At 42.6% G+C, this 144,179-nt stretch overlaps 2 protein-coding genes and 1 long non-coding RNA gene across 16 annotated transcripts; 2 read left to right on the top strand and 1 right to left on the bottom strand.

Moving 5' to 3' along the window:
* The first annotated feature begins 86,785 nt into the window (after positions 1–86,785).
* FRG1 (FSHD region gene 1) lies at positions 86,786–96,123 on the top strand. Of its 2 annotated transcripts, XM_083756030.1 has the most exons (9): positions 86,786–86,920; positions 87,868–87,935; positions 90,290–90,412; positions 91,044–91,098; positions 92,099–92,213; positions 92,661–92,765; positions 93,498–93,589; positions 94,718–94,828; positions 95,981–96,123. In XM_083756030.1, the coding sequence occupies exons 1-9, from the start codon at positions 86,859–86,861 to the stop codon at positions 96,015–96,017; spliced, it is 768 nt and encodes a 255-aa protein (XP_083612156.1). In that variant the 5' UTR covers positions 86,786–86,858; the 3' UTR covers positions 96,018–96,123. The 2 variants fall into 2 exon arrangements, with proteins under 2 accessions (XP_083612156.1, XP_083612155.1); XM_083756029.1 differs by lacking the exon at positions 95,981–96,123 and having other exon boundaries at positions 94,718–94,901.
* LOC310852613 lies at positions 95,635–100,304 on the bottom strand. The gene is made up of 2 exons (XR_014568320.1): positions 100,149–100,304; positions 95,635–95,843 (listed from the first exon to the last, which is right to left on the bottom strand). It is a non-coding gene; the product is annotated as an uncharacterized lncRNA (long non-coding RNA).
* Positions 99,197–124,488, top strand: SPATA18 (spermatogenesis associated 18). Of its 13 annotated transcripts, XM_083755788.1 has the most exons (14): positions 99,197–99,307; positions 99,850–99,942; positions 102,641–102,746; positions 102,873–102,973; positions 103,898–104,016; positions 106,179–106,274; positions 108,733–108,867; positions 109,721–109,958; positions 111,262–111,420; positions 112,212–112,387; positions 113,800–113,923; positions 115,874–115,972; positions 119,036–119,081; positions 120,407–124,488. In XM_083755788.1, exons 2-14 carry the CDS (start codon positions 99,856–99,858, stop codon positions 120,412–120,414), a joined length of 1,494 nt encoding a protein of 497 aa, XP_083611914.1. In that variant the 5' UTR covers positions 99,197–99,307; positions 99,850–99,855; the 3' UTR covers positions 120,415–124,488. The 13 variants fall into 13 exon arrangements, 8 of the variants coding, with proteins under 8 accessions (XP_083611914.1, XP_083611919.1, XP_083611918.1 ...); XM_083755793.1 differs by lacking the exon at positions 115,874–115,972; XM_083755792.1 differs by lacking the exon at positions 106,179–106,274 and having other exon boundaries at positions 120,407–120,650.
* Positions 124,489–144,179: the final 19,691 nt, after the last annotated feature.

Here is a 144,179-nt window from a genome sequence, read left to right as displayed (position 1 = left end):
CAACCCCTCACTCCAATTAACTAATTGCTCATTTTCTTTTTCTTTTCTTTTTTAGCTTCTTCTCATACTTAGTCAATTACAGCTGTAATTCTATATTTTCTCCTTTCCCTTGACATTTTAGCACTCATTAATTTTACAACAGTTCTTGAGATATACTTTAAATTTCTTCCAGTCTTCTTCCACCGTCTCTTTTTCTTGGTCACGGATTCTGCCCGTCATCTCCGCCAATCCCATGTAGTCAATCACCTTCGACTGCCATTCTTCCAGTGTGGGTAGTTCTTGTGTCTTCCAATACTTTGCTAAAAGAATCCTTGCTGCTGTGGTAGCATACATAAAAAACGTCCTATCCTTCCTTGACACCAATTGGCCGACCATGCCCAGGAGAAATGCCTCTGGTTTCTTATGAAAAGTACATTTAAGTACCTTCTTAATTTCATTATAAATCATTTCCCAGAAGGCTTTAATCCTCGGGCAAGTCCACCAAAGGTGATAAAAGGTACCTTCAGTCGCATTGCATTTCCAACATTTATTATTGGGCAAACGATAAATTTTTGCAAGCTTGACTGGGGTCATGTACCACCTATAAATCATTTTCATAATATTTTCTCTTAAGGCATTGCATGCCGTGAATTTTATGCCGGTGGTCCATAACTGTTCCCAGTCTGCAAACATGATGTCATAACCAATGTCTTGTGCCCATTTAATCATAGCTGATTTAACTGTCTCATCTAGTGTACTCCACTTCAACAGCAGGTTATACATTCTTGACAAATTCTTAGTATTGGGTTCTAACAGTTCTGTTTCTAGTTTTGATCTCTCCATCTGGAAGCCAATTTTCCTGTCTTGTTTAAACACCTCCAATATTTGATAGTAATGAAGCCAATCTCGTACTTTAGACTTCATTTTTTCATAACTCTGTAATTTAATTGTTCCACTCTCTTGCTCTAAAATTTCACAGTATTTTGGCCATTTCGATTCCATGTTAAGTTTTTTCACCTCCTTTGCTTCCATTGGTGACAACCACCTAGGGGTTTTATTTTCCAACAAATCCTTATATCGAATCCAAACATTGTATAGTGCTTTCCTGACAATATGGTTTTTAAATCCTTTATGAGTTTTTACCTTGTCATACCATATATATGCATGCCAACCAAATCTGTTATCAAATCCTTCCAAGTCCAAAATGTCTGTATTTTCAAGAAGTAGCCAGTCTTTCAACCAGCAGAAAGCTGCCGATTCATAGTACAGTCTTAAGTCCGGCAGGGCAAATCCCCCTCTATCTTTTGCATCAGTTAATATCTTAAATTTTATTCTGGGCTTTTTGCCCTGCCAGACAAATTTAGATATATCTTTCATGCCACTTCCTGAAACAGTGGTGTAGCCGGGTATTAATAACATTTGACAGCAGGAGGGAGGGAAAGCCAAGGTAAAAGATGTATGCCCTATGACATTTTAGAACGACATATCTAATATCATTCTAATAGAGGGAAATAACGTTAAACAGGTCAGTGTAGATCCAGCCTAGGAAGATGTCTTATTCTGAGTCAGCACATTGCTCTACAGTTGTACCTTGGATCCTGAATGCATTGCGAATCGAACGTTTTGGCTTCCAAACGCCGCAAACCCGGAAGTGAGTGTTCCAGTTTGCGAACATTCTTTGGAACCCAAATGTCTGACAAGGCTTCCAAGGCTTCCAGTTGGCTGCAGAAGCCAATCTGAAGCCACGCCTTGGTTTCTGAATGTTTTGGAAGTCAAACGGACTTCCAGAACAGATTCCGTTTCAACTTCCAAGGTACCACTGTATCTTGCTTGGTACTATCTACACCAACTGGCATATATATGCATGTGTGTGTGTGTGTGTGTGCGCGCGCGCGTTCCACTTACCTGATCCCCCTCTGCATAAGTCAGTCCTGCACACTGCTGAAGTGGTATTCCTGACCCTGCCAGGTTCTCCCTTTTCAACCTGGTCTGCAGTGGCAACTCAGCACAATCCCATTGTGCCATCAGCTCCAGTTTAAAAAAAAAAATAACTCATGCCAAGCACACATGAAAATGCAAAATGTACTTACTTACTTACTTACTTACTTACTTACTTATTTATATTGGGCACCACAGGTAAGGATGGGGGAGGTGAAAGGGATTTTACCCCGTTTTCAATCTGGGAGGTTCAGCACACTGTGCATCTGACTGCCACTGGCCACATTAGAGCATATGCAGGAGCTGAGATGTGGCTTTTTATTTCATAGCATGATGCTTCATTAGGGTGCTCATGTTGCGCAGATTTTTGCCGACACCATTCTGTCCTCCGACAGACACTTCCTCCGAAAATAATAAGCTTACTACTAATGGGTATGACCACAACAGCAGCAGCAACATCTGGTCCAAAATGAGACTACTCTGTCATCTTGTTCTTAAATTAAGCCTGGTGTTATTTTTGTCTGAGAATCCTCTTAATGAGGCATGCTTGCCCAGTAACATTAGTGAATCACTTCTTGGATCCTTTCGTCAATTGTTGAATAATTTATTCATCAATACCTTTAACCATTATTTTTGCTGTTATTTATTAAAGTAGTCAGATGTCAACATTTATCAGCTCATTTGGGGGTTTCCCCCCCCTTCTGTCAGGTATTGATTAATTCTGTCTGTGTGTGTGCATATTTCTATTATATATATATATTCCACATCACATGACTATCTCCAGAGATGTAAAGAAATGAAATGGCTGAAACCTGCTAATATTTCAGGTACTGCAAGCATAGCAACAGTACCTTAGGCGGCATGCTTTAGCATCTGACAGGTCAAGATGCAACTGTGTGCCATTTCATTACCAGCTGTTACAGCACATTGATATGAAATGTGCTGTCATTCAGAGTGTGCCTGATGACTGAGCTTTTAACACAGCAGAAACAGATGCAGCCTTGCACAATGGTTTCACTGAGGCAGGAAGTATTTTTTTAATATAAAAATAACCAGTTCACATACATATTATGCCCAGGTGTTTTTCATATGGATCAAGTTAGGAATCGGGTATTAGAAAATGGCTTTGCATCATGATCCGGCTCTGAGAGCCCCTGTGTGGCACAGCAGATAGTAGAGCGAAGTGACCTGCTCCAGGCAGTACCATGATAGATGCATACCCTCCAAAGCAGGACACCAGCCCCAGCAACTTCCTGCCACACCCGCCGCTTGTTCACCTGCCACTGCCACCTGCTCACTCATTTGCTGCCGTTCACCTACTTTCCAGATTTTTTTTGGGGGGGGGGGATCCTACAAGCAGGATGGAAGGCAAGTCCTCCCCCAGTGTCTCCACCCAGCCAGTAGTTTTGAATGACACACCATCTCTCAAAAAGGAGGTCCTGTGTATTCTTCATGACTAATAGCCATTGATCATCTGATTAATCAAGAGCTTTAGGCCTTAATCTAGCTCTGCCAGTGGACAACTGTTTATGTACCATGAATGATTGGTGGTATAACAGGTGAGGATGTACATTTACGAAGACTCATCCAGTAGTTCAGTGCAGCTCAGAAGAGCATCGTAATGTGCATCAAGATACGCATCCAGGTGGACATCTGAACTCAGGAGGCTAGTTCCACATTTAGATCCCAGTAACTAAATTGGGGTGTTAATTTATTCATTTGTGGGGGCTATAAGTTAAGGACATTGGGTTTATTATTTTCCAAAAAGGGTTAGGATTTGCTAATATGCCAATGTGTACACACCAAATCAATCAGTTAATTTTTTTACCAGCTAACAATCCCATTCTTAACTGGGCAAATTTAGGGTGGGTGTTCTTAGCTGACAACTCTTTTTTCTTTCATCTTCAAATCCTTTTTAAAAAAAATAATAATGGCACGTTCAAATGTGTCTGTAGGGAAGTGAAGCTTTAACAAAAAGGGCCTTCTACCCACTGCTCATGAAGCAGAGAGATTTGTGGTAATTCTTGTCCCCTGTGATAATGAGTTATAAAACCTCAGCTATGTTGCTAAGGAAGTCCTATCTATTGCTCTCTCGAGCTTTACCCTTGAGGCTGACAGCTTCATAATTCCTGAGGAACACAGCTGTCAAGGGAGGTTGTAGGCACAAAGCGAGACACTCTCTGGGGTAACTTGTACCAATTCCATAAAGGGCTTTGAAGATTAACATTGAGACCTTGGAGTTGACCTGGCAGTCTCTGAGGGGACTGTGCAAGAAAGCAGAGTGGCCAGGCAATGTATTTTCAGCAGCCAGGGTCGCTAAGGAAGCAACTAAATGACATTTGTTCCTACTGCAATTTTGTAAGGCTGGAATACTCTCCCCCTAGGTATACAGATTATTTAAAACACAGAGCAATCCTCTTGTGCTCATAAGCATTTAGGCATACTCTTAACATGCAGCATATCTACCTTATAAATGTGCACTAGTTTTACCTCAGTTAAACTATCATGGCTTCTTCCAAAGATTCCTGTGAATGGAGTTTGTTTAGGTGCTATGGATTTTCTGTTATAGATCCCTACTCACACATACGCCTCAGGATTCTCTGATAAGGAACAAAGTCTATTAAACAAAATTACAATATAATACAGTTCAATAACTTACCAGTATGAAAATTAAGTACTCTCATTTGGGTTAGAAGCAACTTTCTTCAAGAATGTATAACTTGCTGTTAAAATGGAACACACAAGATGAAATTGTTAAATCGGCTATGATAAAGTGGGCACAGGATATTTGAGGATTGGGAAAGGTTGTGGACCACTGGGTTGAACTTCACTGCATGTAATGCTTTGAAGGAAAATGTAATGAAAATGATATATAGATGGTACATGACCCCAGTTAAACTTGCCAAAATATACCATTTGTCTGATAACAAATGCTGGAAATGTAAAGGAAATGAAGGAACTTTCTTTCACCTCTGGTGGACGTGCCCTAGAGTGAAGGCCTTCTGGGAAATGATATATAATGAGTTGAAAAGGGTATTTAAGTATACCTTCCCTAAGAAACCAGAGGCCTTCCTCCTGGGTATTGTCGGCCAGAGGGTGATAAAGAAGGACAGAACTTTTTTCCTGTATGCAACAACGGCAGCAAGGATACTCATCGCTAAGCACTGGAAAACTCAAGATCTACCCACACTGGAAGAATGGCAGACGCAACTGATTTACTACATGGAACTGGCTGAGATGACCGGCAGAATCCGAGAGCTGGGAGAGGAGAAGGTTGAAGAAGACTGGAAGAAATTTAAGATTTATTTACAAAAATATTGTAATTTGGTTGAATGTTAAGAAGGATGCTAGATCACAAATAATTGAGCACCACTAAATTAGATGGAATTAGGATGATAAGTGAGATTGAGGAAAATATAAATTTTTTGGAGAATTATTATACTATATTTAAAAGAGTGGGACATAAGAACGCAAACAAGATGATAAATTGCTGGTAAAAATTTACAATGATGTAAGTGGGAGCGGGAGACGCGAGGGAGTCCAAAGAAGCTAGGAAACTATGTTATGATACATGTTATATTGTTTATTACTTTTGCATTTGTATTTAAAAATTTTAATAAACATTTTTTTTAAAAAAAAGAAGCAACTTTCTTCAAGGCTTACACAAGTGTTCACAAGTATTAAATTTCAGCTCATGTATATAGAACCAATCACTCAGAATTCCAGCATTCCTACTAAAGTCTGCCATGCTTTGGTCTAACTTATGATGCAGATATTTAATAGTAAACATTTCCATGCAATGTTTAATCCTACTGCTCATTTTGCATGTATTCTAAGTCTTCTTATGCCAAACCATCTTGTCAAACTGACCTAATTTTGTCTATCTTTTCCTGCCCCCCTGCTATATCACATCACCTATTTGGCAAAGACCAATTTAATCTTTGAAATCTGCTTAATAATTTCCAACAAAACCATAAAATTGGCCATCCTTCAGTGTCTACATAATTTAAAGACTACAGATCCTATGTTCCTGTGTAAATATGTCCATGCAACATTTTCCATAACTGAAGTCCTAGAGCCACATAAAACAAATCCTATTGGAAAATGCATACAGCATATAATATTTCACATCGGGTGACGGTCTTCTAGCAGTAATGCATTTCTTGGGTCCAGTAAGGTAGAATTAGCAACAAGAGCCAGCTCAGGATTTTGAACCAGTCTCGGCTTTTTCTGCATTTGCTATTTTTTCTGCAGTGAAGAACCTCCGCTATTTATTGGCTTCTACCACAGGACAATATTAAAAATAAACCACATTGGGTGATTTTGTGTGATAAATTGCACAGTGAAGTGATAAATGGTATTCATCATGAACCTGCCTCTGTCTACCAATCAATCTCTCTCATAATATAGCTTCGTATTCCATGAGCTGCTTCAGGCCGATGCCATCGAAAGGGGAGAGGGCATGCTTGAACAATGCTGCATTGCTTCTTCCAAAAAGCAGCATTCATCCCAATTTGCAGGGTCTTCCCAACATAATATTGAACCCCACAACAGCGTGGGGTTGGAGGCTGCGACATAACTGCAAAATAGCGACTCTGCAGTCTTTCAGAACATCTATCCTCTTCTCCTCGTACGGTTCCTTTCAGACTTTACCAGAGCCTGCTACAAAATGGAAATCAAACAGGATGCTCGCGTCTCTCTGGGAAGCATCAAAGAGAAAAGGTAGAAGGGAGGACTCACAGTAAGAAAGGAAGGCTTAAGGGCTGGTTTTGAACATCTCATTAGACATGAGGAGCAACCCCATCACAGGACTACACTTCCCGTCCTTTAGGAAGCTGCACACATTACTTTGTCCTCAGACTGTCATGCAGTGAAGAAGCCAGACTACAGTCAACACTCTATGCTGTTGTTTTCTGCAAGCAAGGTCGAGGGAGGGTGACATTACATCAAGACAACTGTACTTCTGACATTGCAGCCGGGTGCTCCCAGTACTGCACCCATCCATAAAACTGGTGTACTCTCTGAAAGGGTGAAAACTGTGAAGATATGCTGGATCAGAGATATGCAGGAAAATACCCCCTAGAAAATGTGGTGGTTGTTCACCATGCATGTAAAAAAAGGTAAAAGGTAAATGACCCCTGGACCGTTAAGTCTGGTCAAAGGCGACTGTTGGGTGCGGCGCTCATCTTGCTTTCAGGCTGAGGCAGCCAGCATTTGTCCACAGACAGCTTTCTATCACTTCTGGCACAACGCAACACCATGACGGAAGCCAGAGTGCACAGAAAAACTGTTTACCTTCCCGCCGCATTGGTACCTATTTATCTACTTGCACTGGTGTGCTTTCGAACTGCTAGGTTGGCAGAAACTAGGACAGAGCTACGGGAGCTCAGCATGTCATGCGGATTCGAACAGGTTCAGTGGTATAGACCACAGCACCACCATGCATGTAGAATAAGGTTGCCATATTTCAAAAAATACAATTCCCAACTGCGACCCACTTGTTGAGCTTTTTGGGGGGAACGAACCCAAATTGTTGACCTCCCCAAAAATGAATTTTCCTAGTGTATGGCAAGCTATAGCATAGAAATATTGGTTTTAAATTCCATTTAATTTATCTAGCATGGGACATTCCCTCGTTGCTGTAGAAAATTTCTAAAAAGCAATACCATCCCCACCTGTAGGCTTGCTAACAGATACACAGAAATACAAAGGAAAAAGAGATGAGGAAGGAAGAACACTAGCCAATTCAATCACTGCTTCTTCATAATATGTGACACAAGAAATATAAGATTTGGTGGCTGATAGATGCTTGTGGGGGGGGGAGAATGATGTAAGTGCCCACTCCCCGGGCCTTTACAGTATATTGCTTTAGGTTAGTTCGGAAGAAAAGAGTTATTACACCACCTGTAATCAATTGTGCTACCATGTTTGCTATAATGACAAACTGGCTTACCCTACCTTTTGTTCACTGTAGTAATCTGTAAGACATATGTTCTGTTATTATCATTTTATGCATTGTATCTTGTACTTCAGTTATGGCCCATGGCTGCTATGCACTCAACTGTCCACACGCAATCTTTAGAAAGCGCATATATGTGAATGAAGTTTTGGATTTTCTTCAGCAGTGCTCTTCACACCTAGGATTCGGATTCTTCATGTCCTAGGATTCGGACTCAGAGGCTGAACCTGAGGAATCCCAGCCTGCACAGAATTCCCCGCCTCCATAACCAGCTGAGCCGGGGCTGGGGCTTGAGCCCTTAGGGTCCTCACCTGTGCTGGATCCTCAGGTGCAGGCACCAGCTGAGTCTGCTCTGGCTCCTGAGGTGATGGAGGGGAGGCTGAGGTTGCCTCTGGGTCCAGTAACCCTCCAGCCTCTCCTGAGCTGCAGAGGCTCAGGGCAGAGAGGTGGAGGGAACTAAGTTCCCGCAGGAGGAGGGCTCACCTCCAGGCCAGGAGGTGTCACCTGTGGACTGGGGCTGCCCTATGCCTCAGGGCAGATAAAAGCCAGCCAGCCCCAGTCCCAAGTTGCGGAAGCAACGTTGTTGGTAGCCAGTTCCTGCCTGCACCCTGTCCTGCCGGATCTCCTGACCTTGCTCGACTCCCTGCTTTGGACCCAGCTTCAACTTTGACGGACGGCCTCAATACTGCACCCTTGACCTCGGACTGGACTCGGACCATGCCTCATGGAAACCCACGGGACCAGCACAACTCGTTTAGAATGTCTGAAATTAGTCCTTCGTCACCTCCATATGGTGATATTCCAGATGTGAGGAAGCAGAGAAATTCACGGACTCAGCTTTGGGTTTTTGCACAAGGAATGAGAGAAGGAAGAACATCTGAGGATTTTTTTACAAGCCTCTCATGGAGGGGTCTAGTGAGATAACTAGAGATGAGAGGTATAAATTATTCTCGAAGCTGAAAGGATATCAATGTCAATATTCATTTTAGTTAGTGATTATAATGATTTGGTTCACAGAATAATTATTATAATGATTCAATTATGTGATTTGTGGTAATTTTGTGTTAAGTAAAGCTTGCATTTTGCTATAAACAACCATTCATAATTTTTCAGCCAGAAAATAAGAGAAATGACTAAACAACAAAATAAATGATACATGGCTAGGATTTTAAAACAGGCACAAAGAGTCCAACTTCCATATTTCCTGGAGATTAAACCAAGCTAGCCATTTCCTTTGTTCCTAGTTGCTTCCCTACAGACCCCCTCAAGTGCTAAGATTGGCAGAGGGACTCTATTGCTTGTTCCATCATTCTCAGAAGCATGGAGGTGGTGGCCAGGAAGATAGCATTCTTTGTGGCCACCCCTAAATTGTGAAATTCCCTCCCCGCAGAGGTACATCTGGCATCTTCATTATATAGCTTTTGGCAAATGCTGAAGACACAACTCTTTGCCCTGGCTTTTGACATTTGAAATGCATATTTTAATGTATCTAATAAGAGGCATAAGACCCTAGGACATGAGGGTGAAGGGTGGGGAATTAATAATGATAATTACTCCAGTTACAGTGAGAGTTGTTGGGTGGGCTGTCATTCAGCCGTACCCTCCAACATTTATCCAATGAAAATAGAGATGTCCTATTCCATGGTGGTGGTGGTGGTGATTTTCACATTTATACCCTACCCATCACTCTGGGTGACTTCCAACACATATAAAAATGTAATAAAACATTAAACATTTTTTACAGGGCTGCCTTCAGATGGGTTGGATAACCCCATACCCTCCAACATTTCTCCAATGAAAATAGGGACGTCCTAAGGAAAAGAGGGACATTCCGGGGTCAAATCTGTAAAAGGCAGAACTAATTTCTGGGTAGAACAAAAACTTCACTTAAAAGTAATTGAGCAGGTCTGTCTCATGCAAGAAGTGTCAAGGGTCAAGCACCCTCAGGCCTCAAGATGCCAAAACAGGGTGTGTGCTACATCAGTCCCTGCAATTGGCTGGCAATATTAGGCCTCTGGATTGGCCAGGCTCAGTATAAATACCAGAAGCCTAACCTTCCGTCTTTGGTCAACAGAGTAGTGTGTTTGGTTTGGTACATCACATCATACTTCAGTTTTGCCTACTCAAGCTACTGACCAAACAAACTGAGCTAGGCAGTGTAGTTGTCTGGATTTAAGTGTTGCAGTTGTGTGCACAAGTAAGCCTTAATAAATAACAGCTGTGTCAGTTTTAAATTCCCACTGACAAAGAAGCATCAGTATGCCACTTGGTTTTCCAACTTACCCCACTGACAAACTGAATGATTTTGAAGTAAATGTAATCCAAGAAAATGTTAGAAAATCCATGCAGAGGCTGCAACATCCTCCAGGAACAAATTAGTGTAAATAGTTAGGTAGCTGAAAAATACTGAAAGAACTTTCACTTACGTTTTTCTGTCAAGAAGTATAAATATATCTAGAGGCCACAGGGAGTTTTGCCATTACGCTTTCTTAGAACTGTGAAGAATGCAGCAATTCCAGAACTGCAAACAAAAAATATGTGGGGGAAAATCTGTAAACTCATGAAAACTCTTGACAAATTCAGCCTTCCCTGCGTTTTCCAATCTGTTGTTTAACACACACACACACACACACCACCCAGTGACTTTTGATTTCTAATCTCATAAAATGTGGATTTGAAATGGGAAGCAAATTCAGAACAGACAGTCATATTTCTTACTACACCCACTAAAAGGGACGTTGTTGCCTTGTTAATCTCAAAGGATCGGCATAGCATTTTTATCCATTTTTATTTTTATTTGCCCAAATCCATACAGATTTAAGGTTGGGTTTGGGATTTAATTGAAGTAACCTTTTGTACAATCTAGCTTTAATGAAGTGCAATGGAGTCAAACTCCATGGGGGCTATTAATCTGAAACACTCCATTAAAGCAACTACAAGGGGAGTTTTTAATAAACAGTGTGAACTAATGCCCATGTGGAAAGGTAATTGAGAGGGAACTGGTGTCTGGGCCAGATTGTTATTAAATCCTTATCACAGGTAAAGCTCAAACCTCAAATGGCATGCTGCTATGTGATTTATGAAGCCCTTCTTCTCCCAGCTTTACAAAAAATCCAAAGTTTAATAATAATCATAAAAGATCCTGCAACTAAGCTATAAAATAGCCCAGCAATTACTTAGAATAATTTATACAGTGTAATGCACTGACCTTGCTCTGAGCATAAAATCTACAAAATAACTTCTGTAATAAAACTCAACTACTAAAAGGACTAAAGGTTTGAACTAGTTTTATTGCACGGAGCCCAAGGGAACTATAAATACACATTACACTGTAATAGAAGGGATTAAGAAAATTCATAATTTTTTAATCCTTAAAAAAACACCCTTTCTTTGAGGAGTCCGACAGAGCCCGCAAAGCCACAAGGCAAAAATGCACACTGTCATATCTGAAAAGTACCTCGGAGAAAATGCTGACTCTTCACACTTAGCACTTGAATATGATCAAACATCAGGGTGTTAATCTTTCACAATATCATGGAGAGGATGATCAGAACATTGTGACTACAAACTGTAGTTGGGGACTTGCATTTTCTTCAGACCACAAATTCTAAAAAACGTGAATTTTGTATCCTTGCAGAGAAAAAACTATGGATTTATTACAATGCAGAATTTTTTCCAAGGCCATTAAACAAAGCCTAGATGTTTAAAAACAACAAGTGTTGCAATTTTTCATCAATAATATTCACTGGTGGATGTATAAGCAGAGAAAGTATTTCTGGGGGTCACGGATTAGCAACTGGTGGCCCAGAGGCCAAGTCCAGACCCATAGGGGCCTGCCCTACTGATCTCCTCTCTTTTTGAGTGTACTGCGGCCACCAGAAGTGAGAAGCAAGGGGGCAGGGTGTACAAAATTGAACTGCGCCTCAAAATCCTTTGTACTGTTACATAGAACTGAGTGGGGTGCCACTTCGGACAGAAACATCAGTGTCCAACTCTTTTGCATGCTGTTTTTGGCCTAACTAGTGCCGGTGTCAGGAACTGTCACCGATCTCCCGACTTGTCAGAAGGGAGAGGATGGGTAAAAGTGGTGCTGATAATACCAAGATTGGGGGTTCAATTCCCATATGGGACAAAACTATTATAGCATGGGTGCCGGAAAGGATGGTGGGACCTCCGATCACCCATGAAAACTAGTGATGTACAAGCATGGCTGGGACTTAATTATCTAAAAGGTTCCTATATAATGTTTGTAAAAGAAAAACCTGCCCAACACCTGACAACCCTATCTAAACCTCCCAACCTCTCCCTACCCTGCTGACCCTCTTCCTAGCCAGCTAAGCCTCTCCTCAACCCTCTATCTGTTAAGTTGTGGGTGAACATATCAGATGACACAGCGATTCTTTAGAGAGCTCTTGTTTATTCACAGGCCAGAACAGAACTGAACTGAAGGGTTCAGCCAGCCTGCTTATATAGAGCTCAACTACAAAGCAACAGTAACAACTTTCTGTAACTATCCAATCACTGAACGTCACTTTCAATTCCTTATTTGCATATGCTGTAGATACTGTAGATAGTGAAAACTATCTACAGTATCCCCCTGCTGGCCCAGGGTGAGAACTTCAGTATATAACACTATCCTCCTCCCTAATGCTCTCCCTAATCTAACCCTCCAGCTCCAAATTTGTTCCTTCCAATCCAACCTATGTGGCTCATTTGTAATCTTGCAAAGTGTCCTTGCGTTAGTGTTTATCTTCGAGCCACATTCAGAAGGAACTAAAAGGTAAGACCACCCACACATTACCACGCTGATGGAGGCTGATGCTGCTACAGTCAGAGACCACTTGCATAATCTAAAGGTGCCTGCAGAGCAAATTGAATCAGGCAAGCAAGCTATGCCTTACAGAAGTCAGGAAGACAAATACAAAAAGGGGAAGGGGTTTCATACTAGCCAATCTGATCCAGAAAAAATATTCTAGGTAACGGTTACAGTGTTGAACTAAGACCTAGGAGACCAGAGAGCCAGTGTGGTGTAGTGGTTAAGAGCGGTAGACTCGTAATCTGGTGAACCGGGTTCACTTCCCCGCTCCTCCACATGCAGCTGCTGGGTGACCTTGGGCTAGTCACACTTCTCTGAAGTCTCTCAGCCTCACTCACATCACAGAGTGTTTGTTGTAGGGGAGGAAGGGAAAGGAGATTGTTAGCTGCTTTGAGACTCCTTATGGTAGTGATAAAACAGGATATCAAATCCGAACTCTTCTTCTACTCTTCAGGGATTGAATCCCCACTGAGCCATCAAGCTCACTGTGTCACCTTGGACACATCATTGTCATCTATCAGCCTAACCAACCTCACAGGGTTGCAGTGGAGAGGAAATGGGAAAGAGGGGAACCATGTTTACCACCTTGAGCCCCATGGAAGAAAAAAATGGTATATAAATGTAACAAATGAATAAAATGATGATCAAGCCCAGGTTGCATATTTAGGTGACGTTCTGGCAGGATAATGCATAATAAACACAATTGGCTTCAATCCATAGTACTTAAAATATATATCCATACAGCTGTCCAACATATTTTTAAAAAACTCATTTGCTTCCATTTTAAGATACCATGTAAAGCACAAAGTACATTATAATAATCTTATCAGGGTTCTCCTTGGTGTCTCCAGTTATGCAGATATTGGCTTCTTCCCCTCTCGTGTTTTAGAATTACAGGCTCACGCTCTGCAAATTTGTCCTTGCAGAAAACTGGTCAAATTTCAGTTTATTCGTCTCTTGTAGTGCATTCTACTAATAATGAGGAGTTTTGTCTTGGATCCTGCTTCAAAAGTCTGCTCTACAACAAAGCAGAGAGAGAGAGAGAGAGAGAGAGAGAGAGAGAGAGAGAGAGAGAGAGAGACCACCCAAGATATAAGATGCAATCCAGGCATTCCAGTTTTTATGGTCAAGGGTATGCAAGAATTGTGATGATAAACAGTGGTGCTCATCTGCATGTGTTCGATGTACCATAACATAAGCAATCAAAGTACCTGTTTATAGCAGTGCAAACTGGAAGCAGGCAATTGGTGCAAGACAACATGCAAAACCGAATTCCACAACCTCTGGGGATTGTTGAATGCTATAAACACAGCTTTCCTGCATGGCTTAGAATGCCAAAAGTAACACATTAGCAAATGCCTCAAAACCCAAGGAGCAGCAACGGCCAACTGGAGTCCTCTGCTAGGGCCAAATGAGATGGGATACTCAAGGCGTCACTGGAAGTCAAAGGTGTCATTGGAAGTCACTGCCACAGTAGTTCAGCACACTCAAAGTGGGGCTTACCTTAGGTTTGACCCAGTGCAGAATGCTACAGCATGGTTGCTGACAAGAGTGAGACTGGGTCATCATATAACACCTCTGCTCAGGGTTTTACCCTGGCTGCCTATGTGTTACTGGGCCAAGTTCCAGGCCTTACAATTAGTATATTAAGTCCTTAACAGCTTGGAACCAGTTGCCTTAGAGGATCACATAACGCCATATATGCATACTCAATCTGTGAAACTGGCACTGCTACAGGTACTGCATAATACTTGTTCTGCACTTCTAAGAAATCAATCTGCTAGCGTAGCAGCATGTGCTCTTCGGAACTCCCTGCCTATTGAGCAGCTGCCTTCATTGTACTCCTTTCAGCTTCCCTTTGCTTAGGGCAGTGATGGCCAAACTTGGCCTTCCAACTGTTTTGGGACTATAACTCCCATCATCCCTAGCTAACAGGACCAGTGGTCAGGGATGATGGGAGTTGTAGTCCCAAAACTGCTGGAGGGCCAAGTTTGGCCATCACTGGCTTGGGGAATCCTATCCAGATATGTAGAATGCTGACATGTGTTTTCACTTTTTTACTCGCTGTTGTTTTCTAGTTATTTTTGGATGTTTTAAAAAACCTATTTTTTTACTAATAGTTTTAGTGTTTAGGCTTTGTTTGTTTTTTATAAACCACTTAAGAGGTTTTATTACATTCAAGTGGCATATAAATGTTAAGAAACAAATGAACAAACAAAAGGGGATGTCCCTCTCTTTTTTCCTACTCTTAATAGCTGCTGTGTGGGGAGGGTGATCGGGACTGGGACTGTGGCACACAGGGCACAGGTTAACTCTTCTCACTGTCACAGTCCCAATGGAAATCCCCCTCCCCTCCAGCTGCTATTTGCCACTGTTGGGAAGCTTTCACTGTAGCCAATAGGAGCTTCTCTCTCAAAGCAAATGGCAGCTTAGTGGGGGCAATTTTCATTTGGACCACAGCATGGAAGAAAGGGGCTGATCTCTCTTACCCATGAATCACAGTACAATCTTGATGGGGGCTCACAGCAGCTGTTTAGGTTTAAAAAGAGAACGGCACATTTATATTAGTTTGGCCCTCCATACCTTCTGGAATAATCTGGGTTTGTAAAGTGTTAAAAGAGACATTTGGGACTAGAAATTCCTATTTTAGATTTCTGAATATGCTAGAAGTCTTTGGGCAAGCCATTTGTTCTCAGCTTCAGCCCCTTCAACCCACCCTCTCCACTCCCACCCCCCAAGAAAAACCATACAGGTAAGCAACCACAGCAACAAAATTTTCTATTTATTCACTGCTAGGCTCTGAAGTTACTCACTCAATCTGCTACAAAACATACACATCTGAAAAGCCATGCCGTAGATGAAGAGGTTTAATTTGCCAACATTGCCCACAATGTCACATTGTAATGTTTCCTATAAGATCTCATAGTTGCCAATCCTATCTGTGACACAAGAACCACTTTGTCAATGGCATCGGGGTGGAAGTTGTTTGTTGTGATGCTCCACAGTAATATCAGAACAGGTCAACTAATGGGATCAGTGCAGGAAGGACAGAGAGAATAAGAACATTGCAAACGTGAGGGCCGTCGAGTCGAAAAGAAGCCCGGAAGAAAGTTCAATAACACTGCAAGTCATAATGAGCACCTCTTTGCTCCTCTGCAATATAGAGGTGGCAATAATGCCAGCTCATTATTACTGTGCCTGGTGCGGCTGCGATCAAGCGGAGGGCATTAGCTGTAAAAAAGTAAAAGACTTGACCCCTGGACAAGCCCCCTCATTTTTTAAGTCTATACATACATTGTAGTGCGTGTGTGCGTGTGTGTGTGTGTGTGTGTGTGTGCATATGTGTATTGCTTTTATGTATAATTTTACAATTTTTAATTGACACCATTACTCTCCTTGTAAATTATCGTTGTTGTTTTTTCTGGTCTACGACCGTAATAAATTAATTCATTCATTCCTTATTGTAAACCACCTTGAGATCTGTGGATTTCATTTCATTTTACTTTTAATTTGCATCCCACCTTCCTATATTACTATACACAAGACGATTTACAAGCTAAAGAAACAACAACATATACAACAAAGATCACACACTTTGTAACAATCTGATCCAGTACAAAACGTCATAATAAAAACATAACTTTAAAAATAAACAGCTTATATCAAATAAAGTAATCCATTAGAATAGTACACAATAAAATTAACTCTCAAAGGATAAGCAAATAATTAAACAGAAAGCTGTTAATTTATAGGCTGCTTACTATAATTAAACTAAATAAATAAATATTTGGGCAACTGACGCTGAGGTCCTATATACACAGCTACCTGGGAGTGGCCTGTTTTCAGTGAGATTTACTTCTGAGAAACCATGCATAGGATTATACAGTAAGATTGTGTATATGGATAAAAATGCAGTATAAGGATTCTTCTTTGGCGATCACTCGTAGCCGAGTAAGATTGTCTTCCATAAACGCGGTTTTAACAATGAGTTCATAAGTGACTGTGGAGGTGAATTCTGGATCCACATGTCCTTCCACAGTGGGGACATTGGTTTCCGGGTGGGAGTTGATCACGGTGTGGATTTGCCAAGTGTGCCTTCCTCTTCACATGTTTCTTCCTTGCATCCTGAGTTTGGGTGTCTTCAAAGCCCATGACACCTTTGGTAAAGGCTGTTCTCCAATTGGAGCACTCACAGGCAAGTGTTTTCCAATTGTTGGTGTTGATACAACATTTTTTAAAAATTTGCCTTGAGACAGTCTTTAAACCTCTTTTGTTGTCCACCATCATTAACGCTTTCCATTTTTAAGTTTGGAACAGAGTAGTTGCTTTGTATAAGGATTAGGATAATGGTGGTGGAAATTTTTTTAAGTAGCAGAGTCATGAGTTTTCCATCAGGATTGTGCTGTTCTCAACTTCTCATGCTGAAGGTCAACAGATACTTCCTAGCCATTGCTATTTAGCAAAACTTCTTATAAAGTATTCTAGCTGATCCGATCATTCGAATGAACTATTGTAATACAGTTCTTGCATACCGTGGCCAATACATAAAGGGAAATTATGGACACTCACACTCAGCCATTGACATTTGCCTTTATGGAAGTGTGTGAAGACCCATCCTAGCATTGTATTTAGAAATGAATTTTATGAGCCCTATACTGAAAACACAAACACTGATGTGTCTTATGTTTTTAGCTGCTCTCCTAAAAATAGAAGTGAGTGAACCAAAAGCTTTGCTTGCTCTCCAAAGACAACATGAGCTCCACGTGAAGCCACCAAGACGAGTCTTGAAATCACATCAGCAACACTGCTAGCATACTTGCTGCATTCATGAACTACTAACAGGATAATAATGAAGATGAAAAATTACTTGAACAGGGCAAAGGCTTCTTCCGGAAGCATCCGAGAGACAATTTTTTTTCAGGCTGGGGTCATGAGCCCAGTGCTTTCAGGCACCAGTGTGTCTGCCAATAGTTCCTATGGCTCCCACAAAAGTTCTCAGTAAATATTCCATCAAAAATCCAAACACAGGACAGACTTTACCCTTCCTGCTGATTTCCATTTTGCACAGACTTTGTCTCTCTTACACTGAACACGTGCTCTTTAAGCATGACCACATTTCATTGGATGCCAGGACTGAGCACCCACCTTTCCTTCCATTCTTCAAAGGGGAGAGGTACAAAGACATTTTTTTTGTGAGCAAGGATGGAGACAGCCAGTATAGGTATCTTCTTCCATTGACAGGGAAGATGTCCCCACCTTTTGTTGTTGTTGTTCCTGTCTCTTTCTGCTCTTTTTAGATGTGACAACCATTTTGTGTTTTGCCACACACCACGCAGCAGCCATTCTGTGACTGACGCATACCAACACTTCCTCAAAATTCCAGATATGCCCGCTGGCCAAAATGGTTGTCAATCCTTGGAATAGAGAGTGCGAGAAGTGAGCGATAGGATGGCAAAAGCAAAGGCATCACTTTGTAACGACACAAGTTGTCAAGTTGTGTGAAGTTGTATGAAGAAAATGAATCCTGCCCCTTCGTGGAATGTAGTCAGTACTTGATACTGCTCCTTATAGCCCAGAACTTAATGCAAATCTGACGAGGGCTTGTGTTGCAATTATCTGTCACCCTGACATATATTTTATTTGGCTTCACAGTGTTTTGGCACTGCCTGGAAACTGCAATTTCTCATTTCCAGAAAATGGTCTCAAAGTACATGATGTAACTGTAGCAAATCTGGTCCTGAGTACTGCTTGGATGAGGAAGACCACCTAGGAACCACATGCAAGACAGGTTAACAAATATACATCTGCCTTAATTTGCATCATCCCACCTGAGCTGAGCTTGGGTTCATATGCCTGGTTTTATGATCCCTCCTTTTCCTTTCCTTTCCTTTCCTTTCCTTTCCTTTCCTTTCCTTTCCTTTCCCTTATATTTTCTTTTGCTAGCCCCCTAACTGCTGCATCTCCCTGACTATATAAATGACTGTATGAGTCCTTAAAAAAATATTGCCAAGCATCTAAATATATATGTGGTTTAAACTGATCCGATTTTAATCTCTCTCCAGATTTCATATTTTTAATTGTGATGGGAAACGTAGCATTTCAGAGTTAAAACTATGTTAATTTTTGGAAAAATAAAGTGCTTTTTCCTCTAAGGGAAAGGTTTGCAGCAGACTCCGTCCAACAAATTTATAAGGTATTTTGACTCAGGCTGTTCTATAAGTACGTTTGTCCCTTTCCCCCTCCTTTCCTATAAGATTCACATATAAGATTACCTACGTTTTCCATTTAAACCTAGCTGCCAAGCCGCTCTCAAGACAAATGATTGGAAAAATTAAGCCTCCATCCTACAAGAGAAATCCCATTGGTCTTTTTCTGATGGGAACTTGGCCTCTCTGAAATTGTTAAGACAAAGTATGAAAATAGCATATTTCATTTCTTGGCAACCTGTAAAATTATTACTTTCATCCGTTTGCAGAACTAAATGATGATCTTATCTCAGGCAGATGACCTGGCTGAACTCTGGCTGGCTTAGGAGATTCATTATCCACCCGCTACTTGCAGAAAATGAGTGATGGACAAGGCTTCCAATTCTGCATTGTCATGTGAAAGAGTGAGATCTGTGTGGATAAATCTTGACAAAAGATTTCATTGACCCAACAATATATTTTCTACGGCATAGCTGCAGAAATGTTTAACGCCTCAGAAGGTGTGTCGGCCAGAGGTGCAGTTTCCCGACACAATGTACAATCAAGACAGTGAATGCAATGAAAAGAATGACATATCTTTACTGCCCTCTTCAGGTCCTGTTGTCTACTGTGCCTCTGCAGAAAATCAATGATTTCCACGGAGAATGGTGAAGCAAATATTATACTTAGGAGGAAACTTTGCCGGCTTGTAGTTTATGCATGCAACAGAATCAAGTAGTACATGTTTTGTTTTGTTTTTCCTAGAGCAAGGGTAGCTAAGCTGCTGCTCTCCAGATATTTTTCGACTTCAACTCCCATCAGTGTCAGTCAGCATGCCCAATGGTCAGGGTAAATGGAAGTGATTAGCTAGAAACCCCGAACAAGGCGGGCCCAAGACATATTGTTGCCTGAGGCAGAAAACAAACTTCTCCCTCCTCCACACACACAAAGTCACATTGAAGGCAACCAGGCCAGCAGTTAAACCTTACTTCAACACTGGCAACAAGTTCACTGGGGGGGGGGGGGTAGGACAGGCAGATTTGTCCCTGCCTGCCCCCCCCCCCCAGCAACTGCAGTGAACTGATCTGAACAGCACCAGGTTAGCCACCCCTGTCCTAGGTTATAGCACTTTGGGAAGCAGGTTAGGGAACTCGTGCTTGAATGTTCACATATTATTATTATTTTAAATCCCTGCATATAAGGAGATAGGCCCTCTCCCTAATGTTTTGGCTGCAAGGTGGGAAGATACTATGGAGTGCAAAGAAGATCCTGAAGATAAGAAGCGTATCCTGAAGATAAGCTTTCCCAATCTATCCAGACATCTCAATATTTCACATTCACGCTTCAGTCCTACATACATCTGCTTATATATGAAGATTTTGTGCTGGTGAAATGCTTGCCATCTATAGCTGCATTTCCTAAATTTGACTGGAGAAGCTTTTCCCAGCTGAAAGATGCAGTGATGAGAAGCTTTCTGCAGTTGCCAAAGATGCAGCAACCATGGCAGAAATGATGTCGACCACAGGCACTGATCAGTAACACAGGTGCCTTAAGAGGTAGTGTATATATACAGTGGTATATATATACAGGGTTACATATGCTTCAGATTACAGACGCTTCAGGTTACAGACTCCACTAACCCAGAAATAGTACCTCGGGTTAAGAACTTTGCTTCAGGATGAGAACAGAAATTGGGCTCCGGCAGCACGGCAGCAGCGGGAGGCCCCATTAGCTAAAGTGGTACCTCAGGTTAAGAACAGTTTCAGGTTAAGAATGGACCTCCGGAACGAATTAAGTACTTAACCCAAGGTACCACCGTGTGTGTGTGTGTGTGTGTGTGTGTGTGTGTGTGTGTGTCTCAGCAGCAACTTCAAATATGTGAGACAATCAGAGGGGAAACAGAAGGTACCTGGGAGCAAGAAATTCAATCCAGGGTAACAGAAAAGAATGACATGCTGAGAAAAGGGTAGGAATAGAGAGAAAGGCTTAAACAATCACTGGAAAGATGGAGAAAACCCCACCTATACACAGGATCATAGTATTTCCCCTCATATTCAAACCTTCTTATAGATGCAGATTTATCTTTTGTTCATTCACCATTCAAATTTTGAAGAATCTCTGGGCAATTGGGGGCTCTAGAACTCCCAACTTAACTACCTGTTGAAGGCAGGCTACCTGGGTAGGAAACTGCAGTGAGAGGAGGGAACAGTGAACTGCGGACACAGTTCCCAGCATCTCCATTTGAGATAATATGTATTACCTTGGCAACAGCAAAGACTTCCCCTTCCCCTTCTTTTCCCTGTTGCCTCAAACTCATCCATCCATCTTTCCCTCCCTCCCTCCGCTGGCAGAATATACCAAGTGGTTTAGGATCAAGCAGCTTCACCCCTTTGCTGATAAACTACTTGGTGCCTTCTGCCTGAATCTCAATAGCATATTTCTTGACTGGTTGGAACAGAGATGACAGTAGCATTGAAACCGTATTATCATCCCCATGTTAGATAGAAGGCTGACAAATATTGGCTTAACAGGGACTTGCAATAGGGACTTCCAAGCTCAAAGCTCACTTTGTTAACCACTAAAACTGCAAACACTAAAATCTTTTAAAATGAAGCGGTCCAAGATGGGGGCACCATTCCCATCTGCCACTTGTGTGTGTTGTGTTGTGTTTTTTGTCAGGGAGAAACCTGATACATGGGCAGCCCAGAAATCTAGGGGAAAGAGGAAGGGCACACAAACCAACTACCAGATACCAACCATCTCAGACCCTACAACCAGTGGGTGAGGCCTTCTTGGTGGTGCCATCACTGAGGAACTGAGCCTTGACAGGGCCTTCTCAGTGGTGGTTCCTCAGCTGTGGAATGCCCTCCCTAGTGAGACACACCTGTCTCCGCCATTCTTAAATATCAGGAGGATTTTGAAAACAGTCCTGCTTCCCCAGGCATCTGGCAACCAAAGAATACAGTTCCTGGTAACCCTGAGATCAAGGGTTAGAAGAATGTTTTTAACTGTAGCTGCTTTTAGGGGCTTTTTAATTGTAATTGGATTCCGACTGCTTTAACTGTTTGATAATGTTTTCACTTTGTTTCTGTTTTCATCTCTTTGCCACCTTGGGCTCCTTTGGGGGGATAGGCAGGATCTAAATCTGACAAATAAATAAAAAATAAACAAGCTTGCTGGATTCAGGGCATTTCCACGGGGGAGTGTATTGGGGACTTGGCGATGTTCATGCCTGCATGTTCTGTGCAGCATCCACATAACATTGTCCTCCTCAAAATGCCATACCATATTATTTACCTATTATTTTCCATTTCTGTGGGAAGTCCAATAAATCAAACAAACGTGGAAATTCAGGATTAAATGGGAAAGGGGTGTGGGAGGTGTTTCAAAGGGGGAAAGCTTGCATGCAGGAGTGTCACCAAGTTCACAATGAAGCTCCCATGAGGAAGCACCCTCAGGGAGAAAGAAGAAAAGTCATAAAGCGTACACAAGTCATAAACGCTAAGGAGCTTTCAGCAGAAGAGGTCCATCAGCTTGCTAACATCCTCTTCCTGCTTAAAAAGGGTGCTAGGAGGCTGGAGCCAAAGATGGGGAAACTCAAAGGGCACAAGGTGAGCCTGTGGTCCAACGCAGGGTGAAGAAAACAATCTTAAAGGTGAAACATGCCAAGAAACGTGCGCAAACATGGCAGCATGTGTGCACTGAACTCGGGCAGACTGAGTACGTAGGAAAAGTATCATGAGAAGCTGCCTTCTATCTGTAGCTGTCAGACTGGATGGGTTCCAGTTTCGAAAACCTGCTGGGCAATTCAGGTTTACAGCAAAATCCCATTTCCCCTTGTTTCATATTCTAATCCTTTAGCAGGTTTTAAGTCTGCTCTCCAGCTCCTACCCATGGAAATATAAATTAACATTTCAGAAGCATGTTAATATCAGTCAGTTCACAAAAATCCGGTAATCTATTGTGTCCCCATCTTCCCCTAATATTCTATTTCTATTCAAAAAGCCCAGCTGAGTATATTTTGCAAGATTTATTCCTCCGTATAAAAGTTTGACTCCAGCCTCATAGAACTAAACTACGTCCCTTGACATCAAACTTAAATGTTAATGTATATTTTATTATAATATATTGGAATGAGATTTTAATTTCGCTGCAGCATTGCCATCTAGCCACTCCTTGCTATTTTTTCCCTTTCTTCCTGTCTCCATCGTTCTCCTTTAATACAGAAATAGACATAATAAACACAATACTCTGCATTTTATAGCCCGCTTTTTGAGTGTTCCCAAACCACTTCACTTATACTCACACAGCAGCAATCAAAAGGAGGCCTTTTTCAGGGAGAAAGATTTGGAGTGCACCTAACCCTTTCTCTATCACTGCTTTTCTATTGCAACTACATTGCCACCACCTGCTTTCCAGTAGTCCACACATTTGTGTCTGGAACACAGAGCCAGTGTGCTATAGCGGTTAGAGTGCCAGACTATGACCTGGGAGACCAGGGTTCAAATCCCCACTCGGCACACTGAGTGACCTTGGGCCAATCACCAGCTCTCTTTTTACCTCTCCACCAAACCCACCTCACCAGGTTGTTGCGAGGATAATATGAAGAGCGACAAATCCATGCACTCAAATGATGGGTTTTAATTGTAATAATAAAATAAAAAAATAAATAATCAATGAAAAACACGTCTGGAATCTCACTGCGGGAAATGTGACTGGGATTGAAACAGAGAACACCATGTATGATCAGGGCACCCCCAATCTCAATTACCACCATTATATGTATGCAATTGTGCATTTTGTATGTTATTTTCACTAATTTATGCATTTTAATGTAAAGTTTACCTCAGTATGTGAATTTTTGCACACACTGGCTGGAGAACTGCATTGCAAAATTCAGAGAAGTGCAAATTTCGAAAAGGATAGCTACATTTTGGTTCACGTATTGTTTTGGAAAGTACATCAATCGGTAGAGCATGAGACTCTTATTCTCAAGGTTGTGGGTTTGAGCCCCACGTTGGGCAAAAAGATTCCTGCATTGCAGGGGGTTGGACTAGGTGACTTTCATGGTTCCTTCGAACTCGAAAATTCTATGAATAAGAGAGGTTCACCTTTAAATGTGAACTGAATCAAATTTCTCCCCATCCTTAGTTCTTCACTGTGTGTTTGGTGCTAGCCTGCCTCCAGATTGTCACTACTTTGCAGGCGGGAGTCAAGCTCGTACCAGAAATTTAGATGAACACAATTAAAGTGAATTACAGCACTCTGTCACCCTAGCAATACAATCTACATTTTAAAAAAAGAAACTGACCTATTGCTGTAAGGAAAGTGATATGGTGAGCACTGAAAACTGTGGGATGAGTGAATGATTAATGGGGAATCATCCCACAAGCACATCAGGTTGATGTGTATTTTGTGTTTTGCATATTGTAATTTTATGTTGTGAACCGCCCTGAGACCTATGGGTATGGGGCGCTATACAAATTTAATTAATAATAATAATTTTTTATTATATATCAATTCCACAAATAAATCAGAACAAATCCTCAGGAAAGACCATGCATAGTCTAACCTCCACATAAGCCTTGTAGAAGCAAATGAGGATAAAAGCTCAAAAGAACATTTGAAAAATGAATTTGCTGCCAAGGAGCGTGGTGGAGTCTCCTTCTTTGGAGGTCTTTAAGCAGAAGCTTGACAACCATATGTCAGGAGTGCTCTGATGGTGTTTCCTGCTTGGCAGGGGGTTGGACTCGATGGCCCTTGTGGTCTCTTCCAACTCTATGATTCTATGAACATAATCTAGTCCAGCAAAGGTAATGTCAGGTGTGGACCCAAGAGCTAGACGCCACTCCAGGGGGGAATTTATGCATAGAAGCTTGCTTCTGGAGAGGGGTTTCCTTTGATGGATTATAGCACTAAAATACAATCCTGCACTCAGTCCAATCAAATCCAGTCCAATCAATAGCCTTAAGCACATGTACCCAACAGACACAAATTACATTCGAGGTCAATGTGCGGGGCCAATTCACAGAAGTTTTGCTCCCCAGAGCCCCGTAAGTGACAGAACAGCCTGCTTTTATCACTCCCCTATAGCCCCATATGTGATAAAACATTATAGCCCCAAAAGCGACAGAACGGCCTACTTTTATGAATATTTTATAGCTACAGATAGAACACATCTTTCGCGCTTTTCTGAGTCCTTAAAAAAAAAAAAACACCATCAAGCAGAAACAAATGCCAACAGTGCTTTGTTTCATTCAGACAGGCAATAACAAGAGTGTTTGATTTCTTTCCAAATTCCCCCTAATGAATTGACTAAAATGTGTAAAAGCAGGCTCTGTTCTTCCTGTTCCTCTCGAGCTGTCCCAGTTTCCTGATTTCAATGGGTCCCCTAATTACCCAGCTTTGAACGTTGTTTATTGTTTTTACCCTTTCTTCTTGCCCCCCAATTTGAATGATTAGTTAAACAGACTCCCAAACGGGCATGGCTTTTTGACCCAAGGAGGCTTGCCTTGGTTTGGCTGATTTATATACAAGCTCATAGAAAAAGAGGAGGAAAGACTCGTGCAAGCCATACTGAAAGAAAAGGATGGTGGACTGAGCCTAACAGTACTTACAGAATCAATTCCTGTAACAACTTCTCTAGCGATACAAGATGGGGCTAAAAAGTCAATGTTTAGAAAGTTCCTTCTCCTCTGGAGAAGGAGGAAATAGGAATAGATTATACCCACTGAAAGGGATCAATCTGCGCTAAAGAAAAACTACTTCTCAGAAAGGGGACCTGTAGTCCTAAAGGCTATTCGACTACGTATCCCATTATCCCCAATTAGGAACTTTTCAAGAAGGTCTGAAGTCAACAGCCTCTGTTGTTCATGCTCAGCATCCAATCGTCAGAAGGGTATTTCTTCTACCCATTTAGCTGTTTTGGTTAAATCCACCTGCCTTCCCTAGTACATGCTAAGCCAAGTCTCAATATCTTCCAAAGAAGCCATGCTGCTCATTCAATGACCAGGGGACTGTCGCTTGGTTCAAGAGAGAAGAAGGCATTCTCAGTTGCAGAACCTGCTCTTTGGAATGTGCTTCCCTGGGTAGTTCAAGAGGCAGAGGCAATATCCAGTTTTTAACACCTCTTAAAGACCTGGAGACTTTTCTGGACTCTTGATTCCTCATTCTTCTTGTTGTTGTTTGGGTCCCTGCTCTGTTTTATCTACACAGCATATATTTTATGTTATTTAGTTGTTCTTTCCGGAAAATCACATTGGGTTTGTTTTCCTTAGGCTTAGTTGTGTTGCCTTGTTCTCATTGGAGCGCCTTTACACAATATCCAAGGGTGCCTTTCAGAAAAGGACTTTATAAATAATACAGATGATCAGCTAATGGAAGGATTTGATAGCTGTCTTATGACATGACCTTTATCTCCACTCTTGATCTATCACTCAGGAAGCAAAAGGTCATTGCAGGATACAGCCGTAATAAATTCTCATTCTCTCTCTCTCTCCACCACCAGCAATCCCATGATAGTTAAACTCGTAGGCAGATAGAGATTGACATAAATGGGGTCATTTGCTGGGCTTTACCATTTTTATTCATTTCTTTTCTCATCACAAGTAAAAAGTGCCAAATGTCAACGCATACATCCTCTTCATCCATCCAACATCCTTCCCTTTCCATTTGTGTAATCGAACTGACACATATAAAAGGCCGTCCAAAAGAATGTACCCATAAGGTTTGCCATTTCTCATTTGTTTTCCTTACTTACAAGTCCTATGCGGTGGACAAGAGGAGAAATTGAAAAGGTGAGTAGACAGTGTGAGTGACAACAGCCATAAAGGAGAGGTATGCTGGCTGTGGGCACTGCTATCAATTGAATGGTCACCTTTCCTATAGAATAGGCACCTGGTGCTTTCAAAGCCAAAAGGCTGGTCAGTATATAAGACAATAGTCATTGTTTTTATGGAACAGGTCAAGAGCCCATCTAGTCCAACTTTCCATTTCCAAGAGCAACCAGCCGGGTGCCTCTAGAGTAGCCAACATGGTGCCCTCCAGAGATTTTGGACTACAATTCCCATAATTCCTGACCATTGGACATGCTGTCTGGGGCTGACAGCAGTTGCAGTCCACAACATTTGCAGTCCATCACATTTGCAATCCCTGCCCCATAGCCAGGAAATGAAGGTACTGTTCACCCCCAGTTTAGTGTTCAACACTGAACCAAACACGAATGGGCCCAAGGTAAGCCACTTTTCTAAGCTAGTCCCTGTATTTGCAAGACGAGGGTGATTATAAGCATAGCCTGCCTTACAATGCAATTGTAAGCATCACTGGTATGATCTTTACTTCTTTTTTGTGTGGTACCTGGTTATAAGAAAGTGCATTTTTATTTTGTAGGAATTACCCAGTTCCATGGAAGCAGAATACTCAAACCAGCTGCTTGTTCGCAGTGCAATCCTACACATGTGTACCTCCAAAGTAAAAACCTCTATATTTCTTTGTTGGTTTCACCCTCTAATGGTGAACTCAGCTGATGAGTGCTAACAGGGTGGTAGCCAAAACAGGCCACTGAGAAACAAGGAGGAGATATCAGCACAATGGGGAAATCTTGTTTTGCAGAAGTAGCAAAAACCTTTAGACTCCTCCCACAAAAAAGAAGAAACAGCCCAATGAGGAATGAGCTTTCTCAGCAGCCACAAAATGCTTAGTTGGGCATGGTGTGGAATGGAGTGTTCTCAAAAAGAGCACAGCTGGCTGCTACATTGAACAAGAACACACCACACTGCAATAGTCCTTATTTGTTGCTGCTGTTGATAATGATATTATTATTATTGTTAAGCACCCAGAGAATATGGGTGTTTTATGAATGATAATGGGAAAAATAACCCAGAGTTGCAAAACTGCATTATAAGGAATAAACATAGGAAAGGAAATTTTGGATATTAGAAAGTGTCACATATAGAGCTTCAGGCAGGCCTCAGTGCGGAAAGTGAATCGATTCAAGCCTAGACTTGTCTTAACTTAGGTGTGCACATTGGAAACTACATACAAATGTTGGAGACGGCTGATTTGGACACTTGTCCTTTTTGCAATCCTACGGTCTAAACCAGAGGCTGTTCAACAGACCAGAAAAAATGCAAGCTTCAGGACTAAGAAGCCATATCAACTGTGATGCTTTTGACAACTGCGACAAGTGAGAAACCTATGCTAATGAAATATTCAACAGGAACAGGGATGTCCCATTAGCTAAGCCATCACAGAATGACAGCAAACGTGTATTCAAGTGAAGGGACCTCTATTCTTGAATGGGCAGACATCATTGAACAAGTATACTTCAGGGGGTATTCACATTTTTATATCTTGACAATATTCCAACAGAGTTTTATTAGCCCTGTTCACTTAATTATGTCTTGTCTAAATTATTGCTTAAATTTTTTATCGCACCAGACTGTTCAAAGAACTCGTTCATGCGGGACTAAGGGCATAATGCTTTACAACTTCTTGGAGACGTGAGAAGAGGAGAGAGATAGGGTTCCTTATGGACCTTAGTGGGGATTCCAGTGGGTATAAGTGCAAGCAAGTGTTGTCAATTCTGCATTCACCTTTTCAGTGCAGGGCAGATGCAGTATTGCCTGGCATTCCTACAGGTGCCAAGAGCAGATAAATTATAATGACAAGCAAGGGCTTCTCTTTAGGAGAGTTGCATTAACGGGCACACCTGCTCACCTGCTTTTGTGATGCACACCTGCTTTTGTGATGGAGTTGTGCTTTTATTGCACCTTTATCAATCTGATGAGGATGTAGACTACCTATTCTGAATCAAGAAGCAGTATCAGATAGATAGATAGAAGATAGATAGATAGATAGATAGATAGATAGATAGATAGATAGATGATAGATAGATATAGATAGATGATAGATAGATAGATAGATGATAGATAGATATAGATAGATGATATATAGATAGATGATAGATAGATGATAGATAGATAGATGATAGATAGATAGATAGATAGATGATAGATAGATAGATGATAGATAGATAGATGATAGATAGATAGATAGATAGATAGATAGATAGATAGATGATAGATAGATAGATGATAGATGATAGATAGATGATAGATAGATAGATGATAGATAGATAGATAGATGATAGATAGATATAGATAGATAGATAGATAGATAGATAGATAGATAGATATAGATGATAGATGATAGATAGATAGATAGATAGATAGATAGATAGATAGATATGCTTAAAATTGTATGGAAATGGTATGGGAGTTAATTCTGTGTACAGTCATACCTTGGAAGTTGAACGAAATCCGTTCCGGAAGTCTGTTCAACTTCCAAAACATTTGGAAACCAAAGTACGGCTTCTGATTGGCTACCGGAACCTCCTGCAGCCAATTGGAAGCTGCAGAAGCCCAGTTCGACTTCCAAAAATAGTCTGCAAACCAGAAGAGTCACTTCCGGGTTTGCAGCATTTAGGAGCCAAAACTTTTGGGAACTAAGCCATTCCAAAACCAAGGTACGACTGTATTTCTTAAGAATTTCATTCAGTGGGTAGAACTTCAGAGGATGTCAACACTGTCTCAGTGCTTGCAAGCCTTGCATTGGATATCAGGTTGCTGCTCCCACCATGTCTTACCCTTTTGATCTGTTGCCAGAGCTACAGGACAGAAAGCCGGGGGGGGGGAGGGATGCCAACAAAGCCTGTTATTTCACCTCCTGTTAGTACACAATCTGTCTTAATGCACATGTGCAACTGAGGCATCGCTTTAGAGCGGCAGCTGCACTATGGATGTGGTGTGCATGCATGTGCTGCCAATGCTGTGCTTTATGAATGCTTATGCACAGCACTGCCACACGAGGGTATTCCCATTCAGGTGTGCAATCCAACTGGAGCCATTTGGCAAGGTTCATTCAGCCAAACTGGACGTGTGTGCTGTCTACTGCTGTGCCGATACATCAAACAGCCAACAGAGGAGCCCTAGTCTCTACATTTCTATGAAGTAGTCACCTCCCTTGCCAACCGCTTCATGCATTCACTAATGTCACCATATGTTGCCTATTTAATGAGCATTCATTCCAACTTGCTTGGGGGAGGTTAGCTAATGGTGCATCAAAACAAATGCTGTCCCAAACTTTCAAGGGCACTTTCCGCATTTCAAGAAGTCCAATCTTTTGGGGAAGTGGATTTGTTGCACAAGACCACCAAATCAACTTTAATGGCTCAACCTCAACCTGATGGTATGTGATTGAAACCCATGCAAAAAAGCGACAGACTGGAAGTGCCAGCACTCTTCCACTCTGCAGTGAGATACAGTGGTACCTTGGGTTACATACGCTTCAGGTTACAGACTCCTCTAATCCAGAAATAATACCTCTGGTTAAGAACTTTGCTTCAGGATGAGAACCGAAATCATGCAACGTTGGCACAGCAGCAGCAGGAGGAGGCCCCATTAGCTAAAGTGGTGCTTCAGGTTAAGAACAGTTTCCAGTTAAGAATGGACCTCCAGAACGAATTAAGTACTTAACCTGAGGTACTACTGCATATTTCTTTTTCATTGCAGTAATTACTTCTGAACTTGCATCCATAGATAAAAATTAGCATGTACATTTTATGTAAATCCGTCCGCTTTTTTGGAGACACATTTCTTGCTTTTTGGCAATGTGTTAATAGCTTTATTAGAACAATTTGGTTTGCGGAATGAGCTCTCGCCTCATGATACAGCCCGCAAGATAATATCCAGATGAAAGTTTGAGGCAGTATGATGCACACAACTCTCGGAAAGTGTGCATTAATTCTGCTAATAACACCACTCACTGCTAGCTTGCTCTTCTTTAATTAAGATCTGGACAGGAACGCTGGCGTAGTTCCCCATGTGATTTCCAGGTAGCTTACCTAGAGTTTAATTACTGGAAGTGCTTCAGCCTTAAGATAGTGTCTTTGCTCTTGATAGTTTGTGCAAATGCTCAAAACAAGGTCAAGATTTTTGAGGGCCTGCCAAGCATCAGACCATGAATGTGTCTCCTCTGGGCTTGACCATTTCAGTTGCTGCACCCCTCCCCATTTTACAATTAGCATATTATTATTTTTAGCTGGAAGGCACATACCATTCTAAGGAGAGAGACTAGGAGGAAGCAGGGTTGACCTGGAAGCCTCTCTGTCTCCTGAGTTACACTCCTGGGAAATCCCCTCCTGCTTCTGAAGGCATTTAATCATAACCCAACTATTCAAGCCTCTGGCCCTGGCTGCACAAATGCTACCTCTTAACAGGTTTGCTTTCTAGAACAGAGAGGAGATACGTTTGTCTCTAGCTGCATGTATTTTATTATACTGTATTAGAAAAGAGTTGGGGTGAGACGAACAAAAAGGCAAAGGAAGCATTCACACAAAAATTAACCTGGGGTGGACAGAAGGCTCAGCATTCTCCAATTCTTCCTTTTCCATTTTATGCTGCATCTTGAATTGCAACAGAGCATCTACACTACAGCCCCCTTTCCCCTCCTTGCACAATTTGCTATGTTGCTTAATCATTTCTGGAACTTGTTCCCCCTTTCCAACATGAGACAGTAAACAAGCTTATGCAAAGCAACTTTCCCTCTGAGTGTGCAATTACTGTGCTTTTTTAAAAAGAAAGTTAAAATTCTGCATGTTGTAAGAAACCACCATTCTTTCCCTCTTTGTAGCTGGATCAATTAAAAATGCACAAACCAGGCAATAGGAATTCTCTAATTAGGCGACCAATCGGATTAGCACTAGTGCAGTGAGGAAGCATTTAATCAGGTGGAAACCAATAAGAAGAGCCTTTAAAATGGAAGCAAAAATGGGAATAAGGATCCTTTCCATCTGCAGAGTTTTCATTATGGCTCCAATCTATTTATTTATATCAGATTTTCTGTGGGAGGGGGACACATAGGGCAATCCCTGGGGAAAATATAGGTTGATTGCACAAGGGTGGTGATGTCATCTGGACCTCCATCAAATGTGAATGGACAAGGCGTGGCCATTCCTCAAAAACCTCTCATCTGGAAGAGCCCTTAGAACAAAACCAGCAACCACCCTCTGTATAGCAAAAAGGGGGAGGCAGGGGAGTCGATGGCTGACATAACATGCATCATTAAAGCTGAAGTGCCTGAAGTGATCACTTTTGAATATCTGAAAAATGATGGGTGGAAATGTTAGAATTTAATATTCCCAGTCAACCATGGAGCTATGGTTATTATCTGACAAGGGGATGCTTTCAAGGGGAACTCAAAGACTGCTCTATAAAGAAAACCAACTTATCAGATCAAAAATTAAACTTTTGTCTGGGAGCATAAAGACAGTTGCAAAAAAGGGAACTGTTGCAAAGAGATTTAACGGTTTGACACCCTATGAATACCTATGCATTTTAAAAGATCGCCCCCCCCCAAAATGCCGGCAAAACATCAGCATAGCCTACTCAAACACCATTTCCTTTGATTTTGATCAGATTGTAGATAGAATGGCTTTATTTTTTAAAAAATTGGCCAGCTGGGGCACCATTTAGGCAGATCAGGGTCAGAAGACACACATCTGCTGATATGTTTCTGATCAGATGCAATAATGCCTCAGGAGAAAGCATGGTCATTCCCAGGGCCAGTGGTAGGGGCTTCATGCTCTGGCACCAGGGAGCGGAGAGCAGGCAGGGGCAGGGCGTGCCACCCGCAGGGGCGGGGCACGCATCCTGGGGGTGGGGCACACCACCTATGGGGGTGTGGCATCCAGCATGGGTGGGGGGCAGCCACGATGGCACCCCACCAGGGTCGCGCTGCCGGGGACGGTGCGCTCCCCCTGCACTCCTCTTCCTCCACCAGTGCCCAGGGCGGCTCTGTTCCTTCACCTTGCAACCATCATTCAGGAGTCTTGCAAAGGTATGTTTACTTCCTCTCCCACCCCATCTCTCCCCAACAAAACACATTCTCTACAAGGACTTGTTTGGGGCTTTTCAGTTTATCAAAAAGTTGAATAAGGTGTGGGGAGGAGAGTAATCCTAAGAGAGGTCTATATAATTATGCATAGTGTGGACAAAGAGGACTGGCAGATATTTTCTCTTTCACTTCCTCATAGTACTTAGAGCTTACGATCAACGAGTGAACTTGGTGGGCAGCAGATTCAGGACATATGAAGGGAAGAATTTCTTCACCTGATGTACACATTCATTTATGGAATCCACCACCACAAAGTATAGTAGCGTCCATTGATTTAGATAGCTTTAAAAGGATACTAGACAAATTTGTGGAAGCTTGACCCATCAATAGCTACTAGCAATTTTTGTTTCATGAAAACCCCAGATTGAGAAAGAAAGCCGCATAATATCAGTTGTTGAGCAGAAGCATCAGAGAAATCCCATTGCCTTCAACCTCCTCTAGTGGGCTTTCTGAATGCATTTGGCCAGTGCAAAACAGACAGCTAGTATTGATGGGTATTTAATTTGATACAAAAAGAAATATAGGAAACTACTTTATACAGTGAGACCCAAGGCCAGCCCAAGACATTTTGGCAGCTGAGGTGACCTACAAAAATACCACTACCACTCTCCCTACCAGAGAAGAAGGGGTGAGTGAAGATCTACAACAGGAACAAGGGGGAATAAAGATTTACATCAGGATCTGCTGCCCCTGTGGATTCTGCTGCCTGAGGCGATCATCTCACCTTGCCTCATGGATGGGCTGACACTGGTCAGGTCATTGTTCCATCTAGCTTAGCTTTTTTAGCTCTTCCTGGAGACGCTGAAGATTGAACCTAGGATATTCTGCATTCAAAGCATGTGCTGTACCACTGAGTTACGTTCTTAAATTCCTCTTCCACTGTGTACCATTGTAAGTGTTGCATCTGCTGTTAGTTTGAATGATGACCATGGCCAGAATTTATCTAGGATTTGAAACTAGCTTCTGACTCTGAACGTTTTAACTAAACTGGGTTAAAAAAGCCAGAAAGGCCTGTAAGTATAAAAGAAGAAATCCTCAAAATTCTTAATTTTCTTCCAAGTTAAGTCTACTGACAGCTAAAGCATAATCATCCTTTTTCCAGTGATCTTATCTGGATGAGATGAATTTCAAGCACCTTTGCTGAGTGACCTTACACAACAAATGAGCAATAGGGGTGAGTAGGTTAACTTTGCTGTAGAAAAGGTTCAGCACCTGCCAATAATAGCTACATTGGCCAGGCTGAAAAGTCACCTCTTTCTGTCTAATTTGCAATATGCAATGCATCCAGAGCCAGTCTCAGAAGTACAGTTCAACTTCCTGACAATGCCTGCTCTACTTTTCATTTTTACATTATCATAAAACTCAGAAAATAATAATAAAAAGAAAGTGCTCAAGTTAAAGACCCCTGATGTTTACAGGTAGTTAAACTGAGCCGCTCTTCCAAGCTTTTGATCGCCTGGCAGCTACTTCAAATGAATATAAGTAATAGCTAAACGCTGACAGTCAAAGGTGTCATAGCACAAGCCGAAAAAGCTTATCAATGAGAGGATTGTTATAATATATTTTCCAGCCTGTGACACTATACCTGTGGGAGTCGAAATTTCCGCACTTATCTGGCATAAAATTATCTTTCCCATTGTAAATAAGTGCCACTTTTTACCCAGTTCAAACATGCTTGTGAGGGAAGCTTTTTGTAGAAGACTCGAATGAATTAAACAATAAGAGTTCTAGATCATGAATATTCATCTTCGCAATCCCACCTGGCACTTGAGAGAGTAGCAAAGCAGTCACTGATCAGTGATCACACAGATGAAATTGTTGTTTTTAAAAGAAAAACCATTGGCTGATTCCAACACATAAATAATCACTTCCCTGCATTTGATCACTGGTAGCTGAATGTGTGAACTGATTCCTTTGAAAAGTGTGGTGCCTGAAGGAATGTGAAATGATACGGAAGTTGCTGTCTGTGATGCTAAATCCCCAATAGCATTCCCCCACTTGCTTGTTGTCATTTGACGTTGCAGCGATCAAGCGAGTTCACCATTAAGGGTAAGAGATACACTGCAAACTCAAGATGGAGTTACTGTCATGAGTTCCTCTCATATAACCTGCTTGAATGACCTTAAGGTCTGATGTTTACTACGATACCAGAGGCCCAAGCAGGGCTGGGTCTGGTCGCCACCAGAGTGGGAGCCTGCTTTCGAGTGAACATGTATATATTTTATGTTACAACTAAAACAAATAACCCAATCTGTAGTTGAGAGATCACTAAAGGTCTCAGGATATCCTTAGCATGTGCTCCCAAGCATCCCTGTTAAGACAAGCCCAACCAGATGCTTCAAAAGTTGAGGTAAATTTTAATCTGTTTTTGTATTTTAACTTTTGCATGTTTTATTTTAGATTTGTAATTTTTTTCTGGGTTTTACTGTTTTATCTTTTGTAAACTGCTTTGATATTGTTGTTGTTGTTTTACAATCAAGCAGGGTATAAATGTTATGAAATAAATAAATAATCAAAAACAATAAAAATGTCCAAGGTTCCTTGGAAGAGTAGCCTATTATTATCCCTTTTCATTCCTTCACATGTGATGCTACGGAGAACCATTACCTTTCAAAATGCAAAACTGCCATTTGATGTTACAAAACCAATTTTATGGGGAATTATCATCTCACCTATCTGGTGGGAAGAATGACCTTTTCCCCTGTATAGCAAAAGCATAGATGCGACCGAAGTTTCTTGACATAACATTTTTCAATAAATATTATTAGAACTCAGGGTGTGCTTTCAGACATGGGGAACATTGCATTAGTTTCCCTGATTATAAAGCTAGCACTTCTGCCCTGTTTTCCGATGTTCCTTTCACACTGCAGTACCTGTAATGTAATAGAACGGTGGCTTTTTGACCGATAAACTGATATGCCATGCTAAATTTCATTCACACCAGTGGGTATGGTGTGACACAACAACAAATATCCAACACTGCTACACCCCCACTCTTTCTGCACATGCACATGTTCTCCAAAGATTCCATCATTTTAAAAGGCGGGAAATAACTGTGCACTTGTATTTCACCCCAAATTTTGTCCCTTTACTCCCATGATTTTCTGGGCTAAGCGAGCTGCAAATGTATTTCTCTGGAATAAAAATATGTGGAAATGAGTATTAAACATGCACTATATTTCATTAGTTTTCTGGAAGTAGTTTTTTCGTCATGTGAAAGCTCAAATTTAATGTGGAAATTAACAGTCAGGGAAACGATGTGATACGGCCTCAGCCCAGTATACCTGAAGGAACGTCTCCACCGCCATCGCTCAGCCTGGACACTGAGGTCCTCCTCTGAGGGTCTTCTGATGGTTCCCTCACTGCGAGAAACGAAATTACAGAGAACCAGGCAGAGGGCCTCCTTGGTAGTAGTGCCCTCCCTGTGGAACACTCTCCCTTCAGATGTCAAGGAAATAAAGAACTAGAAAACTTTTAGAAGACATCTGAAGGCAGCCCTGTATCAGGAAATTTTTAATGTTTGATGTTTTATTATGTTTTTATATATGTTGTAAGCTGTCCAGAGTGGCTGGAGAAACCCAGCCAGATGGGTGGGGTATAAATATTATTATTATTATTAAGCTGCTGTGTGAATGCAGCAACAGTAATGGCCAGTTACTGCCATTTATAACATCTCATTGCCTCATCATCTCATGTTCATGTTTACCAGCAAAAAACATGCACAGTATTGGAAGTGATTGAATGCTGTCTCTCATCCCTTGAAGGTTCCACACTCTTCAAGAAGTGGGTAGAGCCTAGGAAGTGTAGTAGAGCCCAAGAAAGATAAAGTTGAGTTCCAGGCCTTTTGGGGGCAAGATGTCTGCTTGGAGCTATCCAAAGTCATGCAAATCCTATATAACCTACCTGTCAAAGCCACCCTCAGATGTCCATCATGTCCACAGGCATCTACTTCAGTAATGCACTGAGCCCTGAGGTTACTGTGATTTGTCCACGTGGAATAGCAAGATCAGCTGAGGTGCCACAATCCAAATTAGTGACTGTAGCACCTCCAGCATCCCATTTGGTACCTCTTTTGTGAGTTACATTCCCTTCCTCACTTCCATTGTAGCATCACAGCTGCAGTATGAATGCATGCTTGCATTCCAATACATTTGAGTTATTGGAATCAAGACCATAATGTAGAATTGGCCAACACAACTTGTAATGCCCCCCCCCCAAGACCTAAATGAAGAAGGTGACCACACTCAGGCAAGCAGCAGTATCAAGAGGTTTATAGAGCCTCTGGTGTATCATCATACATGGCTGGTGGGCTGCATTTGGGTCACACATTGTGGAGTTTGGACCAGAAACAGGCACTTACAAATGAATGATGTCCAGGCTAAGCACATAGCACAAACCAGCCAGCATGGCCTTTGCAACATCACTCAACAGTTTTTGGAAGATTATATCTAAGTACTTCTTTGCTTGTATATTGCAACCCAAATCCCTCAAATGCTATTGGATTACCCTAAATCATTTTACTATGGCACTTGATTTAAATACTGCGGTATAGGGTCCAGTCGCTTAAGTGCACACAGGAATGTTTGAATTGGAACACGTTCAGAAGGCACCTGCAGGAGATATTTTTAAAGCAAGTGTTGTAAATCTCTCTGGATGTGACAGACTTTATAAAAATTAAATAATGTCACGCCTTATAAGCTTTTCATTCACTTCGAGCAAACACATGCAGGGCACCGAGGCCGATACTTAACTTTTTCCATCTGTTGATCCAATGCCACACAAAAGCTTGAATGCCACATTGCTAATTTTCCAGCATGTGGTAACTATTTCTCTGTGTGCTTTGCTCTCTCTCTCTCTTTTAATGAGTTACTGAGTTACAGAGAGTGGCAACTACTAGCAAGCATCAGCTGGTCCAATAGGCTTAGCATGGGGTCACGTCTGCTGGCAGTAAATCATGTCAGGATTCCTATGGCAGCACCATTTCAGTTTTACACCGGAAAAAGTAAGCCCTAATTTTCAAAACTGCATGCGCTTATGTGACTCTATAAATAGAAAATGTCAGCGTCGCGTTTGACTAATGTGTCTCCATCAAATGGATGTCATTCTGAATGCACCTGTGGAAATATAGCCCGGGATAGAAAGGTTGGCACACGATCCTGTTAGAAAATATCAAGTCAATAAAACATAAGCCAATTTACATGGCTACTCAAGTATAGTTGGGGGGGGGTGTAAGTTATTAAGCATGCAGGAACTCCTTGAAATTGCACAAGACTCAAAGTCATGTCTCTTGTTGCTGTTAAGTGTCATGGGTGAATTCTCCAGAGTTACACCTGTCACTTGGAATGCAGTAAGTCTACCGTTGAGAACCAGTTCAACTCACTCTGATAGAAGGTGAAGCCCAGAGTTGGATTTGGGATCAGGAAACTGCCCGAATTGCAGGGTGAGGGGCTAAGCAACTATCCACTCAGCCTCTGGGGAGGGGGAGAATGGTGTAAACAGTTAATCATCACTTTTAAAGCTGATAACACTGACCTGCATGACCTGCATTGCATCAACGGGTTTGTGTATGTGTTGCAATTCATGGGAAGATATACAATGTAAGTTACCATTCCACGAATTATGTGTGCGGACTGTGATCCGTTCCATGTGTGCTAATTTATCATCTTGTACAGCGGGGATAAACCATGCATGCAAAACCCTGTATCCAAGCCATAAAATGCAATTTTAAAAGAAGGCGTTCAAAGGATGAACAAGTAGAGGAAAGTGTGCTACCAGATTGTTTCCAGATCTGCTTGTATGTCTGTTAGGGATGGAAGAGAATTTCAATTCAGTACTCATCTGAAGGCTAATCTATCAAATTCACACTTTCCAAACCAAAATACAGCTATCCCTCAAAACTTGCACTTATCTGAATTTTTTGATGCAACCATCCAACCAATATTTACAAAAATATTTGGGAACAGTGTGCACAAAAACAAGATATTAATAAACAGTCATACAGAAATGCATTATTTTAGGAGCGCTAGCTTGCAGAAATGTGTGCATTAGTCAAAAGTACATAGTAAATGTGTTCATTAGGAGAAATTCACACTAAAATGTTGATGAATTTTCAAATGGATTTTTTTATCCTGGGTGCATTATAAGGCCATTACAATTAGTAACCATCGAGAGCCTTCCCCTCCATGAATTTGTCTAATCCCCTTCTGTGTTTGTCAGTTCTACACTTTGCCAGCAGTAGTTATGTGAGATAATAAGTCTACCTCTCCCGAAACAACAATGCCCTTTCCTAGCAGATGGGCAACATGAACATGAGAAGGAATGGCATCACTTCCTTGCAGATACACTGCAATTCCAATAGCAATGCTGCTCTAGTTGCCATGGCAATAGTTCCTAGTATACTCTGAAAATCCTACAGAAAATGTGTAGCAGTCAATGGTATCTTCAACAAAATTTTTCCCCCATTCCTTCTATTCAGTGATAATTTTGGGCACTTTCTGGTTTGGTTTATGTCAGGTATCTGAATTCAAGTCATATTTTATCTTTCTTTTTAAGAGAAAGCTCCTGCAAACATATTATACCAGTGCTTTGGCTTCCAGTAGATTTCAGTTATTATTAGAAAACCAGCTGACTTCTAAATAGCTCATCCTCTGTTGCCACACCCAAATTGGATGCAGTTCCTTGGTTCTAAAACCACAAGGGCTTCACCTGGGAGAAGAGCAAATGGAAGAGGATTGGAAGAAATTTAAAGACTACCTGCAAAAATATTGCAAAATGTTTGAATGTTAAAACGATGCAGGATATAAAGACAATACGGCATTAGTGGCATAGCTGAAAGAAATATGTAAAAATGTTTTATGAGAAATAAGGGTGAAAGACTTAGAATAACATTATGTCAAACTTAAATAATATTATAAGGGGGGAAATTGGAGACATAATAGTTGAAAGGTATAATAATACAGAATAAGATTTGAAAAAGGGTAAGGCACTGCTGAATATGATTGTGTAAAAAGGGAACACAGAAAAGGGAGATGTGAGGAAGTCAGGAAGGAAGGATATGAAAATAATAAGTAAGAAACTGGATTTATATGTCTTTTTTTAGGTCTTTTTTCTTCTACTTTTTATGTTTTGTATGGTATTTTTCTGTTTTTATTTGAGTGTGATAATGCTTTTTCTTTTTTTCTTTTCTGTTGGTTTGATTGTGAAGTTCGTTCTACTGTTTAAAAATCCAATAAACATCCTTTTAAAAAAAAATAAAACCACAAGGGCTTCAGTCCTAATCCCACTTGCCTGGACTAAGCCCCACTGAATTTAATAGGACTTATTTCTGAATAGGGATTGTGAGGTCTGCTCTGTAAAGTCTGGTGGAAGCAGCAGTATCCCAGCTTTCCTCCAAAGAATTCAGGATAGCATGCATGTGAGCCACTACTGTTTATCGTCACTACAAAAATGGGCAACCTGTTGGACCAAGAATGGGCAACCTATAGACCTCAGCCTGATTTCACACGGATGGCAAGGAGGGGAAAATTGGAAGTGAGGGAGGGGTAAAATTAAAAAAGAGAACAGTTGCACCACCAACCTTTAGCCCTGTCCCTGCCCACCACCATCATGCAGTCCCTGATAGATTACTCACAAGAAAATGCAGTCCTCATCAGAAAAAGGATGGTCACCTCTGAAGCAGAGTAGGTCATATAGCATGGGGGAGTGGTGAGAGGGTGGTATAAGATAAAGAGTGTGAGATGGGCTTCAATTCAATGACCTTCATGACCATCTAAATCTGAGCTTTTAAGGGTGATGGAAACAGGCAACGAAGAGGACAAAGCAAGAGTAGTTTGGGGTTTACTGGATGGATACTGTAGGGATGACTTCTAGTCAAAGGTAGATAGGCTACACTGATACAGCAATAGGCAACACTGGTCTGTGAGCGCTCCAGTTGGAGAACAGCCTTTACCAAAGGTGTAGTGGGCTTTGAAGACACTTGAACTCAGGACGCAAGGGAGAAACGAGGAAGGCACGCTTGGCAAATCCACACCGTGATCAATTCCCGCCCGGAAACCAATGTCCCCACTGTGGAAGGATGTGTGGATCCAGAATTGGCCTCCACAGCCACTTACGGACTCATTGTTAAAACTGTGTTTATGGAAGACAATCTTACTCAGCTACAAGTGTTCGCCAAAGAAGAAGAAGAAGAAGATACAGCAACAGGCACCTCATTTGATAGTGCTGAATTTGTTTGAATTTGCAAAGTTCTAACCTGCCTTAGAAGCTATACATGCTCAGAAGCTATTGTCTATTTCATGGCCCCGAAAACAGATTCCAGGAACAAAGGCTGACAAGCTTGGGCTCCAGAGATGGTCTCATGCTAGCACTGATTCAGTGTTTGATAAATGTAGCAATGGAATTCTTCATTTCCATATCTCACAGTGCATAAGTGAGCAGAGCATTGCTATTGTTAGTCTTATTAGTTTCTACCAGAGCAAAAGGTTTAACTTTCATACAGCTCAGCAAGCTCTGCTATGTATGCTGCAGTCTTCGGTTCTGAAAGGATAAGACACAAGAGGCAGCAGCAGACCTATTCAATCAAGAATGACAAGCTAGGTAAATTATGTAGGAGTACGTGAAACCACGAAAACAAGGAATGAGTGATGTTTCGTGTTTGGGCGAGGCGCAGAGGAAGAAAAGGAGGGGGAGAAAGGATCATTACAGATAAAATAACTCTGAATATGCTTCTAGCGATGCTTTTGCACAATAAAACCTAAGTAAACATAAACTAATAAGCTTGTACCTACGCCCCAAGAATAATGCATTTCCCAGGTCTCCAAACATCCGTGCCAGACCAATTAAGCTGGACACAAAGGGAGAGAGTTCATGCCAGACCAAAATTAAAACTCAGAATATCCTTTGGCCCCTAGGCTGTTCTCAAATCACTAAATCACTCTTGTCTCTCATGGACTGGGCTGGCCTCTGCATTTTGCTCAAGGAAGAGAATAATAAAGAGTGCACAGTATGTAAGCGGTATTCTCTCACACCCTGCCTTCTCTGTACATTGTAAATCCATTTCTCTTGCACTGTGGCCTCTGCTTTTCATCCTTGAAGAAAAACCTCAAAATATTTAGTCCCTTATAAAGCATCACAGGGGCCTTCTTCATCTTTCAGTCCCTTTCTAGCTTTGAACTACAGCGTATCTTAGACAACACACAAAAATGACTCGCTGTGACTAATTATATTTTGGCAAGAGTCGAGTCAAGCCCGGAAGATGCATCTAAACTCTCCCTCCATATAAAAAAAGCAAATGCTAAGCATGAAAAAAAAGCCCAAATTATGTATTATAGCTATAATCACTGCTACAATCAGAGGGCTGGTTAATTTTTTGTGCTCAGTAATGCCGTAGTGTATTGGGAGGACCTTATTATCAACCCTCATTAACAGCCAAATCTAAAAGAGTGACATGTGAGGAGCACAGGGTAGACTTTTGCCAAAAGATCAGTTCACAACTGACTCTGGGTATTTCCAGACGGACAATTTAGCAGCAGCACATCCAGAAATTGCTGATCTGCCCTAATAACGCTCCAACTACATCTAAATATAAAGACTGCAGATCTGAAGGTTCTAGTTCAAGCTTTAGCACTGGAGACAAGCAATGTTATTCAATCTAGTATTTGTAGGGCTTTGACTAGAAATGCACCCATACAGCCTGCAAAGCAATATTTAAAAAGCAAACCATCCTTCTGACCATGTACCAACACTATTTCCATCAACACCAAGAAATGATAGCCTCCTGCTCCATTACCTGAGACTAGTGAGGAAGATAGGCCATTATATCATTTAGAGAAACTCAGAATTTAAATTTATATATAATGAGAGAAGATCACATAAAGCACCTCTTCAACAAAAAGCAGCTCTCTGTGTTATGTGTATTATAATGCAAAAGCTGTTCATTAAGGCTTGAAAAATCCAATCTCCACATGAGGTTATTTCTGAACTCTTTCCTCTGCCAACTTTTCCCAGGACTTCAAAGCCCTTCCTTACACCTTGTCGAAGACAAAGGGAGCCACAGAAAGGAGAGGGGTAATGCTCCACATTCACCCTTGCACTCCTTTCCGTCTGGACATTTATAAAGCGTTTACTGTAGACGTAACAAATAGCACCCTGGCTCCTAAAGAATAGCAAGCTAATAAATAAGTCTACTGTTATCCATCTTTCATTATATAGAGACCAAAAGGCCACAAGCAGATTTATTTACAGAGAGCAGAGTCACTTAGAGAATGTTGGGAAGAGGACATCAGCAAAGCACATGAGCCCCATTCCTATAGAAAAGGGTCATTGTTATTGCCCTTTAAGAGCAAAATGGCCCATCTCAAAAACCCATTCAGAGTTTGCACCGGAGCATAGATATCAAAACACCACAAGCTGAGGCAGAGGAATACTATGCATCCTTCGTGCAGCTTGTGTAATGCTTCGTAGCAAAAGCATCCCCACAGAGGCTGCCAATTGTGACGCTAATCACCCACGAAGCCAGATAGTGGCATAAAGATTTTGATTAAAGCTCTTAAAAATGTGAACAGCGGCAAAGTCCTCTGTTCGTCTTACCTTCTGCTGCGTTTTTGTATAGGTGTGCAAATCCCATTTCTGCTGCAGAGCCGTTGTCAAGGGTGCGTACAACCAATGAGATTTAAACATGGTGTTGTGAGCTGGCAGGACAATGGGGGGGGGGAGGAAGAGGACCCTGGCAAGGGGTGTAGCAGGGACTGGGACACGCCAGGGCAAACTGGGGAAGGAGAGGTTGGTGTAGGAAGGACTCACGGGGTGATGAAGAATGATTAGGTGGGGGTCAGTGCAGGGGAACCACAGCAGTGGGATCCATCACCAGAGCCAGAGGGGCCCCAGTGTCCACAAACACAACAGGCTCTGAGGTATAGGGAGCAGTGGGAGTGGTACTTTAGAAGGCTGAGGCAGTCAAGGGCCCACAGCCCAGCTCTCTAGCTGGCCAGGTGGGGCTCACTAGCACTGGGAGGAGGGAGGTGATTCCTCAGCTGGAGTAGGCCCAGAACAGGTGAGGGCCGCCTGCCTCATCAAGCCCAGGTGCCGCAAGCAGCATGCAAGGAACAAAAGGGAAGCAGAGCTGAGGTGTTGTGTCTGCTCAACTGCACATGTTGATAGCATGGATACTTCAGGATCTCTGTGGGAATGTGCTTCTCTTTGGACTTTTGACAAGTGGATTGACCCTGGACTGGGGACTTGACATACTGACTTGATGCCATTCAAGATGCATGGCCTCAGCATATTGTTGCATAATTCACATGACCTCTGTCCAAAGTCCAATGCATCCGTAGGCAGGTACCAGATCTGGGTCTCGACTAACATTGGCTGGTGCATTAGTACTGATGTGGGGAGGATACAACTAGGGCCCTACTCCTTCTAAAGGGGGATTAATGCTGGTTCAAACAAGCCTGTTCATAATTTGATGGCTTTCATGCATGAATGAGTCATTGCAGATATAACTCCACATGAAAAGAGGAACTTTTTTCTCACCTCACACACAATGGGTAGTATTCAACTCCCAGAGTAGACCCAGTTACCCAAAAGGCAAGTGGTAACAGCATACACCCTAGTCCCCTTTTCCTTATTTTTATGCAGAAGGTCCATACATAGCATTTGCATCTCCAGACTCTCCTCCTGGCCCCACCTCAGTACCAGAATTGTTGATGTCTAGAGTTGGCAAATCTACCCACAACTAGATATCGGCATCAAGCGCATTTCATGCGTGCAACTTAATTCACATACATTATCCATATCATAAGGTGGGCTTGTAATATAGGTTAGATAGAGCAGGGAAACCTCAAGTGATGCTTCAGAATTCACTCAAGTGTTTGGGCTATTGATGGAACCCGCATTATGTTTCCTATCATTGAGAAACATCCATAAAGAGCCACAAGCTGAATTGAGGTTTCCAGAGTTCAGTATATCCAGTGACAGTGGTGGAACATTGGTAAGAAAACTGCTATGGGTTCTTTCCTGCTTTTCCTCTATGTGTTCTTCTATCATTCACTAATTGGTTCAAAAAAGGATTGTACAATTTGTACAGGAGAACATTCTAAAGAAATAAACTTTCAGTGCTTTACCAACCTCCCTAAATACAGTTTTGCCAGAAGCAAAGGTGACATTGTGTTTGCCTTCTGTGCAAAACTAATGGCAATAGTGCTGTTAGTTTCCCCATTTAATTTACTCTGGTGCTTGAAACTGGAAAGGGCAGGAACAAAGGAAAAGGGCTCCGTGCAAGACACCTCCCCTAGTTTGTAGTTATCATAGTTAATTAGAAGGACAAAGCAAGAATTTGGAGTTGAGTTGCAGTGATGTGACCTAGAAGTAAAGCAGCAAGCTGGAGAGAGAGAGAGAGAGAGAGAGAGAGAGAGAGAGAGAGAGAGAGAAAGCAACTTTTAAAAGCAATGTTAAAATCGAAGGCTTCAGCTACAAGACAACCAAGACCCTTTGAGGATGTTAATGTGGTGAACCCCTTCATCGTAGGCTCAAGTTATATATGTGTGTAAATAAACCATATATCATAATGACACCACGGTCTCCACTGTGTCTCATTCAAGAGGAAACATGAACCCTGGATAAGTTTCCCTGGAATCTCACATTGTTCAGAGATTGAGATAGATAGAGAATACTATAATTTAAATAGAAATGCTGTGGAAGACCAGGTGACCTGTGTGCCTGGTTAGTCTGCTGTCCGGGTGCTAAGTATTGACAGGTAACTTCAAGATCTCACTGCCCCCTTTTTATTATACTTTATCTGTAAACTGGACAAGCACAGGACAGCCCTGTAAAGAGAGGACTCCTTTGACAGCTCTTCTCTGAAAACAGGGAACATAGCCACCTTAATCTTGAGTTTAGATTATGTGTTGCATGTTGGTTGCCTTTGAAGACATTCCAGTAATTGCAGTTAGTTCAAAATACAGCTGCTAAGCTGCTAACTGGGAGTAAAAGTTGGCATCATATCTCACTGATGCCCAAACATCTGCCCTGGTTCTGGGTCTGTTTCTGGGCACAATTCAAGGTGCTGGTGTTTATCTTCAAGACATCATATGGCCTGGAAACATCCAGGTACCTAAATGACCACCTGTCTCCACTTCAAAAAGTAAAATAAAGATATTGTATGCATATGCAACCACATATTTAATATATTGTCTAGTTTAGCCAATCTAAATCTGACTGGGACAGGTTCACATTTGAAGACATGTGTAACTGGAGCCTCAGACTGGTTTCAGGTTCATAGAATGTGGAAAAATAATAAAGTGATTATAATTCTTGGCAGGTGTGAGCAACTAGTAGGAAAACTCCTGCTTCAGTGAAGTTTATGTCACAAAATACCGAGGCTGAAAGCTGCAATCCAATTGCATCTTGACATTTCATACGCAGAAGACACACTGCGTGAATGCTACCTTGGGCATGATTTTTCAGCCATGTGAAAATCTCTCCAAACACTCTACTTGCCTGGGAGCAATTTGTCTGGCAACCATCCGCCCTACAAAGAATTTGGCACACTGCGACGAGGGCCGGTAAGTTCAGCCAACTGTGACTTACTGCTTAATAACCAGAATAACTGGACAGTTCTCAGGTAACAGTTATTGGCACAATGACTGGGCAGGCGCTGGAGGTGGGCAGGGGAGAGCAATGGCAGGAAGCCAAAACACAGATGCATCAGCATCAGAGAGGGATGGATTCAGCAGTTCAGGACAGGATGCCTTGATTTGTGCTGGCATCAAACTCCACCTCTGCTCCAAACAAGCCCCAACGGAAGCTGACTGCAGGGTTTTTTTACATCTAAAAAGAGAGAAATTAGAAACAAAAGAAAGCCTGGTAAAACAGCTAAGAAGGCATACTGCCTGCAAATTCCAACGAGGGGGGAATTGTAATCCGCTTCATCCTCTGCGAGGATGTAAATCGGGCAGGGAAACTTTTTCTGGTCCAGGGGCCACATAACCCCCGGAGGGTGAATGCCAGTAATAGCGCAAACTAAACAAGAGTGGGTGGGGTAGAGTGGGCATAGGTAAGGGCCACAGCTCAGTAGTCGGGGATCTGATCTGCATGCAGAAGTGATCAAATTCAATACCTGGATTCTCTAAGTAGAGCAGAAGGAAGACTTCTGCCTGGAACCCTTGAGAGTCTCTGCTAGTCAGTATAGACCATGGGTAGGCAAACTAAGGCCCGGGGGCCAGATGCGGCCCAATTGCCTTCTAAATCCGGCCCATGGATGGTCCAGGAATCAGCATGTTTTTACATGAGTAGAATGTGTCCTTTTGTTTAATATGCATCTCTGGGTAATAATAATAATAATAATAATAATAATAATAATAATAATACCTTTATTGTCAATGTACAACCTGTGTACAATGAAATTAACAATTAATTACAATGAAATTATTTGTGGGGCATAGGAATTTGTTCATTTTTTTTCCAAAATATAGTCCAGCCCCCCCACATGTTCTGAGGGACAGGGGACTGGCCCCCTGCTGAAAAAGTTTGCTGACCCCTGGTATAGACTATACTGAGCTAGATAGGAAGCTGCATTACCCAGCAGTCCATTGACCTATGTTCCTGTGGCTTGCGCTCTCTCTCTCACACACACACACTTTTACCTGCCTCCCAGTAATTAATTAGGCTGGAAAACAGCCTGTTAGTTATGTTCAAGCCTAATTGCCAGGAGAGATCAACTTAACGGAAACTGCAGCATGGCCATTTCAGCCGGAGGAAGGGGCCATAGCACACAGGAAGGGCCCCCCCACCTCCCCCAAAAAAGGCCCCACTTATGCGCCGCAGTTAGGCTTGGGAAACAGCTGTACTTCCAAGCCAAATTGCAGCACAGGGGCTACCGTGCAAGCAAGGGGGTGCAGTGCATGAGAAAGGTTATCCCTTCCCTGTGTGCTATGGCCTCCCATGCCAAAAAATGCCTCCTTCAAAGAAAAGGGGGCAGTGGAGCCAATAGAAGACTGTTTACATGCCTAAGGGTAGCATCTGTGGCCATTTTCTAGTGGGAAGTCAGAGCATCCAGGGAGTGGATTGTCAATCTTTTCCTCCTCAGCTGTAGCACGCGCGCGCGCACCCCCCCCAAAAAAAAGCAGCCTACACAATTAGGCTTTGGGTTCCTCTAATACAAGGCTTTTTTCAGCCTAAAACTCCACTTCTGTGGAGGTCATGAAGGGATGCTGTGGGCTGGATGGAGACCATTACAGACCGCATCCAATCCACTAGTTGCTAGTACTGCACCCCTGATGTAAACTCAGCTTAGATCATTTGTGAATTATTATTTTTTTCCATCTGTGTTTTTATTCCCACCCAAGTGCTGCAAATCTTTCGTTACCCAATGATAAAACAAACCAAATTAACATATAGGAAAAGGTAACAAATGGGAAGGCGCCTCAAATCATTGATCATGTAGTCGAAAATCAATAGGGCGAGGAAGGAAGGAAAGAGCTCTGAATTACTGCCAGAAAGAAACATTATTTTACTTTTGGCAACGTTATTGGGCTTATGCAAACCCCTATTAATATCTCCTCGCAGTCGTCCTTCTGCCACTTTCCCTGTCTGACATTTCCGATGCAGTACACAGCTCCTGTGCCGTGTATCAATTTTAAACAAATAAAGATCCGCTTACGACATTAAAATGCGCATTGCTCAGTGCATAGATGCATTCCTAATATACTTCTAAGGTGCTCTTATCCTCGGAGCTGACTGAAATGGGTTTCATTATCTTCACTCAAAAGAAACTCATATCTCAAAAGAGCCACACGCAAGTCAGCCTCTTCTGCAGAGAAACTAAATTGAGACTCCTTTCGAGACTGTACAACTTCACACCATTAAAAGACCTGGGAGGGGGGAGGAAAAGCTCTCCTTCTAGGTCAGGGTCAAAGCTATTAGGCGGGGTCCGATAGAGCTCATTGTGACTGCCTACGTCACAGATAAATGGAAAACCTTCGCTCCCACCGCCACCAGCTTTCAAGTTGAAAGGTGCCGATTTGGAACTGGAAGAAAGCCAATGTCACTGGTAAGGCATGAATCGGTACTAGAATGAAAACTAAGTAGATCTGACAGCACTGAGATAAGAGGAAACATGAAACCATCAAGAACTATCAAGTTTGAGGGTGGCTGCACACTAGCACACAGCACATTTGTTAAGATTCATGACTGCTCATTAACCTTCAGAGCAAACGTAAAAGCCGAGGGAGAAAGTAACAAAAGAATAGTGCGACTTCTGTTATGGTTGCCTCCACATTGTCAGTGTTTGGTTGGGAGGAATTCAAGTGCATGCCAAAAATTTAGCTCTGCACAATTAAAGTGGTTTGAAGTGCTCTATTGCTGTAATGCAACAAATCCACTTCAAGAAAGAGGGGGGTTTGCAGGTAGGAAAGTTATGGGGGAAAGTGTGGAATGAGCAAACAATTAATGGACAGATGTAGAAACACCCTGTAAGCAAATCTAAATGAATGCTAATTGCTCCATAACTGCCCTGCAGAAAAATCAGAACAAACAATCCATGCAAGCAAATCAGGATGAATGCTCAATAAACAGGTCGTCTGGACTCTACATTTCACTAATGCCATAGGGGGCTGATAGCGAAAGCTGATTTTCACAGGGATATGCAATGAATACTGCCAAGCACATCACAATCCTACAGGGATAAAGTACACAAGGACCATGTATGTAATCAGCCATGGTGCCTCCAGGTCACAACACTATTTCTTACCCCTCAGCCCTAAACAAGTTCACTCCAAAGCAAACCCCATTCATTTCCAATGAGACCTATGTTCAAATACAGCATGCTTGGGACCACATGCCTGAAAGCAAGAGAAAATTACTTCAAAGCTTTTGCAGTTTCACCATTGTTGCAGGACCAACTCTGTCATTAGGTAGAATGAGGTAGCCCCCTCAGGCAGCAGATGCTGGAGGGTAGCATATTACTGTCCAGAGATTATGAATCTGTTAACTCTCTCTCTTCTAGTGCTTCTTCTCCTAGCTGTTCCCCATCCAGTATTTCCCAGCTTCTGCCTTCTGAACTATGCCCCTCCGCAAACCACTGTTCCAAATCTATACTGTACTCCTCCTCCTGGGAAGAGTCAGGATCAGGATCAGGAGGATGGGATGGCTCCCACCATTCTTTCTTAGTGCAGCCCTCCTCAGCACAGTCCCTGCCAATTCCCAAGAAAAGCTCAACTGTGACCCCCCCCCAAAAAAACAACATTTTTTTCATTTTTGTGAATATGGCAACCCTAGGTGCCTGTGCCTGGAATGTTCTCCATAGAATGCACTCTATGGAGTGCACATGCTATCTCTGCATCTTTCCACTGGTGAGATGCATTAGTTTCCTTTAAAAATATTTTTGTAAGGAAGCATAGGAAACATGGCTCAACCTTCTTCCTGTTTCAGCGCTCACTGAAATGTGCAAAAGGGTTCGTGGGTGATCCACACCATACATTTAACATGTATTAGAGCACACGGCTTCCCCAAAAGAATCATGTGAACTGTAGTTTACCCCTCAGAAACCTACAATTCCCAACACCGTTACAGTTCCCAGGATTCTTTGCGAGAGACCGTGTGCCTTGCATGTACACCGTGGAGGTAAATTCGTCGTTATAGTTAATGGAACCTTCTAGAGAATAGGCAGCAAAGCTCTGTTGGGGACAAATAAGAAGGAAACGCCATTGCTCATTAAGCCCAGAGGCATCTGCCTGGCCACATTGGCTGAGGTGGGCCTTTAGCCTGACTCAGCAGGGCTTTCATTTGAGAAAGCAATCCAATATGCTTTCTGTGAGCTAGAAAGGCTCGATTCTGTGCATCAAACAGCACCCTCCACTTGCAAAGTTACTAAGCAGAGAGACTGCCAGCGTAAGCAAATTGTCGTGCTTCCACTTGGGAGTGTTCCATCACATATGCTATGGGACTGCAGAAATCCCTGGCAGAAAATAAACTGCCAGTATTCAAATAACTGCAGGTTTAGAATTCCCACTTGTTTTCATTTTCAAAGGCCTAACGATACTCTCCAAAAAGCTCCAAGAATATAAAAACCATAACAACAGCTCAAGGAAAATGGGTGCTTTGGGGAGGAATTTCTCATTATGAAGACTGTAATCTTTATCAAACAGAAAATCAACACAAGAACACATTCTGCCTGTGGGGAGTTGACAATGCGGAGCCACGGTTCTGTTCTAGCAAGAAAACTAACTTCATAAGAGGACAGCTCTTTCAGAGTCCTAATATCACACCTGCTCACTTTATCAAGCAAACAAAGCTATCCTTGCTAGACCAAGACAAAAACACAGAAGACCAGCTGAATGTGTGGCCTTCTCCCTGTGTCCAGTGACATTTCAACTCTGTTATTAATTTGCATCAGTGTTAACAAAACAAAGAAGAGCAATGGCAAGTCAATGTTTACCTGGCGGAAAAAAGACTTCCTCAGAACTTCATGGGGATTAAACATAAGTTTGACACAGGGTGCCTCCAGACTGGCAGTATTTTGGCTGAAGGATTTGAGGGCATACCAAGAAATGTAGGTTTGAACAACTGAATGGAGTAAAGTGCTGGATGTCCCAGTGCAACAAATCCACTTTTAAAAAGGAACTGACTTTTTGGTGTTAGGAAAGTGACAGGAAAATGCATTTAAACCTGTGGGACAAACAAGTTATTAAGAGAAAGACGCCTTGCAAACAAATCAGGGTGAATGCACGTTGTCATATAATCAGCCTGCAAAGAAATGCTTGGTTAAGACCAAATATAATCTATCCTCTGTGTAAGCTGTGTGCAGCTAATCAGGATGAATGCACAATAAACAGGTTGTCTGTTTGTCCAGAGCCAGATTGCATGGTCGTCAGCAGTGGACTGAAGTCAGTATCAAATTCTGGAGGTTGTCAGACATGGATTTGGCTTGTGCATCACCGACCACCTTTGGCCAAAAGGAGAATGTTCCTCAACAGCAGTAGGTCAAAACAGGTCAAGTGATACTCCCTGGTCCTTGTAAAGTCTTCCAGGTTCAACAACTCGTAGAGTCTCTTCATGGCTACAAACCTGCTATGAGTAGAGAGTTCCCATTGCCATTTTTTTTTAACCTGGCAATCTTTCGGATACTCTGGTCCCAAGGGACTTCGGCTTCTAAGTATAAGAACGAGCTCCTTGAATCGAGCCAGACAGCAAACTGACAACCAGTGCAGACCAGTGCAGTACTAGGATAATAAATTCTAAATGATTTGTTTTTGGTCTGTGGGGTTATTGTTTTTTAAGCCTCTCAATTATGGGTTTTAAAGAACCAAAAAGAGAACAATGACCAGCTTCTTAACTTGCATACAACTCCAACGCCTCTTATACCAATCATTACAACAACAAAGAAGATAAGGATACCTTAACTATCATAGTCCAATACATAAACAGATGCTTTTGAATGGCAGTTCTACCCAGAGAGCGTTATAGCAGTCTACTCTGGAGGTTACAAAATCATGAATAAGTGTGCCTTACTTTGTACAGAGACTGGTGGTATATTGTCTTGCTAAATGCAAGGTGGTTCCTTTAATGAGATTCAGAAGCAATACAGACACAAGTGAGTGAGAAGATTAAAGATTTTATTCTAAGCAGCAAGCATTATATACATTACCAAGCAAGCACTTCGATCTGCCACTGGGAAGCCCTCAAGTGATAACACCCAGGTAGCCTCAGGTTGCATGGCCTTGTGATCGATCAGTCCATGCACGGGCTTCTCTGAACTATGCCCCCAAACCATCCAATTTATAGATAGCTAACTTGTTAGCCTGGTTGTCTTTGTCCATGGAGTTTTCTTGGCAGGGATATTCGAGTGGCTTGCCGGTTCCTGCTCCAGGTGGATCACGTTTGGTCAAAACTCTCCACTATGACCTGTCCATCTTGTGTGGCCCTGCATGGCATAGCTCATAGCTTCTCTGAATTATTCAAGCCCCTTCGCCACGGCAAGGCAGACAGTAAACTATGGCAAGTTCTTAAAGAAATGGGAGTGCCCAATCACCTCATCTGTCTCCTGAGAAATCTCTATGTGGGACAAGAAGCTACAGTTAGAACTGGATATGGAACAACTGATTGGTTCAAAATTGGGAAAGGAGTACGACAAGGCTGTATATTGTCTCCCTGCTTATTTAACTTATATGCAGAATTCATCATGCGAAAGGCTGGGCTGGATGAATCCCAAGCCGGAATTAAGATTGCTGGAAGAAATATCAACAACCTCAGATATGCAGATGACACAACCTTGATGGCAGAAAGTGAGGAGGAATTAAAGAATCTTTTAATGAGGTTGAAAGAGGAGAGCGCAAAATATGGTCTGAAGCTCAACATCAAAAAAACGAAGATCATGGCCACTGGGCCCATCACCTCCTGGCAAATAGAAGGGGAAGAAATGGAGGCAGTGAGAGATTTTACTTTCTTGGGCTCCATGATCACTACAGATGGTGCCAGCATTCACAAAATTAAAAGACGCCTGCTTCTTGGGAGAAAAGCAATGACAAACCTAGACAGCATCTTAAAAAGCAGAGACATCACCTTGCCAACAAAGGTCCATATAGTTAAAGCTATGGTTTTCACAGTAGTGATGTATGGAAGTGAGAGCTGGACCATAAAGAAGGCTGATCGCCAAAGAATTGATGCTTTTGAATTATGGTGCTGGAGGAGACTCTTGAGAGTCCCATGGACTGCAAGAAGATCAAACCTATCCATTCTTAAGGAAATCAGCCCTGAGTGCTCACTGGAAGGACAGATCCTGAAGCTAAGGCTTCAATACTTTGACTACCTCATGAGAAGAGAAGACTCCCTGGAAAAGACCCTGATGTTGGGAAAGATGGAGGGCACAAGGAGAAGGGGACGACAGAGGACGAGATGGTTGGACAGTGTTCTCAAAGCTACCAGCATGAGATTGGGAGGCAGTGGAAGACTGCGGGAGGCAGTGGAAGACAGGAGTGCCAGGCGTGCTCTGGTCCATGGGGTCATGAAGAGTCGGACACGATTAACGACTAAACAACAACTTGTTAGCCTACATGCCTTGCCCGACTAGCTAGTGCAAATTATTAACTAGCCCCCTCTTCCAATACCGCACATTCCTAAAAACAATGTCTAACATCAAAGAAGGTCAGAAGGTACCCTTCCAACAAATTAAAGCCTGTTCTCAGCCATCAAAGAGCAGACAAGAGTTAGAGAGTTAGAGAGAAGTAAACAGAGGCAGGAAGAAAAGACCATGCTAGATCACAATATCCTCAAATGTCAGGGAACTGCCATCGGAGAGTCAGGTGGTGGAAGGGCTCAAGGAGGCTAAGAGACCCTCAGATGTTGAGGAAGGAACCAGCAGGGGGAGAGGGAGAGTTGCTGCAGAAACTCAGGTGGAGGGATGGCTCCAAGATGCTTCCAGTGAGAACAGCGGGGAGGGCTCAGGACCTCCGTTGGGGACGCCTACTCTGTGCAGGAAACTGTCACGCAGAGAATCCAGACGGAGAGTTTCCGTTAAGGAACTCTTATGTTGGCGTAAATTCCGGAAACGTCCACTGACGGATTCTGCCAGCGATTGAGGGAGTCATGCTTTGAGGGCTCCCGTAAAGGCAGAGCTTTGAGACCTATGCAAAGCTCTGAGGGATTCAGCTTTTACGCACAAGCAGCTCATTATCCCATCACATCAAAGTACAAATATCTTCCGGAAAAGATTGCCCATACAGATATAGAGGACAAGTAGCAAAAGTCCAGACTGGGAGAAAGAGGACTCCAGCAGCCCAAGCTCTCCTGCCTGAATCATTGTCAGAGAGAGATAAACGGTAGAGAGCAATATTGAACGTCTGTTTGAATCCAAGACTGTGGCTATGGGAGAAGCAAGACCTTATTGGGGTGTTGATGCTGTAAACCTCAGGCTGTATGTATGTGTAAATAAACCATACTGTATATCCTAAAGACACTACAGTTTCTGCTGTGCCTCATTCCCAAAAGGAAACACAAGCCCTGGGTGAGCACCTGGAATCTCACATCAGTCGAAGATTTGGGTGGTGTGCAGCAATATTACAACCTTGGTTTGCATCAACAGGATTTCCCATGCAAAAAACGAAGCAAAACATATACTGAATATTGGAAGAAAGTTTATCTCAGGATTTACATTTAACTCTTGCAAAGGGAACTTTTAAATGCTACCCTAATCTTAAAAGTTTTTAAATATATATTTGAGAGGATTCATCCTTTGCCATTTAATTTTCTGGCCAAAATTAACTGTCAAGGGAAGAAAAAGAGAGAAAGAACCAAGCTGCAGGCTGTTTTATTTTCCATGCAATCCCACTTCATTTATAATCTTTCTCATGAATGCATTTCAAACCTATTTTCTACTCATATTGCTTTGCTTTGCCGCTTTTAATCACTATTCAGCAATTTACTAAACAAATATCATCTAATCCCCTCTCTATATTGTAAAGTTTTAAAGCCCGAAGTTCTAAGAGTTTATCATTGATGCATATAAAATCCCCTTTATCTGCTTTGGAATCCTTACTCATAAATCATATTATGACATTATCTGCATCTACAAGGTGCATCACTATTTATAGTTCACCTTGTTCTGTACTGAATCACGTGGTCTTCATAAATCATACCATATTTAAGGGACTTTAACGTTTTCAGCGATCAAACCCATCATATCCAGGGAAAGATTTGGGGTTTCGTCTTTGGTTTCCTCTCTAAACTGCTCCTAGAAAGTTACTGTACCCATTTAAATTGGCAGGGGAGGGAGGAGGGTTAGAGAAAGAGCGACACCATGTGGTTATCCATGCTACTAGACCTTACTGCAACACTAACAGAGAACCAGTTCACCTTGTTGGAAGAGGTAGAACATAATAAAGCTTACTTGTGTGGACTCAGCTATACAGCTGCAAATAAAACATTTTAAGTGTGTTGTAAAGTGCAATATACAAATGAGACACTAGGTGGCAATGCTGACCTATGGCAAATTCAATCTATTTTTCAAAACATTTTTTAAAAAGCATTTTTTATGTGTGTAGATTCCATCTCAAATTGCAACCCTTAACCTCTCAACCCTTTGGAAAGCTCTGCTCTAGACCTCTCATGGAGGAAGCACACGAAGAAGAGACTCAAATGGTGATCGCAAGGCCTAGGCTGGTACATATGAGGAGAGGTGGTGCTTGAGGTATTATACAACTAATATCACACATGCTTAGTATAAACAAAGTTTACAGTGGTACCTTGGGTTACAGACACTTCAGGTTACAGACGCTTCAGGTTACAGACTCCACTAACCCAGAAATAGTACCTCGGCTTAAGAACTTTGCTTCAGGATGAGAACAGAAATCATGCAGCGGCAGCGAGAGGCCTCATTAGCTAAAGTGGTTAAGAACAGTTTCAGGTTAAGAACGGACCTCCAGAACAAATTAAGTTCTTAACCTGAGGTACCACTGTATCTCATATAAAAGACTACCTTCTTAAAAGTTGGCCCCCTCAGTCAAAACAATTGACCTTCCATCTCAGAGACCTGAATATAATGGTCAAGGTAAAGGTTAAGTCAAGGAGAGTTAAGTCAAGTCAAAGGCGACTATGGGGTTGTGGCACTCATCCCACTTTCAGGCCGAGGGAACCTGTGTTTATCCACTGACAGCTTTCCAGGTCATGTGGCCAGCATGACGAAACAGCTAATGGTGAACAGAGGACCGTGACGAGTGTCAGAGCGCACAGAAACGTTGTTTACCTTCCCGCCGCAGCGGTACCTATTCATCTACTTGCACTGGTATGCTTTTGAAATGCTAGGTTGTCAGGAGCTGGGACAGAGCAACGGGGGCTCACCCCGTCACGGGGATTCTAACCACCGAATTTCCAATCAGCAAGCCCAAGAGACTCAGTGGTTTAGGCCACAACGCCACCTGCGTCCCATACGCTGTGATGAAAAAACAGTCTAAGGAAATCTGCAGCTGACAGCTGGCATATATCTAGTCAGATCATTGGTCTATCATGCCCAGACTTGTGGAACCTGTAGCATGAAACTGCAGGAAGGCCCCATCCTAATTTCATGTAGGTAGCAATGACATAACCTCCAACATTTCTCCAATGAAAGTAGGGACGTCCTATTCCATAATGATAATTTTACTATTTATACCCCACACATCTTACTGGGTTGCCCCAGCCACTCTGGGCAACTTCCAACATATATGAAAACATAACAAAACATTCAACATTTAAAAAAACAAAACAAAAAAAACCCTTACCTATTGCCTTCAGATGGCTCGGGGATCAGATAACTCCTTACCCTCCAACATTTCTCCAGTGAAAATAGGGGCATCCTAAGGAAATGTGAGAAATTCTGGGATCAAATCAGAAACCGGGACAGCTTCTGTAAAAAATAGGGACACTTGGAGGGTCTGAAATGAGCAGGTGAAAAGGGGGAGAGGGTAGGGAGTGGCAGAAAGGGGAAAGGAGGTGTATGAAAAGAGTGGGAAGCAGGGAGTCTAGTCTACTCTGGCCCTACCTACCTTTGAACCACTGAAATGGTAGCCCCTTTCCTAAGAGCACTCTGTTCATGCTCAAAGGCTCTCCAGCAGTGAAACACACATCCACGTGTCATTTGTTACTCAGGGCAAGCAAATACCTAATGAGTGTGTGGTAATAATAATAATAATAATAAATTTTATTTATACCCCGCCCTCCCCAGCCAAGACCAGGCTCAGGGCAGCTAACATCAGATATAAAACAATTGATTGAAATACAACTTAAAAAACAAGATTAAAAGACAACATTAAAATGCAGCATTAAAATGGTAGGCTTGTACAGACCACATTTGCTTAAGCAAATGTCCAGAAGCTCTCATAGTCTCTCTTCATCCACAAGCAAGCATCACACATTTTATTTGATGGGCTCACTTGTAGAAAAAGGAAAGGATTGCAAGAGAGGTTTTATAGCCTTATCCTTTTCTGCAGAGTCAGGCTCACCAGAACCTTTTGAAACCAATGGGCTTAGGAATGCCTAACTCTGTAGTAAGGTAAAGGTAAAGGGACCCCTGACCATTAGGTCCACTCATGGCCGACTCTGGGGTTGTGGTGCTCATCTCGCTTTATTGGCCGAGGGAGCCGGCGTACAGCTTCTGGGTCATGTGGCCAGCATGACTAAGCCACTTCTGGCAAACCAGAGCAGCGCACGGAAACGCCATTTACCTTCCCGCCAGAGTGGTACCTATTTATCTACTTGCACTTTGACGTGCTTTCAAACTGCTAGGTTGACAGGAGCAGGGACCGAGGAACGGGAGCTCACCCTGTCATGGGGATTCGAACCGTGACCTTCTGATCAGCAAGTCCTAGGCTCTGTAGTTTAACCCACAGCGCCACCCTTGTCCCTAAATCTGTAGTACATAGAGCTATTAGACATGTCCTATTCAAGGAACACACCCATACAGTGCCTACAGCAACTTATGGTACAACATAATATTTATGCGTGTTCAGTTTATGGTACAAGAAAACATGATGGAAAGTGTCCCATGGGATCACAGTTGCCTCCAGTAATGTTTCCTCCTTACTTCCCTGAACTCTTATCTACAGGCAAGCACAGCCTCAGATCACCGGTGCGGCCTCAAAATTCGTGATTTCATTACTGCATGGGCCCTAGCATATCCTATCTGCATTTCGCTGTGGTCTGCAGACCATAGAATTAAGTTGAAATTTGTTTAAGTGCAGCAAATCTGTTAGACCTGGTTTCTTCTGCTTTCCAGTAACTGAAAACAAGGCTCAGAATTAATGAAGAAAGAAAAAGGAATAAATTAGACTACATTAATTTGGTTGAGTACTTTTGCTCTTCTTCATAGGTCTATTATTCCTCCCTGGTTAACTGCTCTGGGCAAGTTACCAGTGTAGAATGTAATATCATGAGCCTATTGATACAGCCCAAGATTTCTCTGTGCGGAGTTTATACAATGAATACACTGAAAAATGTGGCACAGAACCAGAGCTCCCTCTGAAATGGTGGTTGTAGAAGAAAAAATTAAATGAAATCCATAGCTTCATAGCTTCCTCATAAGGAGCAATGTGTAGAACAAGCCTTCAAATTTCCTAATGACATAAAGGGATATATAAAGCTATATACAAACCATGTGTCCCAACACAACATAATGAACACTTAACATTGAAATAAATGAGTTTACATATTTAATCTTGCCTTGGGTTGTTGTGACCAAGAACTAAAAGGCAAAAAAATGTGCCTCTTTTAAAAGTTATACATTTTTAGCCTTGTATGTGTTAGAAATATTTATTATTATTATTATTATTATTATTATTATTATTATTATGGGGGAAGCACTCTGTTGCAGATGAGGACATTTGGCCAACTGGCAGAGCCAATGTGGAGTAGTGGTTAGAAAAGAGCTTTCCAAACTTTTCATGTTCATGACACACTTTTTAGGCATGCATCATTTTGCGACACAGTACTACAGTTTTCCTAGCAAACTGGAGGTTAAACTAACCCCTTATAAGAGACACAACTTTTAAAAGACATCTGAAGGCAGCCCTGTATTGGAAGGTTTTTTATGTTCTATGTTTTATTATGTTTTTATGTGTGTTGGAAGCTGCCCAGAATGGCTAGGGAAACCCAGCCAGATGGGTGGGGTATAAATAATAACATTATTATTATCATCATCATCATCATTATTAGATGTTGTTGTTGTTGTTGTTGTTGTTGTTGTTGTTGTTGTAACCAGCTTATACAAAGCACAGCACATGTGTAGCACTTACTCTGAATGATAACTCTGATCTAAAGCCCCAAAACAGTGTATTTCTTGTCTGCACTGTACTGTGTGTATCAGACTGGGTGCCTGTCTGTTTCATGAGGAGTCATGAGTCATTTGACCTACCTGGGGCTTAGCCTGTGTCACAAATCTGCTTGGTTACTCCCTGTGTTTTGAGCTGTAGTCAAGACTGCAATAGACAGAGCATTTGCAATGTAGTCTGCTACCCACTAGGCTCAAACCCCAGGTGGCTGGTATAACACAATATTGCCCAGGCTTCTGCAGATCAGCCTATCTGCAAGGTGGGCTTAGGAGCAGATCCGTAACACAGGGTTTCTTCTGCTCATTCGTTTTAGCTCTAAGTTCTTCTCAATGTTTTCAGAATCAGGATAAGGTTAGTGTAGAAAATGCACTTTGGAGTCCCAGTAAGAAGTCTTCATGGATAAGAGCTCAGCCATCATTAATATCACTATCACTTTTCCAGGTAAGCAACAGATAAGTTTTATCTCAGCAGATAATGAGCATTTTATCCTGTCTGAGTTCTCTTATTCATGTGTGTGCTGCTGCTTTCTGCAGATGAGTGCTCTATAAATCAATAGAACAACAAAATCTGAACTGTGCCTAGATAACTAAAATTGAGGCAAACAACAGCATTATAACAATAAAATACATTTGCTTATGATTTCACACAACACCTTTGGAAATGGCTTAACGAAAACACGAATCTAGGATAAGAAAACTACGATAAGTATAGTCAATGTGTACAAATAACATTTCTACATCAGGATTGTGTTTACGGTAGCTTTCATGATGCCTTACCATTTTAATTATGGCATTGCACACAATAGCAAGGCAGGGCTTTATACCCCATGAATATGTATGGCCACCAAACAAGGGAGAACTCTAGAATCAGATGTACAATTTGGCTTTTTGACAGTCTCAGCATGGATTCATGCCAAGCCATTTCCCCCCACAATGGGACGTTCTTTCAAAACCATCATGTGCTGGAAAACAATGAGAAATTGGGCTGTAGGAAGGGTCCAATACATACTGGAATCATTGGCCAGTCTTGCCTCTTGCACGGTAAGGCGACAAGGGTGGTCTCAAACTGGGGCCCCTGCATCTTAATGCACCATCAGTGCTCTGGACCATTTAACTGCCAGTCAGTCCAGGCTCCATAGGGCAAGGACGTCCCCTAATCTGAAGTTCTGATCTGAATGCTGATAGCTAACCCTACAGCCTCCCAAAGGCCAGTTGACCTCCCAAGCCAACAAAGAGGCACGAGGTTGTGTAAAGATCTTCCTTCTAGGCTGGTCTGGTGGTCTTGAGTAACTTGTCCCATCAAGTAACAATGTAGATATTCACCTGCAGTCTCCTCATAGCTGCCCTGTACTGTTCCTGTACTGTACTTCCTGTACTGTTCATGACCTTGACCCTGGCCCTCTGCTTCTGAATGTCTAAGCTGGTTATTTCTAACCATTTATGACTAAGTATCCAACCTCTGGCCCATATGGCCACAGTCTTACTTGTGTCAGATTAAGACTCCGTGGAAATGACTCAACAAGCTACACCCAGGCTTGACAGCAGCCCAGCTCCACTTTGTGATTTTTTAAAAAAAGTCTCTGTTGTTGTGAGGGGGAATGGGCATGTGTATTAACCACTAGGGTTTTTTAAGGTATGTTTCTAAAATTCACATTTGCAAAGAAAGACATGCTGACAACTAGGCAAGTTTGGAACATCCTTTGGTGGTAGGGAGAAAAAGAAGAAGAGAGAAACTGTTCAGCTTCCTTCATCATTCTCAAGATAGCACAGTAAGCAGACATGCCCAAATCCATACGCGATGAATGCTTTCCAGCCCAGGGTTCCCATTATCTGTTGCTAAAACTGGAATGGTCATTTAAAACTGCAGCTGTATGTGCAGCTGAGACCATAGTCTGTTGACCTAACACAGTCAAGTTTTTTTGATACAACAAATCCTGCCAATATAATTTTCACAGAGGTGGACATTTTGTCTATATATGCTTAGGCTGTAGCTTTAAATACACACACACACACACACACACACACACACACACACACAAACAAACAAACAAACAAACAAACACAAAAAGATGGTCAGGAAATAGATATATTTTTAGCCAGGCAAGAATACTGTTGAATGAATGTGGCAAAGAGTTTTTAAACAAATGTGCTAGCATCTTGTATGAAGCAATAGGGAGTTCACTACACAATAATGTCAAATCTGGCAATGCAGAATGGTTGCACAGATCTTTAAAATGATGAACATGGAGGCATTTTTCACTGTAAAATTTATGGCTAAGAGTTCCATATGTACTGCTGTGGTGCCACAGCTAATAAAAAATAAGTTATAATCACAGCTTTCATAGAAGTACAGGAGGCCAAGTCTACGGGTGTCAATCATTCCAATATTATACCTGTTTAGAAAGCAGTTTCTTTTTCTATTAAGCCTTTCACTGCTTTTTTTACAAGCAAAATAAGCAGGAATGATATTCGTTCCATTACAACCCCTCTCTTAAATAACCTTGCCCATTCCCAGCAAATATAAAATCCATTTACGGTATCTATATGTGCAGTATTATTCATGCTCATGCCTTGATCACATCCCGATTAGATATGGGAACATGCTCTGTGTGGGGTTGCCTTTGAAAAGTACCCAGAAACTTCAACTGGCACAAGCTGGAACTGCCAGAATATTGCCTTACATACTATTCACATTCTGGAGCATATTACTTGGGTGTTGTTCAGTCTTGCATTGGCTGCCAGTTTAGTTCTGAGCCCAAGAGTTGCATACAGCTAAAGAGAAGAAGGTCTACAGGACTGGCAAAAGTTCTACTTACAAAACGTTGGGATAGGAGAAAATACCTCCCAATGAAAATCCCTGGGGTGACATAATAAACTCAATAGCTGTGTATTTGCTTCTGGTTTGTGCAAACCAACATTGCATCATAGAATCATAGCATTGGAAGGGAGCCAAGAATCATCTAGTCCAATCACCTGCAATGCAGGAATCTCAGGTAAAGTACCCATGACATCCATGATCAACATATGTGCTGGTTGGTGGAATTCTTGCAAATAAAATAATAAGATGGACTAGGCAGACACTGATCGGACCCAGGATGGTGCTTTATATGTTCTTAAACAAGTGGTCTAAACCACTGAGCCTCTTGGGCTTGTGGATCAGAAGGTCGGTGGTTCAAATTCCCGTGACAGGGTGAGCCTAGCAGTTTGAAAGCACACCAGTGCAAGTAGATAAATAGTTGCTACTGTGGCAGGAAGGTAAATGGCATTTCCGTGTGATCTAGTTTCCATCACGGTATCCCATTGTGCCAGAAGCAGTTTAGTCATGCTGGCCACATGACCCAGAAAGCTGTCTGCATACAAACTCTGGCTCCCTCGGCCTGAAAGCGAGATGAGCGCTGCAATCCCATAGTCACCTTTGACTGATCCAGGGTTCCTTTACCTTTACCTTACAAACTCAGGATCATTTAACACAGATTATTTGTTCCTTAGCTGTTATAAGAGCTTGCTTTGGATGTATTCTTGATTTGAAAAGGGAAAACATGCTGACGGAGCATGAAGATTCTAGAAAAAGAAGCAAACCAACGAAAAGACTAAATTCACCCTCACTTTACACCATTCCCCTGGGTGTGGCAATTGAGTTTCCTTAGCATGAAATCTGAATGGTGGGGATGCAAGAGAATGCACAGAACAGAACACAACACAACACATTTCCATGGAAATACTTTGATGAATATATGGCAAAATATTGCTCAAAAAAAGATACACTAAGATGCCTAGATTAAAATGTGAAGTACTGGATGGAAGAAAAATTAGTAAGGAAAGATAATAATAATATATTGATGATCTGAGAAGATTGTAGAATGCAAAGATTATTGTAAATCGTATAATGTGGAGGAAATCGAGTGGGGGCGGTGGGAAGTGGGGGGAAGGAGAAAAGAACAATATGATGGATTGAGGTAATAGAAATGTAAATGTATGGGGGGTGGGGAGGAAATGGTGTTGGCATTGGTACATCTGTATTGTAATGCAATATGTGAAAACCAATAAAAAAGAGAGAAAGAATGCACAGAGCTCTGCATACTATAATGATAGTAAATTAATTGGTCTAACGGAAGCAGGATATTTTTACTAGTGAGATCTTCCTGGTTAACCAAACTGTTACATAAATGTTCATCTTTTAGTAATATTAACCCAGGAATGATAGACTAAAATAAAGTCAAACCCCTTTACCATTCTTTGGAGGCACCTGAGCAAGGGAGTAATTTTGTATTTGTAAGCATTAGGAACAAATTGGGTCACCATCACTGCAGGGGCACTCAAGTCTTCTATAGTGAGGTACATAATGGACCTAGTGACCTGTTGAGGAGTCTCAAAACCCTTTAAATCTCGTCTCACCTTCCTGAGCATGTGGGTGGCCTCTGAGCCTCTGGAGATAAGAAGAAGCTGAAACAGTCATTTATGATTTTTAAGACCTGCCAGAAGAAAAAGACTGAAGTATAACACTAGGGGCATGAACTCTTTGCTATCAGAACCTGATTATCTGTAGCTATCCTCAGATAACACTGTAGGGTAGAGGAGAATGTCTTAGTAACTCATATATTTTAAAAATATATCCCAACTGGCAATGTAACATGGCATCAAAGCATGATTTGAACCTGAGCGCTGACTATATGTTTTGGATGCTTAACGAACTCCTAAATGATTTTATTTATAAAGAGCTGCCTTAAACCAGGGCCACTTCCACACCTTACATTTAAAGCACTTCAACAGTCATAAGGTAAAGGTACCCCTGCCCATACGGGCCAGTCGTGTCCGACTCTAGGGTTGTGCGTCCATCTCACTTAAGAGGCCGGGGGCCAGCGCTGTCCGGGGACACTTCCGGGTCACGTGGCCAGCACCAGCTCAGCACACGGAAACGCCGTTTACCTTCCCACTATAAAGTGGTACCTATTTATCTACTTGCACTTAGGGGTGCTTTTGAACTGCTAGGTGGGCAGGAGCTGGGACCGAAAGACGGGAGCTCACCCCGCCGCGGGGATTTGAACCGCCGACCATGCGATCGGCAAGCCCTATGCGCTGAGGTTTTACCCACAGTGCCACCCGTGTCCCCGTCAAGAGTCATAGTTTCCCTCAAAGAATCTTGGGAGTGGTAATTTATAAGGGTGCTGATACTTGTTAGGAGATTCCTGTTCCCCTCACAGATCTACAATTTTCAGAGTGATGTAACAAGTAACAAGTAACAATTGATCCTTCTTCCCAGGAAACTCTGAGAACTGTAGGTCTGTGAGGGGAAGGAAGTCCCTGCCATTTAAAAATGAATTTCAAGGATAGCACACCGGGGCTGCCAAACTGATGCCCATAGGCACCAGTGAAGGCCTTCACAAGTACAATAGCACCCATGTGGCCAGGGTTGGCAATTCCTGACTCAGAACATCTACATCACACTTTTCTTCCATCGCAGAACTTACAATAATGCACATGGGGTTCCCAGCTGATCTCCCATCCAGACATTGACCAAAGCCAGACCTGCTTAGCTTCAGCAAGACAGTTTCATTGTGTCCCCTCATACCATACCCATTGAAGAAAGGTGCCACCGAGCCTCTAGACCAGTGATTCCCAAACCTTTTCCTCCTGCAGAGCACTTGAGAATTTATGAGGGCCTTGGAGGACAACTTAGCAAATTTCTTCCTGCACGTTGTAGCAATTGGAATGTGCTGTGCTAGATACTGCATCATTTTTAATGGTGTTTTTATTGCTTCCTTTATTGCTTCTATCTTGCACTCAATTGTATCACAATTTGAATTCCATAGAATTCAAACTGTAATACAATAAAATATTAGAAAGGTGAATGTGATGGATGTGTCACTTCCTGTCTTCAACCGCAAATCCTCAGACATGCTGCAGACTACCTGCGTGAAGCTCACAGACCACTTGCAAAGCTCTGTGGGTTACAGTTTGGCAACCTCAGATCTAGGCGCTTTGACACCTGCAGCTATGATTCTTTTGCCCCAAACTGCTTTAATAACCCAGGAGCAGCCTTTGCTTCCAGGAGGAGCTCTGGGCAAACTATCAAAGCCATCTCAGCTCCTGAACATTAATAAGCCACCTCCCTATCTATAATTTTTGAAAATCAATACCTTCTCAAACTGTTCTGCCACAACCATTCACACCTGAATCATTCAGCTCAAGATGCTCAAGACAATATCAAGATGTACCTGTAACAAAGGGCTCATCTACACTTTTGCTTGACCCATATTTTGATTGTATTGTGTACCAATTAATTCCCCCAGGACCGAGAGCTTTTCCTGTTCTTCCATGACTGGCTGTGCCTTGTGAAAATCCTATCTTACCTGCTGGATTGAAGCTTGGTTAAGCAAAACCTCTTTTTGGATTTTCTGTGCATCTGAAAAGATCTGATTTAACAGGTAACATTGGATTTCTACAAGGCATGGTCACAAAAGGGTGGCATCTGGCAATATAAAGCTGCGCTAACTCAGACCTAACACTTTGGCCTGAAGAATGCATCTCTCTTGCAGAAATTGTGTTTTCAGAGTACAGATTGCCAACGGCGACTAATCTTCTAACTGAAGATGCTGGAATTGATCTGGGGATTTTGTGCATGCAAAACATGTACTCTTATCATTTATGCCTCCTTCCGATGGTAACATCATCATAGTAAGTGCTTCTCACACTACCCTCTACGTTGTAACTGGAGGTTTACACAGTATGTCCTCTCCCTCTTCAGAAGATATTGTATTCAGAGGAAATAAGAGAGGAGTGCAAAACCAAATTGCACCTTACAGGTTTAGCAGAGAGCTAAGGGATGGTGAGAAAGGGCTGTTGCCATCACCAAGGAACAGCCAAGCATTATGTTCCATGTCCAACCTGCTTTAGATAAAGAGGCTTCATTTTGATTGTTTTCTTGGGTGAGATAAGGCTCTTCAATCAATCGTAGGTGGTTCCTGATGCCAGAAAGACCAATTGACATTTACAGAAAGAACGCTACAACAATGCTTTCCATTTGTATCCATAGTTAAATTCATGGTTTTATCTCCACTGTTGGAGGCAATCTGCCTCAGAATGCCAATTGTTGAGAATCACAAGTAGATAGAACAAGTGCTTTTTTTCTAGAAAAAGAGGTGCCAGAACTCACCAGGAACTCTTAGAATGGCAGTGCTGCCCACCTGAGAGCACCGGTGAGCTAAAAAAAAGCCCTGGGTAGAGCATTGTTGCCCTTATGTCCTGCTTTTGGGCTTCCCATAGGTCATTGGCCTGGTGCAGCAGCCCCTTCTTATGTTCTTATTAACCATGCTTACAACAGGCCTGTATATCCATGCTAAGCAAAATAATTATTTACTTAGCAGGGGGAGGATTTGAACAACAAACTTCACATTTCATATTTTCACCCACTAGGCTAAATCACTTCTTTGCACAGTGGTTTTCCACAACCAGTTAAAATCCATGTGACCTACATGATGCCATGCTCCCAGTCTTAAGCTCAGAGTTAGAAGAGGAAGAACAGCCGTAATGCAGGGTTGTGACACAACCACCTGGGGATTAGGTCAGGCTCCTGTTGATGCTTCACAGATCAATTAACCTACAGGTGGTGGTATGGAAGCTGCAGGGCCTGAGCTGTGATTCTTATGGATGCCCTTCTCCAAGCCTGAGTCACCAGAGGAGGAAAGTGCTGCCTGCACCTCCACACCTGCTGAATGATGTAGAGAATGTGCCAGGTATGAGATCACAAAAATGCAAAGAAGTACTTGCCTTCAGGACAAGGGGTTGGCCCTTGAAGAAGCCCAGTCTCCCTCATGTCAATGAGGTGGAGACTGGGAAAGGTGGACAGGAGGAAGAGAAACATAAGGCTACCACCAGCTTTTGTTGAAGCAAGTTGCTCACTCAGAGCTATCCATGGTGCTGCAACTACCTACCTGCCTTGATCCAATGGGTATCTGACACAGATGGGTCAGAACACACCATTTTTCCCCGCTCCTGGGCATTAAATGAAATTGGCTGTCTCAAAACAAAATAGCCAGAACAGCCAGAAATGCCAAGAGGCTGTCACAAAAGTAGTCCTCTTCTTTTCTTCCAAATGCTGGAGAGCACAAAGCCCCAGAGGAACCTATCACTCAAAAACCCCAGCCTACACAAAGAGAAATTGTAAGAGAACAGGTGCTTTCACACCACGCTGTACTCTTTTTGTTGATATGAAAATGCATTATTTCAGTTTGAATAGATGCCCACAAAAAACTGGAAGAGCATCTTCGGTTTTAAAAAACAACAACTGAACTGAAACTGTTCCTTCTCCAGAATGCATACGATGTTAACTTAAATCAGTGAAGAGCAAATTCTAATCTGTAGGGCATATGATTATGGAAAGGCACACTTGTTTATTCTTGAAGTTGTGTTGGTGCTTCACTATAACAGAGAATTCCAGCTCCTATCCATTACCTTTTCCCAGCAAAGTATGTACAGGCAGGAGCAACATGCACCAATATGGTCCTAACTAATCCCCTTTCATGGGCAAAATTTCCCAATGACCTTTAAGCAAATAACAAGTATGCGAGTACAGAATCTCAAATGACTTTGACTGTACCACAATGGACACTGCATATGGACTAAACCAGCTTGTCCTCTTGCACTCTGTACCTCTCCCCCATTAATTGTCCACAAAGCAAGGGATGCTGCATTTACTTACAAGAGAGTGTGTTTGTGAAATTCCGAGAGGCGAGCGTTTGATTTTAACTGCAAATTTGATTCTGAAAAAAATTACTCTTTTCAACATTCAGCATTCCATCTATAGCATTTAGGATTACCAAGGCAGAAACCAGACAGTTCCTGACTCTTTAACAACGTTACAGCTGCAAATGAGGATGCATCAAAGTTTTCCCTCCTCCACATCCATCACCCATCCATCTTCTATAGTGAATGACATTCTTCTTCTTCAAGAAGCAGAAGGGAAAGGAACCAGCACCATCGCCACCTGGAAACCACTTCCATGCCTTTCAATCCCCTGGCACAGTCCCCAAGAGAGCCTTGGCTTTCCTTACCCACTCCCCCTATTTTCTGTGTCCTTCCTCTGCCTGCTTTGGCAAGCAGGCCATAAAACAGACTCCGGGGAGAGAGCCATTGGAGAAACTGAAACTGCCTTGTTTCTAGCCATGCTGGGGGGTTTAAAGGAAAGCAAAAGGAGTCCAAGTGGGAGGAGATGAGTTGGATAATCTGTACCAGCATGTTCCTTTCTAAAAAGGTCCTAAAGGTAAAGGACCCCTGAACAGTTAAGTCCAGTCAAAGGTGACAATGGGGTTGCAGCACTCATCCTCCTTTCAGGCCAAGGGAGCCAGAATTTGTCTGCAGACAGCTTCCTGGATCATGCGGCCAGCATGACTAAACCGCTTCTGGCACAACGGGACACCATGATGGAAACCAGAGTGCATGGAAATGCCATTTACCTTCCTGCCACAGCGGTACCTATTTATCTACTTGCACTGGTGTGCTTTCGAACTGCTAGGTTGGCAGGAGCTGGGACAGAGCAACAGGAGCTCACCCCATCATGCGGATTCGAACTGGCGACCTTCTGATCGGCAGTCCCAAGAGGCTCAGCGGTTTAGACCACAATGCCAACAGCATCCCTCAAGTTCCTTTAGCAGTTGCTGTGTGGTTAAACAGGCAGCCTGGCAATCCAGGCATTCACTTGAACATCAGACAGAGTCCAAGAGGGTACCTGCACCTTTAATAGTCATGTAGAAGAGGGGCTTTTAGTAGGCGTACATATCATGTAAGCTACACCTGTTGAACTCCCCTCATCTACACAACTCTAAAAAGCTGCAGGAGCCCTGCTCCCTTTTTCACCTGGCCATCGGAGGGGGGGGGGGCGTCTTGCTTTTATTGTAGAAATCCTGAATAAAGGAAAGAATAAGTCCAATTCCTGTACATGTTGACAATAGAAAATCCTTTCCATTAATGCAGCGAAGCTTAGAATAATCTGACAATCCGGAAGAACTCTACACCTGTGCCTGGGCTTTCTTTTTAAATTAGCTCCTCATCAACTCTTATTACTAAACAAGCAAAAAGCAGCTGTAGCTCTCCAGCTGTGATTAGCATTAAACCCTTCAAAATCCAGCCTAGCTCAGACAGCATCTCTCCCGTTGTACTCAATTGATTAACTCCTACTGGTTTGCAACTAAAACTAATCTATTAATTTAACAACCCTGGAAAAGCTTCAAATGGAGCGTGCTTCACGTCAGAGGAATCCAAATAAATCAAGCAACACATAGATCAAAAGGATGGCACTTTGGAGGTGTTTTAAGAGGGATAAATAACTTAAAAGATTTAAATCACAGCGTTTTCGTGTGCCTTTGGCTCTAAAACAGGGGATTGCTTTATTGATTCAACACACATTCCTCTCCTTTGCAAAATGCTAGCAGACTGGAATAATGTTATTAGTCTTCTGAGGGAGATAAAGCTAGATGGGCTGGGGGAGCCACAAACCAATCAGCCTCCCATATCATCCGTCTATAGGATCTGAGGGGAATTGCTGGGCTATTGACAAATGGCAAAGCTGGATTCCACCAGGCTTCAGAAGAGGCTTTCAAACTACGGTCTCCACAACACAACCCATCACTTTGCAATCAATGGAGGAAACGGTGACAAAAGGCTGCTGGCTGTGGTCCTCAGATACGTATCGCCTTGTTAAGCCATTGATGGGAAAACATAAAATGCTACCAAATATATATATATATAGAGAGAGAGAGAGAGAGAGAGAGAGAGAGAGAGCGCTGATGTTCAACATGCTTGAAGTGCAAGTTTTCAATTTAGATAACAGTTCTGCACCTGTAGGCATTAGGCCCACTGGCTCACAAGACCAAATTACACATTGCATGGGAGATCTGCAAAGGGTTTGAGAACAGCAGCAGTGGTGGAGGAAGGTGTACCTAACCCTTTCCCCACAGGTCTCTTTTTGCAAGCAAAAGCCTCCTCCCAACTGCCAGCCCATGGGGTGGGAACACATGGGGTGGGAAGACTCAACTGTATTTCCCTGTCAATAGAAAAGTAGCTTTGGCAGGGAATTTTGGTTTTTTAATCAAATTTTCCAAAAATTTAACACATGCATTTCAATACATCATAAAACATTTTTTCTTTTTCTTTTTGCCAGCTTCCTACCACCTTTTCCATGGTATTTTTATTTCTCTCCCTCTGCTGCATCCTAGCTTATATCTTAACAACACTACTATAATCTTTAAGTTCTTTTGTTGCTCATAGTTCAAATCCTGCTCACATATTCATCAATTAATAATATTTGTTTAAATAGTCCAAAAAAGGCTTTTGGTATTCCACAAAAACTTCATCATTAGGTTCTCTTATTTTGGTTGTTAAGTTTGCCAGTTCTGCATACTCCATCCCTTATTTATCCATTGCGTGGACAGGCGGAGTCCCCAGATCCTGCGCGGTCCCCCCGTCATGTGGAATAACGACTCAAGACAACGTGCTATGGGATTAAATTGGCCACAACTTTATTACCGTATTTTTCGCTCTATAACACGCACCTGACCATAACACGCACACAGCTTTTAGAGGAGGAAAACAAGAAAAAAATATTCTAAACGAAACAGTGGCTGTATGATTTTTGTGGTTCATGCTGTGGCCACAGACATGTGATCTGACAGTGAGTTTAGGGTAGCCCAATACAAAAATCCTGAGGATCCATGTGGATCCGTGCTTTGTAACCACGTTTTAAGTGGGGAGGGAAGGAAAAACACTCAAGAAACAAGGAGCACACGTGGGGTGTGTGGAGAAGGATGCTGCTAATAATGCAGGAGAGGCTCCTCTCCGGCTTTGCTCCTTTAAAACAAGCAGGCTCTGCTTCTCTCCCTCCTCCCCGGCAAGAAAACCATGATAGTAACCACTCTGAGACAAATCAAGAAAAATTGCGACCAACACTCTCCTCCAACAAACGCAGTGAGGTCAAAACACACACACAGAGAGAGAGAGAACTGGCCCTAAAGTCGCAGGGCGCTGGGAGAGCGCAGGGGCGCAGGGAGAGTGAATGGATGCAAGAGAAGGAGAAGGAGCCCTCACACACACAGACACACAGAGTGTCAATCCTAAAGTCGCAGGGGCGCAGGGAGAGTGAACGGAAGCAAGAGAAGGAGAAGGAGCCCTCACAGACACACAGTGTCAATCCTAAAGTCGCAGGGGCACGCAGGGGTGCTGGGAGAGTGAACGGGAAGCAAGAGAAGGAGCCCTCACACACACACAGAGTGTCAATTCTAAAGTCGGAGGGAGAGCGCAGGGAGAGTGAACGGGAAGCAAGAGAAGGAGCCCTCACACACACACAGACACACAGAGTGTCAATTCTAAAGTCGCAGGGGCGCAGGGAGAGTGAAGGGGAAGCAGGAGGAGGAGAACAATAGCTCAAGCACACACACACACACACAGCCCCTACAGTGGCTAATCCAAAATCGGACAGCAAAAACCTGCAGGCAGGGACAGAGAGCACGGGGTTGTTTTAAAGCAGCCAACTCCCGCTCTGCTTCTCTCCCTCCTCCCCGGCTCCGCTAGCTAACAGGAGCCGCTTACACCCGCTTTGCTGTTTCAAAGCAAGCCACGAACTGCTCACGACTGCAGCAAATTCCCCCGCCATCTGTAGGCATTCACTCCATAACACGCACAGACATTTTCCCTTACTTTCTAGGAGAAAAAAACTGCGTGTTATGGAGCGAAATTTACGGTAAATTTCAAATGTGGGTAGACCTTGGCTCAGGCATTGGGCGTTCTCCCTCCCCAGTCCCCAGCCGGGGACCTAGGGAGCATCAGGGTTATCCAGTGTGGGGTGGGATGGGCCGGCTCTGGAGAACATATGTTCAAGCAGAGATAGCCGCCCCCGTAACGCCGCCGCCGCAGGGGAGAGCAATGACGACCTTCCGGCGCACGGTCAAAGCCTCCCTTCAGAAACCCCTTTAACGGGGAACCCTGGTATCGCCGCCGCAAAGAGGAAGATGGACAAAAGGATTCCGCCCAAGGCCTGATACCGCCAAAGTTGTGACGTTTTGCTACGGGAAAGGCGAAACCTGCCAATGCAGGGAAATTCCTTTCCGGCCCTTTAACAGCAACCTTAACGTAGCAGTGCCCGCATACCTGTGAAGAAAAGTTAACCCGCAAAACCTGTGAGGAAAATTAACCTGCAACATAAGACATTGACTGAGGGTGGGTAGGGTGGGAGAAGCTCTGGAGCCAGGTGAGAATTCCCAGGTAAGATCCTCCCTCCTTTGTGTGGGCAGGTAATCCCTCCCCTACCTGGCCTGGTCTCCTTGGCAACTCTTCCCCCAGGTGGGATTGGACAACTGACTGAGGTAGGCGGAGACCTCCAGGTATCCCACCTGAGGGAAGGCAAAGCCTAGCCTATGCTGTTGGAGCCCCTCCAGGTCTAGGGGCTGCACGCGTCCACGCAAAGGGCGCCCCCCGTTTTAAGCGGGGAGCGGTCATTCTTCTATGGAGGGAACTTCTGGTTCCTTTCATTTTTTTGCATAAAGAATCCTAGCTGCAATTGCTTGGGCAGGGAATCTTGCTCACAAAATAGCCTGGAAAAGACTTAAGAACCCCTTCCTCCAGCACCAGGCTGTTTTCAAATTCACACATGTGTTGTGTTGAGAGAACAAATATATTCCACGTCCACACCATTTATTTATAGCACATAGCTTCCCCTCAAAAATCCTGGAAACCGTAGTTCACTCCTCACAGAGCTACAATTACCAGCACCCTGAAGAAACTACAGTTTCCAGGACTCTATTGGAGGAATCCTAGTGCTTGAAATATATGGTGTAGCTGTGACCATCTTCCATGTAGTTGGGCATTAAGGTCCATTTGAGAGACCAACTCATGTTTGGTTTTTAAAATCAGCAGCTATGATTCACTGACCCACTTGGAAGCTATTAAACATTTGTTCTGAGTGTGGCCTGTCCTGAGAGGAAACTATTAAAGCCCTTTCAAGTCTAGAGCCAAATTTGGCACCTCCATGTCTGTCACTCTGAAATTCAAGACATTCCCAAACTGCTCTATAACACCCAGACCCACCTGAATCAATCAACACATGACGATCATGGCCAGATCAACCTGTAACTGTAATGAGGCTTTGATCTTTGTCTGCAATTTAAAAAGTGTATATCAAAGCTCTGTTGTTGTATCACAAGGACTGAGTGCTCTAATCAGGAGGATACCATTTTGCCTTATACACAGAAAAGAAAGAAGCAAAAGTTACAGAAAATATATTATGAAGAGTCCAGGTATCAACAGTTACAATGCTGAATGCTTCTTCTGTGAAAATTTTAAAACTGTTGCTTGACCAAGTGGTCTTAGATTGGTAAACCTGAGCAGCTCGGGGCTAGGCTCTGGGCTAATCACTGAAGTTAAACAGATTTGGCTGGATAGATAATTGAGGACTCTTTATATTTAGTGGATTGTGGCACTGTGGTCTAAACAGAGCCTAGGGCTTGCCAATCAGAAGGTCAGTGGTTCGAATCTCCGCGATGGGGTGAGCTCCTGTTGCTCGGTCCCTGCTCCTACCAACCTAGCAATTCGAAAGCACGCCAGTGCAAGTAGATAAATAGGTACCACTCCCACGGGAAGGTAAACGATGTTTCCGTGCGCTGCTCTGGTTCACCAGAAGCAGCTTAGTCATGCTGGCTACATAACCCGGAAGCTGTACAGCGGCTCCCTCGCCCAGTAAAGCAAGATGAGCACCGCAACCCCAGAGTCGTCTGCGACTGGACCTAACAGTCAGGGGTCCTTTTACCTGTACCTTTATGCAACATAAGGCATCAGCAGAATAGGGAAGGATTTAATCTTCAGTGACTCCCCTTGTAGTCTACCCAGGTTCCCCTTTCTGCTCTGGGAGGTCCCCCAACCTTCTAGAGAAGATCTAGGGAACAACTCATAAAATGTATTGATTAACAACAGAATACAGTGACCTGAACGGGAACAAACAGTGCAGAAGCACTGTGCATGAAAAAATCAGATACAAAGATACAAAAGCCTGGTGCCTGCCCCGCTCTCTGCCAAGCAGTGGCAAGAGCACAAGGGGTCAAAGGCACATACACAGGGTCTGTGTCCCTTTGGAGAACAGAAGACAGTGGAGACTGTCATGCTTTAAGAAATAGGGTTTATTCGTCTATTTACACCTTCAGTCTGCATGGAGGGAGTTCGGATCTTACAGCAGTGCAAAAAACCCTTTTGTTTTGTTTTGTTTTGTTTTTTTATAAATATTTATTGAAGGTTTTTTTTTATAAATTACAATGCAAATAAAGAAACAAAATAACACATGTCATGACATATTTTCTTAACTTCTTTGGACTCCCTCGCATCTCCCGCTCCTGCGTTCCTAATTTATAAATATCTAACCAGCAATTTATCACCTTATTTCCATTCTTATTATCTAATTTTCCAGTGTTGTGTCTCAAATTTTTGATATCATTTATTCAAACCTTAAAAATTTAAATTTAGCATAATAATTATCCAAAATTTGTCTTTTCTTAAATTTAACTTATCCTCATATATCACTTCACCTAACTTAATGGTGCCAAGTTATTTATAATCTAGCATCCTTCTTAACATTCATACAGTTTACAATGTTTCTGTAGGTAGGTCTTGAATTTCTTCCAATCTTCTTCTACCGTCTCCTCTCCCAGATCTCGGATTCTGCCGGTCATCTCGGCCAGTTCCATGTAGTCTATCAGTTGCATCTGCCATTCTTCCAGTGTGGGTAAATCTTGGGTTTTCCAGTGCTTGGCGACGAGTATCCTTGCTGCTGTTGTTGCATACATAAAGAATGTTCGGTCCTTCTTTAACACCCTCTGGCCGACAATGCCCAGAAGAAAGGCCTCTGGTTTCTTAGGAAAGGTATACTTAAATACCTTTTTCAACTCATTATATATCATTTCCCAGAAAGCCTTCACTCTAGGGCAAGTCCACCAGAGGTGAAAAAACGTTCCTTCATTTTCTTTACATTTCCAACATTTGTTATCAGACAAGTGGTATATTTTTGCAAGTTTGACTGGGGTCATGTACCATCTATATATCATTTTCATAACATTTTCTTTCAAAGCATTACATGCAGTGAAGTTCAGCCCCATGGTCCACAACCTTTCCCAGTCCTCAAACATAATATTATACCCAATGTCCTAGGCCTACACTACGGAAAGTCACTGGACATTTTGGATAGAAGAGCTGAAATTTACAAAGATATTCCGAAACAACTTCTGGACCTTAGATCCACCTATCTTGAACTGGTCAAACTGTTGAGGAGCAACTCAATTATTTTTAGGTGGGAATTCCCTCAGGGACTATCCTTTACCTTCAGAGGGAAGAAGGTTAAAATTAAATCACCTGAAGATAGAGACAAATTTTTGATTGCCTACGGAGAGGACCTTCAAAAAGGGACTGAAATACCTTCGGGGCCTGGACCATTAGCTGTACCTCCACCTTTGGAACCTGAAGATCCAGAGAAAAAGATACCGCCACTAGAGGAATAACAGATTTATTCAGGATGTCTCTGCAACTTTTGAGCTGGAATATTAATGGATGCAACTCCCCGGAAAAAAGGAGGAAGATATTTTACATATTGAAAAAAGAACAATTGGACATTATCTGTCTACAAGAAACACATGTGACCAGGCTCCATAAAAAAGTGCTAATAAACAAAAGATTAGGCCAAGAATTTATCTCTTCGGACCGAGTGAAGAAAAGAGGAGTGGTGATCTATGCAAAGGAGAGCCTGTCACCAAAATTTTTATTTAAAGATGAGCAAGGAAGAATTTTGGCAATTGAGGTACAGCATCAAGGAGAGAAGCTTTTGATATTAGGAATTTACGCACCAAATGAGGGGAAATCGGAATTTTACAAGAAGTTGCATGAGAGTATGCTGGATTATCTGGACTATGACAACATCATTATGATGGGAGATATGAATGGGGTGGTATCAACCAATATGGATAAGTCACAAAGTCAAAATGTGACAAAAGACGGCAGACTACCTAAGATTTTTTCGAACTGACTGACAATATGGACTTGATTGACATTTGGAGGACAAAGAACCCCTTGGGAAGAGAGGGAACATTTTTTTCTGAGGCCCAACTGACATGGACAAGAATTGACCAAATATGGATATCTAGAGGTCTGGCACCTAAGATCAGAAAGGTGGAAATCTGCCCAAAGACCTGCTCCGACCATAATGCAGTAAAGATGGACATGAGACTACTACCAACCGGCTCCTTTAGATGGAAGATGAATGACAATTTGTTTAGAGATCAGGAGATTACCAAGAAGGCCCAAAAAGTCTTGAAGGATTATTTTGAGATAAATTTGAACACTACGGTGGAAAAAAGAATCATCTGGGATGCAAGTAAGGCCGTGATGAGGGGGTTCTTGATACAACAGAATGCTGTAAAGAAAAGGACACAAAATGAGAAAAAAGATAAGATTTTGGAGAAAATTAAAGAATGTGAGAAGAAATTAAGATCAAAACCGAAGTCACAGCTGATTCTGAGAGAAATTAAACTCTATCAAGCACAATATTCCAAATTGATAAACCAGGAAATAGAGTGGAAAGTTAAACTAATGAAACAAAGAACATTTGAATTCGGCAAATAAATGTGGGAAACTGCTAGCATGGCAGTTGAAGAAGAGACAAAAACTAAATACAGTCACAAATTTAGAGATTGAAGGAAGAAACATTCAGAACCCTGTGGAGATTAGAAAGTGCTTCCAGAGATATTTCAAACAATTGTATACTCAAGGGCCGCAAAATGAGGTTGAGATAGAGCAATTTTTGATAAAGAATGGATTACCAAAATTATCACAAGAAAATAGATCAATCCTGAACTGTAAAATAACACGATCAGAGATTGAACAAGCCATTCAGAATATGCAACTAGGCAAATCTCCAGGGCCAGATGGGGTCACTGCCAAGTATTATAAGACACTGAAAGACTATTTGATACATCCATTGATGGAGGTTGGCAACGAAATTCTGGAGGGGAAGAAGGCGCCGGAATCGTGGAAAGAAGCTTTCATCACATTGATACCTAAATTGGAAACGGAAAAGACACAACTCAAGAACTACCGTCCCATCTCCCTTTTAAACGTGGATTACAAAATATTTGCAGACATCTTAGCAAGTAGATTTTAAAAAGTTTTAAATGAAATAATCCATAAGGACCAGGCAGGCTTTCTCCCAGGTAGACATTTGTTTGCTAAAACAAGGAACATTATTGACATTTTGGAACTTCTACAAACAAATATCGATGGGAGATATGAACGGGGTCGTATCAACTAACATGGATAAGTCACAAAGCCAAAATGTCACAAAAGACGGCAGACTACCAAAGACTTTTTTTGAAATGACAGACAATATGGACCTGATTGACATTTGGAGGACAAAGAACCCCTTGGGAAGAGAGGGAACATTTTTCTCTGAAGCCCAACTGACCTGGACAAGAATCGACCAAATATGGATATCTAGAGGTCTGGCACCCAAGGTCAGAAAGGTGGAAATCTGCCCAAAGACCTGCTCCGACCATAATGCAGTAAAGATGGACATGACACTATTACCAACCGGCTCCTTTAGATGGAAGATGAATGACAATTTGTTTAGAGATCAGGAGATCACTAAGAAGGCCCAAAAAGTTTTGAAAGACTATTTTGAGATAAATTTGAACACTACGGTGGAAAAAAGAATCATCTGGGACGCAAGCAAGGCTGTGATGGGGGGGTTCTTGATACAACAGAATGCTGTAAAGAAAAGGACACAAAATGAGAGAAAAGACAAAATCTTGGAGAAAATTAAAGAATTAGAGAAGAAGTTAAGATCAAATCCGAAGTTACAGCCGACTCTGAGAGAAATTAAACTTCATCAAGCACAATATTCTAAATTGATAAACCAGGAAATAGAGTGGAAGATTAAACTAATGAAACAAAAAACTTTTGAATCGGCGAATAAATGTGGAAAACTGCTAGCTTGGCAGTTGAAGAGGAGACAAAAACTAAATACAGTTACAAATTTAGAGATTGAAGGAAGAAACATTCAGAACCCTGTGGATATTAGAAAGTGCTTCCAGAGATATTTCAAAAAATTATACACTCAAGGGCCGCAAGACGAGGTTGAGATTAAACAATTTCTGGAAAAAAATGGGCTACCAAAATTGTCACAAGAAAATAGATCAATCCTGAATTGCAAAATAACACGACAAGAGATTGAACAAGCCATTCAGAACATGCAATTGGGCAAATCTCCAGGGCCAGATGGGCTGACCTCCAAGTATTATAAGACATTAAAAGACATTAAAAGACTCCACTGATGGAGGTTAGCAATGAAATTATGGAGGGGAAGAGGGCGCCGGAATTGTGGAAGGAAGCCTTTATCACATTGATACCAAAATCGGAAACTGAAAAGACACAACTTAAGAACTATCGTCCCATCTCTCTCTTAAATGTGGATTACAAAATATTTGCAGACATTTTGGCAAGTAGACTTAAAAAAGTTTTAAATGAAGTAATCCACAAGGACCAGGCAGGCTTTCTCCCAGGTAGACACTTGTTTGCTAATACAAGGAACATTATTGACATCTTGGAACTTTTGCAAACAGATATAAATACAAAAGCAGATGCGGAGAAGGCCTTTGACAATATCTCCTGGAAATTTATGAAGGGAAATTTAAAAGAAATGGGAGTGGGACGGGGTTTTGAGAATGGGATTGATGCAATATATTCAGAACAAAGGGCTAAATTGATAGTCAACAATGTGGTTACAGAAGAGTTTAAAATCGAAAAAGGAACACGACAAGGCTGCCCTATTTCCCCTTTGCTATTTATTTCGGTTCTGGAGGTGCTCTTGAATATGATTAGAGGGGACCGGTTAGTTGAAGGAATTCAGGTCGGAGCGAAACAGTACAAACTTAAAGCTTTTGCAGATGACCTGGTTTTGACTCTACAGGAGCGAGAGTCTAGCACGAAAAGGGTATTACAATTGATTCAAGAGTTTGGTCGGGTGGCTGGATTTAAATTAAACAAGCAAAAAACTAAGGTATTGGGAAGAAACTTAACAGTTACAGAGTCAGAAAGGTTTCAGAAAGAGACAGAGTTAAACGTGGTTAAAAAAGTAAAATACCTAGGGGTAAACATAACAGCAAAAAATTTGAGCTTATTTAAGGATAATTATGAGAAATGTTGGTTAGAAATCAAGAGAGATTTAGAAAGTTGGTCGAGATTGAAACTTTCCTTGTTAGGCCGGATTGCTGCTATAAAGATGAATGTATTGCCAAAAATGCTGTTTTTGTTTCAAACTTTGCAGATTGTGGACAAAACGGAGTGCTTTGGGAAGTGGCAGAGAGATATTTCCAAATTTGTCTGGCAGGGCAAAAAGCCCAGAATCAAGTTTAAGATACTAACTGATGCGAAAGAAAGAGGGGGCTTTGCCCTGCCAGACTTAAGGTTGTATTACGAATCAGCAGCTTTCTGCTGGCTAAAAGATTGGCTGCTTCTTGAAAACACTGATGTACTGGATTTGGAAGGTTTCAACAATGCTTTTGGTTGGCATGCATATTTATGGTATGACAAGGCTAAGATTCATAAGGTGTTCAAGAACCATATTGTCAGAAAAGCAGTGTTTAATGTCTGGACAAAATACAAAGACTTATTGGAAAATAAAACTCCGAGGTGGCTTTCACCATTGGAAGCTAAGGCCCGGAAAAGACTCAATATGGAGGCCGAATGGCCAAAGTATTGGGAAATATTAGAAAAAGATGGAGATAATTGGAAATTGCAGAGTTTGGAGAAAATGAAAGACAAAGTGCGAGATTGGCTACATTACGCTCAGATTAAAGAAGTTTTTAAACTTGACAAAAAGTTAGGATTCCAGGTGGAAAAATTGAAGTTGGAAACGGAATTGTTAGAGCCTAAGACTAAGGTACTTTCAAGAATGTATAACTTGTTGTTAAAATGGAACACACAAGATGAAACGGTTAAATCGGCTTTGATAAAGTGGGCACAGGACAGTGCAGAAAACCCTTTTGTCTCCCTCTCCATGGTGGTTCTCAGCCCTACTTCCTCCTCCTTCTTCCCAGAAGCACCTTGTTTTCCCCACAGAGCAGTTATCCTGGCAACCTTCCAAATCTCCAGTCTCTGGTCACACCTGGGGCAAGACGTTCTTTTGTCTTGATGACGACCCTCCATGGCTCTCTATTGTACTGCTAATGGGTCTGCTTGCTCTTCTGGTATGCATAAGGCAGCCCAGGAATTCCCTGTCTGGCACAGCTCTGCAGTTAGTTTTTTAAATCCGTATCCCAATCAAAATCCTAGTATTCCTAGTGTTTAGGGGGACCTCCCCTCAATTCTATAACAATACTATAGTACCAAAGCTCAGAGGGTGATCTTGAAGCAGAGGAAAATTAGAGGCAGCCAAAAGAAAATGTAATGATGGGGAACTTCTAGTATCCTTCACACTGACTGGGTACAATGTACATTCAGTCACAAAGAGACAGAATTTCTATAATCTGTAAATGAAACAACAATGCCTTGGAACAGTAGCGAAGGTGACTATGGAATACAACCTGAGAGGTCCCCAAATGATTACAAGAGCTGCCATTAAACCACTTGAAAACTGTCACCATAATCAAAGTCAACATATATGAACCTAGAACCAAGAGATAGCATTTCACTACAGAAAAGGAAATCTCTCAAAACTGAGGGGATTTGTAAAGAAAGGGAAGAGTCAAGAGGGTCTAATCTTTTCAAGATGCTTGGAAGCTAGGAACAGAAGAAGCTGGCACACTGAGTCAGAAATATTTTTAGAGCATTGACTGTGGATATTAAGTGATCTTGAGTATACTGCTGCAGAGACCCAGAACCATTAACTGGATAAGACGGCATACTTTGATTTAAACCAGTTTAGATCCAAAGAGTGTTATTTCTTCTTTTTAGAGGCAGAAGTAAGATCCACGGCGAGGCTGAAATGCTTGGTTTATGATACAGCCATGGATAAAATGGAACAACAAAGTAGCATAATGCAAGAGGATTTGTCGTGGCTACTTCATAAAATTCAGTAATACAGCTAAAAATCTGTATCTGGTAGATGCAGGAAATCCAGAGACAGAACATTCCTGTTTAGACAAGCCTACCCAGATGCCTAGGAAGCTAAGGTCGTCTTAATTTGTTTTAGTATTTTAACTTTTGTATATTTTAAAGTAGGGTTGAAAATTTGTTTTCTTAATTTTACTGCTTTATCTTTTGTAAACTGCTTTGAGGTTTGTTTGTTTATTTAATAAAGTTTATACAGTACTCAATTGTAAACAAAAAACCAAATATTCAGCAGGTGGCTGTCCGGCCTACCCTGAAGACCTGCAGTGAGGGAGGGTTCACCACCATTCCTCTAGGTAACTGGTTCCATTTGCAAATTATAGAATAATTGCATGTGGTCTAAAACACAGGGATGAGACTGAGCCCTTTTAAAAAACAAAAGGAGAGCCCTGCTGGATCTGACCAAAGATCCATCTCTTCTATAATTATTGTTATTATTATTATTATTATTATTATTATTATTATTATTGTATACCGCCATATACCCCCAGGTCTCAGGATAGTTACAACATAAAATCACAATATAAAAACACAAAATACATAATAAAAACAAAAACAACTCAATGAACACCACCCCAACACATTTTAAAGGGCATTGGGTGTCAATCAGCCAAAGACCTGGTTAAAGAGCAACATCTTTGCCTGGTGCCTAAAGGTGCATATAAAAAGTCAAAGTAAAGGATCCCTGGATGGTTAAGTCCAGTCAATGGTGACTATGGGGTTGCTGTGCTCATCTTGCTTCAAGCCGAGGGAGATGGCGTTTGTCCACAGACAGCTTTCTGGGTCATCTGGCCAGCATGACTAAACCACTGCTGGCACAACAGGACACTGTGATGGAAGCCAGAGTGCACAGAAACACTGTTTACCTTCCCACTGAAGTGGTACCTATTTATCTACTTGCACTGGTATGCTTTCGAACTGCTAGGTTGGCAGGAGCTGGGACAAAGCAATGGGAGCTCACCCTGTCTCGGTGATTCAAACCACTGACCTTCCAATCAGCAAGCCCAATAGGCTCAGTGATGTAGACCACAGTGCCACAGGTGCCAGCCAAATTTCCCTGGGGAGAGCATTTCACAGGCAGGGAGCCACTACAGAAAAGGCCTGTTCACATGTTGCCATCCTCCAGACCTCTTGTGGAGGACATACCCTCCAACATTTCTCCAATAAAAATAGGGACATCCTATTCGATAATGATCATTTTACTATTTATATCCCACACATCCTATTGGGTTGCCCCAGCACTCTGGACAGCTTCCAACATATATAAAAACATAATAGAACATGTTTAATGCGTTAATTTAAAAACTTCAGTCTCTTGTGAAAATAATGCCTGGATTCAGGACACGTGACCCAGTATAATCCAGCGCTACAAGAGAGAAAACACAGCAAAGTCACTTAGGCCCAAATCCATGTGGGCAAAGCAAAGATGGAGACCAACCACCTCAAGCCAGTTAAAGAAGCATTTGTATAACCAAATGATACAGTGCTCCTCTGGGGCAGTAAATACAATTTTCAAAGGAAAAAAGCTTACAGTTTTATCACCAAGAAGTGTAGCAGCAGTGCACACGGACATGCTGCCAAGGATTCATTTTCTTTTAAGCTCTGCCAGGGCAGGCACCAAGGGAGACTATAAAGGACATCAGGCATTGTCTCCTAAGATTTGAGGTTGGAGAATAAATTACAGAGAATCATCAGTCCAGTGCCAACGAGGCAAAAGGGGGAGGACGTGATTTGTCGTCCTTCAATAGTAATATATAGACTACCAAATTTCGAAACATAATTCTACATGGACAATGAGAGAATGGAACACTTTAAAAGCCAAGGAGGAAAAACTCCTAGTGTTACAGAGCTTTGCTCAAGTATCCTTTCACCCCTATCTCCTCCTTCCATTCAAGGTCTAGATCGGGAAGAAAAAAGTTTGAGGAGAGAAGTTCTAAGAAAGGCATTTGTTATGTCAGGAAATGCAGATCCACCCACCTAAAAGAAATTACATATACCAGCATTGAAACCTGCAGGAAAACTCAACTACAGTTTTGTTGTTGTTAAAAAGGTTTACTCATTTTCTACATCTACAAACATGAAGCTCCATTTCTTTCCTTCACCACCAGGAAACTGAATCATTTTGATTGTTTAAATAATCATAACTAGTACATTGGATACAATGTTTTTATTTTTCTTAAAAATGCTAGCTGGCAAATTGCACCTAAATGGCTGTCTTTAAAAAGGCCCATTTTAGTCACTGCTTGCTAGCTGATAAGAAAACATTACTGAGACCAATCTTGCTAACACAGGTTGATACTATAATGATGGATTTTGCCATAAGTATATCACTAAAAAGAGGGGGAAATGTTGAAATAAGTACTGATTTAAAAATTAGAAATAATAAATAGAATATTGACACCCAGACCGTATAAGGGTTCCATTTTATTTCTCTGCTTTTCACAATCATGCTTTTTGCTGAGTTCTCGAATGTCTTGGAAAGAATTAAAGTCCCAATCTAGCTCTAATTATATGCACCTCAAAACACATCCAGCCAGTTCAACAAGGAGCTGGTGGGCATTGCTATGCATATGTTCATCCAAATGTAAATTCATATGGGCTGCACTTGTGGAAGCTGTTTTCAAGTGCAGATCTCACTTGCTAAATTGGATATAAGACTGTAACAAATGACACTATTAAAATCATTGCATGGTTGGCTTTCAACAGGCACGCTTACTTTTTAAAAAATGGAACTTGAGTGTTAAGATTGTTAATTGGCTGTTCCTAGTATTTTCCTTTTATCTTACCTTCATTTAGCCAAACAGCCATCAGAATTTTGCATAAATGCAAATAAGCTTATATATAGAAGCCTTTTCAGAATAATTTGGTTACGCACAAGCTAACACAGAGTGTATATTTTCAGAAAGATATAGGGATTACTCATAATACAGCATATCCACAGGGTTTAGTTCAAAGAAAATTCGGAAAGGATTCTTGGGCTTGAAAGAGAATATATCTCCTGGCTCTCAAAGAAAGGCATATAAACACTACAATCTGTTTTTCATTCTTGTGAGATTTGTCAGAATAGCCATCGTATACCGAGTGACTTTCAACAGTTATGCCTAAGGGAACACTTTTCATGATGTGTCTCAGGAGGAGCTCCTGTGGGCTGCAAAATACTTCCGACATCAGTTCTAGGGTGCAAGTCGGTTCACACTGAGTGCTGGTCCAGTCTCTAGGGCACAACCATTATGCAGTGAGGAAGACTGTACCCACACCGAACACCCATGCAATGGTGGGCAAACTCTCTTTCAGGAGTGATTATCCACCATTACAGATCAGGCAACCTTAACTAATTTCCCAAGAAACCTCAGAGGGCCATGCAACACAGTCTGAAGACCACTGTACTAAATTATAGAATTTGTTATACGGCAAAGCTCTCTGAAAAGCTTTGTGATTTTGGGTTGATCATACTGAGTATAATAGTGAAGTGTTAACCCTGACTTGGAGGGCCAACATATAAACCCCACTTTCTTCCTTTCAAAGGCAGAATGCCGACAGAGTCCACTATACTGTACTGTGAATTTCTGACAAGACTTGTTCCTTTTCTGGATCTAGAGTTATTTTTGTAGTGCCAGCAACACCTGGTGGAAATAGTGGGAAATATCCAAAGTAGATTTCTTCCAGTTTGTAGAAAGGAGATTGCTAATAACCAGCTTTTATTGACTTTTATGCTCAATGCCTTGCAGGACATCTTATGGAGAAGAAAAGGCTAAGGAGTAAATCCTACACAAATCCAGAGCGAAGTCCCTAAGACAGTTGGATGGCACCTTGTATGCCTCCTCCCAGCAACTCTTGCAGCCATTGTTAGTGCCAAACACCTTGCTCTGCTTTCCTTTGCACCACATCATCTAGGCTGAGAGGGGGATCTTGTTGTCTGGGGAGCCCAATACCTCCATACATACACACCACCCAGGCTTGTGCCCAGAGAGGTCACTTCAGTGCTGCTAACTCGGCAAAGTTGGAGGCAGCAGTGATGAGTTACCAGTCATTGCAGCCACAGCAGCCCCTGTGATTCTCCAGCACTTTGACTTCAGCCCCAGAGGCATACTCCATTGCCTCTCAAGACAGAGAGAAAGAAACGGAAAAATGTTGGAGGGTATGGAGTTACCCGACCCCCAAGCCATCTGACTGAAGGCAGCCCTGTATAGGGAAGCGTTTAAATGTTTACTATCTGATTATGTTTTTATATATGTTGGACTGGCAACCCAGTCTTATGGGCAGGGTATAAATAATACTGTTGTTCTTGTTGAATAGGACGTCCCTATTTTCACTGGAGAAATGTTGAGGGGTATGTTTTTGTGAGGTTCCACTATGTTTCATTATCTTACTGTTACTCATCATTTCAGACCCTCCAATGTCCCTATTTTCCAGGGATGTCCCTGATTTAGAGAAGCCATCCTGATTTCTGATTTGATCCCAGAATGTCCTGCTTTTCCTTCGGACGTCCCTAATTTCACTGGAGAAATATTGGAGAGTATGGTAGGATGTCTCTATTTTCATTGGAGAAATGTTGGAGGGTATGAAATTATCCGACCCCTGAGCTGTCTGAAGGCAATCCTGCATAGGGAAGGTGTTTGTTTTTTTAATGTTTAATGTGTTTTTTAAAAAAAATATGTTGGAAGCTGCCCAGAGTGGCTCGGACAACCTAGTAAGATGTGTGGGGTATAAATGATAAAATAATCATTATGGAATGGGACGTCCCTATGTTCATCAGAGATATGTTGGCGGGTATGTGGTTTGTAAGCTGCTTTGTGGTTCCTAAGATACACATGATCAAAACCCCAAGAGCCCCACCGCGCCCCACTGTTGCTTTGAGGCTTCCTCTTCTGCCTCTGGCCCAGGAGGGCGAGCGAGGCGGCGACAGGAAGAGAAGCCCGAGCCTGGGGTTGCCCTCTCGCCCTCTGCCTGCCTCCCTCGCTACCAAACGTGCCAGCAGCTCCCAAAGGCGTCGCGTCCCAAGTGCCTCCGGAGGAGAAAAGCGCGGCGTGTCCCTCAAGGGCCGCCGTACGGCAGTGGGAAGAAGGAGGAGGGGCGGAGCTTGTCCCTCCGCGGCTTCCGTAGAAGCGGCCAAACATGGCGGAGTATTCTGCTGTCAGAAGAACCAAGCTGGTTCTGAAGGGGACGAAATCGAAAAGGTGAGGCTCTTCCTGCGGGTCGGGTTTCCCCAGGTACTGGGAAGAGGAGGTGGGATCCTGCCTCCTTTCTTCGAGTCCGGGCCTCGGTTGCCGGGTCCGAAAATCACCATCGTCGTGGTGAAATGCCTCTGAGCGTGTGCAGAGCGCATTCTGCCTCTCCGCTACGCTTAGCGGAGGATGGGAAAGCGCTCTGCACACGCTCAGAGGCATTTCACCACGACGATGGTGATTTCGGGCGGGCGCAGTTTCGGCGTCAGGAACTAACGATTTCCTCGGGGGAGCTTTGAACCCCGGCGTCTCTTCCTTGCGGAAAAACCGTGTCGTGCTTTTTAAGGACGAAAGCGGAGCCCTGCTGGAAGCGCCCGATCGAGGCTAAGTTGTGATTGTGCGTTTCCCCCCTTCTGTTCTGCCTTTTTCTATATGCAGATACTCCGCTTCGCGACTCAGGAGTTCGGGGTTTTATATAAGTAGCCTGTCTCCTGATTAAGGCGAAAGATCGCAGTTACACATTATTATTATTATTATTATTATTATTATTATTATTATTATTATTATTTATTGAATTTATATATATAGATTTATAATTTATTATTATATACCGCTCTATACCTGGGGGTCTCAGGGCGGTTCACAGAATAAAATCAAGATATAAAACCACAAAATATATAATAAAAACAACCCAGTATTCCCACACATACACACTTCTCCCAGACTCTTTTCTCTGTTGGGCTGAGGAGGTCCTAGCACTGATGCCATCTGCAGCCCTGGAGTAAAACATGTGTCTTGTCTGAATCAAAATAGATGTTCACATTCACTTGCAGCCTTTGTGATAAATTGGGCTTCTCTGGTATGCACATCTTTCCCTACATGAAACATGTTTGTTTCTCTTGGTAGTACCTGTTTGATGATTGTGTATTGATTCCCCCCCCCCTTGTGTCATTTTGCAGTAAGAAGAAAAACAAAGATAAAAAACGGAAAAGAGATGAAGATGCTGAAGATAAACTTGATATTGTTGGTAAGCTCATTTTTTCCACAAAGGGGCATGAGGGAGAACACTGATAGTCCTTTGCTGCTCCCTAGTTGTTTTCCTGCTGCCCTGTCCTGAGCTGAGCCATGGCTCAGCTCACTGCAGTGGTTTTCAACCAGTGTGCTGTGGCACCCTGGGGTGCCTTAAATGGTCAGGGATGCTGTGGGCAACACTGGTCTCTGTTCCTCTTTCCTTCCCTCCCTCCTCTGATGCCCTCTCATGCCTCTGCCTCCCAGTGGCTTACACAGCTGTTTGTTGCAGCAGCCCTGGCTACAAGCTCCCCATACAAATGGTGCCTCTGGGGCTGGCCAGGGGGTGCTGGTTGCTGGGAGCTGAGGCAGCTCAGAGACCAGGAATGGCTGTGGCAGCTGCCCAGAAGACTCCCAAGGGAGTGGAGAGGAGAGGAGGCTGAGGGAACATTCCACAAGCGAGGGTGTTTGAAAAAGAGTGAGAGGCTGCCAGCTCTGCAGGCAAGGGGTGACGTAACTGAGTCCCACTGAGTCTCACAGGGGTGCCGCAGAAATAATGTCAAGGGAGCTGTGTACTCAAAATGGTTGAAAACCTCTGGTTTAGTGTGTTGTCTGAACCCAGTCTTGTGGCTTAACCCTTCCAAACAACCTGTGAGCTATAAAGGATGAGACAAACCTTTGCTACAGCTTATGGTTTGCTTGGAAAGAGGTAAACCACAAGCCCTAGTTCAGATGACACACTAAGCCAAACCACAGTTTAGCTCAGCATAGCAGTAAAATGACTGGAGGAGGAGCAAAGCAGCTGTGACATCCTCTTCGGGAGCCCAAACATTTGTACTAAGCCATGGGTTAGCTTGGGGGGACGCGGGTGGCGCTGTGGGTTAAAGCCTCAGCACCTAGGACTTGCCGATCGAAAGGTCGGCGGTTCGAATCCCCGCAGTGGGGTACGCTCCTGTTGCTCGGTCCCAGCGCCTGCCAACCTAGCAGTTTGAAAGCACCCCCGGGTGCAAGTAGATAAATAGGGACCGCTCACCAGCGGGAAGGTAAACGGCGTTCCGTGTGCTGCGCTGGCTCGCCAGATGCAGCTTGTCACGCTGGCCACGTGACCCGGAAGTGTCTGCGGACAGCGCTGGCCCCCGGCCTCTAGAGTGAGATGGGTGCACAACCCTAGAGTCTGTCAAGACTGGCCCGTACGGGCAGGGGTACCTTTACCTTTTTTATGGGTTAGCTTAGCTTTACATGTAAGCCGAGCCTTAGTTGGCTATCAGACTGAGAATTTTGCTTTTAAAAAGCAGCATACTTTATTGTGTATTAATTATTTTTGTATGCCCCCCTTCCACCAATAGGTCCATGGTGTCATACATAGTTCTTTTATCCTCACAGCAACATTGTAAGGAAGGTTGGCTGAGAGACAGTGACTGGCCCAAAGTTCATAGTAGGCTTCATGGCTGAGTGGGGATTTGAACTGGGTCTCTCCAATCCTGGTCAAAGTCTCTAGCCACTGCATCATGCTTTCATGCTGACTCTCAGTTGTTCCCTTATAAAAATCGAAAGACATGGACTATTCATTACAAGATAGGCACTAAGCCAGTGTTTTTCAACCTTTTTTGGGCAAAGGCACACTTGTTTCATGAAAAAAATCACAAGGCACACCACCATTAGAAAAAAATTAACTCTGTGCCTATATTGACTATATATAAAGTAATTCTCTTGAATAGGAATCAAATAAACACAAAGAAAGTATTTTATAATTACTTTATTATGAAATAGTAAGTAAAAAGAAATATGAAAAATTATAAAATACTTTATTTTTAAATCTTTCGAATTTTTCAATTTTCCCCACGGCACACCAGGCAAGATCTGTGCCTGCGGAACAAGATAGTGTGCCGCGGAACAGTGGTTGAAAAACACTGCTCTAAGCAGCCTCTGATCTTCAGAGGAGCATGAAGGAAGTAGATGGAAGCATCCAGAATGTCATATTTGTACTTATTTGAATTGCCATATCTGTATTGTATTCAACGTTCCTAGTGTGATTTTGATGTCCAAACCATGAGTGCTTGCATTATGATCAAATAAGGAGTCCTGCAGCTTTCTTGTATGCCTGGCCAGAAGCATTTGTTCTTAGTAGATTTCAAGACTGCAGAACTTGTTTCTTCCCAAACCAAAGATTATAAAAATATCTTTTCAGCTATTTAATGGTTTTTTGTCACTAACAGTTTTTAAGTTTATTAAGTAAACTGTCATTATGCATTATGCTTGGTTAAGATGGAAAAGCTGCTTTGTTGCTTGGTCTCTTCAAGACATTTCCAGCAAGCAATCGTGAAGAAAACAACAAATGTGTTCTTGTTTCTTTTTTGTTTCCTCTCTTATTAGAAGGGTGGTGGACTGTATCAAATTTTGGTGAAATCACAGGAACCGTAGCGATAGAAATGGGTCTTGGAACCTATATCAGTGCTCTTGACAATGGCCTTTTTACCCTTGGAGCACCACATAAAGGTTGGTATGGGCAAAAGTGGAGGGAAATTTTCTCCTTCCCTATCTCATTTTTGGCATGGGTAAGTAAGGCTCACTTATTTTGATGATTCTGTATTGCCCTGTGGCACCAACTGTACTATGACCCAGCTTTCCAAATAAGTCCAAAAGAGTTTCCAGACTGTGCACATATTTAACCTTCCCACACATATCTAAGTTAATTATATGTAGCAATGAATTTTTGGTAAATTATGCTGACCACATTATTTAGCTGTCAGTTTTTGAAAATGGACCAGTGTAGCCTTTATCCTGTACAAATTTGCATCTTGTGCTCTAGTAGCTGAGTGCAAAATGTTTATCAGAAAACCAACCTACTGCTATACAAGTGGATTGTTATTTATTTCAGTATGGAAAACAGAGAAGTGTGTGCATTGAGAATGGGAAAACAAAACAACTTGCAGATGAACCATTAATATGTTTGCCCTTAAATTAGTCACATGCATTCATTTAAATGGGTCTGTTCTGCGTATGGCTAAAATTGGATACAACTCAATGTCCCCAGCGCCTTTGGTATCTTCTCTTGCATCAGCAGTTCATAACAGGATTCTCTGCCCTGTGTGTGTCTAATTGTCTAATTTCTTTTTAATACTTCCAGATGAAGGGCCATACCCTCCTGAACAATTTACTGCTGTCAAGCTTTCAGATTCAAGGTAGTTACTCACCTTGGCTTTATATTAACCATTAAATTAACCAGGCTTTCTTAAGTTACTGGATACAAGAGTGTTTGAAACTGCCTTTCCTTAGATTTACTTTCTAATCCTAGCTTAGAAACAGTGTTTTGCCCCTTTGATAAACTAGATGTGAGACCTAAATAAAGGAATGTGGTAGAGTACATCTTGTGCATGTCCATGGACACATGGATTAAAAATTTCTGACTCAGAGTTGGGTCGTGACACTCCTGCAGTTGCTAAAGCATGCATTTGTGATCTATAGATTATTAGGCAGAATTGTTGTCTACAGAGGAAAATAAAGTTGTTCCAAGGTTCTGTAACTTGCCTAAAGTAAGCATATTTGTGTTGTTTGTTCTAATTTTGGGTAATTTGTTCTGTTTCTGGTAGAGTTGAGGGTGGGGACAATATACCTATACAGCTACCTGAAATCTTATTCAATACTCCTGGCTTCTGAGATTTCAGTAAGCGCTGCTCTTATGATTACAAGCTTTCACCATCCAAGGAGGAGTATCAAACAAAATTAATGGACTATGCTGAAATGGCAAAACTTAATGGATGAATAAGAAACCAAGAAGAAGAAACTTTTAATAAAAAATGGGCAAAATACGTGGACTTTCTGAAAAACTATTGTAAACAATTGAATTCATTAGCAGGATTAACTCAACAAGCAGTTAAGCATATTTGTTAAGCAGTTAAGTTAAGAAATATTAGGGATCAAATAATAATTGGACTTAATTTGAAGATGCAGCAAGAAAATATAACAGAAGAAACCACAGAAGGGAGAGAGTCAAATGGTGTATTTATTGGAAAGTTTGTGTAATTTGCATGATTGTTATAAAACTGAAATTTGGAAAATAAAAGTTATTAAAACAAACAAACTTTCAAAAGATCCTGAAACATAATTTGAAAACCATAGCTCTTGATAATGAACTAATCAATTTCCAATGTCATAACTTGCTTATTTGTTTCTTTTTCTAAGAATTGCATTGAAATCTGGCTATGGTAAATACCTTGGCATTAACTCAGATGGGCTGGTTATTGGACGTTCTGATGCAATAGGTTCAAGGGAGCAGTGGGAGCCAGTGTTTCAAGAGGCAAGTGTCAGCAGTCATTCTTAATACATAATATCTTAATACATAATGCAATGGTTTTAGATTATAGCTGCTTTTATTGATATCAGATGGCAGTGATGCAACATTAACTAAGAGGCCATATCAAAATTTCAGAAGTGGCTGTTTTGTTCTATCATACTGAAATAGTTTTATATCCTTGAAAATAATGTTTAGCTTGGCAAATGCAGCATTGAAACTGATCCACAAATACCAAGTTTGAATTCTGAATTGCATTCTCAAATGCCAATGTTGTAATTGTCATAAAATGGCAAGAGGGCTAATTATGAGTTTTAAAATCAACATGCAGAATGAGTTTAAGTGGATTGTTTCAGCGCTATTGAAGTAATATCGGATAAAATTGTGAGACGTTCTTGTAGGAACATAATAATAGTCCTCCTAATTTGTCTTGATTTTATTTTTTCCCTTCAGGGGAAAATGGCACTGTTAGCAGCAAACAGCTGCTTTATCAGCTGTAATGAAGAAGGCGATATTGTAGCCAAAAGTAAAACTGCAGATAACGAGGAAATGATTAAGGTAATTCAAATGGCCTGTATGTGCAGTTCTTATATTTGTCTGTGTGACTGTTTAAAGGAAAAATACAGAAACAGGCGAAACATTTCAATGTGGAACTTCTTCAGTGGCTGTCACAGGCAAAATAATTGTTTAACCCAAGCGTATGTTGCCTGGTCAGATGACCTGGAGCATCCATTTTAACTGGAATGCATCTCTGTTCTGAAATTTTTCTCTCTTTTTTTTACTGGAAGGGAGGAGTCTCACTGATTTTAGCTGAAAGAGTTGGTGGGGAGTCAAACTGAGTTTTAGACTACATTGCTTCAGAAGGTAGATAGGGCTTCAATTTGCATAGCAGAGTGCTCTACCCTGCCCAGGGGAAACTAGACATGTGCTCTAACCTAGCTGCATTCTTACACAGTATATTCCATTTCTTCCTGCTTCCCCAGTAGTCCTTGGAGTATGCATGCCCTGTCTCCCCATATTGACCACTGTTTATAATGTGATATATCAGTATGATATTTCTTCAGTTTGTATATATGTGTAAATGCATTTGCAGAGGCATTACAAGAAGATTTTGTCAGAGCAGCTCCTTTGCATACTGGTGTGTGACTGTTGCATTCAACGTCCAGTGAAACTGGAAAGCAAATCAGGGGAAAATAATATCAAGAGAGAGGATAGGATCTTTTGGCCTTTGAACTTTTTCAGTTAAACCAACTGTAAAACAGCACTGTCTCTCCCCATACTTCCTTTTAGATCAGGACGTGTGCTGAAAGGGAAGCCAAGCAAAAGGATGACATTCCGGAAGAAGACCAAGGAAATGTTAAGCAATGTGAAATCAATTACGTGTATGTAACAAGGGTTTCTTGGCTAAAAATAAAACAAAAGCAAGTTGTATTGGAGTGCAAATAACCCCTAGTTTCCTTTATCAAAAACTTTCAGGTCCCGATCCTTGTGTAAACATGTTAAAAGCTGAAGAAAGTTTATCATCATGAGGATCTGGTGGGTTTTGTTCTAAGGACCAACTTTATTTCACAGGACAAGGAGATGTGCTTTTGTTTTCAGATGCAAGCCTGATACATTGCACCACTTGTCTTTCTGTTTATCCCTAGTATAATCCATAAATGGAACTTTCTTACATTTATGATTTTTTTGGATATTTGTTTTATAACAAACACAACACCCTTTCTTCCCCCACCCACAATACCTCTTTAATTCCTTAGTGGGGCTTTTAAATGCATGGTATAGGCTTATTGGGACGCGGGTGGTGCTGTGGTTTAAACCACAGAGCCTAGGACTTGCCGATCAGAATGTTGGCGGTTTGAATCCCTGCGACGGTGAGCTCCCGTTGCTCGGTCCCTGCTCCTGCCAACCTAGCAGTTCAAAAGCACGTCGAAGTGCAAGTAGCTAAATGGGTACCACTCCAGCGGGAAGGTAAACGGCATTTCCGTGTGCTGCTCTGGTTTGCCAGAAGTGGCTTAGTCATGCTGGCCACAAGACCCGGAGGCTGTATGCCGGCTCCCTCAGCCAATAAAGCGAGATGAGCCCTGCAACCCCAGAGTCGGCCATGACTGGACCTAATGGTCAGGGGTCCCTTTACCTTACTATAGGCTTATTAATGTTTGCATGTGTGATTTGCAACAGCTTGCTGAAGGTTATCCTCACCCCTAACAGGAATGTGTCCTCCTCCAAGTTAGCACAAACTGGAAGGATCTCAAAGCAGACCAATGCACTGCCCACATCCAACAGTTTTCCAGCTGGCATTCCACATTATGTGGTTCTTGGAGGCAACTGGGCATGCTCTGTCCCCAAGGCACTCTCCTTTACTTTGTATACCTCTTAGATCCCTTGGAGTTCACTGATACCCTGCATTTTTTATTTCTCAGTGGGCTTGTTTTGGCTGCAGTCCTATCGACACTCAGCCACTGTATTTCGTACAGGCTGAAGATACTTACCTTCTGCTTTTTTCTTTCAAGGAAGAAGTTTCAGAGTTTTCAAGACCGTAAACTAAAAGTAAGCCAAGAAGACAGTAAAGCTCTGAAAAAAGCTAGGAAAGAAGGCACCTTTCACGAGGCACTGTTGGACAGGTACTCTTTCTGTTGCAATGGGATGGCAGTTGTCAGACGTGCTGAGCAGCTGTGCTAGCAAACCCTACGAACATGCAAACACAGTATTATAAGAGCTGTTTTACAAAAATGCCCTGTACGCCAAAAATGAGCTTATCAGGAAGTATGGCTTGCTCTCTCTGTGCTGTGTGACTTTTCTACATGAGGTGTTCCTAATTTCCTATAGGGAAGTGTTCATGTGTGCAGCTGATGCTGCTTCCACTGTGAAGCAATGCAACAGTACAACCATTAACTGGATGCTTGTGTAGACAAGGGCTCAGCTGAATGTAAAGCATTGATATTGGATGGTGGCCACCAGTGATGGAAAAGCTCTGGATTGTTTTGAGCTCTGGCTGCTTCACATGTGCACATCCATCCCTTGACGTTGCAGTTGTCAGATGATGGGCGTGTGGATATGAACTTGTCCTTAGTCTGCCGTATTCTACAAAATGTACTAATGTATACTGGCAGATTTCATGCAGCTAATACTTACATGCAGCTGCTACTGCAATTGTCACTTATTCAAACCTCTTCCAAGACAAGAGGGATTTTAAAAAAACATTTTGTTAGGTGCCATTGAGCATTATAACCCACGGTGGCTGATTGCCTTCTTAAAAGTAAACTCTTATAATGAGTAGTGCCTGTGTGTGATGAACTTCAATACTGAAACGTACATACTCATCGCTGTTTTTATTCTTTGTCCATATCCGGTGTGATCTCGATAACGGCGTTATCAGACTTAAGGTGACTGTTAACTGAGCTGTTTAGCACTGTAGAATGTGCTTCAGTCTTTGATTAACTTTAATCATGCTTTCCAACAGTTTACAGGGCAAAGAGATGATAAGCTAACAGGACTATAGCTTCTTATAAATTCTGTGCGAAGGTGTGAGTTGTCCACATCCACTTTTGGCATCATGTACTGATGGCATGCAGCCCCTGGAGAGTTGGCCAAGGGGGAATATAGCCCTTGAGCCAAAATAAATTTGCCACTCCAGCCCTAAATAGAAATTAATAATGAACAACCTCTGGCTTTTAAAAGTGTGCCAGTACTAATTCTACTTTATTGACAGTTGTATTACTTAGATGTACCAATCATTTTACCTTGCCTTTCCCCTACCCCACTTTGTCTTGCAGGAGATCAAAATTGAAAGCTGACAGATACTGCAAATAGTCAGAACAGAAGCTGGCCTTCCGTATATTTTCACTTCCTTTATTCGGTGTGTTAATTCTTTTCTTTTAAATAAAACCTTTGCTGTTGTTGTTAAAGTAGATTTTAATTACCCTGACTTTGTCTCTTCTTTTGGAAGTAAAGTGTTCATATTAAAATGGAGAATAGATCATGTTTTTATATGGTGCCATATTGTCAGCAGGCTAGGGACAAAGGTGAGAGCTGTTTCCTAGTTCTGCTGGATCTCTCAGCGGCCTTTGACACCATTGACCATAACATCTTTCTGGACTGTCTAGAGCTGGGGGCACTGTCATGCAGTGGTTCCTCTCCTTCCTCCTGGGCCGTGTCCAGAAACTGCTGTTGGGGGATGAGTGTTCAGACCCATGGGCCCTCACTTGTGGGGTGCCTCAGGGTTCTGTCCTCTCCCCCATGTTTTTTAATATCTATATTAAGTCACTGGGAGAGATTATCAGGGGGTTTGGGCTGGGTGTTCAGCAATATGCAGATGACACCCAGCTCTACCTCTGTTTTAAAGCAGAACAAGTGAAGGCGGTGAATGTCCTGTGTGAGTGCCTGGAAGCAATTGGAGGAAGGATAGCGGCTAACAGATTGAGGTTGAATCCTGACAAGACAGAAGTACTGTTTTGGGGGGACGGGGCGGGCGGGTGTGGGGGACTTCCTGGTCCTGAATGGGGTAACTGTGCCCCTGAAGGACCAGGTGTGCAGTCTGGGAGTCATTTTGGACTCACAGCTGTCCATGGAGGCGCAGGTTAATTATGTGTCCAGGGCAGCTGTCTACCAGCTCCATCTGGTACGCAGGCTGAAACCCTATCTGCCCGCGGACTGTCTCACCAGAGTGGTGCATGCTCTGATTATCTCCCGCTTGGACTACTGCAATGCGCTCTACATGGGGCTACCTTTGAAGGTGATCCAGAAACTGCAATTAATCGAGAATGTGGCAGCTTGACTGGGAGTGGCTGCCAGGACCACATAACACCGGTCCTGAGAGATCTGCATTGGCTCCCAGTACATTTCGGAACAGTTCAAAGTCTTGGTGCTGACCTTTAAAACCCTAAACGGCCTCAGTCCTGCATACCTGAAGGAGCATCTCCACCCCCATCGTTCAGCCCGGACACTGAGATCCAGCACCAAAGGCCTTCTGGCAGTTCCCTCATTGCGAGAAGTGAGGTTACAGGGAACCAGACAGAGGGCTTTCTTGGTAGTGGCCCCCACCCTGTGGAACGCCCTCCCATCAGATGTGAAGGAAATAAACAACTATCCTATTTTTAAAAGACATATGAAGGCAGCCCTGTTTAGGGAAGTTTTAAATATTTAATGCTATATTGTTTTTAACACTTGATTGGGAGCTGCCCAGAGTGGCTGGGGAAACTCAGCCAGATGGGCGGGATATAAATTATTATTATTATTATTATTATTATTATTATTATTATTATTATTACATGCAAATCTTTACTCAGAAGTTGGGGGTGACGTCACACATTTTGGACCCGTGACGTCACACATTTTGGACCCGTGCAAGTAACCTACAATCAACAAAAAATTACATTGGGTGGAACATGTGAAGTAAACAAGTAAAAGACATGTTTTTGCCTCAATATGAAAGGGAGCCTGGCATTCAAACTTCCCCCCAAAAATATGTTCTAAAACCCTTAAGGAAATAACAGGGAGGGGTGTTTTCAAAAAAGACATTTGTCATGCACGTGAAGGGAAATTTATGGCAGCGTGGGGGAATGTATGAATACTTGTCTATACCAGGTTTTACTCAGAAATCAATATATCTCGAATTGCCTTATGCCTACTGCATCTGTTGGCTCAATATATTTAAAATAAATGCAGTACTGTATTTATCTGAAGATCAAGTGGGCACATACTGCATTGTGCCACCAGAGGGCCCCATACTATTTAGACTGAGTCAGTCCTGGTCAGTCAACATAGGGGGAAAGGTGGGGAAAGCTGGTATATAATACACTCCTGAAAGTTGCATCATTTTTTAAAAAAACTCCATGTCTTTGAAACTCCCTGAAAATGGAAAACGATCATAGCAGAGTTAAGAAACTTCTGCTTGTTGTGGAGGGTTTTAAAATCAGCATTCAAAAGAGGTTACACACATAACACAAGCACAAAATCTAACGTGGGGCAGTCCTCCCTGCCACTTAAAAGTTCTCTCTTTAGATAGAAGTCCCCTTCGAGACTGAAACTTAGCAGTGTTGTGTAACTGGCTACACAAACACGAAGCTCCACCACCCCTCCACAAGTTGTGCAAAAGTCTCTTTATTCTTCCAAACCAGTTTCAAACGAACATTTAAAACCAAGATGTGTTTCTTGAACAGTAGCGCATTGTGGCACATGGCAAAGTATTTGTGGCGTCAAGGAAATCCAATCTTCCAAGTCAGCCACATGGAAAGCCTTATTATTCCATTTCACGGGGAGCAAGGGGGTAAGGATTTGGATTGGGAAAAGGCTTAAACCCACCCCACCCCTCAAAATTGGGGCGTGAGTGTAGACCTACCCAGAGTTGCATTTTGCTAGTGAAGTGACTGGCTTTTGTGTTTAAAAGTTAGCATATTGCTACGGTTGACACTGGATTATTTCATGAGTATACCACGTGAACTAACTGTGCTCTACTTTCCCGTCTCAGTTGAGGTTCAGCAGCAAAACCATGCTTTGCCTCTTCTGAATGTAACATTTTGCTGCTAAATCTGATGTGGGAGGTGAAACGGAGAGTGCAGAAAATGAAGGATCGCATGAGCAACAGGGTTTGGTTCATTTAGTGCCTAAATGTGATCTAGCATTATTTCTGAACTACTCCATGTGCGATCCATCGAGGGAGGAAGGGCAAATCGGCTACCAGCTCTGGACTGACGATCTGCTTCCTTGCCTGCATGGAGATTCCCAAGAGCGGGGATAGTCCCTGGAGGGGAGGGGTCGTGGGCGTGGTCGCTTTCACAGGGGCGGAGTTATATTGGTCTTTTAAATGCTCATTACGCAAAGCCATAGCTGTCAACGTTTCCCTTTTTTTAAGGGAAATTCCCTTATTCCGAATAGGATTCCTCGCAAGAAAAGGGAAGAGTTGACAGCTATGCGCAAAGCCCTCGTGGGATTGATTTCTCCCCCCATCATTATTATTTTAAATTGCATCTCCGGTGAGCGTAATAAAGGCCGTTTTGTGGCCTCGCTGTGCCTCACACGCGAGTTGCAAGCTTGGCGAGAGGTGGCCAGGGACAGAAGAGGCGGCCGCTGAGACGAAGACCATGTGGGGGGTCTCCTAATTCGTAAGGAACCCCCCCCCCCGAACTTGTGCCATTTGAATTAGGGAGACACACACAAACACGCGCGCTCCTTCTGCTAGGATCCCCCCCCCCCTTGGCTTCCAGCAGAGACCCAACGGGATCGTTTCCCTCGGCTCCTCGAGTTCAGACCCGGAGGACCGAGAGGGCAGGGCCGAGGAGGGAGGTGGGGTTCTCGGCGTTGCTACAACCAAAAGGCTCCCTTCGCGCCGCCGCCGCGTCCCTGGCACCCGAGCAAAGCAAACGTCAGTTTGTTTAACAATCGCCGAGTATAAAATGCTCCAATCATAGAGGAGACTCGCGGAGGGGGAAAATAAGGCTGAGGTCAGCGCAAAGCCAACAAGCAGCAGCGGATCTCCCTTCGCCGATCTTCCCACCTTTGATACTCTAGGGCAGCTAAAAATAAAAGTAAAATACTCGGGAAGCAGGCACATCGATGCTAGCTGTTTTGTAGGAAGGGAAGCCTCTTTCCCCAAAGCTTCTAGATCCATCCTCCATTCACCCCTGATCTCTCTCACCTTTGAAAGGGAGCCATGGCTGATAGCCTGAGAAGACTGATCAACAACGAGACCTGCAGGATTTTACAGGAGAAGTTGGAGAACTGGTATAAAGATTATCACGTGAGTGTGCGCGAACGCGTGTTTTGGAAATCGGCGCTCTGACTAATAACGATGGGGAGGCAGCTAGATGCATTTGCGATGTTGTCCCCTTTGAATCTGTACCTGGCAAAATATTAACTCCTCTTCCCACACACCCCGCCCTTGCTAAAACCGGAGCTGGCGAGGTGGAAACTGCAGGAAACGGCGAGATCGTTTCAGAAACTAACCTTAACTACAGTGATATAAACATCTTTAGGAAAGATGGAGACGATTAGCATTGCACCCAAACGCAGCTTTGTGAGTTTGAGCTTGTTGCGCGGAGAGGTCGCTTTATGGCGGGAGATTAGGGCTGAGCTGGTGGTGTGTTGGAAACCTCCAGCCATTTCCCGGGAAAGTAGTAACTAAGGACGCCGGTTTTCAGCGCCAAGCAGACACTGTTGTGGTTGCCATGGTTATAGAACGCCACGATACTCTGCCCGGGAAACGTAGTAAGAACAGCAATGATTTGCAGCGAGGGATTGCTCAAGTCTCTTTCCCTCCTCCTCTACTGAGCTGTGATTGAGTCTTTTGATTCGGTTGTACAGCTAACCACAGCTCCCCCTCACCCGAACATGTTATTTTCCCTTTATACATTTAACACCCTTAACTGTTTGTTTTAAGATTGGAACTATGGTACTTCTCTACATTTAATTTTTAACCCTCCTATTACCTCCAAGTAGCTCAGGCCAGCGTAAATAGCGATTTCCATTTTATCCTGACAACAACCCTGTGAGATAGGTCAAACTGAGGAGCTGCAACTTCCCATGGTCACCCAGTGGATTTAATAGCTGAGATTTGAACCCTGATCTTTCCAGGCAAAGGCTGGAACTAAAATGATAATGGTACACATGCAGCTGTTGCCAAAAACCAGCAGCCCAGTACTGGTTCTCCCTGTAACTTCAATTTACATCACCATGGTGCATTTCCCTGCTTTCTCACCAGTAGAAACCAATGATTATTACCAGCACCTTCCAGCCTACATTCCTCTACTGGCTCTCTCTCCTCCAACTTCTGTGTCCACATTTTGTGTTCCAGAGTAGTGGCGTTTGGACGCATGATGTGTCCAGCACAGTGTTTGACTTTATATGAGTTGGATCTTACAGGAGTTTCTGGGATGGCCTATGCATGTATGCCACCTGATTACCATGGCTGACTGACAGCAGAATATGTGAACTGGTTCAAGTGAAAAAGCATTGTGCTATATGATATATTTCAGTTCTGTTTCTGGTGATGTACCCATGGCAGTCTTTTTACACATGCAGATTATCACCTGATGCTGTAAGTCATGAAGGAACTAGCGTGTGTGTATGTGTGAATACATCCTGGCATCAGATTGTATAGATCACATGCTTTCCAAAAGCTATCTATCAATGCAAAATGTGGCACCTGGTAAGATCTTCGACCAAAACACAAACATGCCTGGCAGTAGGGCTTTTTATATTGCACTACACAGGAATTAGAAAAATTAAATGTAAGCATGTAGTAACTGAAAAATAAGGTTTAAACTATGAACAGCTTCCTCTGCGAAGGATCTGTGTGTCATATTAAGTGTACATTCAGACCAGTTTTTTCCCCTTCCACTGTGGTCACTTCAAACCATAACCCCTGAGCTGTGGTGGCTAATGCTATTATTCCTTGTGTTCTCATGCAAGATGTGGTAGTTCAGTAAAGGAATCAAAAACCATCCCATGATTTGTCTGGACAGAAGTGTGTTTAGGTTTTCTTTCCCCCAAAAAAATTACTGGCTGCAACAGACAGCTCTGAATTTGATTTTTATTCTTGAGAGAAGTCACACTAGAAGTAAAGTGAGCATGAATGTCCACATGTTAGGCATGGACATTTGCAGGGGTAAAGCACGTTGGTATAGATCTGTAGGCACATAGCAAAGGTGCTAAGAATTCTCTGTTACAGAAAAAGGTTTCTGTGCTGTCCTGAGTGCCACATCCAGATCTAAACCAAATGTGATCTTCACTGTGATTGACAATCAAACAGGAATAGTGCGCGGAAATACTGAGGGTGTGGTGGGGAGCATAGCTGTCAACTTTTCCCTTTTTTAAGGGAAATTCCCTTATTCCGAATAGGATTCCTCGCAAGAAAAGGGGAAAGTTGACAGGTATGGTGGGGAGCGACAACCCATCTGTGTGCAGAGTCAAAGATGACTTTGAATTCCATTTTAGAAGTACAAGCCGTGTGTCACTAGTTTCTTTCTTGATTCTGTGGTTAGAGATCTCTAGATCATGGAACTACAGTTCCCAGGGTAATGCTGTTCAGCTGGTATTATAGATATGCCCCATATAATTTCCTTTGTAAAGCAATAGGTAAAGGTAAAGGGACACCTGACCATTAGGTCCAGTCGCGACCGACTCTGGGGTTGCAGCGCTCATCTCGCTTTATTGGATTCCAGTGATAGACTGTGGCCACAGATATGATACATTCTGGAGGTTACTTCTTTGTTCTAATTCATATGCCTACGTAAGCTCTTTACTTTCTGCTGTGGGATTTAATATTCCATGACATTTTGGCCTCTGATCCATTGGTTAGTATGCAATATTATTATCTTGTTGGTTATAGGGAATGCGATGCATTATAGCTTTTATTGAACTTAGTTCCGTTGGTGGAAGGAATACTGAAGGTGCAATATATTGGCAGAATTGGAGTAACCAATAATTCTAATTTTCAGATTAACTCATGTGATCAGAATCTGACCCGATGCTGTGAAATCATGGAACTGAACTCCATGATTCAGGGACAGCTCTTCACAATCCTGAACAAAACAAGCCAAGAAGGTGAGCTCTGCATGTCTGGTTTATGTGCATATATTTACTACAGGTGATGGTTAGCTTGTGCCCAGATATTTAAAACATTTTATCAATATTTATTGCCCTTCCTTTCTCTTTCGCTCATTGATCCAGGTGGACATTATGCTGGTGTGGATACAATAAAGTCTCGTCTGTTGCCATGGCTGGGCACTTGTTTTTCTAGCCACACTTGCGGGAGCTCTTCTCACTTGCAGGTACAATAAACTTGTAATTTCCCCTTTTTTTTCTAGAATGGGTAAACCATAAGATAGAAAGGCTTTGATTCCAGTCTTGCGCTTATCTCTTTCTTTCCTTGAGAAGAGATGCAGACAGGGGCTGAGTTGATGTTCATGTTTCAAATGGAGGATTATGTTTTAGAGATATACTGTATATCCAGACTTATTGTGATAAACGCCACATTCAAGGCAGATATGATGTTGTGTTACAATAGGTTGGATGCAGAGATGCACCGATAGGAAGGTGGAAGGTGACTTTCCTGTAATGTCTTATTGTTACTTTTCTAATCTATAGCTGCTCTGTGGAAGTCTTCCATAGTTGAGAACTGTGGCTGTTTTATATTTTTGTATAATGGAAATATTTATACCCCACTCATCTGGCTGGGTTTCCCTAGCCACTCTGGTCAGCTCCCAACAGAATAAAAAAAGTGATAAAATATCAAACATTAAAAACTCCCCTAAACAGGGCTGCCTTCAGATGTCTTCTAAAAGTCAGGTAATTGTTGATTTCCTTGACATCTGAAGGGAGGGCGTTCCACTACCGAGAAGGCCCTCTGCCTGGTTCCCTGCAACTTCACTTCTCGCAGTGAGGGAACCACCAGAAGGCCCTCGGAGCTGGACCTCAGTGTCCGGGCTGAACGAAATTTCTTATTGGTGAGGGGCTTATCTCCACATTCAAGTAGACTTTGCTGTATAACAAACGTTGTTGGTAGAAGCTAATTTCTCCCAAGGCTTGCGTTTCTTTTTACTGAATAAAATGCAAGCACTTTATTTAAAATCAGTTTAAGATATATGGAAGATATATCACAATATTTCTGAAACATTAACAGAACTCCCTGCCCCCTGCCCCCGGACATGCATTCATTTCTAGCTTTTACACACTGTATTTCTACTTCACTGTAGGAATCACGTGAAAAAGACAGATGGATGAAGGAATTGGCCTGCAACCGGGACCAGGAAATACATCAGCTGGAGAAAGAGCTGAACAGCACTCGTTTACAGCTCAGTTTTGTACAACAAGAGTAGGACAATTAACTGTTTTCCATTCATACATTTTTCGTGCACTAAGGTGTCGAACTATAAGGATAAGTAGAATTGCAGTTTTGTGGCTGTAGTGAAAGCCTTTTAAGCCACCACATGGTGGTGAAAAGCTGCTGCTAATAATAATAATAATAATAATAATAATTCCACAATGACATTTCCAACCCACCTTTTCCTAACTGGACTTTGATAATTGCATCTTTATCTAAGTACAGTAGTACCTTGGTTCATGAATGCCTTGCGACTTGAACGTTTTGGCTCCCAAGCGGCGCAAACCCGGAAGTGAGCATTCTGGTTTGCAAACGTTCTTTGAAACCTGAACATTTGATGGAGCTTCTGTGGCTTCTGATTGGCTGCAGGAGCTTCCTGCAGCCAATCAGAAGTCGCACCTTGGTTTCCAAACATTTTGGAAGTTGAATGGACTTCCGGAACGGATTCTGTTCAACTTCTGAGGTACCACTGTAATGGCTGTGATGATTCCACAGATGTAGAATAGAAGCATTCCTGTAAACTGCTTATGTGGGTGGGCCACATGAACTTATAAAGCATACTGGACCCCCCAACAGTTCACATTTATAGGATAATTCAACCGGTCCAGTCCCCTTCTGTCAGTGCAGCTCAGAAGGTTGTTTCTGGGTCCAGGATCAGTTGGTGCTACGTGGACAGGTTCCTGTTTTTGGCACAGAAGTTTCCCAGAGGAAAGGGTACTTCTTTATTTTTTGTACTTCCAGTTACAAGCTATAATGTTGACTCAAGAGCTTGAATAGTATTGTGTGAGCATGCCTTAGATCAAAAGACATACAACCAAGTCTTTTACTTCATAATATACCAGTAATGTGCTCTTCAGTGACATTTTAGCTAATCTCAGGTGAATAACACAATATATCTGTTATACGTTTATAGCATTCTTTTTTAAAAGCTGAATGGAATTCGCTTCTTTCACAACACTGGAAATGAGTCCCCTAAAGCTTATTTTCACTGTTGCAGCCAGTCATTTTCTGAAAGTTCATCTATATAGACAGCTTTTCAGTTTAATCTATTGACACACATTCAGAATGAACTTCAATATAGGGAGTGAAATTGTAGTTGCTTTTAGATGTGTAATCTGTTTCTTGATAGTGTGACGTGTTCAGATCAATTGCTTCAACAACCTTTGTTGTATCTCTGTCCTTTCACCTTTGTTCTAATAATCATGCACGGTGCTTTTTTTCTTTAAAAAATGTTTAGGGGTACTCTCGTTTTCCTACTCATATTGAAATACTGCCCCTCCATGAGGTCAAACTTAGATTCAGAAAATGTTTAGGGGTATGCATCCCCCTGGGAAAAAGCACTGATCACACACAAAACAACAACAATGGTTTATCACGGCTGTGTGAAAGAATTGGTTCCCTTTCTCTGTACAGCTTGTGTATGAAAGAAGACATGAGGAATTGATACAGAGATAATCTATTGAATTGGGATTTGAGGAGGGAGTGTGTATATGATTGTTTTTGTGTGTGTGTGGACAGCAGAATGAATAAGCAGTGTTGTTAGATGGTGTTTGCCAATCTGTGAGAAGATTTAACGATCAATTCATATCCTAGGATGAATCCAGAGCCTATGCTTTGTTCTGTATAGATGGTCAAATGTTCACTTTCCAGCCATGTCCAGTTAAAGGATCTCAGGGATCAAACCTGGGGAAGATCGCTCCTGGAGTCAATGGGCCAATGGCATAAGACAGGTTCAAATGCTGGTTTTTGAGAGAAGTGACCTGAAATACATGCTTGCAGCAGGTGTACAAATTTTGCTTTTGTAAGCAAAATTCGTGTAAGTAGGCCTATAAAGGATTTGGCTTTCTCAGTTTATGTTTGGCTGCCCCATCTGTCTATGCCATTCATAAATGCTTGTATATATTTTGAACTTTGAAATAGGGTACTAGACATAAAAAATTGCCCTGAGTTTGGAATTGGTGTTTGTTGATGTTTACTGCTGTGGTTGTTATAGCTGATGTGCTTATGTGTTGACGGACTGGCTCTGCAGTGTACTTGTTTTACCAAATGCAAATACCCTTCTAAGATTTTATTTCCTGTTTCGTTGAATGTGTTAGCAGAATTTGTGCCATTTGTATTAAAGGCGTATCTCTGGGTGTTGATTTCTCTTGCAGTTTAGCAGAAGCCCAGGTGGCTCTTGAAGACACAAAGGCCAAATCCGCCACCACTCTTTTGGCAGCAGAGGATGAAATTGTTCAGCTAAAAGCAGAGTAAGGAAAACACGGTGGCTGGCAAAGTTGGTTTTGGATTATCTTTGTGTGGTTGGTCATATAGGTTACATTTGTAACATCACAGTGCTGTGAAATGAACATGGCTTGTTGTTGCATCTGAACAAGGAATAAGCCACAGTTTATTTAAACAAGCCAACTTCATAACCCAAGATTTGAAGCTGGCTTGTTTTGAAACTTACTGTAGTTAGCAATAAACAGCAACCCTGTGTTTGGATAAGCCAAATTCAATGGAAATTGAAGGGAGGAGGCTTCCAAATTCTTCCTCCTGGCTGTGCAGGAGAGAGACCATCTGAGCCCAGGGCTCACTCAGGCTTGTTGCGACTTGTGCATGTTGTGCTAAATCATGGTTTAGCGGGATGTACAAACACAGCCATTGTGTAATGTTGATTCCCTCTGCCCCAATTTCTGTTGCTCTCGGCCAGGGTTTCCCAAACTGGGGTCTCCAGCTGCTTTTGGACTACAACTCCCATCATCCCTAGCTAGCAGGACCAGTAGTAAGGGGTAGTAGGAATTGTAGTCCAAAAACTGCTGAAGACCCAAGTATGGGAAACCCTGCTCTAGGCAGTTACTAATGAATCTTCCTCCCAGTATCAATCTCTGAAAAGAGCTTTGGTTGTAATGTGAAAAAATATAATCATGTGTGGCTGGCTATTTTTAGTTAGTTTACGGTAATGGGCCTTACCTGTTGCCCTCTGGAAATCATTGGACCCCAACTTCCATCAGCCCTGGCCTGCTTGGCCAGTTGTCAGGGATTATGGGATTATAGTACAACATTTGGAGGGCCACCAGTTAGCCACGTGTGGTTAACAATATATGTTGACACTGAAACTTTCAATTTGTTGAACTGCCATAATTTTTTCCCCATTGTATATCGGCCATAACTTCTCAGTGCAAATCTGCATTTCTCTGAATTCTTCTTAAACTATTTCATGGGTGGTGTAGATGTGCCCCCACGGTCTTTAAGCACATCAAGCATTTATACATAGTTTCCTTTGGTTTTCAGCATATCTTTGCCTGGCAAATTGCAGTTTAGGCACATTTTTTATATTTGCAGTAATCTGAGTGTGTAGAGAAAACTGAGTGTGTAGAGAAAACTGCATTTTGTTTCTGTTCTTCCTGAAGCATGAATGTGCCCATCTAAGAAATCAGAGGCTGATTGAGGTCAGATGCATGACTCTTTGGTTGTGGTGCCAATGTGCGTAGAAAATCAATTAGCCATGCCTTGTGTACTCAATGGTTTGGGTCTTGTTACTCCTCAAATCCAAATGAAAGTCTGTTCAAGATACTTTCATTGATGATCTTAAATTAGCTTATCTAAGCTATGTCGCTAGGTTCTTCCTGACTTAGGTGAGCCTGTTTTTCGATAATTATAACTTGTTGAAAATGCTGCTTGTTCTCTAATATCAGTCTTCAGAGTTGGTTTGCCCCTTTACAAGGGAGACATCAAGTGTAGAATAATTGAATGAAGATAGATCATGTGATATAAATGTATTACATTTGTACATATGCAGCACATGTTTTTGCCATACACTGACTACTTTGAGTACACAAAATGTATAACTTTGTGTTTTGATATTTGTGTGTGTGTTTGAAAGCTGTTTCTTGCTAAAGAATTATTTATTTACTTACTTTTTTTTAAAGCCTGCCCTTCATAAATATATTGCCATAAAGAGTTAAAAATACAATATCATAAAATAAGATCACACAAGCTCAGATTATTGGTGATCACCCAGTCCCCCCCACTGCACCCAGACAACAGTCCCACTTGTGTACAGCCTCCTGTGACTCAGATGTTATAGAGAAGTAGAGCTGTGTGTCATCAGCATGTTGATGACACTTTGTCTTAGAATTAGTGCACACAGTGGCTTCACATAGGTGTTAAACAGCATTGGGGGCAAGGTCGTTCCTTGTGAGACACCACAGCACAAAGATCATGGAGCTGAAAACACAGTCTTCCAGTGCTACTGAGTATGACCTTCTAGGTAGGAATGGAACTGTTCTATAACAGTGCCCTAAATACCCATCACCCAGAGCTGGTCCAGAAGGATGCCATGGTCTCTGGTATCAAACCCCAAAGAGAGATTGAGAAGCAGAAGGAGGCAAGATGAGGAGGTTCTTGGCTTGTAACATATATACCCTAAGCAACTCTACTGCATAATTACATACCGAAACCTATTTTTGTGGCATTACAACTTGAAAATAGATTTGAGAAATTTTGCATTGCTTTTGGTGGGCAAAAATGGTTGGTTTATATCTAAAATGTACATACGACGAACGTCATTTTGCATTCCTCTTGCTGCATAGTGATCTCTCTGAAATTCTTCCTGGTTTTATAAGCTCTTTCAAATAGATTACTTAGTATAGTTTAAAAGCAGGATATTGATTGCTGTAGAAACACCTCTTTTGATCCGAATTATTTTTTGTGTGTGTGCTAAAGGCTAAAGGCTTCTCGGGTAAAAGAAGAGTGTGCTTTGAAAAATCTGGACCGGATGAGTGATTATGAGCAGCAGCTTCAAACACTGAAGGATGAGATTGCCATCCTTGGTGCTCAAAAATCTCTTCTCCAAAACAGGTAAGGGTTTTCATCTGATTTAAGTAGCCAGTAATACCTGTGGGTGCTAACCAACAGAGTAGTACCATTTGCGCAAGGAGATGAACTTCCCTCCCTCTCCTCGTGCACCTTCTGTGCACCTTCTAAATCTGTTTTGGGGGTTTTCCCCAGCTCTCCAGAGCAGATTTGGGGAGGACATGGGCCCCTTGGGGAGAGAAGGAAGGGGACAAGTTCCATTGTGTGAAAAGAACTGCTTTGTTGTCTATCGTTCTATTATGGTTTGGCTCCAGAGATGCTACACTTCAGATTATCTAAGGGGAACTTTCGATATCTCAACTCTATTGATGAAACTGAAAGAAATTGTAGCTCAGAACAGTGGATTATTTTATGATGATGGCATCAGTTTACACAATGCGTTATAGAGTAATGTAAGCAAAGAAAAATACAGGTCTCTCTCCAGGCATAACAGCAATCATCTTTAATGAATAAACTGGTTTTGGATGTTCTCTTTCTTTAAATTCTGCTTCTTGAGAGAATACTCTAAATCAGAGATGGAGAACCTATGGCCCTCTAGTTATTGCTGGGCTACAACTTCCATTATCCCTGACCATAGGCCATGCTTTCTGGGGCTGATGGGAGAGGCTCACAGGTACCTTATCCTTGGTCTAGAACAGCCTTTCTCAACCTGTGGGTCCCCAGATGTTGTTAAATTACAACTCCCATCACCCCTAGCTAGCAAGGCCAGAGCTCAGGGATAATGGGAGGTGTAGTCCAACAACATCTGGGGACCCACAGGTTGAGAACCGCTGGTCTAGAAAATACATTTGTAAGGATAAAGATCTTCCATTGATGCGAATTTTCAATTTTGTTATAGACTTGCACTAAGCCGATCTCCTTCCCCGAGATCTATCCGAAGCAGATCACCTAGTCCTCTTCCCAAGAGAAGTTCCTCACCCGGACGAGCGAGACTTACAAACGCCTCCCGACATGCTCGCCTTGTGGAACGCTTCAGTGACATTTATGCTCAGGAGCGCTTGGATGCTCAAAGCCTCCTGAGAAGTTATGTTGACGATCTGGAGATGGTTCAGAGAATAATCTATACTGCAGTTGTGGTAGGAAGTGTAACAATATTTCTTTTCAGAATCACTCACTCACATAACCTAGCGGTAGACAAACCTTATTCGTACATGGAGTCGACAACAATCAGTTGGCAGTCCTAAACACACTTACCTGGGAGTGAACTCTGTTTAACTTGCTGCGGTCTGAGCAGACATATACAGGGTTGCGCTCTCAGTTCATTAGCTTCTCTTTCATTGCTGGAGTTTCTGGCGCCTGGTCTCACTGCTGAAATGGAAAGTTAGTGTAAACCTCTAATATGGCAAGCAGTCTCATTTTAAAAACTTGTACTGGTATAGAGGAGCTTAGGACTGAATGGGATCACATTTGAAGATAAAACAGAGTGGAATTGTGGCTCAAGGCTAGTAGAATGCTTCCTCATATACTCTTACAAACTGGTTTTAAAAAGCTTTCTTTATAGCCATATCAGAGAGATTGATCAACCAACTCTGGGTTCTCAGAGGGGAAGCAGACCCAACTCACTTTGTGACTGTCTGGTTGTTTTTGTTTTTGTTTTTGTTATTTATTTAAGAACCCAACAGTCACACGGATGGCAAATTCCATCCAAATATGATTTTGTCTGGTGCTGTTTTTGATTTTAGGAGTTTTTAATCTGCTGTTTATGCCTTGTCTTGGAATATTGCTGAATTGCCTCTTTTGTACAAGTTTCTTTCATCTTTTTTATATATTTCATCTCCTTACCTGACCATGTTCAGTCTTTCTTTCTTTCTTTCTTTCTTTCTTTCTTTCTTTCTTTCTTTCTTCTTTGAAGTGGTAGAATACTTTCTTAGTTTTGCTATAGATTTAATTTTTTTTAAGATCCCTGGAGCAGAAGTGATGATAAGTTACCATCACAGAAAGATATGGTGGCATAACTTTTTGTGTTGCAAGGACTCAAAGGCTATTATTGGATGTCCAGATTCGAGCTGGAGCTGGAGCAGGGTTACTACATAAGACGAATTATCGAATTATCGCATTGAGGAGCACTTACTCTCCCTGTGAAGTTAGGATTCAAAAAAATTACCGTATTGACCCGAATATAAGCCTCACTCTTTTTTCCAAATTCCAACCGTGAAAAGTTAAAATGTGGCTTATATTCGCAATCTTACGTCACCAGCAAAGCAGCGCTGCTCCCCCTGCCCCCAGGAAGCAGCCCAGGTGCTGTCTTTTTTTCCTTTTTGAACCCCCTTCAATTTTAAAGGTGTGGCTTATTTGCGGGTGCAGCTTATATTCGGGCCAATACGGCAAATGGCCTCTGTTTTCTTGGGCTTTTAGATGTAACTGTTTTATCATTTGCAGGAGTCTTTCCGTGCCGCAAAGATGGCCTTCAGACAGTTCAAAATGCGTGTTCGGAAGACCCTGTCCCTAAGTTACTCAGGGCCTGAATCGCTTGAAGACATGGTCATGGACTACATTGTTCGCCAGGAGGATCTGTATGATGTTCAAGCCAGCGTCTGCGTAAGTCTGTGAGAACATTCTATCCCCTTGCCCATGGTATGACTATTTTCCATCTTCCCATTTCATCTCTCTGGCACCCTATCTGCATAACCTAGCAATTCTAAAATATACATTTTTACTCTCGCAAGATTGAATGTATTGGCCTCGGCTGTACTTGAGGGACTGTTCCAACAGATTCCACACGAAAAACGCTTATGTCCCTGTGGAGATGGCAGTACTGAATCGGTGGCGCATGTCCTTCTGGCTTGCACTCTTTATAAAGACTTGAGGAATGAGGTTATCACCTCTTTTATTTTCCATTCTGGGTCACCCAGCCACTGCCACAGTGCCCTTTCTCTTGGCAGATCAAGATGAGCAGATGACAGCAAAGGTTGCAAGGTTTTTAGCTGGGGCAATCAGTATAAGATTCACTATTTGACTATTGATTCAAAACCCTAAAATGTATTTTATATAATTGACTTTTTATTTCTATTCTTTGTATATCGTATTGTTTTATTGCTATGGCCAATGGCTGATGCAAATAAAGATTCATTCATTCATTCAAAACATTGTATCCTAGCAACGCTCTGCTTAGGTTAATGAAACTTGAGAAATGTGTAGATGATATCATCCTGCCACCCTGCTCCCAAGAAACCACCAGTGAACACCATGTACATATGACAACTTGCATGAGTAGGGCAATTGACACTTTGGATATATTAATTGTATTCTCTCTCGCTTACAAAAAATTCCATAAGTTCAGTTTTGTGCATTATCTAGAAAATGAACCGTTTCTGTCCCTTTCCTTTCAGGAGGTCATTCGTGCAATGAATATCAACCCTAAGATTTCCTTCCCACCGGAAACCGATTTTATCATGATTAGCGGCTTAATACGCGAGTTGTGTCGCGTCGCCTTTTCAATGCAGACCTTGGATCCTCCACTTGACATTTCTTTTGGTACGGATGGAGAACTATTCAGCGAGTACAAGTGAGTGGAATGAAAGTATGCGGTCTTGTGTTTCCAGTGGGGGAAATAAAGTGGGCCAAAGTCATGGCAGCGCATAAGGATAGAAGAAGAGCCTGCTGGATCTACTTGCACATCCTGTTCTCACAGTGGCCAGCAAGATTGCCTATGGAAAACCCCCAAACATGATTCGAGCATAGGAACAACCTTTCCCCTCTTGTGGTTTCCAAAAGCATATTCAAAAGCATTACTGCCTCCAATCATATGTCAGTTCTGTTTGCACATGCTGAATTAGAGCTAATTTTAATAATAATAATTTATTATTTATATTCCACCCATCCAGTTGGGTTTCCCTAGCCACTCTGGGCGGCTTACAGCATATATAAAAACATAGTAAAACACCAGACATTAAAAACTTCCCACAACAGGCCTGTCTTTAGGTGTCTTCTAAAAGTTGTGCAGCTCTTTATCTCCTTGACATCTGAAGGGAAGGCGGTCCACAGGGAGGGCACCACTACTAAGAAGGCCATTTGCCTGGTTATTGTGAATGTTATTTAATATAGTCATACCTTGGAAGTCAAACAGCTTAGTTCCTGAACATTTTGGCTCCTGAACGTTGCAAACCCAGAAGTGAGTGTTCCTGTTTACGAACTATTTTTGGAAGTCAAATGTCCAATGGAGCTTCCAATTGGCTGCAGGAGCTTCCTGCAGCCAATCAGAAGCCGTGCTTTGGGTTCCAAACGCTTTGGAAGTCAAACGGACTTCCAGAATGGATTCTGTTTGACTTCCAAGGTACGGCTGTAGTTATAATAAGTAATTAGAAACTTGGCAAGGTGCATTCTATTGTTAGTCACTTTGTACACATGTGATCAGAAGTGGCCTGTGCCACATTGTGTACGTACATTGCCACTCAGGACCAAAATGCCCCAAGGATGACCTCCCTCCATACAAACTGACCCAGACCCTGTGATCATCATCTGAGGCCCTTTTTCATGTGTCTGCTCTGCAAGAGGTCTGGAGGGTGGCAACATGAGAATGGGGCAGGCCTTTTCTGCAGTGGCTCCCTGTTTGTGGAATGTCAGCTCTTTTCTGTGAACTGCCCTGAGACCTCCGGGTATAGGTCAGTATATAAATTCAATAAATAGTAATAATAAAATTACATATCCTTAGGTACCAGGCAAAAAAACATTTCTTTATAACCAGGCCTTTGGCTTATTTAACATTCTGTGGCCTTTTAAATGTGTTTGTGGGAGGGGGTGTTATTGTTATTGTTTTAGTTTTATTGTGTATTCACCTGATTTTTTAAAAAGTTAATTGGGATAGCTCCATGTGCCCTTGTTCTGAATTACTTGAAAGAAGATGGAATAAAGTAACTGCAAGAAGAGCATGTGGACTGCTAACTCTGTTGTAAGCTAAACCTCTTTGCACCTCACCAGATACCGTCGCAGCTACGACTCTGAATTTACAGCTCCCTTGGTGGCCTATCATGTATGGCCTGCTCTTATGGAAGAAGATACTGTCCTGGTGAAAGGAGAAGCAGTCACAAGAAGAGGCGCTGTGGTAAGTATTCTTCATTACTCTGGTTAAGATTTAAATTGAAAGACTTGGATGCTAAGTTGCTTCCCAGTAATGGGGGTGGTGATTACTGCCAACTCCTCTGTGAACATGAGCTTTGCTTCATTTACAGAAGCAAAGTTTGGGTCCAGGTCATAGATTCCATCCCAGAAATGTCTGAATGAAGCAATTCACAAACTGGCTGGTATTCTGGAGCACCAGCTTCTTCCCATGAGTAGTATTCTTACCCCTATGCAACACCCTTCTGTGTGGTGGACAGAAGGCAAATCCATGAGCAGAGATCTGTTTCTGTTTGCTGATCTGTCCCACCAAGTTTGGCTGATTTATGTTGGAGATGTCTTTATTTATTTAAGGCATTTGAGGCATTTATATACCACCTAGTTACAGTCGTACCTTGGAAGTTGAATAGAATCCGTTCCAGAAGTCCATTTGACTTTCAAAGCATTCGGAAACCAAAGCGCGGCTTCTGATTGGCTGCAGGAAGCTCCTTCAGCCTATCGGAAGCTCCATTGGACGTTCAGGTTCCAAAGAATGTTCGCAAACCAGAACACTCACTTCTGGGTTTGCGGTGTTTAGGAGCCAAAATGTCCGAGTACCAAGGCGTTCGGGATCCAAGGTATGACTATATTTGCATTTCTAAAAGGTAAGGGTAAAGGGACCCCTGACCATTAGGTCCAGTCATGACCGACTCTGGGGTTGCAGTGCTCATCTCGCTTTATTGGCCAAGGGAGCCGCCGTACAGCTTCCAGGTCATGTGGCCAGCATGACTAAGCCACTTCTGGCGAACCAGAGCAGCACACAGAAACGCCGATTACCTTCCCGCCAGAGCAGTACCTATTTATCTACTTGCACTTTGACGTGCTTTCGAACTGCTAGGTTGGCAGGAGCAGGGACCGAGCAACGGGAGTTCACCCCGTCGCGGGGATTCGAACTGCCGACCTTCTGATCGGCAAGTCCTAGGCTCTGTGGTTTAACCCACCACGCCACCCGCAGCCCTTCATTTGCATTTCTAGTTGTGTACATAAAAAACATCCACAGAAAGCAAGGAGAGGGCCTGATTAATGTTAGTTGGGATAGAGTTCCACAGGCTTGGAGCCTCTACACCAAACACATTGTTTCTAGTAGTTACAAGCCATGCATCTAAGCTGTGGGGGACCATCAGCAGAGCTTCCCTCAAAGATCTGAGTGATTGGGCTGGGATATAAGGTAGTCTCTAAGATATCCTGCAACTTGTAAGTTAATACAAGAACCATGAACCTTACCCAGTAACATATGGGCAACCTATCACCCTCCAGCTGTTAAGTGAACTCCCAGCACCCAACAACCCAGCATGTTGTGGATTACACCAACAGTGGTTTAGATTATGACACTGACATTGATATGTTTCTTATTAGTCAGTCCCTTTCATGACTGAGCTGAGAATATGCTTGCAGCAGTTATCAAGAAGTAGTCCCTTCCACCATTGTAGGCTGTTATACTGCTTTGCACAACTTGTAGTTCCAGTGGCGTTTCCAGAAGGAGCTGAGATTTCAAAGGGGCTTGTGTATGGGACAACTCCCAAGAATATAATAATAATAATTTATTTATACCACACCCATCTGGCTGGGTTTCCCCAGCCTCTCTGGACAGCTCCCAACAAAATATTAAAAATACAATAAAGCATCAAACATTAAAAAACTTCCCTAAACAGGGCTGCCTTCAGATGTCTTCTAAAAGTCAGATAGTTGTTTATTTCCTTGACAACTGAGGGGAGGACATTCCACAGGGTGGGTGCCACTACTGAGAAGGCCCTCTGCCTGCACATGAGGCCTTAACTGAGAAGCACGTTAGAGTCATGCGAATCTTTTAGAGAGCAGTCTTCCTCTCACATAATGTAACCATAGTGACTGCTGCTTGCCCAATATACCTTTTCTCATATTCTATATTTTGTTTCAGTGGTCTCAAAGGGGTAGAAGCAGAAGCCGCAGCCGAAGCCGCAGCCGCAGCTGTAGCTTGAGGCCCCTCTCTCCTAGTGCAGGCCACTCCCGACATTTGGTAAAGTAGAATAGCCTGATCAACGTAATAAGATAAAAACAAAGCCAGTGGTAAATGAGAGGTATTGCAGAAAGGGAAGGGGATGGGGGGGCGCTTATGCCCCTTTGTAATTGGAGCATTGAATGATGAGGGCAGGATCAACATGGTAAAAGCTTGGGGATTTACTTGTGAAGGAGGGAAGTATAGACAGATGTGTTTACCAATCTATACAGGATGGGCACAAGCCTATCCCTCAGCATCTGTCTGTGAATGCATGAGAATATCTTTTTGGACTCAGTGGTGACTCAGTTTCGGGTATATTTGGAAGAAACTAGACCAATTTCAATCCAATTTCAGGCATGGTCATAGTACCAAATCTGCCTTGTTTATTCTGGCTGATGACATGTGTCTGGAAAGAGAGAGGGGAGTATAGCCCTTCATGTTCTCCTTTATCTTTCTGTGGCTTTTGATATCATTGGCCCAGTATCCTTCTGCAGCACCTCTGGGAGGTGTGGTTTGTGGGAGGTACTGTATTACAGTGGTCCCACTCCTTCTTTTTGGGGCTGTTTGCATAAATTAATTATGGGGGCCCCATTTTTTGCCATGGGAGTAGTCCTGTGGAGTTCCATCTTGATCCCCACATCATTTAACATCTGTTTGAAACAGATGGGGGTTGTCATCGTGAATGAGGTTTCCTCAAAATGTGAGTGATGCCCAGCTCTATCTCTCCATTCCACCTGAAATCAGGAAATGTGGTTCAGTTGCTAGACTGGTCCTTGGAGGCTTGCATGGGCTGGATGTGGGCCAATGAAACTGAATCCTGATAAGAAAGTTCTGAGTTCTTAGGTCCAAGGGATGGGGAGATTTCTTGTTCCAGGCAGCGTTTCACTCTTCTGGAAGAAGCAGATAACATAGCTTGGGATTCCTACTGGATTCAACATTGCACAGGTGTCCTCAGTGGTTAGGAGTGCTTATTTCCAACTATGGCTGGTTCACCAGCTATGGCCCTTTGGGATACAGATTAATTGGTCACTGTACTCCATGCTCTGGTAACCTCCAGACTGGATGTTTTAACAGAGCTGCAATAGTTACCTGTTTGTTTCCAGGCCCAATTCAAGGTGCTCTCATTAAGACTAAAATATCTGAAAGGCTGCCCCCTTTCCTACAGATCCTCTCAGGTGTTAGTTTGGAAGAGGGGGTCCTTTCGGTAGTTCTAACCCCAAAGGTTCAGGTGGTGGTGGCCTGGGTGAGGGCATTCTCTGTGGCAGCCCCTATGCTGTGGAATTCTCTCCCCACAGAAGGGTATCTGAAACCATCATTGTATAGCTTTTGTCATATGCTGAAGAAGCTGTGGTTTTTGGCCCATGAGAGAGATATTTTTAGGACCCACCCTATTCTTCTAGTTGCAAATTGTTTTAACTGATTTTAATATTGTGTTGTAATAGTGTTGTAACTTGTTCCGGGACTATATGGTCAAGGGTAGGTAAGAAAAGTAATAAAATAAATAAGTTAAAGATCAGCATTTGTGAATTAATCCATGAATAAAAACACTGGGTGTGCTCACTGCATGTGTTTAGACCTCACGGCTGTTAGGCTAATGGATTTGCCATTCTGTAATTTACCATTGATGTTGTGCATACTATATGCACCTATGAAATAGGGAGCCCTCTGCTCCTTCAAAAGCTTCTCAGCACTCTCTGAATTTAATTTTAACAGTATATGTATAAATAGCACACTGCTAAATCCTTGTGACTCAAGCACCGCTATTAACAGGCTGAATGTTCTTGTCTGTGGCGATGAAGGCACGATGTGAGGGAATAAAAAATGGATATTCTTCAGCAATGTTAATCTATGGTCTGGTTTAACCAGTCGTATCCTGGATTAATAAACCAGAATATGTATGATCTCTGTGCACATGCCCACAACCTCTTTACCCCTCTGTTCCCACAAAGCAGGGGAATTAACTGGGAAGCTGCAATTAGCCACCATTTTTTTCTTATGCGTGAACTGGGATCTATGGTTATTGACTTCCAAAGAATGCAGAATCCACATACCATCTTCTTTAAATCATGGCTTCATATCCTGGTTTGTTTGGAAGCCATTATCCATAGTTCCTAATCTATACATAACAGGAAGTTATGCTTATCTTCCTGGGTTTGTTTTCCTGCTTCAGTAAAGGGAGGAGCAAATGAGTTATATACAGGTTTGTGGAGCTTGTAGATATCCCATCTTCTTAAGTAATAAAGCCACATTAGCATGGAACCCAAAAGCAAACCAGTTAAGCAGGGTTTAAGCCGATTTGTTGTTCTCCTTAATTTGTAAATTGGATTACCTCTCATTTTAAGTAATGTTAACCTGGTCCATTTCTCGCACATATATATGAGTTGTTATTTATTTAATCTGTGCTCCTCCCTCCGCTTTTTCCATGGCAGGCTTGGCAGGAAAGTTAGCACAGCTAAGCCTCTCTTCCCCACCCCTTTTGTCTCCTTTTGTGAGGAGGCAAGGAAAACAGGAAAAACTAGCATGTTTACTTACAGTTCAGGTTTCCCCCGTGAGACCCAGGAGCACCATTCTAGTTTTTGGCCTGCAAGCTTGTACCATATAAGGGGAATATTGGTTGTTACACGTATCATAAAGTGAAGGAGAATTGCACAAGATTTTAAGTAAGTGGAGGCCATTTTTGAGTCTTGCCCAATTCAAAAATGGCCTCCATGCAATGTTGGCCATGTGACAGTCAGGACAGGGCCTTTTCTAGTGGCACAAGGGTAGAGAGATCCTAGGTTGTTTGGGAAATCATATGCTGTTCCTCCTTCCCATGTTGACACCGCTCCTCCTGCAAACTGGAGTAATGTTGATCTGGGAAAGAACTGCAGTATGTAAAGAGATTTTCTCCTCCTTCAATGTGACCAAACAGGTCCCAGATTACCCTTCAAATGTGGGAAGGAGCCTCACTGCAGTGTAAGAAAAGAGTCTAAGTTCCCCAGTGGTATTAGCTGTATTTAGCTTCTACAACATAATGCCTTTTTAGAATGAGTTGGGAGGAATCAGACTATGTTAATTTTCCCTGTTTTGTGTGTCTTTTAGCGATCCCGAAGCCGCAGCTCTTCCCCATTAAGGAGCGGAAGCCCAAGTAAGTGGGCCTGTGCAGAACTTAGACGATCATGGCTTTGAAATGCTTGAGCAATCAAGTAAAGAGATAATGTAACAATCTGCAGGGTGTTCTTTTACATATATACATATATAAAAAAACCAGAACACATTGGTCTTCATTTATGGGATTTTCTTTTATGTTGTAGACAGACTTCTGGTCTTTGTTTATAGAATTATTTCATCCAAATTGTCCCAAACCATGACGCCTTCTTCATATTTGTTGTAATTATACAAAATCTTTGGTGGTATGTTTTAGAGCTGCCTTTCTGGATACTAATGATCTCTCAAAGCTGCAATCCAGCACAGATCTAAACACAGAACTAAACAACACTTACTATAATACTTAATATAATTGGCTCAACCTCTAGGATAAAAGCCACTTCCATTGTCATTACTACTGCTGCTAGCCCTTTGATTGACCGCAGATTAACCCAAAGTGCTTGTGTTCATGCACACACATGTGTACCTAGATGTAGAGAAGAGCCAACTCCACATTCATAGGCCTGCTAAGGTTGGGTAACTTTCTCCACCCTGAAACAGTTTTTCTTTAATGTTTTCTGCCAGATTGACACCAATGGGGTGGAGGGAGAGGGAAATATGTATGCTTGGGGTCCAATCACACTCCATAGATGTGTTGGGGAAGCAAGGGAGCTTTTAATCCAGCAGATACAAGGCTCTCCCAACACAATCTGTTTGAGCCCCTAAAGGTAAAGGGACCCCTGACTATTAGGTCCAGTCGTGACCGACTCTGGGGTTGTGGCACTCATCTCACTTTACTGGCCGAGGGAGTTGGCATACAGCTTCCAGGTCATGTGGCCTGCATGACTAAGCTGCTTCTGGTGAAACAGAGCAGCGCACGGAAAGCCGTTTACCTTCCTACCAGAGTGGTACCTATTTATCTACTTGCACTTTGACATGCTTTCGAACTGCTAGGTTGGCAGGAGCAGGGACTGAGCAACAGGAGCTCACCCTATCGTGGGGATTCAAACCACCAACCTTCTGATCGGCAAGTCCTAGGCTCTGTGGTTTAACCCACAGCACCACCCATGTCCCTCTGTTTGCGCCCCTACACTGCTGCTAATCGCTCTAGGTCTGTAGGGCTTTTTGTGTGCGCATTAGGATTTCTGGGGTGGACATGCTTGCCCTGTTGGCTGAGCTGCCACCCTCAAAGAAAGGATGTTATTGGATCAACTTACACAAAGAATGTCTGGATTGCCAATACAGTCCTATCTTGAAGTCCTTCGACCGCAGAAGTTTACCCCCCCAAAAAAGTTACATACTGAAATATGTATTTTTCTCCAATAGGAATTTAGGTTAACTGGATATGCTTTTTTGATTCTGTACATCTGGATCAATCTGCTTCTGTGGTGCCGCTTCCAGTTCCGAGAGTACCTCAAACCTCACTTAAAATAATGTGAACAGCAGCTTTGAATCACTCCAAAAGGGGAGTGAGTGGGGATTGGTGATTATTAGTATGACTGGTTTTGTTTTGTGGTTTTAGTTTTTTTTTTCTTCAAGGGAATGAATGCAACAAATCTGATTAAAACTTGCATAGGCGTTTTTAAAAATTTGTTTGATTTTTAAAACTTGTTTACACCACTCTTCTAGCAACGCTTTCAGGAAAATAGTTACTGTCACAAGGAGTGCAGTGCCAAGATCATCTTTATCTCACAATGATACACTTAACAAGACTGTTAAGTATTCAGCACTATGATACATTGAGGCTACCACTTGAGATACAGTACTTGGTGCTTATTTAGGGCTCAGCTGATGTGAAGTTAAGGTCATTAAAGTCCCAGAAAAATCAATGGGATGTAGACATGCTGGGTCATGCCAATAAAAGCTGTTGGGACACAAAGCACAGTCATAAAAGCATAAAATGTGATTAAAGTGTTTGCTTTTGAAATTACAGAAAAATAACATTTGTATTTTGAAGATTATATTCCAGCTGGTCTGTTGTCCAGTTGTAACATTTGGTGCTGATAACAGTGTTTTTCTTCCAAGAGATTGGGTGTTTCTCTTCTATACTCCAAGTGGAACACAATTACTGTTTGAGTCCTTGTCCCTTTACATGTAGCTAAGGTCTGCATGGAACAGAGCATTATTCTAATGAGACCAGTCTCTTATTTCTGATTCCGGACATGGTGCTTGAGCAAAATTGTGGAATTTTCTTTTGTTACTACAAAACAGAATGAGTTTTGCATGGTTTTCTTCACTGAAATTATTTTGCCCTCTGGAAGAAAAATCTAGTCGTATTTATTAGTCCTCTGGTTTCCATAGGGAGTGTAGTCAACTTTACCTTCTTCCCAATTTAATGTACTTTGTAATTTTGCTGAATACTGCAAAGCTTACAGCAATGTTGCAAATTCCCCATTGCCTCCTTCAAATAAGGGATAGTCATGTAGACCAACTGAAATTGCTGTTCCACCACTGGTTTACATGACCTGGGCAGACCTTTGAAGCTCTTCATCCTATAAAGCTCATTGAAGAAATTGAACCAGTTTAAGCATAAGAAACACTCGCCCTTGATTATGGCAATGTAAACATTGACATTTTACACCAAGATAATTTTAATAGAGAGTTGCAATCATGTTGTATGATATATGTCAGGCATAGGCAAACTCAGACCTCCAGATGTTTTGAGACTACAATTCCCATCATCCCTGGCCACTGGTCCTGTTAGCTAGGGATGATGGGAGTTGTAGTCCCAAAACATCTGGAGGGTTGAGTTTGCCTATGCCTGAGATGTGTTTCAAAGCACTTGTTTGCTTATTCACATATTTTTGACACTTAAATTAGAAAAGCTGGGGAGCTAACCCCCCCCAAAAAATCCACTTAAAAAAGGATACTGGATTAGTTCAGACCTCTTTCATTACCATAAGGAGGCAATCAAAATGTCCCACTCCTAGCTGTAAGCTCACCATTGTTCTACACCTGAAAAGGGAAAACCGTGGCTTAGTTTAAGCAGGCATCCCCAAACTCAGCCCTCCAGCTGTTTTGACTACAACTCCCATCATCCCTTGCTAACAGGACCAGTGGTCAGGGATGATGGGAAGTGTATGGTGTAAGAACAATCATGGCTAAGCAAGCCACAGTTTCTGAATTTGAATGTTTCGGGGAACTGTGGTTTGTTTAACACTGGAAGTGAAAACTTCCTGCCTTCTCCTGTAGCATATAAAAGGGGGAGGAAGGGGGAAGCATGCAGACCCAAGATTTGTCAGTTTTTTCATGTAGCAAAAAACATTGTTTCCCATTCTATCTGAACCTGACCCTGGTATGAAGTGAAGCACATCTACATACCAAGACCAATGCATAGCAGTGTGAATTTTTATTATGTTTATATCTGAGCTCTGTAAAGAAAATATACTATCTTTCATCATATATCCAGGTGATTAGTTTAAAGGAAATCTAACAAACATTTCAATAGCTTATACATGAAGGATGGTATTCCAAACATTATACCGAGACATCCAATCAAAATTCTGTTCCAGGTAAGGCATTGTACCTGACACAGGTTCATAATGTTTACTAAAATAATCATTAGGCAGTGGAAATAAATATGATAAGCATTGCTAATGCTGTGTGATTTTCCAATACAGTGCTATTTGTGATCGGTGATAATGCTGTTACATTGAGCTACACTCAGAGCAGATGTATGCTCTGCACAAGCTTATGGAGAATGCAAGTGACGTAAATTTGCTCCCCATGCATACCAATGATTTTGTGTGTGATATGTCATGGAAAGGTATATAAAAAATGAAAGATTAAATAGATGCAGTACATTAGAGCTTTCAAAACTGGTGTGGGTGTGTATCTGAAGCAACTTTTCACCTCTCCTGGATTAAATGAGGACCCATTCAGATTTTGCATTCCTGGTACCTTCCAGGTGGCCGTTACCCCTCCCCCCCAATTATGTAGAGATTCTCCATACCAAGGCATAAAATGAATGTTCAGTGCTGATCTGAATATGCTCTGTTTTGTGACCATTCCCACAATAAGGAGTACGACGTTAAGTCCCCTTATTCACTCCATTGTGCTTTTTGGTAGGCAATGTGTCGTGAATGTGCTTCCTTCCCATGCAAACTTCACCAGCCGTTTGAAACAGGCAACATTTGCATGTGAATATTGCTCTCCCTGAGCACAGCTCCTTATTAGGATGTTACCAAAGAAGCATGGAAAGAAGCCATAGGAAAGTGGCTCCCAGATCTCTGTGGTACTAATGTATGGAGTGGCCTTGTCAGAGATCTAGGTTTGAAATGAATGATGGGGTCATGTATAACCATGTACAGTGGTACCTTGGTTCTCAAACTTAATCCTTCTGGAAGTGCGTTCCAAAACCAAAGTGTTTCAAAACCAAGGCACACTTTCCCATAGAAAGTAATGCAAAACGAATTAATCCGTTCCAGACTTTTAAAAGCAACCCCGAAAACAGCAATTTAACATGAATTTTACTATCTAATGAGACCATTGATCCATAAAATGAAAGCAATAATCAATGTACTGTACTATAAAATAAATAAGACAGTTTTCTAGCTGAACTGGGTAGAAAACTGTTCTATCCAAACACAGTAACAAACACAAATTAATCGAAAAAGCCTCAAAAACAAAAACACAAAATAAATAGCAAAAACAAAAGCGCCAAACTTAATCAGTTCCGGAAGTCCATTTGACTTCTGAAATGTTCAAAAACCAAGGCACAGCTTCTAATTGGTGCAGGTGCCCTGGAAACAATAGCTAACAGCCACATCAGATGTTCAGCTTCCAAAAAATGTTCAAAAACCGGAACACTTCTGGGTTTTCGGAGTTTGAGAACCAAGGCATTTGAGAACCAAGGTACCACTGTAGTAAAATGGCTAAGTGTCAACCCAGAGATCATGCCTGGGACAGCCATGAAGATCTTTGGGTGACTATGGGCAAGTCACTTATTCTCAGTCTGGCAGTGTAGTTTCCCAGCTGTTAGGAAAATTATACATACACTTAATAATAGATAATAGGACCTACTGATCTGAAGATGCCATCACATCAGTCATATTTTAGAAGACTTTTAAATATCTTTTAGAACCACATTGCTGTAAAGTCAGAAATAATCTTGTTTGTCTATTTGCATTTTTTTGTGATCTTTTTATATGTCATATATTTTGAATTGCTGTTTAACTGCAGAATTTTTTTCTTAATTTTCTTAATTTGTGTTCATATATGAAGTCCACTGGAAAACCAATATTTTGTACCAAAATTTTGTAGCAAATATCTTACCATACATTGTTTGAATACAGTGCTGATGCTGTATGTTTACATTGTACCATGTTTTATCAACTATCTTGTGGATAAGGTGCCTGTACAATGTTTTATAATCAAACGATACTGCAATAAAAGTTTTCAAATATGTAGTGGGACAATATTGAAATAAATTATGAACAGTTAGGGATGAACTTGACTTTTGAGAATGCATTATTTGTTGAAGATTAAGTTGTATTGGAGGAAATATTATTTAAAATTGTGAGTTATACGGATTGATAAAGGAAAATTAATTCTGTTTGATTAATTGCGGAAATAGTCAAATGGATGTTTAAACAGGAATTGAACATGCACAGCTGACGGAAATAGGAATTGATGGGGAAGTATTAGAAATTAAGAAAAGGTATTTTACTGTAAGCAGTAAAGGAGGGAGGGAATAGAAGCATTTTGAAGAGGGGCAGAAAGTCATTTTTTAAATTTGTGTTACATCTGTATTAATTTGTTGTTAATTTGTTTAAAATTAGGAAAGCTAATAAAAATTAATTGGGGAGGAAAGGGGGGAAGAAATAATATTCCCCACTAGATGGCACTCTTGTTCAACACATCAATAAAATGAACTTTCCAACAAATATATATCCATGTTCAGCTCGCAAAATGTCAGAGGCTAGTAAAACGTTTTTAGATAAAAGTCATAAATGTCAGAGGTTTAAGTGGCTGGAGTCCCATGCCACACACAGATACTGTTCTAACCTCAGTGAAATAAAGGAAAATTAGCTCAGGACTGGCCACTAATAGGTAAGGCTTTGCAGTGTTTTCAAATGGAAGTAGTGTTGGTGGTAAGGAAAAATAGGTATAAAGGGAGAATTCCTGGATGCCAAGGTCCAGGTTTGGGACAAGTGCTCTTTGGTGAGAATCCCAGCACAGATTTAAAAATATGACCTTGTGAGTTACAAGACTCCCCTCCTCTCCCAGCGTAGGAAAAGACCACATTTGGTAAGTTAAAAATGGATTTACAAGCTCTCCAAATCTCAGATTTCTGTGCTTTTCCATACATCAGTCAGAAAACACAACAGTAAAACTTGGCTTTGTTACAGTGGTGGAAGTTTGGGGATTATTGGTTCAGGAGTATAAGAAAGGCTTGTTAGAGCCATGGGGTCTGAGCTTTGAGCAACCAGCTCAGACCTCTTTATATGCTGAGCTTCTCAGGTACACTGAAGGTGAACAATAGACTTCCATTACCTTTCTCCCAAGGTGAGCAGGAGTGACCTAACTAAGGCTGGCAGGACTGCTTACTCTATGGTTCTAACCCCTTCATGCATTAATTAAACTTAAGCAGGTTGGTTACATGAGGCTGGTTATCCCACAAGTGGAACATTTTAAAAAGTGGCACAGCTATGGAACCGTCATGTTGAATGCTCTCTCTGCCCTTTAAAAGGCAGATCATTTCATAAATTGCGAAAAATGCAAAGTTATGGGAAACATTGCTGTTTTTCATTGTTAAGAAGCGTCACAATTACAGATAATAAATCACAATCAAGTGTCCCATTAATTTTCGTGCCAGGGTGCCAAATCTATTATCTTCAGATCTGCTTTGAGTCCTATTATCTACGGTGAGCAGGTATGCTATAAGATTCAGTAGCAATTCTTATTTTTACCTGGAAGCAGTCTTGAGTTCTGTCAGGGGGGAAAGATAGGGAATAATAATAATAATAATAATAATAATAATAATAATAATACTTTCCCCTCATTCCTGCATGAGAAGAAGCACCTTCTGCTTATTCGGCAGGATCCAACTGCTTGTATCTCCTGTTGAAATATAATTAATAATAATAATAAATTTTATTTATACCCCACCCTCCCCAGCCAAGACCGGGCTCAGGGCAGCTAACACCAGGTATAAAACAATTGATTAAAACACAACTTAAAAACAAGATTAAAATACAACATTAAAATGCAGCCTCATTTCAGAAGAAACTTAAATCAAAAACTTATTGGGGATGAAAACATCAAATCTTCACCAAGGCCAACTGTCCAGACTGGTCCTACATGGGCCAGAAAAAAAGCCAAGGAAGTCCCCAAATAGGAGTTCCATCACAGAAGGAGAAAGGAAAAAGGAAAGAGGGGGAGGGGATCAGGCTGATTCCAAGCCAAAGGCCAGGCAGAACAACTCGTGTCTTACAGGCCCTGCGGAAAGAAATCAGATCCTGCAGGGCCCTGGTCTCATGAGGTAGAGCGTTCCACCAGGCTGGAGCCAGTGTTGAAAGGGCTCTGGTTGAGGCTAATCTGACTTCCTTAGGGCCTGGGACCTTGCTATTTATGGACCTTAAGGTCCTCTGCAGGGCATACCAGGAGAGACAGTCCCATAGTTACGGGGTCCTAGGCTGTATCCCACCCCACTCTTTTGGAAATATGCACCATGGCCAGATGGTGCTCATCAAGGGATGGTTCAGTCAGTAGAGCATAGAGTTGGAAGGGACCCTGAGGCTCATCCAGTCCAGCCCCCTGCAATGCAGCAGGAATGCAGCTGTCCTATATGGGGATAGAACTTGCGACCTTGTTGTTAATATCAGGGTCATGGGTTCAAGCCCCACATTGAGCAAGAGATTCCTGCATTGCAGAGGGTTGGACTAGATGACCCTTCCAATCATGGTCCCTTCCAATTATATAATCCTATGGTAGAAGTAATGGGGACAGGGAATGGGGCACAGATGCATCCCTGTTAATGACATACAGAGCAGAAGGGATAAAGGATATAATAGTCTTCAGCTATGAAGCATCCTCAAAATATTTGCAATGCGTCAATTACTAGTCTGTTAATAGTCCTTGCATATAATCAAACAGTGGCTAGCATCAGCCTTTATTCTTAATTCTTAGCCTGCCCTCTTGGCACAACTAGAACACACAGTGCATTTAAACCCATTGGGGACATAGGAATGAACTGAGGACAGGACGTTTTCACAGGCAAGCTTCCTCCCTCAGCTGCTGCCAAATAGGCTTTTCAGAAGCAGAATGAATACGTCATTCTCACCCTCTTCTTTAAAGACAACAGCAACCCATGCCCTGAAATTTGATCAAATAAATGAAGAGTTCAGTGAATGGCAAAAGTTGCCTTAGAGAAACAGCCGCTGGCATCTGTCCCCTCTAATTAAAATGCACACTGAAAACTCTTCAGCCTGTGAGAATAATTAATAAAATGCCAGCCATAGATAAGAAACAGCTAATTCTTTGTGCTCATTGATTTTGTTCTGCAATTAAGAAATGCGAGATCAGCCAAGCTGATTTTGATGTGTGTGTGTGTGTGTGTGTGTGTGTATTAACGTCATTTATTGCTTTTCTACTTCATTTGCTGAATTGGAAGATGACCATGAAAACAACTGCAATTATTATTGTCAGGGTTTCAGGGACAGAGAGCGAGGGGGAGGGGTCCCAGGGCGACGAGGAAGAGGACGACGACGACCCGAGGTTGTCAGTGAGTCCGTCAAGTGAATCCGAGGATTCCCAAAAGGGAGCCCCCCTGGTCAGGCCAAGGGGCAGTAGAGAGGGAAGCAGTCAGAAGCAGGGGAACGAAGAGGGAATCCCCAGTGGGGGTGCCGCAAGAAGCCGACCAGTTTGCAGCGGAGCTGCAGGAGGTGCACGAAGAGTTGCGGAGACATTTGGAGCTGGCCAAGCAAGCATATAAGGTGCAGGCAGACAAAAACAGGAGAGCGGGGGAGGAGATCCAGGTGGGGGACTGGGTGTGGTTAGCGGCCCAAGCGATGCCAGCCAAGTCGTTGGCCAAGAAGAAGCTAGGGCACAGGCAGTTAGGGCCGTACCAGGTGGAGGCTAAGATCAACCCTGTAGCCTTTCGACTAGCCCTCCCCGAAGGTTCCAGAGTGCATCCGGTATTTCACAGGTCGGTGCTCACCCCCTACAAGGCACCGCACAGGTTTCAGGAGTCTGAAACAGTCCCGCAACTACACACTAAGTCACAGGAGAGGGAGAGGGCGCCTAGGGCCGAACCACTCAACGAGGTCACAGAAATCCTGGACTCGAGATGGGGGAAAGAGGGGGTAGAATACTTTCTAGCCACAGAGGGCACTCCAGCCAGTGCCAACGGTTGGGTGCCGGGCTACGCTTTAGACGAACCTCTTCTAAAAGACGAGTTCCATGCCCTTTTCCCGCATAGACCTATGCCAGCCGAGTACTTTGATGACTGGCTCTTTACGCCCACACTCTCAGACAGTACTTTCCGGGGTTTTTCTTCAGCCGAGGAGAGAACGCCAGAATCTAGCCCGCCCAGGGGATCGTGCTCAGGGGTGGACACAGAACCCTCTTATTGGTGGGACGAGCAACCAGAGGAGGACTGGCGCAGGAAATGGCTGACGGGACCTTGGCCGGCAGCACCAGACGAGGTACCAATGGAAGAGGGAGAAGAGAACACTTTGGGTCAAGAACCCGAATTTGAACACTCATACACCGAACTGCAAGCAGAGGATATGGAGGTACACAACCTGTATCCTGCATCCACCTCCGAAGAGCTGCAGCTCCTACAACCTGCACCCGATGGGCGGGAGGGGGGAAGGGGGGGCTTCGAGGGGGGGATGGATGTCAGGGTTTCAGGGACAGAGAGCGAGGGGGAGGGGTCCCAGGGCGACGAGGAAGAGGACGACGACGACCCGAGGTTGTCAGTGAGTCCGTCAAGTGAATCCGAGGATTCCCAAAAGGGAGCCCCCCTGGTCAGGCCAAGGGGCAGTAGAGAGGGAGGCAGTCAGAAGCAGGGGAACGAAGGGGGAATCCCCAGTGGGGGCTGGAGATCGGGACCGGCCTCTCCGTCGGAACGGAGTGAAGGGGGTGGAGTTGCCAGTGTGTCAGAAAGAGCAGAACAGGAAGCAGAGAGGGGAAGGAGTTCGGAGCAGAACGTCCTGCCGGAAGGGGAGGAGTGTAGTACCGAGAGTAGCGTAACGGTCGAAAGGAAGGTCAAAGGCAACGTACGCGCGCCAAGTTCAAATGTGGAGGCGCGCGGAAATGAGGAGAGCCCTGAGGAGGAGCCTGGTCCCAAAGCACGAAGGAGGGGGGAGCAGGCGTCAGAAGACTCAGCCTCGGGGGAGTCCCGGAGGGAGGGAGCACAGGGGGGCAGGAAGACCCTGCGGAAAAGGAAGGAGAGGAAAAGGTGGAGCAGTACAAGCCTCTTAAGCTGGTGCAGGGGCGGGACTGACTCAGAGGGGACTTCTAACATCTAAGGGTAACAGATGCTGAGCCACGGAGCTTGGATGTAACGACAACAATGTTCTTCAATAAAACCTTTTGTATATAACTTGGACTGGATTTTGGTCTCTTGTGAGCTGGGACCTCGGGTGGCTCTGACAATTATTATTATTTATTTCAATTTTTAAATCAAAGATTCTACAAATGGAGTATGTTTCTACAAATGTAAGTGTTCTCATCCCATTTACTTGCTTTGGGTGAACCTGAAGGTATCTCAGTAGCTTCCACTCATCGTTAATCTGGAGGTGCAATAGAGATGGCCATGTTTGTGTAGTACCCTTGCATCTTAGTCCTTAGTTGGGACTGTGATTGTGCATAGATTTCATTGGACACCCACATCCATGTTGCACAAGTCTTGTGCAAAGAAAAAAGAATGTGACCCCAAATCTCTCCCTCCCCCACTCCTTCGGTATGATTGATTGGTCTCAAACATATCAAGTATATAAACATTGGCAGCTCTGAGAGTCATGTTTCCTTCTGATCTTAATTGAAGCAAGCAGCAGACAGTTTATAGGCTTTCCCAAGTTAACCCACAAGAGCTCATTTGGCACAGTCTGCATTTCTGACAGCTCACTGCAAGCCTAATCAAAACCAGACTTGTTCCAATGTGGAGCAGACTAATGAGCATTTATTAGGCTGCAAAATGACCAGGCTAAACAATGAGCCACTAGCATGGAAACACCACTCATCAACCCTCTTTAGGGTTGTAATTGCACATTGACGTTGCAACAACAAACTCAAGTTTGTTTTGCCTCCGCTGTTCCCTCTTGCTGGAAGAAAAAAAATGTTTAAATGTTTGGGAGCCAAGCCAGTGTGCTAGTACTGGACTCTCTGACCTTGCTTGGACTTTAGCCAGGAACCTAGAATCTACAATCTAGTGCTGTGTCTGAGAAAGCATTGCTTAGGAAACGAGCGTTCTGTCCACAAGAGCGACTATCAGACCTTTGTGCTGGGGTTAGAAATACAGTGGTACCTCAGGTTAAGAACTTAATTCGTTCCGGAGGTCCGTTCTTAACCTGAAACTGTTCTTAACCTGAAGCACCACTTTAACTAATGGGGCCTCCTGCTGCTGCCGCGCTGCCGGAGCACAATTTCTGTTCTCATCCTGAAGCAAAGTTCTTAACCCGAGGTACTATTTCTGGGTTAGTGGAGTCTGTAACCTGAAGCGTATGTAACCTGAGGTGCCACTGTAATGCTGAGTGCCTTTCTAGACCTGTGTTGCTGAGGTAACAGTACCTATTTGCCCCTGAGATACTTTAAAGTTCTCAGCATGTGCAAGGCGTCATGGGAAGATGCTGGGTGCCAAGGCCATGCAAAGCCCCAGGCCAGATGGGAAATGTAGCTCCCATTTTGATAATCTTTACCAAAGAGTTCCCCTTTGCCTCTACCAGGGCGACTTGGAGTAGGCCCCCCTCAAAATTGTATGCCCCATACTAACTGGCCTACCTCTCCCCCCCCCTCCCAGTTCTGGCCCTACCATTAGGCACACTGGGGCGATTGCTGTAGGCTGCTGATTTGGGGTGTCATGAAAGAGCAGCAAATTGCTGATTGCTTCATTTCACTGCCAGAGAAGGGGAGAGACACTTGTGGGACTTCCTGTTCTTAATTAACTGGTCTTGGGAACCATCGCCTTGATTTGGGGAGAAGGGGATGCCATTTACTGTTCTGCCTCAGGTAGCAAGATGCTTTAGGCCCGCCATCAAGTTTGTTAGATGTTTCTGCTCTCTTACCATACATGCCTTTTGTGTTCACTCCAAGGCAGGCAGGCATTTATTTTGCATTGCTATAATGCTATAATGCCCTTTTTCCATTTTATGCTCACAGCAGCCCCATGGGTGACTAAACTGAAAAAGAGTAACTGGCCCAGATGTTCTATGATGACAGATGCTCTGTGATGACAGAACATCTTATTGGTTTCCATGAAATATTTCCAAGTAGAGGCATTTATAATCATGCTGATTGGTGTGTGTGTGTGTGTGTGTGTGTGTGCAAGTGTGTATACATTTGTATTTAGAGGGGGGCCATCAGTGTGAATGGCATTTTGTGGAGTTACTTAAGCAAACAAGGGGATTAGACAAACTCACGGTGGATAAGGCTGTCTGTGGCTACTAGCCATAAGAGAGCTATGTGTTGCTTCCAGAGTTGGAGATAGTGTGATTCTGAATACCAGTTTCTGGGTATCAAAAGTGGGAAGAGTGCTGTTGCACTCAGGTCCTGGGCTTCCCCTTGGCACCTGGTTGGCTACTGTGAGAATGAATGTTGGACTAGGTGGACCTTTGGCCCTACAAACTGTTAGAGCAGAAAGAGAGGAGGTGAGGTCATGACACAGTCATAATGTAAGCTCTTGAAAAACCTACAGGCTTCAATGGTCAAGAATGGTATACACAATTCCACCATTAAAAGCTATGACTTCAAAGCAGAATTGTCGATAAAGTACAATTCCCATAATTATCAGTCATTGGCCATACTGGATGGGGCTCATGGAAGTGATTGTTCAGCCACTTCCTTGGCCATGCTTCTATGACCTATCTATCCACCCTACCAAGTCCTAGAACCACTAGCCACCACTGGGCCTACCTCCCTGAAGAGCTGGCTTTGCTGACTGAAGGACCCTTGCTTGATTCTGCAGGTTCTGACCCTTACTGTGGAAGGGATGGGAATGTCATTGACTGGGGCCTCAACCTCCAAGTCAAAGGAAGGTAGGAGAACTATGTCCTCAGGCTGGAAGGGCTCAGAGGAAGATGCTGAGCTTCCATGGCCAACCCCTAAGAGCACCCTGTATTTCTTTGACACTTGTATCTTCCTCAGGGTAGTACGAAGGGCTGGGTTCAGAAGTCATGACAACTTCTTATAAAACAGGCATGTCTAAAGTCTATTTTGGGGGGCCTAATTTGGCCCGCTGGTCGGTTTAATCTGGCCCCTGTTTATTTCCTGGGGTCAAATCCCAAAAAACACAACAGCTTCAATCCTAAAAAAAGGTCAACAGCATGTTCACTTCATCAAATCTGGCCCTCTTTTTAAAAAGTTTGGGCACCCCTGAGGTTAAAGGTAAAGGTAAGATAAAGGACCCCTGGATGGTTAAGTCCAGTCAAAGGTGACTATGGGGTTGCGGCGCTTATCTCGCTTTCAGACTGAGAGAGCCACCGTTTGTCTACAGACAGCTTTCTGCGTCATGTGACCAGCATGACTAAACCACTACTGGTGCACGGAGGACCATGACGAGTGCCAGAGCACACAGAAATGCAGTTTACCTTCCCGCCTCAGCAGTACCTATTTATCTACTTGCACTGGCATGCTTTCGAACTGCTAGGTTGGCAGGAGCTGGGACAGAGCAATGGGAGCTCACCCCGTCAGGTGGATCTGAAGTGCCGACCTTCCAATCAGCAAGTCCAAGAGGCTCAGTGGTTTAGACCACAGCGCCACCCGTGTCTCAGAAGTGATCAAGAGTGAACCTACAACACCAGAAGGCCACATGATATTAGGCAAGGGAGCACTGGTTCCCTACCACTGACATATGCCAAAACAGTTGTAGCCATTACAGAAAAACTAATATATTTGCATCCTGAACTCAGTCCATTTTCACTGACATAACTGGGGATTTAAGACTATCCAGTTTCAATAACCAAGTATGAAATTAGAAAAGGACTTTTTCATCTCATATTGTGCTATTCTGGGCAAAAGTAAGAACGTATATATGTATAAATAACTGTGTTACATTCCACAGCGGGCAATAAAAGTGAGAGATCACGATTGTTCTCTACTTTTCCGTTAAACCAAAAGAAAGGCTTCTTGAGCTGAGAAGTAGGTAAAGACCTCCAGCCTGACAAGAGTGGAATTAAAACGGAATCCAGTTTCCATGAATGCACATCATTAACATCTTAATGACTAGATATGCAAGTAGTCGCTTTGCATCTGAATGGCTTTGTCTGATGAATCTTAATTGATCAGACAATGTTTCAGAATGCAGACTCCCTTTTGTATTTCTAGTTTCATGAATACCTGGGGGGGAATCCTTTATGCATTGTATGTTGAATGGGAAACAGTTTTCCAGCTGGACCTGAACAAACTGCATCATGCTGGCCCATTAGCGGGGGAAGGTTTGCTTTTCAGAAGTTATGTCCCAAGCATGATGGAAGAAGCATGGTACTCACTGGATTAGGCACCTGGTTGTCAAAAGGCCAGGTGGTCGGAGTTATTTACAGCTGCCTGTATACATTTGTATGCAACTGCCTGGTTCTGTTTTGCTCAGGGCTTCAATGAGGATGTCTTAGGCATAAATGTGAATGTTTTACATGCAGCCACACGCAAAAATAGAGGTCACTGCTTAGCAGAGCTTTCAGATGGCCTTATATGTATACTGCCACTGAAATTTTGGCCTAAAACAAAACAAAGTTATTAAGGGTGTTTTCTTGGGAGGGAACATCCAAACCATTTATGCTGTTAGAACATAAAAGTACTAGAAAATGTATGTGTGTAAGGGAGACGGGCAGTCGAAAACATTTTTCTGCCTTGGGCAAAATAGCAAATGCTTCCCTCCAACAAACTCATATATAGCAGCCAAGAGAAGACAAAATATTGTGCCATTTGAAAATCTCACAAGCATAAAATTGCAATAAAAAATAAATAACATTTGCTGGCTGGCCTTTCATGTCGCTCGCAACCACCTGCCTGGGGGGACCCCTTCTTCTTCCTGATGATATTGCAGGCTCTGTGTGTGTTTTACAGATCCATAGGTTGCCAGTGCGTTTCACCTAAAGCAAAATTTATTGTGAATTTGAGGGGTCCTCCCTTAGCAAAATGTTGGAGAGGTTTTGGGGGAAGTCAAGTGAGCTTTGATAGGCTGAGCAAAACGGAGTGGTTGTTAGCTTACACAGCATATTCACACCAGAAGCACAATTGTAGTAAAACCAAGAAATGTTGGGGGGGGGGGGCGAGAGGTTGAATAAGTGATGATACAAATGAAATAAACTGAAATCACACTCACACAAAGTTCAGTTTCCCCAGAATAAATGCTGAGTAGGCAACGGTTGTAAATGCATTCTGGGCAGTACAGAAGCTGCTTTTGTCCCATTCACAAGCTACAGTTTCAAAATATGGTACAAAGTGTGTTTTCTCAGAAATGAAAAACAGTACTGTAGTGATTTTTAGTGCAATTTCTCTTTAGTTTCAGAGGACAAACTGCTTGGGTAAAGTGCTGGCTTTTGCTTGAAGAAATCTCTAGACATAACCTTATTGACAATTATTTAATTCCTAACATGACATTTTAAAAAAAAAGTTGTCAGAATTTGAGAATGGGGTGGTATTTAAATCTATTAGTGGTTAGGGATGAACAACAATAAAATATAGAGTCATGCCCTTTATATCTGTCTTTAAGAAGAAGAAGAAAATACCTCCCTTCAATCTCTTATTATGAAATACTGCTATATTGCAGCATAATTTGAAGAGAGTGGAAGGAATTCCTGCTGCTTGCCAGAACATAAATAATGGATTTAGGTTTCATTTATACCGTGCCTCTTGCAAAAGCCAAGTCATCTTTGCCAATAGAATTAACGGGGGAAGGAGGGGAGGGAAACGTGAGGAAGAAAATTAAAATACTCTGTCTTTCCATTTATTTCTTGCCAAAGCTTTTCAGCTGCAAGACCCAGTAAGGGCCAAACCATTTGAAACTTATTAGAATTGTCATGGCATTCAAGGAGAGTGCATCTGAGATACAGATATGGATGAACACTGCAGCAGTCTCATGCAATGCAAGGGTTTTTCTAAAATCACCCGCCCAGTGCAGTTTTTAAAGGGTAACATCTGTCCATAATGATGGGGCGCCCCATGACTCAATATGGATTTTAAATTTTTACTGGTATTGCAAAGTGACATTTTAACACCTTTTCAGCAACTCTTCCAGGGTAGAGTATTTAATGCAATTTATAAATTTATCCACATATTGGACAGGACCAGCCAAAGTGGAACACATTCATGCATCTATTTTTTTCCCTGGTATCCTGCTCTTTGTCACAAGAGAGTCCAGGGCAATATACCATATGTTTCCGTGTATAAGACCATATTCCCCCCCCTATTTTTTTCAAGCTTCAAATTGAGGGTCGTCTTATACATGGACACACAAAAAATACATTATTTTGTTACCTGATGGAAAGGACAAGAAGCACCTCCCTATTCCAGGTATAGAAGCTGGTTCAACTGCAAGTGTAATCTTATTTCAACACTGGCAACAGAACACACCTCAGGGCCAGAAGGTACCGTATTTTTCGCTCCATAAAACGCACCTGACCATAAGACGCACCTAGTTTTTAGAGGAGGAAAACAAGAAAAAATATTCTGAATGAAAGAGTGGATGTATGAATTTTTGGGTGCAGGCTGTAGCCATGGATATGCTGTGTGATCTGATGGTGAATTTGGGGTGACCCAATGTAAAAATCCTCCCCCTCTCCCAGGCAGCCTCCGCTAGTGTCCCTTATCTCTCTCCCGATCCCACCAATCAGCTGCTTCCTTTCAACACTCCCTTCCCTCTTGTTTGCCTTAGTGTCTTTTCCTTAGCTGGAGCAGTTTTTTGCTCCTCCTTTTCTTCTAATTTCTCCCCTCATTGATTTAGTCTTCCTGTTTCCCCCCTTTGCAAGTTTGCTGTCTTTACCTCCCCTCTCCCAGGCAGCCTCCTTTATTGCTAGCATCCCTTATCTCCCTCCCCAATCGCTTGCTGATTAGTGGCTTTGTTTCCACACCCACTTCCCTCTTCTTCTTCTTCTTTTTTTTAAAAAAGCATGACCTGCTTTTTGTCCCTGGGCAATTCGGCTCCAGGGACCACGTATTCACTCCATAAGACACACAGACATTTCCCCTCACTTTTTAGGAAGAAAAAAGTGCCTCTGATGGAGCGAAAAATACGGTAGCTAATGATAGTTTAAGGCAGATTGAATGGCAGACATAGCTCTATCCTCCAACACAGGGGCAGCAAACATGGAGCCCTCCAGATGCTGTTGGATTCCAGCTCTCATCAGTCCCAGCCAGCATGGCCAATGGTCAGGAATGATGGGAGTTGTAGTCCAGCAACTTCAGGATACCACCATGATGTCTGTCCCAGCTCCAAAATCTCAGAACCTAATTAAAATAAAGTTTATTGAGAACTTCCAATCTGTTAGGTATGTTTGTTATTAAAAACTCTGAACTTACAATACACCTTCATGAAAAAGAGCTACAGTTGTTTCAGTTGCAGGCTTTCCCCCTGGGCTTTTTGGCGAGACATTAAGAAAAGGTGTTTTTGCAGAACAGGCTGTTACATCAGAGGCGTACTCAAATGGTTAAGACCGAGGCAGAACACAACAGGCAGTTTGTTCCACTGAGCTGTCTCTCTCATTACAGCAACTTCTTTATTTCTCTCTCAATGACGTTAGCTAGAGGCTTTGCCAAAAACAGACATTTGTTTTCCGTTAACTGCACATTTTCTCTGTTTATGGGCTTATTATGACTTGATATACATTACGGGACATGGCTCTGATTTATGTAAAGGCATCTTTAGATAAGGATAAGAACCTTCACATTCAAAGATGTTGCGCTTTCTTGCATTCCCCTGCCTCATACAGTGTGGAGTAGGCCTGCTCTTTGCCTTCAAGAGGTCTCTGGCCTTCCCAGAGATAGGTGCTGTACTATACCCAGAAAGCTGGCAGAACATCAAGGTATTGAATGGCACTGAGGCTTCAGGAACCCTAGAACAGCCACTCTTTGAGCCTCCAACACAATCGTAGTGGCTTTAAAATTCAACCCATCTGTCTTTTTTCCAGCAAGGGAATATATAAATACTCCAAAGAAACTATTTGAAGACCCTGCTGCAGAAGAAAACTGTTTTATCAATTTCTTTTTCTTTTTGAACAGTGTTGAAAGTTCAAAACACCACAAAAACTGTTCTATGTGAAATCATCAATTACACATAAAAGCTGCTGTGGTTTTAGTACCTTTTCACAACTGAGTTATTGTTATGTCCAGGTTCCTGGAGGGCTGCAAGTGAAACCTGAGCTTTTTCTTCTGTATGATTTCAGTTGCCCTTTACTCAGCCTCTTCTCTAGCCTTCTGGTCCCAACTCCTTCTGCTATACACTGCCTGCCTACTTCCACTGCAATTTTCTTGCACTCATCCCTCGAAGCCTTTGTGTACTTCTCTCCTCCCCAGACAACTTCTTGCCACTTTCTGTTTATAGCATTGCTTTAGTTCTGGTTTTGTTATTCTCCCTTTTGCACCTTCTGTCCCTGGGTCTCAACAGCTACATCCATGTCTTGATCTCCTCCTTCTGATCCTTAAATCAAGAGTGCTGGTGTAGATTCCACAGAAGCATCAATAGGAAGAACTGCATAACAACCCACAGCAGACATCACAACTTTGCATGGAGCCTCACCAAGAAATTGTCTCCCATATAGGTAAAAGAATGTGAAGAAAATAGGCCCTATGTCCCATTCTCATCAGCAAATCTGTCCACACTGGGGGATTGGAGGTCCTGGGCTGCCAAGGTGACAAGACTGCCCCCCTGGCCTTGCTGATGTGGTCCAAAGGAAAGCAGAGCAATATGTTTGGCACCAGCTCAGCTGCAAGAGTTGCTGGAAGGAGACATACAAGGCACCATCCAACCATCTTGGGGACTCCACTCTGGATCTGTAGAGGGTATACTCCTTAGACTTTTCTTCTCCTGAAGATGTCCTATTAGGCAGTAGATATGGATTGTTCCTGAAAGTTTACTCCTGATACCTTTCTAAGAATGCAGCAGAAGTTGGGGATAGGAGTTTTCCTTCTCCTAGATGGGCTACCTTCTCAGGTTGATGAGCCCCTCACTTCCTTCTACAGCACATGAAGAAATTGCCTTCTTGATCACTGACTCACTATTGATCTCATCTCCTCAATCCATTGGAGCCTGTCTTCACATGCAGGGGAAGCCTCTAACTCACTGAGGGTGTGAGACTCATCAGCTCCCCTTACCTGGTTTAGCTGTCCAGGGTGTGGTCACTGTCACATGCTGACAGCTTCAAGGAGCCACAGGTGAGAGCTGAGTGCAGGGTGGGGACCAAAGGTGGACAAACTATCCCAGAAGGAGCAATGACATGAACTCCACCAGAGGTACTACCCTTCCCCTAACACCCTATATACCTCACCAAAGGGGTGGGTCTGGGAAATCTCCTGAATCTGGGGTTATATGAAGTCAATAGCTTCATCCATATATACATTACCTGTATACTAGGTAATATGTCAAATATATGTAAGGACTGAAGGCAATGGAAAAAGTAGAAGGAAGTAGCTCAGCCTTCCTCAGCCATGCAGGGTGGGACTCAGAGAGACTGCAGTCCAAAGAGCAACAAGTTTGGGAAGGTTGAATCTGAGCCCAAGACTTGAATTAGACCTCTGGAATGCAGAAGATGGCCACAGTGACCAGCTTGGACCCTTTGTTTAACGAGGAAGACCTTGTTTAAGAAGTTAGCCAATGGAGTTGGTTTCTTCAGGCACATCCGGTCAAGGCCAATGAAAGAACAACAGAGGCCATTTCACCCCATTTGTGGACGGAGGAGGAGATCACTTGAGCACAAATTCTTAATTGTAAAGAGATGTGAGCGTCCCAACATGAGACCTGAGGACACAGGCATAGATGGAGTCTCAGCAAATACTTGTCATGCAGAAAGTGCACGGAGAGACGTTAATGTGGTCAGCAGCATCCTGTTGCCTTTGGAAGAGGCATTGCTCAGAGCATGGGCAGATTGGCTTTGGGCCAGCCCTTCTGAACTACAGGGTGAGCGCAAAATGAAGGAAATGTGTTGATTGGAGCTGGTGATAATTTTTTATTTCAGCATGAATAGCCCATAGCAAGGAGACCCAAATGACCTTCTTGGTGAAGCATGATCAGAACAGGAGATGTTTACCCAAGGAAGAAATAGCTATAGGGAAGCTGCAGTTCGGATTTCATTATTTTGGCTACTATACACTAGGAAATAATCCCTAGAGAAGGGTCTTAACTATTTTAATATGTATCTCAATAATGCTGCTTGAAGGAGGCCCTGAATTAACTATTTGATTGCTGCTCTGTAGCAACTACTGGTACTTCCATACAAACATTCATTCCTGGATTTTTTTGTATTCTTTGTAACATGCTTGGCATTGAAAAAGTGATATTCAGTGAAATGAAGCTACAGAGGCTTCATGTGGTACACAGAAGTGGTGGGATGAGAAACATATTCCATATATACTTGGGAGGTGGGACAACTCATACAACTCTGTGAGTGGAATTCAAAAGTTCCCTTTCACAAATTGAAATGATTAAATTTAGTATTTCTTGCAAGCATAGGCTCAGCCAGTCATACTGAGGTGACACGGGATGTGGGTGGCACTGTGGTCTAAACCACTGAGCCTCTGGTCTTGCTGATCAGAAGGTCGGCAGTTTGGATCCATGTGATGGGGTGAGCTCCAATTGCACTGTCCTAGCTCCTGCCAACCTAGCAGTTCGAAAGCACGCCAGTGCAAGTAGATAAATAGGTACTGCTCCGGCGGGAAGGTAAACGGCGTTTCCGTGCCCTCTAGCTTCATTCACAGTGTCCCATGTGCCAGAAGCGGTTTAGTCATGCTGACCACATGACCCAGAAAGCCATCTGTGGACAAAAGCCGACTCCCTCGGCCTGAAAGCGAGATGAGCGCCGTAACCCCATAGTTTCCTTTGACTGGACTTAACTGTCCGGGGTCCTTTACCTTTTAAAATCTTTTTTACTGAGGTGACAGCCTGAGCCCCTGCAGAATTAGCACTGAGTTGAGATCTAAATGCTGCAGAAAGGCTAAGTTAAATTTTTGGAAAACGTAGCATATCAGTACCAGCAAGTTCATCAAGCGGCTTCCCGAGTCAGTAAGGTAGCACTAGCTGGTCCAAAAGCAATGTATAAGATACTGCTCTTCAGCCAGGAAATGCATGCCCTTCCCACATGTCAGCAGATGATGGCATGAAACACAGATTTGTGCAAAATACAGTGGTACCTCGGGTTACAGACGCTTCAGGTTACATACACTTCAGGTTACAGATTTTGCTAACCCAGAAATAGTACCTCGGGTTAAGAACTTTGCTTCAGGATGAGAACAGAAGTCATGCTCCAGTGGCGTGGCATCAGCGGGAGGCCTCATTAGCTAAAGTGGTACCTCAGGTTAAGAACAGTTTCAGGTTAAGAACGGACCTCCAGAACGAATTAAGTTCTTAACCTGAGGTACCACTGTAAATGAATCACAGCGGAATGGAAAATAAGAGCTGCAAGTGTGAATGAGCATTGGAATGGATTGAGGCATGCTCCTGCGCTACTACACCATATAAGAAATATATCCAACCTGGTATAGGGAGATGAGGTGAAGGGGACCAGCAGCATTGCATCCTGTGCTGGTGCCCACGGTGGGCGCAGGGCATGGAGCAGTCATGGGGCTGAAGTGCTCCACCTGTCCACCCACCCACACAAGGGGAGCTGGCCAGCCGATGTGGCCCTTGGAAGGCAGTCCTCCCCCCTCAAGCTGGCCAGGGGGACATTCAGTGAGGGGACCAGGGGCACAGCAGCAAAGCCAAGCTGGGTTTTGGTGCCCAGAGACCGCAGGCTGCAGGCAGCGAAAGAGGGGGATCCCTGCATTGAGGCACCTGGTTCGCACCCCCTCAAAATCAGGCACCTGGGGCCACAACCCCCCTGGCTCTCCCCATGCTATGCCCCTGAGGGGGACTAGAAAAAACTGACTGGGGAACAAAATGTAGGCTGTCCATCCCTAATCTTATTTAATTGTTAGTGTTCCACACAAATTATTTCCTCCCCACTGGGCTACAACTGAGCACATTTACTCAAGTGTAAATTCCACTGAGGATGCTTTCTGGGATTATCGCATAACTACAGTATTGTGTGGCAGGGGCCTTTATAGGCAATGAACCAACCTCATCTGATGCCCAGTGAAAAATGGAAGCTGAACTGGGAACTGTCTTTAGAGGGGTGAACAGGAGTTTCTGCACCGAAACTGATTTGAATAGTTTCTCTGTGAAAATATTGTTTCAGCTGCAGCTTTTTGGACTGAACAGCCAGGAGGGAAGCAATGAATTGATTGTTAGGCTAGCAGGCTGGGGCTGGAAGTTAGGGTCCATAGGCTTCAAAGAAAGATAAATCTTATTAAGCTGATTCTCCAATGACACATTTACGAATAGCCTGCTTTTTGAGCAGGACTTGACACTTTATGGATTTTTAGGAATAGAGAAGGTAGGTGAACTCTCCCGTACTTTAAGGGAATTGTCTTTACTTGGAAAAATCCAAGATCTGGAGAAGATGCCACAATTCTGTAAAATTCTATTAAAAATCCCAACAGCCCCCTACTGGCAGTTGTGTTGAAAGATGTATGAATAATTCAATGAGTCACATCTTCTAGGTTAATCATTATTTTGCTAAGTACAGAATAGGGCAGCAACAAAACGTTCTTCAAAAATCTGAGCATTAGTTGCATTCATGCAATTAACAGCAGATCTAGTTTGTCCCTATATTGCTCTTCCTTGAAAAAGCTGTAGCCAATATCCACCATAGCCAGTCTGGGAGATCCACTCAGTGGGTTGGCAACCTTTCTGGGCCTGTGGGTACATTTGGAAATTTGAGAAACTGTCATGGGCACCACCACAAAAGAGTTCCCATGGCTGGGCCTGGCAAACTCAAAATGGCTGCCACAGGTATACGTTTGAAGGCTAATCACTCTACAAATTTGTTACCTAAATCAAATCCTGATTAACACTCTCTCTATATATGTATGTATGTATATATATATATATGCTTTCGTAGATTTTCACGGGTACAGGAATGCAGGTTTTGGTGTCCTCGGGTGTCTTCCCGTGTAAAAGTTGGGGTGTCTAGGCGACGTTTCGACGAGGTCTCACTCGTCATCTTCAGGCTGGTGCTTTCGGCTTCTTGTTACTGGAACAGAGCGGGATCTCAATGTTTGAGTTCCTATAAATACTGTAGAGGGGGTGTGGTGTCTAGCCTCCAATGTTCTGGGCAGAGAGGAAGTTCCCAGGCTAGTGTGCCTTTTCTTCTTTTGTTCCTTAATTACTTGAGAGATACCTTGAGTGATTTCTTGAGTGATATCCTGAGTACCACTTAGGTGGGTCATTAGGTGTGGATTAGTTGCTAAAGTCTTTGTGTCTTGACCTCTTGAACTTTGTGAAGAGTTTTCCTGAGAAGATGGCTGTATTGCACTTAGTTGTGCTTTGGCTTGGCTTCGTGTATAGGGGCGAGCTGTGGTTTTGTGGCTTGTGTCAGCCAGATCTGTGTAGGGATTGCAGGGGGATAGCCAATCCATGGTGGCACCTCCGGATGCTGCACCCCCCTGCAATCCCTACACAGATCTGGCTGACACAAGCCACAAAACCACAGCTCGCCCCTATACACGAAGCCAAGCCAAAGCACAACTAAGTGCAATACAGCCATCTTCTCAGGAAAACTCTTCACAAAGTTCAAGAGGTCAAGACACAAAGACTTTAGCAACTAATCCACACCTAATGACCCACCTAAGTGGTACTCAGGATATCACTCAAGAAATCACTCAAGGTATCTCTCAAGTAATTAAGGAACAAAAGAAGAAAAGGCACACTAGCCTGGGAACTTCCTCTCTGCCCAGAACATTGGAGGCTAGACACCACACCCCCTCTACAGTATTTATAGGAACTCAAACATTGAGATCCCGCTCTGTTCCAGTAACAAGAAGCCGAAAGCACCAGCCTGAAGATGACGAGTGAGACCTCGTCGAAACGTCGCCTAGACACCCCAACTTTTACACGGGAAGACACCCGAGGACACCAAAACCTGCATTCCTGTACCCGTGAAAATCTACGAAAGCATATATATATATATATATATATATATATAAGTTTCATACAACAAAACTTCTCATCTTATACAATATTTTTGGACTTCCGTCAACGCCTCTGATGATTTTCCATTCTTTATCACTTATTATGCATTTCTTAATTTCATATTACCTTTAATTATCCTTAACTAATAATTCTCCTCATTGTCTTTTTTGCAATATTTCAAATAATTCACCTTACAAAACTTCTTGCAAACCTACCAGCATGATCTGTTCATCACAATTGCTTTTCAGATAGTCCGTAAATTTGCTCCAGTCTTCTGACAATCTCTGGTCCCACAGGTTTTGAATCCTTCCTGTTAGTTTATCTAATTCTGCATAGTCCAGTGCCTGATTAACTCTCAATCCACCATGACCCTGGATTATCACCCATACACAGATGCACACACTATCTCTCCAAAAAGCACCCGCACCCATTCAGGATTACCCACCACAAAACTCTCTCTCAGGTTGGCCCACCAAACCCTTTCTCTCTCACACATGCAAACACACACCCATCTATCCAATCATACACACACAAGGCCATACCACATCTCCCCTTTCTTTCACACACACACACAACTCCCTCCTTTTAATACCCACTTTATCTGGGCCTTTAAAAAAAAAAATCCTCCCTTTCCCCAGTTTATTGCCCTTTGCCAAGACCTCTCTGTGTTTATTCTTCCCTCCTGGTTTTCCCATTCTTGACCCTGCTTGCCTAGCTTTC

The sequence above is a fragment of the Podarcis gaigeae genome (assembly GCF_964106915.1).
Source record: "Podarcis gaigeae genome assembly, chromosome: 9".
NCBI lineage: Eukaryota > Metazoa > Chordata > Lepidosauria > Squamata > Lacertidae > Podarcis > Podarcis gaigeae.
This window is presented reverse-complemented; position numbering and strand designations above follow the sequence as displayed.

Coding starts and splice junctions, on each gene's coding strand:
- SPATA18 (XM_083755786.1), top strand. CDS start 99,856: ATGGCTGATAGCCTGAGAAGACTGATCAACAACGAGACCTGCAGGATT. Junction 99,943..102,640: donor ACTGGTATAAAGATTATCAC/GTGAGTGTGCGC, acceptor TCTAATTTTCAG/ATTAACTCATGTGATCAGAA. Junction 106,275..108,732: donor ATTGTTCAGCTAAAAGCAGA/GTAAGGAAAACA, acceptor TGTGTGCTAAAG/GCTAAAGGCTTCTCGGGTAA.
- FRG1 (XM_083756029.1), top strand. CDS start 86,859: ATGGCGGAGTATTCTGCTGTCAGAAGAACCAAGCTGGTTCTGAAGGGG. Junction 91,099..92,098: donor GTCAAGCTTTCAGATTCAAG/GTAGTTACTCAC, acceptor TCTTTTTCTAAG/AATTGCATTGAAATCTGGCT. Junction 92,766..93,497: donor ATAACGAGGAAATGATTAAG/GTAATTCAAATG, acceptor ACTTCCTTTTAG/ATCAGGACGTGTGCTGAAAG.